Below are 144,179 nucleotides of genomic sequence, written 5' to 3'. Positions count from 1 at the left end.
AGATTTCAGTGTTGCCGTATTTTTCGCCTACTCCGGGATGATTGATTCTAGCACTATAAAGTGTTGAAAATTGAGTATCGCGTTCATGCTGGTGCTAGTGGCGTGATGGATGTTGCACATTTTCATTATCCCTCGTGTAGAGATTCATTCAGATTCATTGTTCATGTAATTTTGTTACGATAAATGCTTCCGAAGGAGCACCCTTCTTTCAGATATTCGAAGATGTGATGGATGTTGCACATTTTCATTATCCCTCGTGTACAGATTCATTCAAACCGAGTCTGCAATTGTTCATGTAATTTTGTTACGATAAATGCTTCCGAAGGAGCACCCTTCTTTCAGATATTCGAAGATGTTTCACACATTTTTGCAAAAGACAAATTTTTGCTGGCAACTGAAAAGTTATTCCATCAGAATCAGCAGAAAGTCGGCTGGAAACAGTTTACTGAACTACTGGCTTCTGTCATAGTTTAGAAATAAATGTATAAGGGTATATTATTCTTATTAAACATGGAGATAAAAAAATAAGAAGAATGTTAATTTTATTTCGCATTATTTTCTTAAAGTAGAGTATATTTGTTTATGTATAATGTCATTTATAACAACAGACTGCACGTCATCATACATAATTTTTATTTTAAATTTTCACTACTGATACATGTATCATAGAATCACAGTTATATAAACATCCAAACGTGAATCGGGGAATTGTTTAATTTATTCTTGTGCTGCTGCATTGAATGGCTTTTGCTGCATGAAATGTTTATTTATAGTTAAACAGCCTAACATTAATCAGGCTGTCCTTAAAAAGAACAATTAATCCATTTTCTATTTGATTGTGAAATATCATGACCTATTGAAAATACAAATCACATAACGATCATTTACTGATACAAAATGAACAGTAACTACTGTATGTGACTGATATGTGATACATTCTTTCCTTCTAGAAATATGTTGATAATATATAGAAATTGTTCCCGACAAACCACCGGCATATAAATAACAAATGGTTCTTAATAGAGTTGTCTTATTTTCAAGTAAAATCTTCACTGGACGTTGTAATATATACAATAATGACTCACAAGAATGGTGTGTGACAAATGTGTGACAAAGCTTAAACACGGTATAAATGATTTACGTGTTATTGTTAATTGAGAAATCATACAAATTAATACTTTAAACGAGCCAATTACCGTCAAATTCCTAAAAGAAATATATACGTGTATAATAATTTTCTAGGTATTAGTTTTGCACAAATCACCATCTATCCCTAACATAACATTAGGCTTTAGTGTTTGGAAACGATATATTAGGCTTTAGTTTCAACTTTTCGGCATTTTCTAGTTGGGTGGTTCCAATATTCCTACTTGAATAAAGTTAAAAATAGATAAATACAGAATCCCTAAAGAAAGCCCAACACGGCAAAATCACCCTTAGGATATGTTGCCTGCTTTTTAAATTTGTCTTTTGACGTCTTATCTGTGATATGCAGGCTTCATAACCTCTGATCCCCTTTCAAAATTCCACTTTAATTAGTTCCGCCCATTGTTTTCTCGTTTAGGGCACACTCTTTTTATTACTTGGGGACCATACGCCGCTTTTCATGGAATGACACGGAAGTGTCACATTGAAAGTTCCATGATAACCGCCGTATGAACACATCTGCAGATGTTTCTAAATTCAAAATTTTACTATTTCATGTTTAAATGTTGAATTCTGTTTAAGCCGGTGCTAGGGGGCATGGACTGTAACTTGCAATTTCCAGTACCGTCCATGAACAGGCTCAATCAAACCGAGCCTGCAACATTTTCGGTTTTGTCGTGTTGGGCTTTCTTTAGGGATTTATCTATTTTAGTGGTTGGAAACGATATATTAGACTTTAGTGTTTGGAAACGATACAAAAGTCTTTACTGTTTGGAAACGATATATTAAGCTTTAGTGTTTGGAAACTCTTGAGCAGGTGACAAAGCTGTAAATGATGTGATGTTACACTTTCTGTTCCCATTAACAAACTTAATATAAACGAGTTGCGATTTTCTCCTATTCCTCATTGTTATCATTGCTCCCGAGGTATCTCCCCGTTGTGAAACATTCTTTAAAGTCATTTGTTTTTGTCGTCTGGCTGGATAAATCAGAAGTTAACCATCTGTTACTTAACTACATCATGTATAGCAAAATCTTCTCCGGACAATTCTCTAGTTATTTTCACCGTTTGAAACTATAGACTAACCTCCGTGAAAAATATATTGGAATTTGTTTTCATACCTACAGTTTTTGCATTTGTTATGCATACTCTTTTAGATTAATTGCTATTAACAAATACATTAATGACACATTTAGATGATTTAGATTTTAATTAGACGAAGGAGCCCCTCAAGTTATCGACACGGAAATATTATGTAATCATACTGTCATATGTATGGTTGACTTATTAAAAGAAACGTAAAACTTCTTGAATCTTTAGATAGTTAAGATTATTTCCTTTTGAAAATTTCTAATTCTTATATATAAAACGAGTCTGCATTTCTCAGATAATTTTGCTGTTTTTAATGCTTCCGAGGGATTACTTTTTTCCAGGAATAGGAAAATATTATAAGCAAAAGAAATATTTGATTGCATGTAAAAATCTGCGGTACCATATAATATTCATGAAATTACGGCAACGTATTTTGTTAGATATTCCGAAGACCAAACGAAAGACTTTTATACTTAAGTGCAGACCCATTTCAATTTTACGTTGTTAAGGAAACTTTGTGCCCTGCCCTGTTTTTATTTGGGGTCCTCCTGCGCTTCTTGCCATTGGTTCTTGTTGCTGGGTCGTGTAGGGGTTGCGTTCATTGAACGCCGCATTTCCTTGTTGATCCTGTTTATCATATTTTGTAGGTTGAACAGCAGAAATGATTGATGCAATCACACAATCAAAATTACTAATTCATACCATTTGATAATACACTCTAAAACAGGCGAGCAGTGCATTTACTAAAGGATTTAAGCATACATTACGGATTGTTTTTTAACAGAACAACTTCAAAGCGATCAAATGTCATTTCATTCTGACGTTCGGGTTAATACGTATAGAACCTATTTTGTGTGCCATAGTTTTGTCAATCATTGTTATACTATCTATACTGTTGATCGATATAAAAAGATGACTGTGCCTGTCATTAAAGTTGTATTTATTTAATTCTCGAAAGGACGTCAAACACGGCAAGCCTGAAAATGGTTTGATTGAGTGTGTTCATGGCCACTAGTAGTAATTGCAAGCTACCTCCATCCCACTCCCAGCCACCTCCATTTAGAAGCGACTTGCTGGGTCGTGTGGGGGTTGCGTTCGTTGTGCACCGCTTTTCCTTCTTGATCTTGTTTATCATATTTTAGGCAGAATTCAACACTTAAACATGAAAATAGTAAAATTATGAATTTAGAAACATCCACAGATGTGGTTGCAATACAGTTTGTTATAATCATAGCCCGTCAAAAAAAATACACTGTTTTCTGTTTAATTCTAAATTTAAAGATTTAATCAATTACTGGCATACTTATTGCATATTGAGTAGACTGTGCACGCCATTTTGTTGTCACTGTAGTTGTGGACTACCACGCATCCATTTATTGACACATCTTAAAATAGTTCAATTATCTGGCATGACAAGTAAATCCATTTACATCTGCATTTTCATTTCTCTTTGATATTGCCTCGTTGCACGATAATTTGATTAATGATGCCAGCATAATCTGCATGCTTGAAAAACATCCGATATTGTTGACGAATTTCTCTCTGATTTTACCATCTAATGAAATGATCAAACGATAACTATGCCGGTATCTGCTTTAAATCAATTTTTCTATGGAATTATCTAGAAATTATGCGGGATATGGCACTATCTACAATTCAGTGAACTCTGTTGAAATATAGTTTTAAAATGTTTGTCATGTATGCCTCTGTTTTATTTGCCCGTGTACCCTATACTGTGTGGTGTCCTGCTGGTTTCCTTGCCAATGCTCCTGTGTTGGGGGATGCGTTCATTGAATGCCACCCTTCCTTGTTGATCCTGTTTTTCATGTTTTAGCTAATTATATATAGAATGGAAATCTTTTTGTAAGTTTATTTGCAGTAATGTAGCCAAGTATGTATAAAATCTGTACTAATTTAGTAAGATAATGTTACAAAACCATGCAGTTGATACTAGTATTTGAAGTCAGCTATCTAGTTTTAATACGAGGGACATACAGAAATGTATTTAAAAAGGGTCAATATTTAATACTATAAAGACTGGATGATTCTGAATTTAAAAAGATTGTACCATTTTCATGTTTAAATGTAGAATTTTGCCTAAGCCGGTGCTCGAGTGTATGGATGGTAACTTGCTTTTTCCAGTATCGTCCACGAACAGGCTCAATCAAACCGAGAATGCAACATTTTCAATTTTATCGTTTCGGGCGTTCTTTAAGGATTCCGTTTTACTCTATTTTATGAAAATAATCTTTGTTGGTTTTGATTGTTTGTTTTTATAAGTTATGTGGCAAATTACTTGTAAAATACATCATATTTACAGATAAATATATATTAATCATCCCACTCATCAGTTCCTTGTCGGTGTAACAAAAAAATGTTGGTTTGTTTCAAATTAAAATGCCACCTCCAAAAATTGCAACATAAAACAAAAAGGTTGAACATTGAAAATATACAATATTAAAAAAAATAAAAATGATTGCTACGATTTTTGAAATAATGTGCTCATTTTTAATTAAAATTTTATAAAAATTAAAAACTTATTTGAATTTATTTTTAAAGATTAAAAGAAATTTCAAAGAATTATTTTTATAAAATGGAAATTTTATTGTACGTTTAAAAAAACGTTTCCCGTTTTATTTATGAAAAATGTTCGCAGTTATATAATATCTTTGTCATGTTATTACCTAACCTTTGAAAACCATAATCGCAATGTCTGTCTGATAATCTCTGATAATGAAATTGAAAGGTTTTTGTTGAAAATATGTTGGAAATTTGGCGTGGGCTAAATTGACATTTAATTGACATTTCATAGTATAAATGTTTATATGCCGCGCTATTTTCTTTTGCAATAATGGTTGAGTTTGAGCACTTTGAATATTATTTTTTATTTCCTGATAAAATATAGCAGTATAATGTTATTAATTAATTTACTGTCATTTGCTATTGACAACTGAACTGCTATTGTACATGGATTAACGTGGGGTTTTCGTATATAAAAAATTTTAAACAGAGAGACAGAACTCATGAGGTATTTCAAAATTATAGCAGCTTATTGGCGTCCGCGCCGAAGCGCGGCGCCCTTATGGAATGAAATCAGATTTTGTGAAAGGGCGACAGCAACTTCTCGAGCCTTTTAGTCGGTCATAATAAAAGCCGATCATTCCGATCGGTATGAGGGTGCTTGATTGAAATGTCGCGATATGTTACAATGAATAGCGAACTGGAGAATTTCGCAATGCAAACATTTTCAAATGAAATAACCTTTTCCGTCAATAAATCGCGCTCTTCGGGGTTTTTTATTTATCATTTTGTAGTACACAGTGGGTTATCATGGTATGTTATTGTTGTACATGTATCCTAGAATGATTGATGACCTAAATATTCCGAAAATCTGTTTATAGATATATCTATTTATCACTCCTATCGGTAATTCCCGGTCTCCCCCGGTCTATTTTGACCGGGATTTACTAGTGACCGGCGAATAGTACCACACGTTTATTGTCCGGTCTCTCCCGGTTTTGGAGTAGATGTTTGATATCGTTACAATTAAAAAAAACAACAACAACAATAGCATGTTTCATTTTATCTTTATGAGATAAAAACAATAAATATGTACAATAATTGAGAAAAAAGTGCATTTTTATGGTATTACATGTAATATGACATTATCAACTTTGAAACATTTTATTTAATTTGTTATCCGTGTTTAGTAAAGATGCCGAGGAATTATGCAAAGTTACAATTTTATGAACTATATAATTGATTGATAATTTAAAAAATGATAAAGAAAAATACAAATGTACATGTACATGGTTTAAGAATAAACAATATTATATATTGAAAGATAAACCATAATTTACTGACTTTTTCCAGTAAGGTTTTGACTTATAATCGTCGGTCAATATGACAATTGAATTCATAAAATTTATTTTACAATTTTAATAAAAAAAAGAGTAGTAAACATAAAAACTCAGTATTAAAATAACACATAAAACACAAAATAAGAAAAGAAAACAATATTCATAAAAAATTTGTATATTTTTTTATTAAAATTAATAGATATTACAATTATTGTATAATAAACTATTATGCTCAACATGATCAACATGGTAATATAACAAGTGTCATATTTTTACTAAGTGTGAACAGATACCTAAAGAGGAGGTCTTCGCTAATAGCGATAACATAATAAGGGACAATTACAAAGGTGTCGTACGTGTTGATCATGCGTTACACCACGGATTTATATTACTTAAATCCGTGGTTATGGATTATAAATGATTGTATACATGTATATCCGTTGCTATTAATAACCACGATCATAAAGAAATAACAAGTAATATTCTAATCTCTAGCATGCCAATCAAAGTTCATAATGAACAATGTCTTTCGTCCGATCATTCATAAGTGATATACATTTCTGGTAGTTTATAAGAATATCTTATCATCATATGTCTACTAGTTCATCTTCACTTGCTGCATTTCTTGCTTGGACGCCCTTTGATGCTTAGCATCAATGCTTTTCTTGTTTTGTTTACTTGAACGGAGCAAGAGCGTTTGACGTCAATAAACAGTTTGCAGAGCAAGAATTTATTAGAAGTCTTTGTAAATGATTATTTAATTTATTAATTTAGTACCTAACAATTCACGTTTGAATTCCAGATACTATATAGCAGTCTATAGAATATTTGGTTGATGACTAATTTTTCAAGTTTAGTAAAAAGCAAGACATTGTACTTGGAATGGTTAAAAATTTCCATAAATGATCAAATGGAATTCTTTGTCCCTGTAGTTATTTGATAATGTACTTGTACACCAAAGTGAGTTAAAATGAGTATCTATGGAGTAAATGGTTAAAAGAAGAAGAAAACAAAGAAACAAACAAACAGTAAAAATGACAGAAGGCCAAAATGCTTCATATTGATAAAATTTCTGTCTATTTAGAGGGGAGTAATGGTACATTTACATTAAAAAATGTGTTTGTTTGGTGATTTTATTTTAAGTTTTTGAAATGTGACACTTTATTTAAGGTACGACTTTACAATAAAGTTAGACGATACAGACACACTGATTTAAGAACAATTTACACCTGTATCTCATTTATATCTATAATAGGCTTAAAGATTAATTAACCTTTTAACAGGTAATTTTGTGTTGATGCAAAATTTTAATAAATGATGCTATCGTCATCTATGGCACAGGAAAATTGTTTCGGGACATAGGTTTTTCGCTGGATCTCAAAAATGCAAAACTGATAGGCCCCCTTTTTAGCTAACATTTATAATTTAGAAAGTATTTGTCCTGAATTTAATTTCTTTATAAACTTTAACATCAAAAGTTCAGTGACAAAAGCTTAGCAACGATTACATATTCTATCATTTCGCAAGTTAATACAGTCAATCAAAATGGAAGTCTCAGCATACGACAGCAGATTGCATAAACATTAAAATATTATGTGCCATTTTTGTACAGTTTAAACTTAGTGCTATTTGCTTACAGTTTTATAGTTTTATTTAAACTATAATCGGGTTACCTAACAATTTCCGGATTTAAACAGCTGCTTTAGACTTCAATTCAAGAACTGATTAAATAACACCAGTTTTATAAGAGTGTTGTAGATGTTTTACCATATTCAGAGTATGGCAGACTATAATACATGTATAAGTAGAACGTGTGTGAACGACGGATTGTAAGGTGTAACAAACCTTTGAAATTGCAGGAAATACGAAATACTTAACAATTAAAAATTATCCTTAAGAAGTCGTAAAATCTTAAGAAGACTCGATATTTAGACAAACGGCATGACATCATCAAATTATTGCGATTAAATGTTTGTTTGAAAATCTTAACTTCTTTTCATCCTTTTAACAGCAAAGCAAAAACGAAACACAATAAAACAAAATCATTTAAACACCTAACAGACCCCTGGCGACAGAGAAAAATAAAACATTCCAGACAAATCAAACATTTAGTTTTTTTAACATTCAACACCCCAAATATGTGTAAAGACGGCACAAAAACTAACTTTGACCTTATGATGTATTAAATAGTTACTGTCTAGCGTGGCATTGACATACCTTATAATCACACTTAAAATCAGAAATATCTTACGGAACGTAACGTGTTATTTTGCGGCACACAAACCAAAGGTAGATTCCTTTCTTTTTCTGCAGTTTAAGATTATCATTGTCAAAAAGCATTGGTGTTGAAGGTACAAAATGAAAGAAAATGTATGTTATTTACTAGTTTTAAGTCTTGATATTATATTTGTGTGCGAATGTTGATTTTCATTTTTTCTCTTTTTTGTTGTTGTTTATTTACGTTTTTTGTTCAGTTTAACGTCACACCAACATAGTAAAAACCTATCAATTTATGGCCTATTGATTAATAAAAAATATATAGCGTTTCCAATTTAAATGTTACAACTTGGCACGTTTTCCATCAAAACAAAATCATATCAACTGAATATGATTTAACGCATTGAAGATCAAAATAGTCAGGAACATTTATTAATCTCTAGTAAGTACAAATTGTAAAATGTGGACAAGATATTAAGTTTCTTTTGAAAAACAGATAAGTTATGGATGGATCAAAGATATTGTGGGGTTTTCTAGGTCATTATAAGATTATGTAGAATACATATCTCTTGTAAATTTGTGAACTGCCAGTAATTATCGTTATGGTCGTGGTCGTTATAATTATATCAAAATCTATATCATAAGAAAATACATATAGTAGTAAAGTCAAAATATCATCATGGTATTGGGAAGTTGGTCGCTAAAAGAAACGTGTTTAGCCCCTTTGTTAAATTTTATCAACAAAGTGCGCATTAAAAACCCAAGTGTTTCTTCAACCTTGCAATGTTTCACAAAAGTACTAAAATAGCTGTTATCTTTAATTTTGAGACAAGTGTCGACGCTCGAGTTTTCAATAAACATTTATACTTGAATTATAACATTATAGAATGCCATGTTCTAATAACAAAACATACTGGGCATTATATTGATACAATGATACAAAAGTACTGCAGCCTTTTGGTAATGTATTGAAATGCAACCATTATATCAAATACACTACATACATGCAAATTGTTATTAAAATCGAATCAATTTTCATACGTACCGGTGCTAACATCCAGTGACTATTCCTATATCATGGCATTAACATACAGAACAGAACAGTACTTTATAATCTCAAATCAATAGACATATGAGATCACGGAGAAAATGAAAACTTGTCACAATGCGTTATTCGTTACAATGATTATCTTAGTAACCATTACTCAAAAAAATATGACAGCTTAAAGTGACATACAGAAACATCTTTAATGTGTCGATCTTATAAATTCAAAATATCCATTGGGAAAGTTCAAACCACACCAAGAGATGATGCTATAATTCACTTTCAATATTTCTTAAGTGATTCTAATGAAGATATATGCGACGTTTTATTATTATGATTTAATCACACTTTACACCCAAATTCTTTTTTAATTAATTTGTCAGTTTTGGTTTTGGAACGTAATATCCTCCGATTGTAACAATAAATAAATTAAATTATAACAAGACTGTAAGGTTATTCTAATTTCTGAAATAATTATAACATCATATTGGAACTGCTGGGAAAACATGAAAAGGAAACTAAGAATTGCTGAGATATTCACTGATATTAATGATACCTGGCATGCCATGATATTAACTTCATGATTACTTTATGAAACACCACTGAAACATTTATGCACAGTCAATGTGCAAACTTTTATAAGCTCACCTGTCACAAAGTGACAGGGTGAGCTTTTGTGATCGCTTTTCGTCCGGCGTCCGTCCGTCCGGCGTCCGTCCGTCGTCCGTCGTCCTTCCGTAAACTTTTGCTTTAAATGACATCTCCTCATAAACCACTGAGCCAATTTCATCCAAACTTCACAGGAATGTTCCTTTGGTGGTGACCTTTAAAAATTGTTCAAAGAACTTAATTCCATGCAGAACTCTGGTTGCCATGGCAACCGAAAGAAAAATCTTTAAATATCTTCTTTTAAACAACCCTAAGAGCTAGAGCTTAGATATTTGGCATGAAACATCTTCTAGTGAGTGTCTACCAAGTTTGTTCAAATAAAAGCCTGGGTCAAAATTGGCCCCGCCCCAGGGGTCATTGATTTTCCCTATATGCATATAGTAAAAACTTAAAAAATCTTCTTTTAAAGAACCCAAAGAGCTAGAGCTAAGATATTTGGCATGAAACATCTTCTAGTGAGTGTCTACCAATTTTGTTCAAATAAAAGCCCTTGGGTCAAAATTGGCCCCGCCCCGGGGGTCATTGATTTTCCCTATATGCATATAGTAAAAAACTTAAAAATCTTCTTTTAAAGAAACCGTAAAAGCTAGAGCTTAGATATTAAGCATGAAACATCTTCTAGTGAATGTCTACCAAGTTTGTTCAAAATAAAAGCCCTGGGGTCAAAAATTGGCCCCGCCCCAGGGGTCATTGATTTTCCCTATATGCATATAGTAAAAACTTAAAAAATCTTCTTTTAAAGAACCCAAAGAGCTAGAGCTAAGATATTAAGCATGAAACATCTTCTAGTGAGTGTCTACCAAGTTTGTTCAAATTAAAGCCCTGTGGTCAAAATTGGCCCCCCCGGGGGGTCATTGATTTTCCTATATGCATATAGTAAAAACTTAAAAATCTTCTTTTAAAGAACCATAAGAGCTAGAGCTTAGATATTTGGCATGAAACATCTTCTAGTGAATGTCTACCAAGTTTGTTCAAATAAAAGCCCTGGGGTCAAATTGACCCCGCCCCAGGGGGTCATAGAATTTCCCTATATGCATATAGTAAAAACTTAAAAAAAATCTTCTTTTAAAGAACCAAAGAGCTAGAGCTAAGATATTTAGCATGAAACATCTTCTAATGAGTGTCTACCAAGTTTGTTCAAATAAAAGCCCTGGGGTCAAAATTGGCCCCGCCCCAGGGGGTCATTGATTTTCCCTATATGCATATAGTAAAAACTTAAAAAATCTTCTTTTAAAGAACTCAAAGAGCTAGAGCTAAGATATTTAGCATGAAACATGTTCTAATGGGTGTCTACCGAGTATGTTCAAATAAAAGCCCTGGGGTCAAAACTGGCCCCGCCGGGGGGGTCATTGATTTTCCTTATATGTGTATAGCAAAAACTTAAAAATCTTCTTTGAAAAAACCCAAATAGCTAGAGTTTAGATATTAAGCATGAAACATCTTTAAGTAAATATCTACAAAGTTTGTTCAAATAAAAGCCCGGGGGTCAAAACTGGCCCTGCCCCAGGGGTGTCATTGTCTTTAACTATATGTGTATAGTAAAAACTTTAAAAATCTTCTTTGAAAAAACCCAATGAGCTAGAACTTAGATGTTTAGCATGAAACATCTTCTACCAAGTCTGTTCAAATAAACAAATAAAAGCCCTTGGGTAAAAATTGGCCCGGGGGTGGGGGGCCTATATACAGGTGAGCGACCTCAGGGCCATCATGGCCCTCTTGTTTATTAAATAATCTAACTTTTAAGTGTAGCACAATTGTAAAAATTGAAGTTAAACTTTAAATAACTCAGTAATCTATGTTTGTTGTACAATTTTATGTCGTTTTTGAAACATAAAAAACATATCTGAGCGATTACTTTAACTGTTACTTCAATAACATTCTGCTAAAATAAATACAATAAAATTTTGACATACTCGTATTGTTAAAATGGTTTGAAATATTAAGCAGTATAATGACATTTTAAGGTCAAGTATTTTACTGTTAGCGATATTTTTCAACTGAGAAGGTGCATAATTTTGACATCAAAAACAAGTTTCATTGGTTAAATATGACAATAAATAGTATTTTATCTTAAATCAAACATACAATTAAAACAAGTGCTTTTATTGCACAATGTAACGGTATGGCAGTGAACGGTGTGTATTCATCTGATTTGATCATTTGATCTTATGTTAACTTTTGTCTCAGTTGTCTGAAAGCATTAAGGGCTGATTGCATAAAGTATTTTTGTTTTGCAGTTTTGCTGTCATAATTTCAACAAAGTTATTCATTGGCTAGATACCTTAACAATCTTTTGCTTCTGTTGCTTATTAAACATTACAGTGAAATTAATTTTTTAGTATTTTGTATTAAGTCATAGTATTATTTGTGTGCATTTTACTACTTTTATGACAAATAATTTCACATCCAACGCCTATTTTGACAGGGGATAAGCATTTTATATTCTCTTTATTCATTTTTTTAAATTTTATATAACTCTTACTCTTTGTTTGCCCTTTGTAAGCAGAAATGTTTAAATATTTGTTTTGAGGCATACTGTGTCTTTAAGGTTTCAGTTAAAGCGGCCCCCAGCTTGCTTTTTATTTAGAAAACCAATTTTGTGTTGTTTCAAAATATTCACACAAAGTAACATTAAATCTCAGAAAGGTGGTATGTAGTTCATGACAATATGCTAATAATTTATATCAATGAGAATATTAATTTAGGAAGACATTCAATTACATGTTCAGTTTTTCATTGGGGGTATTTTAGAGGCCACAAGCTATGTGATATATCAAAATGAAATTATTATATATATTATAATAACTTTTTGAAAGGTTAAAGAACCAAACTAAGGCTCACTGAGATAGATGCCATGTTGCAATAAGAAAATGTTATGCTTATAAATACAGTTATATGTTTTGAATTTGATTGACTTTGTTACAGGCATATTTTTACTTTCATCGATAAAAATAATGTAATTTTTTAAATAAATTAAATTTACTGTAAAGTGTTTAATTTACTTGCTTTCAGATGAAAAACATATATTTCTAAAATATACGCATAACGTCAGAGCAATGAACTTTTGGACTTTTGGTCAAAGACTAATACTAATACTTTTTGACATTTAGTCAAAGACTAATAGACTTATTGCTATAATGCGTGTACTTTCCTTGACCTAACATTTAACAAATATTTTCATATAGACTAGCAATTTTTCTAAGAGTTAAAGTAAACCACCAGGATTATGATATATACATGAAGCTTATAAGAAAAAACATAATGCTATTGACTAAGCCACTCTACAGCAATAGACTTTAATATTTAAAACGTGTCCTCATTGTAATAAAAGTTTGTTTTACAAAGAGTATAACTTTAAGTATTAATACATTTACGGTGCATTAATGATGTAACTTTCACATTTATTTACCAATATTTGATATTTTATTTTAGCACTGATGTTTTACACATCTGCGAATACATCTGTGGATGTTTCTGAATTCAAAATGTAACCATATGTATGTGTGAATAATAAATTATGCTTAAACCGGTGCTAACGCGCGGAAACTTGGACTTTCCAGTACCGTCCATTAACAAGCTCAATCGAACCGAGCCTGCAATATTGTCAATCTTGTCGTTTTGGATTTTCTCAATTTTAGTTAAAATAGCTTGTCTATACAGCAGTTTGGTTTCTAAAATATCATCTTTTTATTTTCGGGTGTTATTTGTTTTATTTAAGTTTCACTTTTGTTTACTGTTTGCTTAGAGACTGAATTTAATAATCTGTTATCATAATTTTATTAGCCCCTTATTACTCTGTATGGTTGTACGGTTATAACATATATATAAATTGAAAAGGTGCTTTGAAATGATGCAAGTATGACATTGAAATGAACAAACTTTATTGCGTTTATACATGGAAACCAATATGTGTCATATGTCTTAATCATCAACGTCACATAGTAACCATTTAAACAGCATTCAATCAAGAAACCACATAAGTGATACAAAAGGACAGATATTAGGGTATTCCGCAAAGAAACGAAACAAACAAAAAGATAATTAATAAATAATTTTGCACCTACATTCTTTACCTTTATTACATTTGAGAACGTGTAATTTGCAAGCTAACAACACACCGTTCAAATGAGCTCATTACATTTCCTATTCACATATAAACTAGATTGTGGCCAAATAATACAAATATATGATGGTTGATTGATTTGTTAACAATTAATCAAGCGAATTTTTCTTAAAACTATTCTTAAACCTTGTGTGTGTAGTTTCATGTTGATAGTGAAACAATAAAAAAGACAATGAGATGAACGATACATGACCTTATATGTACTTTCATTGATAGTTAAGGTTGATTCTTTAGCAGTTTCCTATGTCAGTCATATGCCAGAATTTGTCACGTCTGCGTCAATAAAAACAATTGTGTGAGCCAAATGACATCAGCAACTTCTTTGTCTACACTTTTACACATCGAGTTAACAAACACGTGATATATGGTGCACAGTGCAAAAACACATTATTTGTCCATAGCATTTGAATATACAAATAATTGATATCAACGACAGCTTTTCAAAATCAATAATGTGTCTAAGAACAGAAAATTTAATTTCCCTGTTTAACATCAGGTCATAAACAATACGGATAATAAAGGAAAGTGTGTAACATTTAAGGCATTGCTGTCTGGGTTTGATTGTGTTTGTTCACGTACAAAAACTAGTGTATGCCATATCAAAGTATGGAAAAATGTTTGCAAGATTTTTGGAGTTTGAAAAAAAAATGTTTTTTTACTCAATGTATCAGATGTAGAACACTATTTTCAATCTTAAGAGGACCATTCCTGTCAACGAATTATTGACTTTATATTACTGATAATCAAATTAAAACGAAATAAGCGAGTGAGATATATCTCCCAAGAGGACATTATTTTATATTCTGATTTCACAAGTAATCATATTGTTACATTTTGAATCCATGGGAATATCGATGGTTCCTATAAAATGAACATTAATAGAACATGAAAAAAAATCTAGTTAAACAAATAAAAGGTAAAAACAAAACTGTGTTAAAGTTTGATCTTCAAATTATGTGACATATGGCTATATATGTAAATATGAATGTATATGTTATATAGTAAACAATAAATTAAAAAAATTGGAGGGGAGAACAACACATCAAAACACCAGGTCGGTTTCTATATTCATTAAAACTACCGCTTTCGGGTACTATATAACCTTCATCAGGTTATCAATTTTCACAAATTATAGAGCTAAGGTATGACTATTTGTCAGATGTTACTAAATATAGAAAATGTGTTACTAATTATAGTAACGTTTTGGACATTAGCCAAAATTAATTGGCAGTGTTCCAGAATTGTTGATTATTTCAATTACACTTGTTATTAATGGGATAAACATTATAAATAGAACAAACGTTTATGATCTGTTCATTTTCATTGTTGAATTGTCCCAATTCTTCTTGTAACAGGGTTGTGTTGTTGTCCGTTAGTTTTGAAGGTTCATATATAGGCGATATTGGTTCCAGTATGTTGAAAAGGAGGGTGTTCTGTCGGTGCCCTGGGCTTGTGCAGCCATTTTTTAGTTCTGGTTTGACTCTAAACTACGGAGTTGATGTAGAAACCGACCTGGTGTTTTTATGTGTTGTTCTGCCCTTCCAATCTTTCACTTTAGGTTATATAATTGTTCATTGACGTAAGATCTCATGTGTCCTTTGGAGTTCAAAGTCACGAAGGCAAAGAGTTATTTACAAATTAAATTAACAACAAATGTCATGTGTATCTGCTGTGCGCTTGTGAATTAAACCAAATGTAAAAAGACTTGATTTAAGACATAATGACATTTACATTTAGCTAGCAGTTATCCACTAATTGGGTCTATGGGCCATTAAATGTTCGAAAAGTCATTAACGAGAATAATAGTACACTGACTGGTGTATTAAATCAAACATGATTCAATCTCAGAGGAATTGATTAGCCAGAGTTTGTTTGATAATTTGTCCTTGAATTGTCTCATCAACACATGAAAGATCGTTTCTTCCTCTTTCAAATCAGTTTTTTTTTGTGTTTATCTGAAGTTTTCAACACCCTTGCAATTGCAAAATATTACAATACAAATGATAATAATGTTGTATTTATTTAATGATTCATGTGTCTATTATCATAATATATTTTTTTAAGTGTCTGAATAATTTTAATACGCGTGAATGCGGTATGGAAATAATATAAGCTGATATACAATATTCGATTGCCAAAAACTTCAACAATGTATGTGTTTTTTTTTTAATGTTGCCGAGGTTCATACATATTACTAATACTATTGGAAGTTAAACGTAAACAGATCATGAATCAAGATGTGAACTTACAAATGCTCATCAAAGCTTTTTACTTTTGCTTTCAAACATAAGTTATACACTGTCTTATTACATTTAAGTTATCAATATATATTATATATTTCGATCCAAAACTATAATGAGCCCATCATACAACATTGACATTTAACGCTCAACTGAAGTTGTATTCTATTGTTTATCTTATTACGTTTATTCTTTACATTAAGCAAGTATTTGCCATTTGTTCTCGGCAATATAGTTGTACCATACGAATGTCCCTTTCATTGCAATTCTATCTTAAACAATTAAACCTTCATGTAATATAACTAATGCAAATGTTCATTTATTTTGTCGATTAAACAACCGATGCCTCGTTAATGTTTTCTTCGCACAAATGACCAAAGGAAAATTGTTGTTAGTAGCTACAGAACACTTAACATAGGAATCTGTCGTTGAGAATTGCGGTAATTGACACTACGTTTCCGTGTTTATGATAAGAAAGCACTTATTACGGTACCGGTTCACTGATTGGTGTGGTAATTGAAGTCTGGAAATATCTCAAAGCTTAAAGTCTAGATAATTAAAGCAATGTCTTAATTAGTGAACATGCGTCAAAATATATAGACAAATTTTACAAGTATGTGATTTTCATCCTGAAGTGAATCGGTCCAGAATAGAAAGTCTATAATACCGTGAATAACTGTGTTGATAGTAATTCAGTATTATATGTGACAACAAAGACATTGTCTATGTCATAAAATTAATTTGCAAACCACGAAGTAATTATATATGCATGTTATTGGTAAGTGGGTGATACAAGATCCTGCATAATTTATCTATCTATATATAGCCGATTGAAAATTGTTCTAAAGCAAAACATAATTATTCCTCATATACATTTTCCTTCTTAAAGCACTTAACATTTTTACAAGACATATATATCATAATCATATTTACCTGACACTATATCCTTATTAATGTATCATTGTTTTGAAGTTGATATAAAATTACGGCATATTAGACATACATTATACGTAATTATATATTTTAAGTAGATGCGATGTTTGAGAAGCACTCAAAAGTTAACGTGATAAAGTCATTATATTTTACTTTAGTTCATATGTACACGTTGATATCAACCCTCTTTTTTTCTTTTTTAATCATTACAAGTTTATCTATAATTTCTATAATTAATATGAATTTCAGTCGGACAAATGAATGTGAATAAATGAAAATACCTAACCTTTACAGTCCAAAATATATAAAAAAAAATGTTTTTGTTTACATGGTTTATACAAAAAGATTTCAAATTTTGTATAAATCTACATTTGTTTTCTTTGTTGTCAGAAGGCAATACTGAAAATAAGTATACTTTCTTACTGTGTAAACTTTGTATGATACCTTCTATAAATAAAGATTTTTATTATTAGTATTATAAATATAATATTTACATCTTTCATATAAATGATGCTTTGGTTGTTGGAAAGCAGAGGAAAGAAAAAGAAATATATTGTAAGATCATGTAGGAACTAATTAATAGTGCTAAGATTTCAACTTTAGAGGTGGATTTTTTAGGGATCTAAATATATGCTTTAGCGCTGGATTGAATCTTAGTGATTTTATTCATATAACTATCGGTTCATTTTGCCTATCTTTGATGTTGATAATTGATAACTTATGCTGCAAGAGACATTTCCACACAACTGACAAAATATTAAAACATATATGTGGGATAACATATATGTGAGATATATGTGTATGTTATGGGTTTGTTGTAGACATACATTTTTCTTTCTAAAAATCTTCTATAGCCTCCTCATGTTGTTTAATTTTAAATTAATTTCATTTAATATTCGGAAATCTCGTTTAATTGATATTTAAAAAGCATTAGAGTGCTTCCCGTCTATTTTGTTTCTGATTGTAAATGTCATTCTTATGCGACGTAAACTATGTTTAAACAAATCTAATATTTATATTTCACAGATGAAAATTTAGTTTATGTTAGCACCTATTACAATTTTTATTACACTATCTACATACGGAATATTATGTTGTAATATACATAGCCTCAGAAAGCTGCTACAATATAATTTTCCTTTTATTATATACCTTTTCGTTTTATTCAGAAAAAGAAATGTAGTTGTCTAGAAATAAATTCATGACTGACGGATTAATACTTTATTCTTGCAAAACCGGCCACGCCTCCAATAATTTTGGTTCCCGTTTCCAAATGTAACATTATAGAAAGCTAAGTTCGGAACCAACGTCAAAAATAGTCCGACACTTCCATATATGGTACCGTATTTGTCACTAATATAATACAGAAATTTATATCCGTTGAAGCGTATTCGCGCTTAAAGATTTGCGTGTATTTTAGGGAGAAAATATATAAGGTATATAATAAAACAATATATCCTCAAGTAAACTTTGCGGGTAATTTGATGTTTTTAACCTTTTTTATCATACACAGATTTAATGACATCTTGTCACATCATTGAAGGGATACGCTAAATTTAGTGATATAATTGTGTTTATATGAAACAAGTCATATCTTAGTAAATTCATTTCTGTCATGATTGATAAGAAGCCAGATCTAGGTCAATTGGGTTTATATTAGTACATAATAGGAAAATCACAAAACAGTTAAAACATATACTTTATTGTGTGCATAGTGCATAATCTGTAACAAATAAATTAAAAAAAAGTTGTGTAAATAGAATTGCTGATTACCATATGTTACAATCCAAACATGAAAATATACGGTTTATTAACTATTCCAGATACACAACATCACATTAATACTTAATATTCAATTATGATTCTCTTTTATCGCACAAAGGTTATATAAGCCTTATGATGCTACATCCATGATGACCTCAAATAACATAAACAACGATCAACAATCAAGCCATGATAACGTGTCCGAATCGGAATCGATTTCTGATTCAAATAAATTATCTCTTTCAAAAGATAACACATTCGGACGGAAACAAACAAAGATAAGTTATCGGCAACGTCGTGGCCGCCAATCTTCACGTCATCGTCGAACACAGCGTCTATCGGTCAGTTCATCAAGGTCAAGGTCAACCACTACAAAGGTCACGGATCCAAAATACCCATCCATAGATACATCACAGAAAACTCGCACCAATTCCCAAAATGTTAATGACTCACCACCTGTTGAATCAAGACAACGCAATGTTAAAACCTAGGACACACAGGGGTCAGTGAATTATCGGTGTTTAAAAATTGGTACTCTTAATGTTTGTGGTATAAAGAGTAAAGTAAATTATCCAGAATTTGTTGATCTTGTAAATCAATTTGATATATTCTGCTGTGTTGAGTGTAAAATAGACCAGTATGACGATATATTTATAGATGGTTACCAGTTCTTTAAACAACATAGAAAACAAGCTTTTATACGAAAGTCCGGTGGCCTGTGTATTTTTGTAAAGACCGGTCTACATGATCAAATAGAATTATTGATTCTAGCTCTGATTCTATTATGTGGTTAAAAATTATGAATTGTACACCTGTAAGTCGTTAACATATTATTATTGGTGTCGTGTATATTCCACACAAGAATCTTTAAAATATTGTAATCAAGATGAATTGTTAATTTTTGAATATGAAATTATTGATATGTGTATTGCTAATGAATATGTGCTCATAACCGGTAATGCTAATGCCAACATTGCTGAATTGGAAGATTTCACGGAATCACCTTTTTTTTGATAATGACTTCGTAGGATTTTTTAATCAAACAGATATTTTAAGCCAGTTAGGGTTGAGCATTCTCAGGACATCTAAAGATCATAAGGTCAATAGTATAGGTCGGTCTTTAATTAATATTTGTAAAAATAATAATCTTTTTGCATTAAATGGTCGTTTTAGCCTCGATCAAAACATTGGAAATTTTACATTCAAAAACATGTCGGTAATCAACTATACCATTTCGTCTGCAAATATGCTGAAATATTTAAACGATTTCAAAATTAATGAATTAGATTGCATTTTCTCAGATGGACACTCTTTATTGTCATTAGAAATTAACTTTGTTAAAAGTGATAGCAATGGTGTCAACAGTCCGACTGCAAATAGCAACCCGATTAAATGGCAACCCAGCCGAAAACACGAGTTTATTCAAAAAATTAATTTGAATAAGGTAGCGAGCGTAGAATTCCTATTAAATAATTTTCCTTTAAACTCGGATCCAAATTTATCGCTTAATCAAATTGTAGAGGAAATTACTCACATTTACAACGAATCTGCAAAATCTGTTTTTACAAAGCCTTATTCGCACGTTGAGACAATCAGGAACACACGTAGGTCAAAAATCAAAAATAAATCCTGGTACGGGCCCCACTGCCATAACAAGCGAGCTATATATAACCGCGCACGGAAAAAGTATAACTTGAATAAATCTAATAATAATCGGTGTCTTCTCAATCGTGCAAGTAAAGATTATAAACACACAATGAAATTTTACCTGAATAAATATACGTTTAACAATCAGGCCAAGCTAAGAAAAATGCAAAAATCCGATCCCAAATCATACTGGAAATATTTAAATAGTCTTAAAACAAATAACCAGAGCAAAATGCCATCAATTAATGATTTTTACGAATATTTCAAAAATGTAAATTCGAACAATGAACAGTCAAACCTGTTCGAAACCAATGAGACTGATTTACGTCATAACGACAGCATTTTAAATATCCCTTTTACCGAAAATGAAATTTCTAATTCAATAAAAAAGTGCAAAAATGGAAAAGCAGCTAGTAAGTCGGATAATATCTTTAACGAATATATTAAATCTACAGAGTACATTATGTTGCCAATATTTACGAAACTTTTTAACATTCTTCTTGATACCGGAATTATTCCTAATAGTTGGTCTGAAGGCTATATTATACCAATTTTTAATGGAAAAGGAAATACTGATTTACCGGAAAACTATAGGCCAATTACGATCCTGAGCTGTCTCGGAAAATTATTTACTTCAGTATTAAATGATAGGTTGACTAAATTTGTAGAAACTCATAACATTATTCATGAAAATCAGGCAGGCTTTAGAAAAAATCACTCGACTATGGATCATGTATTTACCTTAAATTTTTTGATAGAACTAATGCGTATGAAACAAGTAAGCTTTTTGTAGCTTTTGTTGATTTTTCCCGAGCTTTTGACAATGTAAATAGAGCCCAACTTTTTCACAAATTGCTCGATAATGGTATTGATGGCAAATTCCTAAGAATTATTCGCAACATGTACAATAACATTAAGTCATGTGTTCAATCAAATGGGGAAGTTTCCTCCATGTTTTCGTGCGACTGTGGCGTGAGACAAGGGGAAAATCTTTCCCCTCTTTTGTTCTCACTTTTTCTTAATGACTTACTCGATTTTCTGGAATCTAAATGTAATGGCGGAATTTCTTTAGAATGCCAAATTGACAATATCGATAGTTTTTTAAGTATATTAGTGTTACTTTTTGCAGATGACACGGTTCTTATTTCAAAAACCCCGCAAGAATTCCAAAAATGTTTAAATGATTTTAACGATTATTGTCAAAGATGGGAATTAAAAATAAATACTAGCAAAACCAAAGTTATTATCTTTGGTTCAAATACACGTGGGGTACGCAATATGTCATTTACGCTTAACGGAAATGCTCTGCAAATAATCGATAGTTATAAATACTTAGGTGTTATGTTTAGTCCTAATGGGAAATTTAAGAAAGCAAGAGATCATTTAATTACACAAGCTAGAAAAGCAATGCACCTTTTGTACAAACGAATAAATAATCTTTGTTTACCTCTTGATTTACAACTCAAACTATTCGATAACACCATTGTTCCAATTTTGTTATTTTCATGCGAAATATGGGGAATAGAAAATACTCAAGACATCGAAAAAGTACATATTGAATTTTTGCGTAAAATAACAAATTGCAGAAAAAGTACTCCTGCGTACATGCTCTATGGCGAATTTGGTAGATATCCGCTTGAAATAGTTATCAAAACACGTATTATTAAATTTTGGAAAAATTTAGTGCAAGTTCATCAATATAAATACTCAAATTTTATCTACAAATTTATGTTAAATAGTGATTATACATTCAAATGGCTTGATTATGTTAAATCTACCCTTGATCTAACCGGTCACAGTGAAATATTCCTAAATCAAAATTCTTCGAACTTATGTAACGTTCATTTGTTAATTAAACAAACACTGATTGATCAATTTATTACCGACTGGTTTAGTAGAATGCAACTATCAAATAAAGGCAAACTCTATAACTTGTTTAAATATCAGTTTGAGCGTGAAGACTATTTGACATCATTGCCAAAACACTTATACTTACCTATTCTCAAGTTTAGGACTGCAAATCATAAATTCCCTGTTGAAACTGGCCGTTGGTCTAATATCCCATATGTTAATAGAAAGTGTCCACTATGCCAAAATGACTTAGGTGATGAATTCCATTTTTTGATGGTTTGTAATTATTTCACCGAAAAAAGAAAGCAGCTTATTCCAAATTATTTTTTCACAGATATCCAAATATCATTAAATACCAAGAACTCCTTAAAAGTAGTAACAGCGATATCCTAAAAAATCTTAGTATATTTATAGCGCACATCATGAACACATTTACACGTTAGTTTTACTTTTTGAAATAGTATTTTACTCCGTCAATGACATTCCATAGTAACACTAATGAATGACGTAAATAAGTTTTACACGCTTTCCACGTGCTCCACTTTATCTCCTATAGAAATTAGACAGTTAAATATCGCTGTCCCCATACTTAAATTTATATTAAGTTTTAAGGTTAAAAAAATGTTTCTTGTTGTATTACATGTACTAATTTTCGCTTGATTATCTATCATACTTGACGTAAAACATGTAATTGTTTTCTATTTGATACCCACGCATGTATTTATTTACTTGATTATTGTAATGTCTGTTGTTACAAATGTAACCTTGACGAAATAAAAGAATGTTGTATTGTATTGTATTGTATTAACATTTCAGCTATGTCTACTTTGAACAGTAAAAATGAAAACAAATAAAATGCCATTTTTTTAACGCACACTGCTCTTTTAAGATATAGTTTGTCAAACGTTATATTAGAAAATATTGATAATTGCTACACAGTCTCTTTGTAAATATAAAATAAATTTGTCTTCACTAAAAGAAGATATGTTATGTTTTAAATTCTACACGCTATGGGTGGTCACAATATGAATATATAGAGTACTTTATTATTTTTTTTTTCAAACTTCTTAAGAAAAGACCAAATTTACTTGACCTGTAATAGAGAACGCAGCTTCCTATACATAGTTTATCCATTCTTTTACTCAAATTAAACATATTCAGTACGAATTCCATAGATTTCAATAAATTTCTGTGATTAAAATATGTTTCTCAATGATGAGCATAGTTCTATCTTAAAATGTTCATAAACCTATTTTGTTATTAACGACTTTACATGGAAAAAACACCATGCAATACATTTCCAAATACAGTTTAAAGTATACATGTATCATGCAGCGACCAAAGTGGAAATATATATTTCGCCGTCATGTAACAGATTATGTATTAGATACAGAAGTTGGATATAAATAATGTGTAGAAAGGAACTAAATTTACACGGTTTGTAAGTGTTCCTTTACACAAATTTATAAATGTTATTTTAAAAAGCAATGATTGTAAGTATTAACAGTTAATTAATGTAAATTTATGACAAATGTTGAAGCAGAAAGGATTGCTTTCATTGCTATGAAAAGACTATACAGCATGTTACAATCTACATTTAAGCAATGTTACCCGGAGTCTACTACCTTAAACTCTTTATGTATTGATTAAAGACTGTAGCAGTGTATTGGCAAACAATATTCATTCAGAATAAAGCACGAACAGCGTCCAAAGCGAGATATTTATATGTCATACAATTAACTTACTGTTTTATGCATCTCCTGTAAGTGACAGGGTTGTTTTGATTACGATGTAGGATTTACGGACATGAATAGCGCTTTGTTTGCAAGTAAGATCTTATACATTCATTTGTAATAGTTTTAAATGGATGTATAGTAGAGGCTGACGATAAACTATTTTATAGAAGTTAGGTTTGAATTTATGTTTAAAATAAAAATATATATTATTAAACACAATAACAGATAAAGGTATTATGGCAAAAGAAAGTATTTTCTCACTAATATTTAGTGTAGTAAGCGTTCGCGTTACGAATCAGATTTGTTTGTAACACAGATAATATATATTATCTTCATGGAAATAATTTATTTGAAATAAAAACTGTACAATAAATCTATCGTAAATGAAAAACAAGTTAACACTCGAAATCAGTGTAATTTTGCTGATCATTCAGGTAAACGCTGAAAAAGTAACACTTTAATCATGCATATGTCTAATTGCATGTTTATTACTAGTAAAAAGTAATGTTCGGTGATATTTTGTAATTAGTAAACACTCTATAGTTTTTAAATTAATTATTTCAGTTTGATTGTGTAGGGAGCTATAAGATTGTAGACAGATTATCTAATCCGTTCCTTGAACCAAGTTAACGGTCCTTTGATTACTTGTCTAGTGCGTTAACCCGACGGCCATGTCGCCATGGACCCATTAAGGCATTAACAATGGATAATTATTCTAACAAACGGTCCGTTTAAACGATTTAAAATACTTTCTGATCCTTGAAAATTATTTTCAAAGAAATAGCGGACATTTTACCCGAAATTTCTTTTATTATTTGATGAAGGTATAAACCAGTAGCATGTGTGCAAAATTTCAGGTAATTCACTAACATCGTTCTTTTATTGTACAAAATAGCCCCAACATATCTCAAAATCAAATCTGGCAAAAATGCAACAAAATTCATATTTTTTAAATTGATAAAATACGTGTTTATATCTTTATACTCTTGTGTTACATGTATCTGTTTCTGTTTAAAATGTTTCTATGAATGAATTTCATGTTTTATAAATTTTAGGCCTTTTGACTTTACCACATCAAGTCATCAACTATTACCTTGTGTTTTCTAACATACAATACATATTGTTTGCTAAGGATTGAATTCAGAAGAGATGACTTTGATAATATTACCTCATATACAAATATATGAATAATGAAAAGGCGGCATTATTTGTGCTAAATACTCATATTGTTGCACAGCCAATGTGTAAACGATATAGGAAACATTATCTCTAAAATATCAACTGAGCTTAAAATGATTTATTTATTTATTTACTTACTTATTTACTTATTTATGTATTAGTTTATTTATTTAATTGAATTTCATCAATTGTTTCCCTTTTTTATTTATTTATTTATTTATTTATTTATTTATTTATTTATTTATTTATTTATTTATTTATTTATTTATTTATTTATTTATTTATTTATTTATTCATTCATTCATTCATTTTTATAAACATTAAATAGAAACATGAAAGGAAACGTTATATATTTCGAATCTAAATAATATTTAAATAAAAGACAATGACAATCCTATATATTGCGGTTTACTAATTTAAATATGAAAATCATGATTTAAATATGTGTTTTCATTAATAAACCAAGAATGAATAAAAACGGTTTACTTAATACTTTGTATGCATACACTTTCCAATCGGAAATATGATTGTTATTAATAATTTTGTTTGTTTTTTCAGATTCTAGGGGAATCATCGTTTGGACCCTTTTGTAGATACATAAATTAAGGTAAGTGTGTTTGTTTGTGTTTTTTTTCAGGCAGCATACAATAAAATAGCATGTACTGCAAACACATATTTAGACTCTGAGACTCTAAAATAAAACATTGTTTAAATTAGACAAGCATGTTTTTTTACCATTGACATTTGAAGAAAAAAAATGCAATGTCATATGACCAAAAAATTAAAACATGCATATATCAAGTTCTCTGTGTATGTTAACAAAATACTTTCAACCAAGTAATAATATGAAAGTAAATAAAATATACATTTATTAAATAACAAAGCATTTGCATTTTACTGATTTATTTTGGATTTAAAGTGGATTGGTATACAATGGGAAAATGTTTTCCATAAGTATTGCAAATACTGTCTACAATAGAAATATATTAATTGGATATTCTAATGAAATATAACTTGAAAATTAAATGCTTATACAGTTTAAAGTGATGAATAAATATATATTGTTTTAGAACATTTTATTATCTGCTATCAAAATTAATGATATGTATGTTCAGATCATGAATCTCACACTTGCCAACGAAATCCGTATAAAATTATTTGAAGTTCGTGGTTGGGTGGTATGTATGACACTAACCACAATCAACATACTTATTTATGGTATTAAATACGTTCCATTATACACCATCTCACTTGTCGATGTTTACATCGAATCTGGTAATATCGACAATTGATAAATAAAAATATTTAATTTTGATACACACAGTGGCATTTCAAAATGTAATATATTTTAAACACTGGAAGAATCATTTGTTTATTTTCCTGGAAAAAAACCCCAGCTTATTTCTAATTAATGTTTTAAATTAAGCCTTTAGGACTTTAAATAAATGAATGTCAAATTCTCGTCTACGTAGTGTAGTAAATATGTCTATTTACCTTGTGACCTTGTGCTTTGTTATTTGGAACCGGCTATTGATGTTGCATTCCTATTTGTGAGAAAGCTATAAAGATTGTTAAAGAACAATACAGCTTTATGACTGGGTTAGGCATAAATGTCATGTTCTCCTTGAACAAGTACAGCTTGAAATTCGTAACAACAATTTCATAGATACGCTTCAAAGAAATAATTGCCGGAAACTCTAAGCAAAAAGAAGAACGACATGAATTTGTTTTGTATACTATTTCGTGACGTGCATATTATTGCTCTTATATGAATGACATGTTGTATTTTTTCTTTATTTCTATCTGATCATATGACAGAGTCTAAGAATTTTTTTATAGGACTTGAGACAAGAATAAGATGGTTTTAACAAATGATAAACACTTAAAAATATCTTTCAAATAAAACGTTTCACTTAATACTAACCTATTCTTTCATGTAAAGTGCAACTGATTGCTTGCCTTTGCTTTTCGGTAACTAAATTGCAACAAGTTATTCATCACCGGACGCTAGTGCAATAATTTATCTGTATTTTCTCTTGCCCTGAAGTATGTATATAGCTTGTTGTGTTTAACGGATAATTGTTAAGATTTATTTCTGACAAGGAAATATTGAGTAGCTGTCAGTATTATATAAAGAATTCTGTGAAGTAGGTTGGCGTAATATTAAGTCGTCAACGCCATTAGCTTTCTGTGATTTTGTGTCCGATTATCGCCAACAAAAGATAGAGCAATGAACGACCGAATGATGTGTATTAGTTATGATTAGTAAAACAGATCCACACTTAAAATGCACATATCAGAGTTAGGAGGTTGCTAGCCATAAAACACTTAAAGATCCTGTAACACAATTTTTTCAGGGATTTATTTCATAAATACGATGCTCAAAATAAGATTTGTCAATATTGTAAGTTCCAATAAGCATTGTTTATAAAGATATAACCCAATTTAACATTTCATGTAAATAAATTGAGGTAATTAGAAATTGATTTTCTACAAATTCTAAGTCAATTTTGTCCAATAAGAAATGAATGCATGTAATTTATTGATTAAACATCTTGTAACACATTTTTTTTCATGGTTTTATTTCATAAATATGATGCTCAAATTAAAAATTGTCAATATTGTAAGTTCCAATAAGCATTATTTATAAAAATATTACCGAATTTAATATTTCATGTAAATAAAGGAAGGTAATTAAAAATTTATTTTCTATAAATTCCAAGTCAAATTTACCAATAAGAAATGAATGCATATAATTTATTGATGAAATATTTGCAGTACACATTTTAGATATTCTTCGATGTTTGAAAATTGTTTTATTTGCATAATAATATACATATATAATTTATTGCAAGTGTGGTATACACACAATATCAATCACAAAACATACAGGATCTTTAAATATAATGTGCACAAATATTTGCAGTACATGTTTTACATATTCTTCGATGTTTGAAAATTGTTTTATTTGCATTATTATCTACACATATATTTTTTGCAAGTGTGGTATACACACCGTAACAATATCATTTACAAAACATACAGCATCTTTAATTTGTAAAATTATGTACATGCTTATAACAGAAAACGATCATTATATTTTTAATTTGAAGGACTAAAAATGAATATATATTGGTGTTTTCATTTCTGTATGGCAATCAGTGTTGTATTGTTATAATATATATGACGTCAGTCTTCCAACAAGTTTTTGACTCATTATGTGACAATATTATGTGGTTATTATATAATAACGTTTTAATTTTGGACGAGAACACAGCTGCTAAGCAAGAGATGCTTTTCTTAAATCACAAACTTTTTCATGTTTCTTTCAATGTTTTCCCTGATGATATACGATCATTCACCATTTTGTCTGACATTATATATGTGAGAAACATTCATTGCAGACGACATTCAATCAAACGGAAAAGGCGCCTGATGATATATTTGTTAAATAGAGAATTGAGAATCTGTCAGAGAGATAACTCTAACAAGAGTAATTAACGATGACAGACAGAGTAATTTCGAGTGCTCTATGGATTTGAAAATGAAAAACAGTTAAATTGGTTTCATATATAAAACAATCGCATGCTGCAAACGCTCGAATTTCATTTGTTAAATTTTACAATGTGTGACATATACGCTTTTAAAGTTTAATAAAAAATGAATCTTTATAAATTGATAAAAAACAACTGTAGAAATAATAAAAATTTAATTGACAACCGCCAGCTGATTGTCAGTTTAAGCAATTTATAGGAAAAAGTTATCTTATGTTCGTCACCTGTTTAATCCGTAAATCCACTTTTTGTCGCTATTTAATGTAAAATATGTTTAAATGAAAATGATTGTTATTGCCGAAATATATATTTAAATTAAAGTGATTTAATGAGTAAAGCTCATTTTTGTAATACTCATTTTTCGGCAAATTGACTATTAATTTCTAAAGATTGCCTGTTATAATGAATAATAATTGACCAACAGTTGAAATTGGAAATGTTCTGGATGAAATATAAATCTGCCCTAAAATTAAAAAAGACTGCCCTACTTTTTTATCAATAAGAGGTTCACACTAACTTCTATAGCTCCACGGTGCGCTACCGCCACAATATATTATTTTCGAATGCTTGTTTGAAAAATCCAAATATCCTTAATTCGGAGTTAGTCTTTTGAATGGAATCTATTTAAGAACATTATATATTGTAAGTGAAGCTATTCATAAAAATGATATGACTACAGACTTTAACGTCTAATGCAAACAAACGTCTAAGAAACACTTGAATTGAATTGACTTCAATTTACTTGCCCCTCACTGCTGCGGGTTCGATTTGCTCATCGAATAAGCTTTCAAGCTTGCTTACGGAACGTCTTCCTCCACCAGTAAAGCTAGCAAGTCGCCATTTGACAGAGAAGCTTATGTTAAGTCCTCCCTTGAAGTTTCTATTGAGATCCCTAAGGTCAAAATAGAAAATAAAATTGTTTCTGGATAGTCTCTTGAGTAAGTAATGAATTAGATGGACCCTTGAAATACGGTCAAGATATTTTTTACTAGAAATTGGTAACTGTTTTTCTGGCAAATTAGGTGGAGACCATATAATGATTTTTTTGTTTCCCTAGAATTCTAGCTATTTTAATTCAATGTATCTAATATGGCTGGTGTATATAGTAATAGCTGTTGTGAGTTTTAATAAAGTTATTTTAAATGAACAAATTAACTAAAAAATGCGTTTTTTGCTTATGATACAAGGGGCTTATTAATAAGAGTTGTGACGACATAATCATTTAAATGTCGATATTGTACAGTTTGACATTTCGAATAAATGCTTTGTATATTGACTATTTAATTATGTACACATAGCCAGACTTATTGACATGCCTGTCACTTTATTGAAGAGATTAGCTAGAGGCAAGGTAATGCCTGTCCAAGATAAGACAATTCCTGAGCAGTTTAATTTTCTATCATGATTGATAAAATGAATACAGACAAGTTGAATCGGTAATATTACCATCAGTAGAAGACTGAAACTGAAGACGATGCAATCACCAATCACCAGACATCTATTTGTTATTGTATTAACTAATTTAATCAATTTTGATTGTTTTAGAATAAATATAACTTGCAATGTACATTGACAAAAAAATAAAATGATTTTCACATGTATAACCGTTAAATGAATAGTTAATTTGAGTTTAACCCATGCAATGTGTACTTGCTTGATTACTTTGTTTACCTATATAAATATTATTGTGACCGGATGTTGACTTATTCTTGTTTAAGTTCTGTCATTCGTCTACCTTATTTGTTAAATTGGTCAAAACGTGGACATGTTAACACCCTCCCTACTGTTTAATATATGTTTGAAGTGATATTAATATAGGTAATTAATCACCACATGGTTCTTCACAACAAATATGACGTTCATATAATTACTTCTGAGTATGGATCTATATCCGTATTTTACACAAGACAAGACAACAACATAATAACAAAATAATTCTAAAATGCCTGAATATAGATTTTCAAATGCCTCCGTGATCGAGTGGTCAAGGTCTCTGACTTTAAATGGCTTTGTCCCTCATTGTTGTGATTCGAATCCCGTCTGTGACTGTTGAATCATTCGTATGAGAAAGCTTTTCAACTCCCTTTTGTAAGATCTTTGGCTCCTTTTGGTGCTCGTTTGTACCTAAATAATTCACGGAATAGCAGTCCGAAGGAATTCCACCGGTATAGCTTGAAATTCGTGATATGACCATGACAGCATCAATGTCACTAAATAATCAAACATAGCATACGATATTAAACACACTTTTGTTTTCTAATTTTAAAAAAGAAAAATGTAAATTAAAGAAATTGCTTTTAGTAGGTAGCCATATCGTTTAGATATACATATCTTTATGTAAAGGACCATCGACCAATTCTTCTACAAAAAAGGACATCAATTCACATATTTTACGAACCCTCCTTCGTAATTGTTAATATATATTATGGTATGTGGTTTATGCTGTTGTTGTTGATGTTTATGATGATGGTGATAATGATGATGATGATGATTGTAGTATAACCACCCGTTGATTGAACACATCTGAGATATTTGTCATTTAGGCACCTAGAGATAATATTTATGTCGGATTATAAGGTAACCAACACGTACCTTCTAGATGGCTTACCAAATGCCTATGATTAATTTGTGCTAGCTAATGGCACTCTTTTACAAATAAATATTAGTATAAAGTAGGCGTAGATATATCTAATATAGTAAATTAATAAGAACTTTAGTGAACTCTGTCAACAAAAGCTATCATTAATGTAAAACATCTTTAACATTAAGGACATACATTCTATATTCAACATGTTCAGTTTATTGAACGACTTTAATATTACCATTGTACATTTAACTACTTATCAAGTTGTGATTACATCCAGGTCCTTAGAAATATCAATTATAATCTTTATCGTACTTCATATAATTACTGATTTATTACTTGGTGAATATATTAAATGGCAGCTGGTTGACTGAAAGGTTGGCTAAAAAAGGTTATTGCTTTTTTCTACTGTTGCTTTTTGTTATGTCAAATTAAATTCAAGTAATTTAGCGCAAATGAAAAAAACTTATTTACGAGATAATTGAATAATATATGATTTTGGTAAGACTTTCATTTTGTAAGAAGGTATCTTCTATCATAATGAGTTATTTTGTAATGTTTATGAATACAAAAACCGCTGTTACAAATCCGTTACAGAGAAAGTATAATGTATGATATTGGGCTAGAACTTACATTTAAGGGATATTCAGGCAAAATAATGAAAAAAAAATTAAAAAGATCTTATGTACTCAAATCACGCTAAAATGCCTTTTCTTGAAGTTTCAGCATGGATTTCTGTTTAAATTTTATATATTTTGGGTTTGAAGCGTAAATATATCTATATATATGTTGAACAAAATTTAGACGCCAATAGAATCACCAAATAGTTTTAAAACAAATCAGGTGACTTGAACAAACCTTTGAAGTTACAATAACAGATACTGTGGATATTGTATGATTGCACCATGCCTAAGTCATTCATTTGACATGTTCTTTAACATTTCCAGAGTTCACTTTGACAACTATTGTGAAATGCTAGCGCTTTAACCTGAGCCACGCGGGTCAAGTTAGGAAACCACCATTTTATTCTTTATATGGAGAAAAGTTTTGTTCCTTTGACTGTCTAATACATTCATATTGAGGGCATTTACAGAATAATGAATGTAAAATTAAAAACTAAGAAATGAAAATTTCGCCTGTGTCTTCCTTTAACATAGAGATATAACATATGTTACAATAGTACGTTTTCTTTTTTGTTATAATTTTTATTGTGATATCTAAGTTGACAACAACATAATGAAATGCTTTACATCATTTATCGTTTAGTTTACCGTAACCATTGATATTATTGAACGAGTAATTTATTTAATTTCTAATGTATCCACATTGTCTCGTCACTACAAAGACGCATACGCAGTATTCCTGGCGAGTTTTCCAATTACTTACTTTACAAGACATGGGCTAAAACTTTTTTTATATCAAAATTTATCAAATGTCATACCTATGTTCCTGAATCTGTTAAGCAATGTGTACGTTTATGTTAAGTAATAGAAATTAACTTTAATATAATATTGAAGTCATAAATAAGCATTCGAGTTGATGATTTTAGTATTTTAAATTAAACATACAATTTCCATTCTATGATTTTTCTCATTCATTTTCAAAATTGGGAAATTTAAAATGTGTAATATAACACACTTTGATTTTTGTTCTTAAGTGTTTTAAATGCAAGGAATAAATAGCTACTATAAAGCTAATGGATACCTACCAGTGGATGGAAATTGCAAATTGTTGATGAATGAAACCTTTTATGTAGAAGATAAAGAAACATAAAAACTCAACGTACTATCTAAATAATTATAACAGTCTTTAATCTCTAGGGTGTCGTTAGTGATTATAAATATTGACCGTGAGTTCATTGCCTCTGTTATAAATAGTCTTCTAACAGTGAGAATTCGCCACCTTTAATATTTTACAAGTACAACTTTCGTTTTAAAATAGTACATCCCTTGAATTATTACCTCTCGCTAATTGGTAATAATTACTTAATTAAAGCATCAGGGTAGTATGTAACTGAGAATATCATAATGTATTTCACAAGTATTTCTTAAACCGCCTTGAAACGTTTCACAAAAATACTAAAATAGCTGTTATCTTGAAATTTGAGATAAGTGTAGACGCTTGAGTTTACAAAATACATTTATACTTGAATTATCACATTATGGAATTCCATTTGCAAATAACAAAACATACTTGGCACTATATTGATACAATGATATAACATTATACTGTGGCCTTTTTTAATTTAATGAAATACAACCATTATATCAAATACATTACATACATGCAAAGTGTTATTAAAATCTCATTAAATTTTATACGGTGCAGACATCCAGTAACTATTCTTATATCATGGCATAAACAAACATTTAACAATGCGTTGTAATGATAATGTCATCGTAACCATGATTCCAAATAAAAAGAAATATGACAGCTCAAAGTGACATGCAGAAACATCTATAAGGTGCCGATCTATATCAAGTGATGAATTTTGCACTATATGTGTTACAATGAATAGAAACCTAATTGGTATTCGGTATAAAATAAAGATATTAAAATTATTTTTTAGTATCACTCCAATCTGTGACTTTTTAATTTTACATTAACTTTATAAATTTACGCATTGGATATGTAATGCCGATAAAATGATGAATGCTGCGTTAACTACGTTTATTGTTATAAAACTATGTTGCTTGTACATGTAAAGAAGGGCTACCGTTATCTTTGCAAGAGCAGTCGCTTTCTAAATTTAAATGATATGGAATTTTGGTGATAAACATAATAAGTTAACCTTGTGTTTAAGATAAAAGCTTAAATAGCTTAGCTGATTCAGAAACTTGTTTAATTGTGTTTCAAAACCCATCAGAGAAAATACAAACCCCACTAAGAGAAAATATTATAACCCACTTTCAATATTTCTAAAGTGACTTTAATGAAGATATACATTATATGACGTTCAATTATGATTGTTTAATCATAATTTACACACACATTCTTTTTGGAATCAATTTGTCAGTTTTTGTTTTTGTATGAATATCCTCCGACGGATTGTAATAAATATTATGAAGACTATTAAGTTAATCTTAATTATTGACTGATAAGAATATTTTGGAGCTGCTGGGAATACATCAGAAGGAAACTCTGTATTGCTGAGATATTCACTGATATTAATGATACCTGAAATGACATAGTTTTAACTTCATGAATAGTTAATGAAACAACACTAAAACATTTATGCACAATGTATACTTATTTTGATGACAGTGTCTGTGGTTATCTCAGATATAACTAGCCAAATTATATTTTCACTGTCGCCAAATAAAACAACGGTTATATATGATATGAGTTTTGTATCCTGCAGAGGATAAACATATTGAATAAAACACAACGACTGGTCTCTTTCGAATAATATCTGACTGATTTTCCCCATGTCCTTATGTTTATTTGCGTCAGGACAAAGACTAACGTATACGTTTTGTATATATCGTGCATATATATTCCATTGGCGGTAAAGAATAAATTACTAATAAACTTAGTCTAGACTTTTACATTTGATCGCTTAATGGCTGCGAAGGAGTTTTTTTTCTTGCCAAACGTAGACCAATTCAAATGTCGTCAATTCCCAAACAAACTACATGCTTCTTTAAATAAATCATTCATTTATTTAAAAATGTAACTTTTATGTGTAGCACAATTGTACAAATTGAAGTTAAACTGTGAATAATTCACCAGTCTATGTTTGTTGTACAATTTTATGTCTTAAATGAAACATAAAAACATATCTGACTGATTATTTACCTGAAGATACATAATATTTTGTTTATATATTACAAGAAATTCCCATCATATTGATGAATTAATTTATTTAAGCAGTATAATGACATTTTATGGTCAAGTATTTTATTGTAGACAATACCTTGTCCTACTTGTTTCAATGAAGTACAAATTAACCTAGAAATACTAATATTGCAGTGTCTACTTGTCGTTCCAACTGAGGAAATGGATAATTATGACAACCAACAAGAATATTGTTTCATTGGTTAAATGACAGTAAATAGTGTTTTACCTTTAATAAAACAATGTGCTCTATTTTTGCTCTATGTAACAAAATACGATGTATAATGCTTTGGCGGTGAACTGTATTTCATCCGGCTATGTTGACCTTATGTTTACTTTTTTATGCCACCGCAGCATCTGCGATGCGGTGGCATATAGTGATTAATCTGTGTGTGCGTGCGTGCGTGCGCGCGCGAGCGCGTGCGTGCGTGTGTGTGTGTGTGTGTGTGTGTGTGTGTGTGTGTGTGTGTGTGTGTGTGTGCGTGTTCTCAGATTTACTTGACATATGTGTGTGCGTGCAAGCGTGTGTGTGTGCGTGCGCCCGCACGCGTGTTTGTGTAATCTAGATTATAGACTGAATTAAAAAGTTCTCTCCTAAAAAATGCAATTTCATCCTCATATGCTTTTATGTACATTATATTAAGACATATTAAGAACGCATGCTTTTTAAGTTTAATTCCTCTATCCTTAACTTGTATGTATGCATTTCCCATTTTAGATTTTTTATACTAACATGTTATTTTAAAATGACATGCGTACACAATACATTTTCGCGGGTAAACAGATGGAGAAACCATACTAGTACCAAGACACGTTGTACAAGTCAAACTTTGGAAAATAAATTTCAAAAGTCAAGACATATATAAAGTTTGTTTGATTTATTGTACGCCGTTTTTAACAAATGTTTTACAAATGTCTATCATATTTCGGCGGTTACTCAACCTCATAAGAGTCTTACCAGGTTTTTGATATCTACTCTCTACAAGAAAATGCCATGGATTTGAAAAAGAATGACAGAGAGAAAAAAATAATAGCTTGAAATGATTTATTTCTTTAATGATATAAAATAATGGCTTTTCCCTTTTTAAACCAAATTCTTAGTTAAGTAAGGTAAAGCTTTAAATTGACAGGCCATTTGCGAGCAGGAATTTAAAACACGGGGTTTTAAAACATAAATTGAGTTTCCAAACACATGTAGGAATATATTAAAAACAGAACATAAACACTCTACATTCACCTATCTTCGTGTACATACAATACTGTGTCCTGTTTTGCTAGGTGTAATATATGCTCTTTAAGCAATATACTGGATTATTGGAATATCTATGATAAGCCCTTACGGGAAATAGGGCATTAGCCGATCAATCAAAACCAACGTTTCGTTTAACAAAGAAGTAATGACTGTGCAAATTACAGATTCAAGAAAGCGGTGTGTTTTTCTGTCAAAAATACAACTTTGTCATAAATACAACTATAAGCATTCTTATTGTAGACATTTAACGCATACAAATATCGAAAGTCTGTCAATTACATTCCCTTATTTACAGCTGTTATACGTGAGAATGCGTCGGCCTCGACAAATAGTAACAGGCAGGTCCATAGTCATGTTTATAATGTTTATATATAATTGATGCGTGATTTAGAATTATCAAAACTGCCTTAAAATTATTCACTTAATTGCAATACTTGTTGCTCTTGATAATTTTATGCTGAAACACAGGGCGGCAAATTTACAGGAATTACCAGTATTTAGCGTGTTATTATAGAATTATGACATTTAAGGGTGATTAGTCATATTTTGTTTTGACGTACTCAGTTGTTAAAGAGAGATTCTATCTGCATAATTTGTTCTATCTGCATAATTCATGCAAAGGAATGTTAAACATGACAAGATTAATTGTAGGTTATTTGACAAAATTTTAAATGAAAATACATAATGTTTGGTCAATTACAGTTTCTTTTTTTAACCCCATGTACGTATTTTCTGAAATGGGTTGTTGACATCTGATATGGAAACTGTACAGCTCAGTTGAAAGGAGTTAAGCTTCTGTATTGAGGTACCAATAAAGTAATTTTAGATCATAAAGTAAGTCATTGTTTCATAATTACTACATGTATAACACACTATAATGCTGGTTCAAGATTAACGTCATATGCGCTTATTCTTTTCTTTTAATTTGACTTATTACTAATTATTTCGGTTCCTTTATGTACCGTAATATAGTACAAAAGAGTAAAAAAGTGCACAATTTCTTTCATGTTAATTTACATGTTTATAAAACTATACAAATAAATACGCACACACAACATGCGTTCGATATAAAACTGCATCAGCCACAGTGTGAGCGATAAACTGTGAGTGATAATGGATTTTATTAAACCCAGTATTGTTTTTGTTTGCTTAAAATAAAGACATTTTAATGAAAATGAAATTTTACAATTTCTTATTGACATTTAAAATACTGTTTTAAAATCATTCGTGAGATGGTGCCTTTTGTGTTTCGTCAATAGTAATAATCAAAAGTACAGTTACTCATTAAAACTTTTTTGATATTCGGTATAACAAAGACATGTCAAACTTTTAGTGCAATATAATACGAAAAGAAAGCAGATGATTCAGGTATCTTTAAAGCTAACACCAGCGTTGATTCGGTTCATCATTTGTGCAGTTACTATGGCTCCTCCGACGTTATACGTGTAACAGATGGCCATATTTACGCGACATAAGTGCATTATATAAGGGCTATACCTCTATTTATTGCCGATTTCTTAATTTCTATTTTGGTAACATTTATATCTTACGTTTGAAATACTATTATATCACTTTTCCTGTTTGAATTTAGGCAATAATATTACTCTGCACATACCTATTCGTATTTATGTGGAACCTTTGCAAACGTAAAACCAACGTAAAATCTCATTCTGTATCATAATTGCTATAAGCAAGTGTTTTCTTAATTGACACGTTTATGATGTCAGTTTATGACGTCAAACTTAAACTAACACACGTGTGAAGGTTTAACGTCATGAACGAGAAGTGCTTTGACTACCATAGCAGTAAGCCGTTTTTTCTTGGATTTTCTTTTTACCGACCTTCTTTTATTACCCCACCTTATTCATTTATGTGCATGTACACTATAAAAATGTGGGTTCCGTTTCATGGAGAGTCATAAATTCTTGTAATCTATGGTAATTATTTATTTGAAATAAAAACTATAAAATAATTATATCGTAAATGAAAATGAAATACAGGCAAAAATACAAAATCAGTCAAATTCTGCTTATCATTTTGGTAAACGCTTAAATACTTTAGTACCTTGAATTTTCAAATGCGTAAATTGCATGTTAATTTGTTAGATATAGTGTTCTGTGCTATTTTGTAATGTAAAATGTAATTACATGTCGCTTATCAATAAATTATTTTAGTTTGGTTGTGTAGGATGCTATAAGATTGTAGACATATTCTGTAATCCGTTCCTTGAACAAAGTTAACGATCCTTAGAGTACCTGTCTGGTGCGCTAACCCAACGGCCATGTCGCCATGGACCCATTAAAGGAATAAACAATGGATATTATGTCAAACTAAAGGTTTTAAGTACTTTTGTGATCCATTTTAAATTTAAATCTGGCAATAATTCAACGAAACTCAAGGAAGAATTAGAAAGGTTTACTTCAGGTTTATTAATACTTTTTGATTAATACACTTGCCTATAAGAAATATGATCGTTACCTTTGTTTTTTTGCAGAATCGTTTGAACCTTTTTTAGATACAGAAATAACGGTTTGTGCTCATTATTCAGGCCGCGTTATACAAAAAACATGTACTGGAAATTAGACAAACGTGCATTTGACCACTGACATTTGAAGAAAAATTCATGCACGGTCAAAAGACTAAGATCACAACTTGCCTAGTGCACGTACACCGTATACTTTCAACCATGTAGTAATATGAAAAGTAAATAAAATATAGATATTAATGCTTATTTAAAATGGATTGCTCTACAATGAGGAAATGTTTCCCATAAGCATTTCAAATACTTCTATGAATAGATATATATTGTTCTAGAACATTTTTATTATCTGCTATTAAAATATGTGTACGCTCGGATCATGTATCTCACACTTGCTTACAAAATCCATATACAATTATTTCAAGTTCGTGGTTTGATGGTATGTCTGAAACTAATTACAAAAAAAACAAACAATTATTTATGGTTTTAAAGACCAACCTTTCATTTTACACCATCGCACTTTATTGTCGTGTTTAAATCTGGTACATTCGACAGGTTATAAATTAATGTATATGTACATTATTAAAATGTAATGTATTTCAAACACTGATATTGCAAATAAGACTTTGGGATTTTAAATAAAAGAATGTCAAATTCTCGTCTACGCAGTAGAGTAAATATGTTTATTTACCTTGTAAAATAAGTTCTTTGCAAAGGTCGCTAACCTTTGTTATCCGGAACCTGCTATTGATGATGCATTCTTATTTCATGTATTTGTGAGAAAGCTGTAAAGTTTATTTAAGGACTATACAGTTTTATAACTGTGCTTGTCATAATTATCCTAAAGACATCTTTTGTTCTCCTTAAACAAGTACAGCTTTTAGGTCGTTACATGAATTTCATGGATACGCTTCTAGAAATAATTGCCAGAAACTCTAAGCAAAAACAAAAATGATATGAATTTGTTTTGCAAACTATTTCGTGACATACTTCTTACTGATCTTATACGAATGTGAGTTGTCATTTTTCTTGTATTTCTATCCCATCATATTTCAGAGTCTAAGAAATGTGTTATAGAACTTGAGGTTTTAACAAATGATAAACATTTTGTTCTGCTTCAATACATTCTTGTGAGTGAATATATCTTTCAAATAAAACGTTTTTTCCCTGAAAAACGGCTTGCTTGTCTTTGTTTAACGGCAAACTAATCTCTAACAAGTTATACATCATCGGACGCTAATACAATAATTCATCTGTATATTCACTTGCCATGACTTATGACTTGTCATTTTAATACCCCCACCTTTTCACCCTTATCCCTTTAATTCCGTTATGAGCCCGTTTTAGTTTTTAGTTGATATTATTTCACATTACATGTCCCACTCCTTTCACCCTTATGTCCGCTCTAGGTTTTTTGAGTGTGTCGGGGGCCGCGTCCTGTGAACGTTGCCTTTGCCTTGTTGATCTTTATTCTTGTTTTTTATGTATATAGCCTGGAGTGTGTAACGGATAATTGTTTAGATTTATCTCTGACAAAGATATATTGAGTATCTGTCAGTATTATATAAAGAATTCTGTCAAGTAGGTTGTTTCTGCTGGAATTCGTAATATTAAGTCAACTGGCTTTCTGTGATTTTGTGTCCGATTATCGGAAACAAGAGTACAGCAATCAGCGACCGAATTATGTATATTAGTTATGGTTAGTTAAACAGACCCACACTTACATTGCACATAGCAGATTTAGGGAAGTCCAAATAGCAAATAGCGGGTCGTACGTGTATGTTTATATAACGCAAATGACGTCACGTCAAAATATATTCACGGCTGTGCAATTCCATTTTTACGGAGTCGCAAAAACGCCACGGGTATGTGATATACTTATTTATAATCTGATTACAATCATTACCTGTCCTGGTTTTTTGATGGAATATAAAATACATCTACATTTTTGTATATATAATTGTTTTCATGCCTGTATGGCATTCGGTGTTTTATTGTCATCATGTATATGACTTTAATGGTCGGTGTCAGTCTCTAATAAGCTTATGACTCATAGTCTGTCATTACAAACGTCACACTATTATGAGGTTTTTATATATACAAAAACCGAATTCTTTTGAACGAGAACACAACTGTTAAGCCACATTTAACGAGGCGCTATTCTATAATCAAAAACTTTTTTTATGTTTCTTTCAATGTTTTCCCTGATAATATTTGATCATTTAACATTTTGACTGACATTATATATGTGAGAAACGTTCATTACAGACGGCATTAAATCAAATGGATTAGGCGCCTGATGATATTATTGTTAAATAGAGTATTGAGTTGAGGATCTGTCAGAGAGATAACTGTAACAAGAGTGATTAACGACGACATGCAGAGTAATGTAGATTGCACCTGAAAATGAAAGATTCAATTTATATTTTTTCTAACATAAAACGAACACTCGAAGATCATTTGTTACATTTTATAATGCGTCAACTATATGATTTACCGTATAAAAGATAAATGTAAACCTTAATGAGTTTCACAAACTAACAACATAGATAAATACAGAATCCCTAAAGAAGCCCAACACGGCAAAATTGAAAATGTTGCAGGCTCGGTTTGATTGAGCCTGTTCATGGACGGTACTGGAAAGTGCAAGTTACCGTCCACGCCCACAAACCGTGGAAGTAGACAACTATAATTCTAACCGTTTATAGGAATACCAAACCTTATTTTCGTCTTCTATTTTACCCGAAAAGGTTTTGTCGCTTTAAAATGTAATATATCATGTAACTAAATTGCCGAACTAGATATTTAAATTGATATTTTTGTGTCTATTGATAAAAATCTTGGAAATGATTTTTTAAGTTCTTGTTCTATATAGTTATGCTATACGCTTAAAACATGCGTTTTTACAATAAACATTGTATTTAAATAGACAAACCTTACGTACTAGAAAATCAAGTAGTAATGCGAATAAATTGTATAACAAAAAAAATCATTTAACAGAACTTTTAAACATAATATTTTGCTTCCACTATTTGTGCCCGGGAATATAATTAAAATCTTTATATAAAAAAATGCACTTTTTCCTAACAAAATAGATTTCTAAAGTTAAGTTACAAAAGGAACATTATACATTTTTACAGAAGCGGTAGAATATTGCAAACTTTATTTATAATAAATGAAATTATTCATAAAATTTCAATGACAAAATACTTAATATCCGATGCAACCAATAGTTTTAAGAAACACTTTGAATAATATCAAATAATTTTGAATGTTTTTTTTTATTCAACGGCGTCAATGGCTAAGTGGTTATGGTCGTTGACTTCAAACCTCTTGCCCCTCATCGCTGTGGGTTCGGATCCATCCGGACAGAGACTTTCGAGTCCTATCAACAGTTTATGCCTTTATTTACGTATAACATTTATTTTGTTATTGAAATGTTTGAAACCCTCATAAATCCCTTTTTGTTTTGAAACATTTGTTATGTCGAAGGCAGTACCATATCAAATATTACTAGATTGGTATGACTAAATTATAAATGTGATTACATTAAAGAAAAAACTAAGCTTATACAAGGGATGATCAATCGTCATCTAAAATCTTAATGTTGTTTTAAAGATCCGGTATGTTGTAATTACGAATGTAACAACACTTAAGGGAAATTTCAAATATGTATATAATTATTCTTCTGAAACAATTTTCAAACATCCAAGCCAAGAATATCTTAAAAATGTACTGAAACTGTACGCATTACAAGTAATCATTAAAATATATGCATTCATTTCTTATTGAAAAAATTGGCTTAGACGTTACCGAAAATGAATTTTTAATCGCATCCCTTTATTTACATTAAATGTAAATTCGGTAATATCTTTACAAATAATGCTCCTTGGAACTTACAATATTGATAAATCTTCATTTGAGCATCATATTTATAATATAAAAACATAAAAATTAGAGTTAGAGCATTGTAAACACAGGTGGTAAAAATGAAGTAAAACATAAGTTGTAATTTTTCATAACATTTAATTGATAAGATAAGCTAACAAAATAGTATAGTGAAAGCCAAGGTCATTTTTAACAAAAGTAGAAACAAAGGTTTTAAGTAGATAACTAGGTTATAAATGAGATATAATAATCAAACTTGGTATATAGTAATCTTGTTTTCGTTGTGGCACAGACAGTATAGTTCATATGGCGATTTTCTACTTTAATGGTGACGGAAGTCCTCTGGTGCCCTTCCATGCATTATTTCAGACATGAGCGGACACCTGAATGGAACCACCACTGCTCTGTATGTTAGCTAAATGGCGTTATGAAAGAATCCAAAGTTTCTTGTGGGATTCAAACCAATAACAGTGATGGACAAATTGCTTGAAATCAACGACCTTAATCAGTAATCAACACCTAGAGCGAGGAACAAACTATTTATTGTAATCAATCTTGGTATGAAACAGTCCTCGCTTGTGGGGTTGCTTTTGAAACTGCAACATTACTCAGAATAGGACAATGGTTTCCGGATAAGGTCTAGGGTTAGGAATGAACACGATGCACTCCTTGGACCACGGTCAAGATTGCCGCTACTATACATGTAATTTGTTAAACCTGGAAAAGGAATGATATATACAATGTAGTATTATTTTAACATGGTATATAGTATGTCGAGGTGAAAACCTCATTATGATAAGTTTTGGGTCCCCTAGGGTCAATGTAAAGCAGGTACAGTTTAAATTTTCGACCAGTTAAATTTCATATAGTTAAGGTGACTTGTGGATGTATTAGTGATAGCTCTTGTGTGATTAAATTAACTTTTTTTAAATTTACAAATGCGAACTTAAAATATGCCCATTGTTTTTGTTATAATGGATTAATTAATAAACAGTTGTGACGACATGTCGATATTGAACAGTTTAACACTTCGAATAAATGTTGTATATAGACTATTTAATAATGTACACATAGCCAGACTTATTGACAGGCCCGTCACATTATTGAAGAGATTAGCTATAGGCAAGGTTATGCCTGTCCAAGATAAGACGTTTCCTGAGCGGTTTAATTTTCTATCATGATTGATAAAATGAATACAGACTAGTTGAATTTGGTAATATAATCACCAGTAGAAGACTGAAACGGAAGACAGTGCAATATCAATCACCTATCATATATTTGTTATTTAATTAACGTAATAAATGACTGGTAAAGGTGATCAGAAAAAAGTTTCATTTGAACAAAATTATGTTTGTTTTAGAATACAGTATAACTTGCAATGTACATTGAAATATACATAGAAGTATTTTTACATGCATAAACGTAAAATAAGTAGTTGCTTTGAGTGTAACCAATGCAATGTATACTCCCTTGATTACTTTGTTTACCTAAATAAATATAATTGTGACCAGGTGTTGACTTATTTTTATTTAAGTACTGTCATGCTTCTACCATATTTATTAAATTGGTCAAGACGTGGACATTTAAACACCCTCCGTTCTATCTATAATGTATGTTTGAAGTGATATTAATATAGGAAATTAAGTACCGTATTGTGGCTCACATAATATGACGTCCAAATAATTACTTCGGAGTATTTATTCATACCAATATTTAACACAACTAGACAAGACAAGATTTTAATAAAACTATTCTAAAATGCCGGATTATAAAATTATTTGGAGCTTCTGTGATTGAGTGGTTAAGGTCTCTGACTTAAAATCACTTTGCCTTTCATTGTTGTGGATTCGAATCTCGTCAGATTTCTATGAAGAAGCTATTCAGCTTGTGAAAGGTACAAGCAGGTACTCGCTCAATTGCCCCTGAATAATGGACGCAATGGCAGCATTGAGGACCACTACAGCGTCAATGAGGCTAAATTGTCCAACAGAGCAAACAAAAGCATATAAATTTTATTTTCAAATTTCAAGAAGTAAAATGTAAATATAAAGCAATGAATCAATTTTAGTATGTAGCCATATTTGATACCGCAAAATATTTCACTTAATATGTCGTTTGTGTAAAGGACATCAACCAATTCTTGTAACAATTTCAAAGAAAACATATAATCCGCGACATATTTTACGAACCTGTCTATTTCTAATACCGGTATATATTATATTATGTGGTTTTTTGTTGTTGTTGTTGTTGTTAAGGTTGCTGCTGCTGTTGTTGTTGTTGATGATGATGATATTGATGGTATAGCCAACATTTGACTAAAATCGGGTATAATTACTATTATGATGAATTTCAGTAATAAACTGAATAAATTATAATTCTATGGCCGAAAGATAGTAGGACGATTAACAAATTACGTTCTTAGATTAATACATGTATGTTCTGTATTGTTGGTCAGTGATAAGTTATAATGAATGAAATGAAATCAATTATCTTACAAATCTGAGATAGTCTTTAATTTAGGCACCTAGAGATATAATCAATATATCTGTCTGATTATAAGGTATCAAAGTTAACACTGACTATCATAATGACTTATTTTGTAATGTTTATGAATACAGAAACCGCTGTTACAAATCTGTTACAGAAAGAAAGTATAATGTATGGTATCAGATAGAACTTATATTAACATAGGGATGTCACATATATTAGACGTACGGTATTTTACGTGTAACAATGTGGTGGGAATCTGTTGTATGTTTAATAGTACGGATTTTTTCTTGTTATAATTTTAATTGTGATATCTAAGTTGACAACAACATAATGAAATGCTTTACATCATTTATCGATTAGTTGACGTTAAACATTGATACTGTTGAACGAGTGATTTATTTAATTTATCATGTATCCACATTGTCTCGCCTCTACAAAGACGCAAACGCAGTAGTCCTGGCGAGTTGTCAATTAACCTTAAAAGACTTGGTCTAAAAAGTTTGTTTTTATATCAAAATCTATCAAATAACATACCTATGTTCCTGCATCTGTTAAGCAATGTGTACGTAGTTTGTAGTTAGATAATGTGTTTCAAAGCATTGCGTCATCATATTCCCCAGTTAAAAATACTGTCCCTTCAAAGTGTTAAGTAATAGGAATTAACTTTAAGATATTATTGAAGTCATAAATAAGCATTTGAGTTGATGATTTTAGTGTTTTAAATTAAACATACAATTTCCGTTATATGATTTTTCTCTTAAATTTAAAATAGTTCATTTCCAACATTGAGAAATTTAAAATGTGTAATATTACACACTTTGATAATGTTCTGCTGATTGTTGTTCTTAAGTGTTTTTAAATGCAAGGAATAAACAGCTACTATAAAGCTAATGGATACCTACCAGTGGATAGAAATTGAAAATTGTTGATGAATAAAACTTTTTATGTAGAAGATAAAAGGGACATGAAGTGCTTAACGTATTATCTAAATAATTATAACAGTCTTAAATCTCTAGGGTGTCTATAGAGTTTCTTTATATTGACGGAAAGTATTTAACCGTGAGTTCATTGCCTCTGTTTCTAAACGTTCTTATGAATAGTCCTTCTAAAAGTGAGAGTGTGCCATCTTTTTTATTTTACAAGTAAAACTTTCGTTTAAAAACAGTAAATCCGTTGAATTAAATCCTGCCGCTAATTGGTAATAATTACTTGATTAAAGCATCTGAGTAATGTAACTGAGAATATCATTATGATACAAATCCCACAGAGCAAGGACAAGCATTAGGATACCCTTCTAACACTTACTGCCAAAACAAACATTGTCATTACAATTTAGCATGTCATTTTGTCATTAATTTAAAACTTTTTTTCTGTTACAACTTCAATATTATAATTAATTTGTAGTCATAACATGCATATTTATGCTTTAATATTGCATTCGAAGACCGAGAATGAACGTGATTTAATATTTACTCTGTTTATAATTCAATGCTTGTAGTATAGTTTTGAATTACATATTTCACAAAACTTTCTTTAGAAAAAGAAACATACTCGTTTGATTTCACGCCAACGACAGGACATCGTGAACTACTCCATTTATTTAAGTAAATGATAGGCATGAATTTTTGTTACATGCTCACATGATATTAAAGGTATTGTCTTGTTTTCCCTGTCATTTTAAGATTATGTAAAATACATATTTCTAGTAAAGTTGAGAACTGCCAGTAATAATCGTTATGGCCATGGTCGTTATACATCAAAATCTAAACCATAAGAGAATACATATAGTGCTATAAGTCAATATATTATCATAGCATAGGGAATTCGGTCTCTAAAAGAAATGTGTTACCCTTTTGTTAAATTTTAAAAACAAAGTGCGCATTAAAAAGCCAAGTGTTTGTTAAACCTTACAATGTTTCATAAAAGTACTAAAATAGCTGTTATCTCTTTCATTTTGAAATAAGTGTCGACGCTCGAGTTTTCAATTAACATTTATACTTGAATTACATTATGGAATGCCATGTTCAAATAACAAAACATACTTGGCACTATATTGATACAATGATATAATATATATATATATATATAATTATACTGCAGCCTTTTTTAATTTAATAAAATACAACCATTATATCAACATGCAAAGTGTTATTAAAATCTAATTAATTTTATACGGTGCAGACATCCAGTAACTTTTCATTTATCATGGCATAAACAAACATTTCACAATGCGTTGTAATGATAATGTTATCGTAACCATGATTCCAAATAAAAATATGACAGCTTAAAGTGACATGCAGAAAAATCTATAAGGTGCCGATCTTATACATTTAAATATCAAGTGATGAATTTTGCAAAATATGTGTTACAATGAATAAAAACGTAATTGCTATTAGGTATTAAATAAAAATATTAAAATATCTTTTAGTATTTTTCTTCAATTGTTTTTGAAAGTATCACTCCAATCTGTGCCTTTTTACTTTAACATTAATTTTATAAATTTACGAATTTGATATGTAATGCCGATAAAATAATTGATGCTGCTTTAACTACGTTTATTTATTTATAAATCTCTGTTGCTTGTACATGTAAAGAAGGGCTACCATAAACTTTGCAAGAACAGTTGCTTTCACAATTGAAATGATATGGAATTTTAGTGATAAAGAAAATTAGTTAACCTAGTGTTTAAGTTAAAAGCTTAAATAGCTTAGCGGATTCAGAAACTGGTTTAATGTTTTTCAAAACCCATCACATAAAGAACAAAACCCAAAAGTGAAAATGTTATAACTCACTTTCAATATTTCTAAAGTGATTTTAATGAAGATATATGACGTTCAATCATTATTATTTAATCATAATTTACGCACAAATTCTTTTTGAATTAATTTGTCCGTTTTTTTTTTTTGGTGTGAATATCCTCCGACGGATAATGTTAAGTTATTCTAAATTATTGACTGATAAAAATATTTTTGAGCTGCTGGGAATACATGAGAAGGAAACTATATATTGCTGAGATATTCACTGATATTAATGATACCTGACATGACATTGTATTAACTTCATGAATAGTTATTGTAACACCACTGAAACATTTATGCACAATCAATTCTTATTTTGATGACAGTGTCTATAGTTTTCTTGAATAAAACTAGCCAAATGATATTTTCACTGTCGCCAAATAAAACAACGGTTATTTATGATATGAGTTTTGTATCCTGCAGAGGATAAACATATTGAATAAAACACAACGACTGGTCTCTTTTGAATAATATCTGACTGATTTTCCCCATATTATAAGTATTTATTTGCGTCAGGACAAAGACTAACGTATTTTTGTATATATCGTGCTAATATATTCTAGTGGCGATAAAGAATAAATTACTGATAAACTTAGTCTAGACTATTACATTTTATTGCTTTAATGGCTGTGAAGAAGTAATTGTATTTTGCAAAAACGTAGACCAATTTAAATGTCGTCAATTCCCAAACAAACTACATGCTTCTTTAAATGAATCTTTTATTTATTTAATAATGTAACTTTTATGTGTAGCACAATTGTAAAAATTGAAGTTAAACTGTAAATAACTCACAAGTCTATGTTTATTGTACGTTTTTATGTCTTAAATGAAACATAAAAACATATCTGACTGATAAGTTTAACAGAAGTTTCATAATATAATCCAAGTATTTTATTGTAGACTATACCTTGTCCAGCTTGTTTCAATGAAGTACAAAGTAACCTGGAAATATTAATGTTGCAGTGCCTACTTGTCGTTCCAACTAAGGAAATGGATAGTTATGACAACCAACAAGAATATAGTTTCATTGGTTAAATGAAAGTTAATAGTGTTTTGCCTTTTATAAAACAATGAAAAACACTAGGTTAAATTGCTCTAGTTTTGCTCTATGTAACATAATACGTTGTATAATGCTGTATTTCATTCGGCTCCGTTGACCTTATGTTTACTTTTTTCGTAGGTGCTTCAAAGTATTATGGACATATTGCAGCATGCCGTTTTGTACTGCAGTTTTGTTAAGGCTTCAGTTTATATTTTATTACACAACTTTAAGTAAGCTGGAGTTATTTGCAAGAAAGGTTTTATTAGCTCTTTGGAGTTGAAATAATATACAATATCTAATTCCAGTGATAAACAAAGTATTTTAAGATTACACTGTCAATCTGTAAGACTACTTTGCTGCGTCAAACAATGACTCTTTTACAATTCTTTTATAAAAGTATTAATCATTATGATAATTATATTGTGAATAACTACATTTGATGCATAATTGTATCGCTCAGATCAAAGAAAATGAAACTTCTTTTCATGAGAATTATTGATATTTGTAACATTTTTGTGTGTATTTTCTGCTAATATGGAAATAAACACAAATAAATTCTTGAAAGGTACTGGATTTAAATACCTGAAGTTGTGTTAAACTTTGTTAAGAAAATAGGACTTCTGCATGTTTATTGTAAAAATTGTTTAACAATATAAGTTTAACAATATATTAAAAATCTTTTTTTTTATTATTAATGCTCTTGTTTTCATAGTTAGGCGGAAAATATAGACTGGCATTTCTAATATTTCAAATACTCCTTTCACTTGGAAATGTCCGGTATGGAATAATGAAAATGACATATTTCTTTCTGAAACTTGTCATATACATTTATTATTGGTAGCATTTTTTAGCAAAATGAACATTGTGGCTTAGGTAAATGAAAATATGGATGTCTTCAGTAAAAGTTTGACCAGCTGATACAATTATTTATGTCACCTTTTGAAACAACAAAATAATATTTAATCACAGAAAGGTGGTAATTCGTTCCATGTTTACCTAAATATGTTTATATTTATATCAACGGGGATATTAATTCGGGGAAAAATTGTATTAGAGGTTCAATTTTCATTTTGAATACTTAAGGGACCACAAGCTATGTGATAAATCAAAATTAAATTATCATAACTATACAGCTTTTTGAAAGATTAAAAAAAAAATCAGAACTCAATAAAATCTCAAATTTACTTAGATGTCATGTCATGAAGCAATACACGAAAAGGCTATGCTTATAAATACAATAATAGCTATCGAAATTGATTTTATTGATTTTGTATATTATTCTTATTGATTTTTTTGCAGATGTTTCTGAATTCAAAATGTAACCATTCTTATGTGTGACTGTTTGAATTCTGCTTGAGTCGGTGCTAGCGTGCGGTAACTTGATTGCACCTTCCAGTACCGTCCATGAACAGGCTTATTCAAACCGAGCTTGCAAAATTGTCAATTGTGGTTTTGGACATTCTTAAGGAATGTTCTCTATTTAATATGATGCAATTATGACATAGACCTGAACGTATTTTATTGAGTATATACCTGACATTCAATATACAAATAAACCCAACCAAACAAGTGATACCAAAGAACGGGTATTAGGGTATTCCTCAAAAAATCAAAACAACAACAACAGCAACAGAAAAGTATAAAAAATAATCATCTTTTTCATCAAGTCATTTCTCACTCACATTCTTTACTTCCATTGAATGTTTGTACATGTAATATGTAAGTTTAAAGAGCGATTAAACAAAATCATTCTTAGATATCAAATTATTTGAAATTACATTTACTACTATGTATATATACGTAGGATTTGTGTCACATTTTAATGCAAATATATGAGGTTGATTAATGTGTTCGCAATAAATGAAGCGGATTATTCTTTATACTATATTAGTTTTAAAACCTGATGTGTTTAGTTATCATGTTGATCATGAAAAAAACACAATTTGATGAATAATACATGATCTTGAGCGTACATTTAGTAAAAGTAAAGTTTCTTCAGCAGTTTCATATGTCAGTCATATGCCAACATGTGTTGTGTCTTCGTCAATGTAAAGATTTTCTTTGAGCCAAATGACATCAGCAAGTTATTACTTCTTTCGCGTGTAATCGAGTTAACAAACATGTGATATATGACGAATCATATATAGTATTTGTCGTTAGCATTTTAATATACAATATTTAATGATTTGCAATATCAACGACAAATTTTGGAAATCAATAGTATGTCTAAAAATAGATAATTTGATTTCCTTGTCTTTAAGCTGAATCGTCGGGTCCTTAAAAGGTATTAAAGGTGTTTGTTCACGTACAAAATGTTATGTTAGCAATATCAAAGAAAGGAAAATATTTTGCAAGATTTTTTGAGTTAGAAAACAAAAATAATTATGCAAAGATATGTCTTGGAAGTAAATATATCTTCTCATTCAAATGGTAATGAGCATTATATTATATGAAGTTGTGAAGTTATAATTTGAGGATTTTATCATTATTCTTTTTCAAAATGACAACGGACTTGTCAAACATAAGTTAATTTCGTGACTGCCTGTACAATTTCTAGGTACTGTAATTGGTTTCATTTGTCAATGCCCTCAAAATACATACACATATTGGTATTAAATGTAGCAATAAGATGCTAAATACTAAAAGTATCAAATGTATTGTGTGATTTTTACTTGAATTAATTGCCTAATATTCGTTATTTACTGTTCAATAGACACGCTTTTCAGCAAGCAATATCATTAGTTCTAATGTTTTGGTCTAAACAAGAACTTCAAGTTATCTTCGGTTGATATTTATAGAGTTTTAAGAGTCCGGGAATTCAAAATTAACGAAGCAAAATGTTTTAGAAAGTGTAACGCAAAACAATTGTGTAATTTGTATTTACTTTTACACTAGGAAAATCTATATAAGCATGTCTAAAAGAATATACAGCATGACGTCAATATAAAAGAATGTGATTTGCCACTGTTAAATAAGCGTCTCGCTTTCTTACATAATTCATGGAGAGACACTTGAGGTCTACCTCCATAAATAAGGCTATTACCGCTACTGTGTTAGTGCAACATAATACACAACAAAACAAGCTGTCTTGAAAAGAGTCTGTCCCTGACCTTGCTTACTCGGCTTCCTGCAAATAAGCTTGATATCTACTGGTAAAGCGTTTGTATGAATACAATGAACATTTAGGGCGTTTTGTATCCTAGTCATTCATGTGTACATACAACATTTTAATTAAACGAGAGATAAACAATAATAAATTATTTGTTTCTTTATTCAATTTAAATGGATATATATTCGTATATAATCATATAAATAATTAACTTTACCATTTTTCATTGTATCAGATGTGGAACACTTAAGAGTACAATTCCTGTGAAAGAATTATTGCCTTTATATTACTGTTTATTAAATTAAATTGAAATTAGAAAGTGAGATATATCTCTCAAGAGGAACTAATAGTGTATTCTGATTACACAAATAATCTTACATTTGAATCCGTGGGAATATCGATGGTCATCTATAATTTGTACATTTATAGAACAAGAAAAAAATATATTGTTAACAAAAAAAAGGTAAAAAAAAATTTAATAGTATCGTCAAATTATGTGACATATGGCCATAAATGTAAATATAAAATTTATATGTTATATAATTGTAAATTATGACGTAAGTTCTCTTGTGTGTTGTGGAGTTCGAAGTCACGAAGACAAAGAATACCTTACAAAATTAATAACGAATGTTGTAATGTTTTTACAATGTGTGTCTGCTGTGCGCTTTTAAATTAAAACAAATGTAAGAGTAACTTGATTTAAAAATGTTTGCATTTACATTTAGCTAGCATTTCTTCACTAATTAGGTTTATGGGCCATTAACTGTTCGAAAAGCCATTAACGGGAATAATGGTACACTGAGTGGTGTAATATCTCAGACATGATTCAATCTCAGAGGAATTGATTAGCCAGAGTTTGCTTCATAATTTGTCCTTGAATTGTCTCATTAACACATGAAAGGTGGTTTTTCCCTCTTTAAAAGTTGTGTGTGTGTGCTTCTTGTATGCCTTGCTTCGTCGGGCTTTGTAGGTGATTTTCTTGTTGCTTTGTCTTCCTTTAGGACATTGAGTACTTTTATTATGGTCATTGCGTTTACATTTATATGTTTCTACATTATCATTTAGGTGTTTTTCTTATTTAACCCATTGTAACCATAACACCTGTTAGAATTTCACTTGTCGAAGGGGGGGGGGGGTGGGGATTCAATTTATTTACACTGTCTTGATAATAGGAACATGGTGGGGCTAAGGGTGAGGTTTGGTGCACAATTAACCGGTTTAAACTCCCCAGCAGTACTTGTGCTGCTGACCGTTCCAAGGTGGCGCCCCTCTGTGTTCCTCAGATGTATGTTTATGTTGTTTTGGTGACACTTTTGCTTGTGTCTCTTGCTGTTTTCATGTCTACGGTAAGTATCTTCCCTTAGCTTTATTTCTTTAATTTACATTCCCCTTACCCGGGTCTCCTGTCCCCTTCCCCTGTGCCCTTTAACTTTGTGGGCCTATTGTTCATTCATGTATTTGTTTTCTTTGAATTCCTTTTCATTTACAATTTATGTTCTATTATTCAATCATTTATTTGTTTGCTTTAAATTCCTTATCAGTTACAAATTAGTTATCATTTTAGTGATAAGCCTGTCCGTGCTCTGCCTTGTGCCCTGTCTTGTTTTTGTTTTGGGTCCGTCTGGGCTCCTTTCCACTGGTTCTTGTTGCTAGGTCGTGTGAGGGTTGCGTTTATTGAACGCCGCCTTTCCTTGTTGATCTTGTTTATCATATTTCTCTGTTGTTTTCGACACCAAGTCTTAACATACCATTTAGTTCCAAAATATTACAATATATATCATTAAAATGTTATTTGAGAATTCATGTGCTAATTGTCATAATATTTATGTTTTTATGTGCATAATTTCAATACCCTTGAAAGGGGTATGGAAAAAGTATAAGCTGATATCTTTTATACAATATTCGATTGTCCAAAACGGGAACAATTTTTCTTTGATTTTGCCGACGTTCATACATATTACTTATTCTATTGAGAGTTATACGTGAACAATCACGAATCAAGATGTAAAGTTACAGATTCCCAATAGAAAGAAGTAATCAAAGCTGTTTTACTTTTGCTTTCAAACATAAGTTATACACTGTCTAATTATATCCAATCTAATAATTAGATAACGTATGGGATGGATGTACACATTGAAGTTATCAATAAATCATATATACTTCGATCTATATCTAATATGAGCACATCATATAACATTGACACTCAGTGCCCAAATGAATGTTTTTTTCCTTATTACATTAATTCGCTACATCAAGCAAATATTTGTCATTTGTTCTCGGCAATATAGGTATACCATACGAATGCCACTTTTATTGCAGTTGCATCTTAAACAATTAAACCTTCATGTAATATAACTAATTATGGCAATTGTTCACTGTACAACCGGTACCCCATTAATGTTTTGTTCACACATATGACCCCTCAAAATGAATCTCGTTGTTAGTAACTAAAGAACAATTAACAAAGGAATTCGCCGTAGAATAATGCAGTGTAATTGACACTAAGTTTCCGTTTCCATGATTAGAAAGCACTTATTAGGGCAACGGTACACTGATTGGTGTGATAATTGAAGTCTGGTAATATATCCAAGCATAAAGTCTAGATGATTAAAGCAATGTCTTGATTAGTGGACATGCGTTAAAATATATAGACAGATCGTATGTAGTTTTCATCCTAAAGTGAATCGGTCCATAATGGAAGGTCTATAATACCACGAAATATTGTGTTTGATTAGAGTATTTAAGCTTACCTGACGCTATATCAAGACATTGTCTATATCATAAGAATGTCGAAATAATGTGTACAAATATCTGCTGATTCGGGTATTTTAAGCATATTTGAGCATTTAATTGTATTAAATGTGAGTGTGTTTAAGGAAATTAGATCCATAGGTGAGTATATATGCTAACCTGACGCTATTTCCTTATTAATGTATAATAGTGTTGAAGTTGATTTAAAATTACAGCATAATAGACACACATTATACGTAATCATATATTTTAAGTGTATGTGATGTTTGTAACCACTGTAAGTTATGGGTATGTTGTAGACATATATTTTTCTTTCTAAAATTCTCCAAAAGCCTCGTCATATATCATTAACGGGTTTTATCCACAAGTACACATACATTAAAATTTAAAATACAATACATGTATATATTTTAGGTATTTTAACGTCTTCAAAAATTTCATCATATTCTCTAAAGAGAGGAATATTTTATTTACACTAATGATTTCCCTTTCACATGCATTTCGGGCATTTAGATCACCAGCTATAAGTAGGTCAACTGAATAATTAAAGTAAACATTTAATATATTTTCAATTAAATATATTCCTTTATTATGCTCATTATTATACACCGCTGATCCGTCCGGCGGAATATATAAGGTTAAAAAAGAATATCTTTGGAAGTTTGAAAACGATTACCACTTATCTTAAAAACAACACTATGATTAAAATTTTCTTCTATTCTGTGTAACAAACAACCTTGAACTTTTGTTTAATGAAAACTATCACTCCACCCATGTTTCTACCATTGCTAGAGGATTTTCTGGCAAAACAATCATATGTTACATACAATGGAGATAAATCTGGAATATGCAACGTATCACATAGCTAAGTTTCTAAAAGTGTTATAATGTCAAATTTTGATTAACATTTAATAACATCTTTACGTTTGATAATGTTAATATTTGAAATATAACTATGAAGTTCTAAGCGATGAGTATATATATATATATATATATATATATATATTGTTCTTATCTGCTATTAAAATATATGTACGTTCGGATCATGTATCTCACACTTGCCAACAAAATCCATATAAAAAAAAGTTCGTTGTTTGATGGTTTATCTGAAACTAACTACACAAACATAATTATTTATGGTATTAAAGACCAACCATCGCACTTTAATGTCGTGTTTAAATTCGGTATAATCGAAACAAATATATATGTTCATTATTAAAAATGTAATATATTTCAAACACATATGCTTTAAATAAGACTTTAGGACAGTATTTAATTTTTTTTGCTATGTTTTTACATATTTCGGCTCAAGATTTTAAATTTAAATTTTAAATTTATATTTTTACAATTTTAGTAATGTGTTTTAAATCCTAGCTGTAAACAGGAGTATCATTAACTCAAGATTTGACTGTGATATACATTTTTATGATTTATTAGAATTTTTAAACATGATTATATTTAGGTCTGCCTCTCTATGTCATGCCGCCAATACAAAGGACCACAATGGAAATAAGAGCTTTTTTGCCCTTTTTTGTGTTATCCTTGGTTTTGGTGAGCATGTCATAGTTTTCTAGTATGTGATATAGTATTTAATAATGCTCATTATTTTATCCTATGTTATATTGTCAACTATGTATATGCTTCCTTTGCCGAAATAAATCTATCTATCTAGGACCTTAAATAAACAAATGTCAAATTCTCGTCTACGCAGCATAGTAAATATGTTTATTAACCTTGTAAAATAAGATCTTGACCAAGGTCGCTAATCTTTGTTATCCGGAACCTGCTATTGATGTTGAATTATAATTTGTGAGAAAGCTGTAAAGTTTATATAAGGACTATACAGTTTTAACAGCCTGTAGGTCGTTACATGAATGTTATCGATACGCTTCTAGAAATAATTGCCAGAAACTCTAAGCAAAAATAAAAACAATATGAATTTGTTTTGTAAACTATTTCGTAACGTGCGGCTTATTGATCTAATATGAATGACAGGTTGTCATTTTTCTTGTATTTCTATCTGATAATATGTCAGAGTCTAAGAAATTTGTTAGAGCATATGAGACAAAAATAAGACAGTTTAAATAAATGATCAACACTTTGTCCTGCTTCAATACATTCTTGTGAGTGAACACATCTTCCAAATAAAACGTTTTTCTCTGAATGCTCTATTCTTTCACGTTAAGTACAACTGATTGAATTGCTTGTCTTTGCGTTACGGCAAAATAAACTCCAAGAAAGTATACATTTTCGAACCCTAGTACAATAATTTCTTAATACAGTATATTCTCTTAGCCTTGTGTATTTAACGGGTAATTGTTTAGATTTATTTCTGACAAAGATATATTGAGTAGCTGTCAGTATTATATAAAGAACTCTGTCAAGTAGGTTGTTTTTGCAGGAAGTCGTAATATAAAGTCAACGCATTAGCTTTCTGTGATATTGTGTCCGATTATCGGAAACAAGAGTTCATCAATGAACGACCGACTTATGTGTATTAGTTATGGTTAGTTAAGCAGAGCCACACTTGAATTGAACATAGCAGATTTAGGGAAGCTGCTTCTTATAGAAAACTTAAATTAAATATAGAGGATAGTGAATGATTGTAAGTTCAATACTGAAGTTATTGAAAGAGTAGAATAAAATTATATACCCTCTGGCGAGCATAATATTATTTTATTTAACGAGTTCAATAAATTCAGTAGTGAACTTACACGAATTTTATATTCTATTTATCACATACTACAAATATAGACAGTTTGAAGTCAAACAGAACCATTTTTCATCGACGCGCCTATAGAGTAACGCTAAAATTTTGCGCGTCGTAACGCTATGTTTATATAATGCAAATGACGTCACGCCAAAATATATGCACGCCGTGCAATTACATTTTAAGGGAGTTACATAAACGGCATTTGATAAACTTATTAATATGCTGATAACAGAAAACAATCATTATCTGTCCTGTTTTACTTGATGGATTATGAAATGAATATAATTATACTATTGTTTTCATGTCTGTATGGCATTCGGTGTTTTATTGTCATCATGTATATGACTTTAATGGTCGTTGTCAGTATTTTAACTAGCTTATGACTCATATTCTGTCATTACAAATGTGACAATATTATGAGGTTATTATGTATACAAATACTGAATTCTTTTGGACGATAACACAATTGTTAAAATATGATAAACAAGATCAACAAGGAAAGGCGGCGTTCAATAAACGCAACCCCTACAGTGAACGAGGCGCAATTTTATACGAGCGTAATAAAAAACGTGTTTATGTTTTTTTAAAATGTTTTACCTGATAATATACAATCATTTAACATTTTAGTTAACTTTATAGATGTGAGAAACGTTCATTGCAGACGACATTCAATCAAACAGATTTGGCGCCTGATATTATTGTTAAATAGAGTATTGAGAATCTGTCAGAGAGATAACTCTAACAAGAGTGATTAACGACGACATGCAGAGTAATTTCGATTGCACCTGAAAACAAAGTTTAAATTTATATTTTTCTTAATTAAAACGATCACATGTTTCAAACGCTCAAAGGTCATTTGTTACATTCTATTATGCGTGAAATGTATTATTTTAACGTTTAATAAAAGATAATTGTGAACCTTAATTATTTTCACAAACTAACAAACCGTGGAAGTCGACAGGAATACTTTACCTTTTCGTCTTTATATTTTCACCAATTGCCTACGATAAATTTGTGCTAGATTATGTCACTCACTTACAAATAAATATTATTATAAAGTAGGCGTAGATATTACTTATATCGTAAATAACAACTTAATGAATTGTGTCAACAAAAGCTTTCTTTAACTTTAAGGACTCAACATGTTCAGTTAATTGATATTCTTAATGAACGACTATAATATTTTCACTGTACATTTAACTATTTATCAAGTTGTGAATACATCGAGGTCCTTAGAAATATCAATTATAATCTTTATCGCACTTCATATAATTTTCGCACGATTAAACAGTTATTTATTACTTGTTGGGTTTATCTTATGACAGCTGGTTGACAGCAATATTGGCTAAAAAGGTTATTCCTCTTTTCTACTGTTGCTTTTATGTTATGTCGAATTAAATTCAAGTAATTGAGCGCAAATGAAATAACTATTTTACGAGATAATTGAATAATGTATGATTTTGGTAAGGAATATGATTTTCCATTTTGTGAGAAGGTATTTACTATCATAATGACTTATTTGTAATGGTTATGAATAACGAAACTGCTGTTACAAATCCGTTACAGAAAGAAAGAATAATATATGGTATCAGGGTAGAACTTATATTAACATAGAGATATCACATATGCTTCAAAAGTACGGTTTTCTTTTTTGTTATAATTTTTATTGTGATATCTCAGTTGACAACAACATAATGAAATGCTTTACATCATTTATCGTTTAGTTGACGTTAATCATTGGTACTGTTGAACGAGTAATTTATTTAATTTCTAATGTATCCACATTGTGTCGTCACTACAAAGACGCATACGCAGAATTCCTGGCGAATTTTCCAATTATTAACTTTACAAGACTTGGTCTAAAATTTTGTTTTTATATTAAAATCTATCAAATGCCATACCTTCCTGCATCTGTTAAGCAATGTGTACGTAGTTTGTAGTTAGATAATGTGTTTCAAAGCATTGCATCATCATATTCTTCTGTTAAGAATACTGTCCCTTCCGAATGTTAAGAAATAGGATTTAACTTTAAGATAATATTGAAGTCATAAATAAGCATTCTAGTTGATGGTTTTAGTATTTTACATTAAACATACAATTTCCATTATATGATTTTTCTCTTAACATTATAATAAATAAATTAATTTTCAACATTGGGAAATTTAAAATGTGTAATATTACACATTGATATGGTTCTTCTTAAGTGTTTTAAATGCAAGGAATAAACAGGTACTATAAAGCTAATGGATACCATTCAGTGGATGGAAATTGAAAATTGTTGATGAATGAAACCTTTTATGTAGAAGATAAAAGAGACATAAAATACTTAACGTATTATCTAAATAATTATAACAGTCTTAAATCTCTAGGCTGTCTATAGTGTTTATTAATATTGACGGAAAGTATTTAACCGTGAGTTCATTGCCTCTGTTTCTATACGTTCTTATAAATAGTCCTTCTAAAAGTGAGAGTTTGCTATCTTTAATATTTTACAAGTAAACTTTCGTTTAAGAAAAGTAAATCCGTTGAATTAAATCCTGCCGCTAATTGGTAAAAATTACTTGATTAAAGCATCTGGGTAATGTAACTGAGAATATAATTATGATACAAATCCCACAAGACAGAGCAGAGACAAGCAATAGGATACCCTTTTACGACTTACTGACAAAACAAATTGTCATAACATTTTAGCATGTCAATTTGTCATTATTTTAAACATTTTTTCTTCTACAATATTATAATTCATTTGTTGTAATAACATGCACATTTATGCTTTATTATTGATTGAACGTGATTTAATATTTACTCTGTTTATAATGCAATACTTGTAGTTTGTTGTATATTTACGAATTATATATTTCACAAAACTCTCTTTAGAAAAAAAGAAACATACTCGTTTGATTTGACGCCAACGACAGGACATCGTGAAATACTGCATTTATTTAAGTAAATGATTGGCAAGATTTTTTGTTAGATGCTCACATGATATTAAACGTATTGAGGTGTTTTCCCTGTCATTTTATACATATCTCTAGTAAAAATGAGAACTGCAGTAATAATCGTTATGGCCATGGTCTTTATACATCAAAATCTAAACCATAAGAAAATACATATAGTGCTATAGGTCAATATATTATCACAGCATAGGGAATTTGATCTCTAAAAGAAATGTGTACCCTTTTGTTAAATTTTACAAACAAAGTGCGCATTAAAGACCCAAGTATTTCGTAAACCATATTGAAATGTTTCACAAAAGTTAGCTGTTAACTCTTTAATTTTCAGATTAATGTAGACGCTCGAGTTTTCAATAAACATTGATACTTGAATTACATTATGGAATTACATGTGCAAATAACAAAACATACTTGACTATATACTTAGCACTATATTGATACAATGATATAAAATTATACTGTAGCCTTTTTTAATTTAATGACATACAGCCATTATATCAACATGCAAAGTGTAATTAAAATCTAATTAATTTTATACGGTGCAGACATCCAGTAACTATTCTTCTATTATGGCATAAACAAACATTTCACAATGCGTTGTAGTGATTATGTTTTCGTTACCATGATTCAAAATTAATAAAATATATATATGACAGCTTAAAGTGACATGCAGAAAAATCTATAAGGTGCCGATCTTATACATTTAAATATCAAGCGATGAATTTTGCAATATATGTGTTACAATGATTAAAAACTTAATTGGTATTCGGTATAAAATAAAGATATTAAAATTATCTTTTAGTATTTTTCTTCAATTGTTTTTGAAAGTATCACTCCAATCTGTGCCTTTTTACTTTTACATTAATCATTTGATATGTAATGCCGATAAAATGATGAATGCTGCTTTAAACTACGTTTATTTTTACAAAACTCTGTTGCTTGTAAGGGCTACCGTAATCGTTGCAAGATTAGTTGCTTTCATAATCTAAATTATATGGAATTTTAGTGATAAAGATAATAAGTTAACCTAGTGTTTAAGTTAAAAGCTTAAATAGCATAGCGGATTCAGAAACTGGTTTAATTGTGTTTCAAAACCCATCAGAGAAAGTACAAACCCCACTAAGAGAAAATGTTATAACTCACTTTTAATATTTCTAAAGTGATTTGAATGAAGATCTATATGACGTTCAATCATTATTCTTCAATCATAATTGACACACAATTCTTTTTAAATTAATTTGTCATTTTTGTTTTGGTGTGAATATCCTCCGACGGATTGTAATAAATATTAAGAAGACTGTTAAGTTAGTCATAATTATTGACTGATAAGAATATTTTGGAGCTGCTGGGAAAACATGAGGAGGAAACTATATATTGCTGAGATATTCACTGATAATAATGATACCTGACATGACATAGTACTAACTTCATAAATAGTTTATGAAACACCACTGAAACATTTATGGACAATCAATTCTTATTTTGATAACAGTGTATGTGGTTTTCTTGAATAAAACTAGCCAAATGATATTTTTACTGTCGCCAAATAAAACAACGGTTATTTATGATATGAGTTTCGTATCCTGTAGAGGATAAACATATTGGATAAAACACAACAACTGGTATCTTTTTATGTGAATAATGTCTGACTGATTTCCCCATGTCACAAGTATTTTTTACGTCAGGACAAAGACTAACGTATACGTTTTGTATATATCGTGCTAATATATTCCAGTGACGGTAAAGAATAAATTACTGATAAACTTAGTCTAGACCATTACATTTTATTGCTTTAATGGCCGTGAAGGAGTAACTGTTTCTTGCAAAACGTAGACCAATTCAAATGTCGTCAATTCCCAAACAAACTACATGCTTCTTCAAATGAATCTTTTATTTATTTAATAATGTAACTGTTATGTGTAGCACAATTGTACAAATTGAAGTTAAACAGTAAATAACTCACAAGTCTATGTTTGTTGTACAATTTTATGTCTTAAATGAAACATAAAAACATATCTGACTGATAAGTTTAACTGAAGTTACATTTTGTTTATATATTACAAGAAATTCCCAACATATTAATTGATTTGATATAAGCAGTAAAATGACATTTTCTGGTCAAGTATTTTATTGTAGACTATACCTTGTCCAACTTGTTTCAATGAAGGTCAAAGTAACCTAGAAATACTAATGTTGCAGTGTCTACTTGTTGTTCCAACTAAGAAAATGGATAATATAGTTTCATTGGTTTAATGACAGTTAATAGTGTTTTGCCTTTAATAAAACAATAAAAAAATGCTCTAGTTTTGCTCCATATAACTCAATATAATGCTTTGTCGGTGAACTTTATTTCATTCGGCTACTTTGACCTTATGTTTACTTTTTTCTTAGTTGCATGACGTAAATATAAAAGAATGTGATTTTCCGCTGTAAAATAAGCGTTTCGCTTTCTTACATAATGCATGGAGGGCCTCCACATGTAAAGCTGGAAAGTCGCCCTATTACCGCAACTATGTTAGTGCAACGAAATACACAACATAACAATATGTATTGAAAAGCGTTTGTCCCTGAGCTTGCTGACTCGGCTTCCTGCAATAACCTTTATATCTACTGGTAAAGCTTTTGTATACAATAAATTATAATGGCTTATTTGTATCGTAGTTCTTCATGTGTACAATACAAAATTTTAATTAAACGAGAGATAAATATTAATAATTGTGTGTTGCTATATTCAATTTAAATGGATATACGTATACAATCATATTAATTATTAACTTTACCATTTTACATTGTATCAGATGTAGATGTTGTACAATTCCTGTGACATTATTGGCTTTATATTATTTTTTATCGAATTAAATCGAAATAAGCAAGTGAGATATATCTCTCAAAAGGAACTAATTGTGTATTTTGATTCCACAAATACTCACAATTTTACATTTTGTATTCTGATTCCACAAATAATCTTACATTTTAAATCCGTGGGAATATTGATGGTCACCTATAATTTGTACATTTATAGAACAAGAAAATTTTTTATATAGTTAAACAAACAAAACGTAAAAACAACTGTGTTTAAAAGTATCTTCAAATTATGTGACATATGGCCATAAATGTGAATATAAATGTATATGTTATATAAATGTATTTTATGACATTGTTTCTCATATGTGTTGTGAAGTTCAAAGTCACGAAGACAAAGAATTCATTACAAAATTAACAACGAATTGTGTCATGTTTTTACAATGTGTGTCTGCCGTGCGCTTGTAAATTAAACCAAATGTAAAAATAACTTGATTTAAGATATTTTGGCATTTACATTTAGCTAGCATTTCTTCACTAATTAGGTTTATGGGGCCATTAAATGTTCGAAAAGGCATTAACGAGAATAATAGTACACTGACTGGTGTATTAACTCAGACATGATTAAATCTCAGAGGAATTGATTAGCTAGAGTTTGTTTGATAATTTGTCCTTGAATTGTCTCATCAACACATGAAAAATGGTTTCTCCTCTTTTTAAGTTTTTTTTGTGTGTGTTCTCTGTAGTTTTCAACACCAAGTCTTAACACACCATTTAGTTCCAAAGTATTACAATACATATCATTATAATGTTGTATTTATTTGAGAATGTATGTGCTAATTGTCATAATATTGTTATATATCATATATCAAGTCGTCCACTCATATGAAACTGAAGTGTTTGAACAATTGTCACCGTTAAATAATCAAATATGAATAAGATTGTACTACAAAATCAAAAATAACTCTTTAACAATTCTGTCCTACCCAAACTATTGACTCGCGTAAACTAATGACAATAATTACGTTGGCAGCAATATCTGAATCCAGCTAGAAGTAAAAGCTGGTTTAACTCATTCAAGTAATACCGTCGAAGACGTTATACGTTATTTATAACCTCTTAACAACAGTTTCTCACACATAATTGGAATTCCTTGACGAAACATGTTTTGTTTACTTTTATGAAGAATTTTCCAGCGGAAATGAGTTCCGTTCAAAAACCAAACGATGAATTATAAACGGAAAGTTTTTAACTACAGAAAGGTACCAATAAACATCATTTATCTACTGTATTGATAACAATGTCTCTTATATTTTTTATTGTGAAACTATTGTTAACACTAAACAACGGATTACAGCGGAGCTATTTTATTTAAGCGGCGAACACAGACAGTGAGTTATTTGGAGGCTGAATACTTGTGATTGGCTAGCGGAATCCGCTATACGTTTTCATTGGTTGACGCCTTATTCAAATGTTTTGGAATGGTACTTTTTACCCGCTGTTATCAAGGCACCAAAGTATATAAATACAGGCGCGAACATTCAATGTCAGCTTCATAACCGCTGAGCCAAATAGGAAAAAGTCATCAAAGCTTATTTTACTTTTGCTTTCAAACATAAGTTATACACTGTCTTATTATATCCAATCTAATAATTAGATAAGGTATGGGATGGATGTACACATTGAAGTTATCAATATACAATGTACTTCGATCCATGTCTATTATGAGCACATAATATTTCAGTGACACTCAACGCCCAATTGAAGGTGCATTCGATTGTTATTTCTTATTATATTAATTCGCTACATTAAGCAAACATTTGCCATTTGTTCTCGGCAATATAGTCATACCATACGAATCCCAATTTTATTGCAATTGCATCTTAAAACAATTAAACATTCATGTATAACTAATAATGGCAATTAACGGTGCCTCGTTAATGTTTTGTTCACACATTTGACCCCTCAAAAATGAATCTGGTTGTTAGTAACTAAAGAGCAATTACAAAGGAATTCGCCGTAGGATTTTGCGGTGTAATTGACATTACGTTTCCGTTTTCATGAATAGAATGCACTTATTAGGGCACAGGTTCACTGATTGGTGTGACAGTTGAAGTCTTGTTATATCCCCAAGCTTAAAGTCTAGATGCTTAAAGCCATGTCTTGATTACTGGACATGCGTCAAAGTATATAGACAAATCCTATTTGGTTTTCATCTTTAAGTGAATTGGTTTCTAATGGAAGGTCTATAATACCACGAAAAACTGTGTTGATAGTATAAGTATTCGGTGATATATGTGACAACAAAGAAAACACACCACAAAGTAATTATATATGCATGTTGTTGGTAAGTGTGAGAAACATGATCCTGTATGATTTATCTATATAGAAAAATTAAAGATTTAAAATTGTTCTAAAGCAAAACATAATTATTCATCTCATACATTTTCATTCTTAATGCATTTAAAACCCTATCAACATTTTTACAAGACATATATATCATAAGAATGTCGAAATAATTTATACAAATATCAGCTGATTCGAATATTTATAGCATCTTTGAGAAATTAATGGTACTGAATGTGAGCATAAAAATATCAAATGTGTTTAAGGAAATCAGGTACATAGGGGAAACTTTTTAGATAAAAGTATCTATGCTAACCTGACACTATATCCTTATTTATGTATCATTGTTTTGAGGTTGATATAAAATTACGGCATATTTGACATACATTATACATAATTATATATTTTAAGTGTATGCAATGTTTGAGGAGCACTCTAGAGTTAACGTAATAAAGCCACTATATTGTAGTTTAGTTTATTTCAATATATTATAAATAACTTTAATATGTATAAACATCTAAGGTATAAAAAGTCGACAATTTTTGCATTGGTTGTTGAAAAAACAAAGGAAAGAACAAGAAATATAATGTTAGATTATGTCGGAAGTAATAAATAGTGCTATGATTTCAACTTCAGAGGTGGATTTTTGAGGGATCGAAATATATATCTTATGCGCTGGATTGAAGTTTAATGATTTTATTCATATAACTATCGGTTCATTTTGCCTATTGTTGATGTTGATAGTTGATAATTTATACATTAAGAGATCTTTCCGCATTATTAAAAAAATATTAAAGCATAAATGTAACCAGTGTATGTAATGGGATATATTTTTTTCTTTCTAAATTTCTTCTATAGCCTCGTCATATATCACTGACGGTTTAAATCCACAAGGGCAAATGCATTCAATTTTTAAGTACAGTACATGTATCATGCATCGTCCAAAGCGGAAATTTATTTCGTCGTCACGTAACACATAATACATACAGAAATTAGATATAAATAATGCATAAAAAGGAACTAAATAAACCAATTTTTAAACTTGTATATAAGTGCTTATTTAAACAAATTTACAAATTTATTTTGAACGCAATAAATGATAATATTCATAACTTTAATAATGTAAAGTTATGACGAATGCTGAAGTAGACACGATTCAATTTATTGCACGAAAGACTATACAGCATTTTACAATCTACATATAAGCAATGTTATCCGAAGTCAATTACCCTTAACCTTTGTGTATTGATCAAAGACTGTAGCAGTGTATTGGCAAACATCATTCATTCAGAATAAAGCACGAGCAGCGTCCAAAGATAAATATTTATATGTCTTAGAATTAAGTTACTTTTTCATTGCATTTCCTGTAAGTGACAGAATTGTTTTGATTACGCTGTAGGATTTACGGACATGTAAAGCGCTTTGTGTGCAAGTACGATTAACTAAAATGTTGCTTAATATATACATTGTTATAGTTTTTAATGCAACTATAGAAAATGCTTACGATAGAAGTTAGGTTTTCAATATATGTTTTAAATAAATATATATCTTATTAAATACAATAACAGTTAAAGGTATTATGGCAAAATTTTGTCGCTCAAATTTAGTATTATGAATCAGATTCGTGATTCGTTAAGTCGTAATACAAATATTATAATTATATTATCTATGGTAATAATTTATATGAAATTCATTTAAGGATTAATGACCATGTTTCAAAAGAGATGACTTTGATCATATTATCTCATTTTACAAAAAGATGCATAATCAAAAGCGCTACATCCTCATATTGTTACACAGCCAAGCTGTTATAGAATTAGGAAACATTATCTCTAAAAAGGTTTATTTCAGGTTTACTTTATACTTTTTGAATGCATACATTTGTCCATCGGCAATATTACAGTAATTTATGTTTGTTTTGCAGATTCAATGGGAATCGTTAGGAACCTCTTTTAAATATTGAAATTACGGTAAGTGTTCTGTTTTTTTTTTCAGATCGCATGCAATACAAATGGCATATACTGCAATCACGTACTTACACTCTAAAACAAATTACTGCAAAATTAGACAAGCATGCATTTGACCACTGAAGAAAAATTCATGCAAGGTCAAAAGACTAAAATCACAACTTGCCTAGTGCACGTACACAAGATACTTTCAACCATGTTATAATATGAAAATTAAATAAATCATTACTTTTCACAAATCATTTGCATTTTACTGCTCATTTAAACTGGTTTAGGCTAAAATGATAAGTACGCAAAGCAATAGAAATATATCAATTGGATATTTTAATGAAATATAACTTGATAAAATACGTATAAGGTTCTTAGCGGTGAATGGATATATATATTGTTCTAGAACCTTTTCATTATCTGCTATTCAATATATGTACGTTCGGATCATGTATCACAACAGAATCCATATAAAATTATTTTAAGTTCGTGCTTTGTTGGTTTGTCTGAAACTGACTACAAAAACATAATTATTTATGGTATCAAAGACCAACCTTTCATTTTACACCATCGCACTTTAATGTCGTGTTTAAATCCGGTATAATCGACAGTTTATAAACATAATTAAAATGTAATATATTTCAAACACTGATGCTTCAAAAAAGACTTTAGGAATGTCAAATTCTCGTCTACGTAGTAGAGTAAATATGTTTATTTACATTGTAAAATAAGTTCTTTGCAAAGGTCGCTAACCTTTGTTATCCGGAACCTATTGATGTCGCATGCTAATTTGTGAGAAAAGTTTATATAAGGGCTATACAGTTTTATGACTGTGCTGGACATAAATGTCCTGAAGAAATCTTTTGTTCTTCTTTAACAAGTACAGCTTGAAGGCCGTTACATGAAATTTTTGGATACGCTTCTAGAAATAATTGCAAGAAACTCAAAGCAAAAATAAAAACGATATGACTTTGTTTTGTTAACTTTTTCGTACCGTGCTACTTATTGATCTAATATGAATGACAGGTTGTCATTGTTCTTGTATTTCTATCTGATAATATGTCAGAGTCTAAGAAATTTGTTAGAACATATAAGACGAAAATAAGATAGTTTAAACAAATGATCAACAGTTCGTCCTGCTTCAATACATTCTTGTGAGTGAGCACATCTTTCAAATAAAACGTTTTTCCCTGAAAACTCTATTCTTTCATGTTAAGTACAACTGACTGAATTACTTGTCTTTGTGTTACGGCAAAATAAACTCCAAGAAAGTATACATCATCGGACCCTAGTACAATAATTTCTTAATACAGTATATTCTCTTACCGTGACTTATGTATATAGCCTGGTGTATTTAACGGGTATTTGTTTAGATTTATTTCTGACAAAGATATATTGAGTAGCTGTCAGTATTATATAAAGAACTCTGTCAAGTAGGTTGTTTTTGCTGGAAGTCGTAATATAAAGTCAACGCATTAGCTTTCTGTGATATTGTGTCCGATTATCGGAAACAAGAGTACAGCAATGAACGACCGACTTATGTGTATAAGTTATGGTTAGTTAAACAGAGCCATACTTGAATTGCACATAGCAGGTTTAGGGAAGCTGCTTCTCATAGTAAACTTAAATTAAATATAGGGGATATTGAATGAGTGTAAGTTCAATACTGAATTTATTGAACGAGTAGAATAAAATTATATACGCGACCCTCTGGCGAGCATAATATTATTTTATTTAACGAGTTCAATAAATTCAGTAGTGCTCTTACACGAATTAAACATTGTATCAAATGGACATTCCTTACGTACTAGACAACTAAGCAGTAATGCAAATTAACTGTATCACAAGTAAAATACATAACATCTAAATATAACATTTTACTTCCACCATTTATGCCCGGCAATATATTTGTTTCCTTATATTATAATTGCACATTTTTATTGATTTCTTAAGTTAGTTAAGTTACAAAAAAAAATATTATAAAACTTTAAAGAAGTGGCAGAATATTGCAAACTTTATATAAATGAAATGTTTCATAAAAATCAAAATGACGAAAGACATAAATATCTCATGCAAACAATAGTCTTAAGAAACATTTTAAATAACATTGAATAAACGTCTATTCAACGGCCAAGTGGTAATGGTCGTTGATTTCAGAGCCTTTGCCCCTCATCGCTTTGGGTTCGAATCCCGGCAGAGACGTTTGATTCCTTCATATAAGGATTCCGAAGCTATCCAGCTAGCTTACGGAACGTTGGTGAACGGAATGACACCTGAGGTCTTCCCCCACCAGTAAAGCTGGAAAATACCAAATACTTCTGAACAACAGTTCATTGACCCCATTCTATACGTATGGTGTTCTCTTTTATAAGTGAAAATTTTGAAACCATCATAAATCCCTTTTTATTTTTAAACATATCAAATGTCATCACCTTTACTTTGTCGAAGGCAATATCTTATCAAATTTGACTTACGTGGTATGACTAAATTAAAAATGTGATTGTTTTTTGAAAATACTAAGCTCATACGATATCACCCGCAACATAAAATCTTAATGTTGCTTTAACACAGGTGGTAAAAATGAAGTAAACAATAAATTGTAATTAATAACATTTAATTAATAAGATAAGCTAAAACATATTTTAGTGTCGAAAACAAAAATTGAGAAAATGGTTTTCAATGAGATAACTAGAGTTATGGATACTATAAGAAATAGAAAGAGCATCGAAACACGAGGCTATCTGATTTGTACGAGGGGGCTTAGCCTCCGAGTATAAATCAGATTGCCGAGTGTTTTGATGTGACATTATCATTTATATTTCGAAATTGAACAGTTTGACATTTCGAATAAATGTTTTGTATATAGACTATTTAATTAATGTACACATAGCCAGACTTATTGACAGGCCCGTCACTTTATTGAAGAGATTAGCTAGAGGCAAGGTAATGCCTGTCCAAGATAAGACGTTTCCTGAGCGGTTTAATGTTCTATCATGATTGATAAAATGAAAACAGACTAGTTGAATCGGTAATATTATCACCAGTGGAAGACTGAAACGGAAGACGGTGCAATATCAATCACCTGACATCTAATTGTTCTTTTATTAACGTAATTTTATGACTGGCAAGACTGAAGTATTTCATTTAAACAATTACTATTGTTTTAGAATATAGTATAACTTGCAATGTGCATTGAAATAAAAATAGAAGTATTGTTACATGTACAAACGTAAAATTAGTTTATCCCATGCAATTTATACTCGCTTGATTACCTTGATTACCTATATAAATATAATTGTGACCGGGTGTTGACTTATTCTTGTCTAAGTCCTACCATGATTCTACGTTATTCATTAAATTGGTCAAGACGTGGGCATGTAAAGCCCCTCCCTGCTATCTAATATATGTTTGAAGTGATATTGATATAGGAAATTAATCACGGCATGGTGGCTCACACAAATAATATGACGTCCATATAATTACTTCTGAGTACATGGAGTATTGACCTATACTGGCATTTCACACAAGACAATATTTGATTTTAACAAAAGTTATTCTAGACTGCCTGAATATAAAATTCCATATGGCGTCTCTGTTATCGAGTGGTTAACGTGTTCGAAACGCTTCGACTTTAATCTGCTTGCCTCTCATGTTTGTGGATTCGATTCCCATCAGAGACTTTTAGTTAATTCGTATAAGGAAGCTATTCAACTAGCTTATGTAAGGTCTTTGGTTCCGTTCAGTTACTAGTTTGTACCTAAATGATTCACGGAATAGCAGCAGTCCTGAGGACTTCCACTGGTGTAGCTTGAGAGTCGTCATAGAAACATTACAGCGTCAATGCGACTAAATAATGTACTAAAAAAACATCACTATAATTATGAATTGAGATGAATGATGAATTATATTACTAATCTGAGATAGTTTTTATTAAGGCATCTAGAGATAATCAATATTTCTCTTAAATTGTAAAAATCAAAGACGGAACTTCTAGATGGGTTACCAAATACCCAGGATAAATTTGTGCTAGCTAATGTCACTCACTTACAAATAAATATTGGTACAAAGTAAGTGTAGATATGTCTTATACAGAAAATTAATATGAACTTAAATTAAGTGAATTGTGTCAATAAAAGCTATCATTAATAAAAAGTCTTTAACATTACGGACTTACATTCTATATTCAACACGTTCAGTTTATAGATATTCTTAATGAACGACTTTAATATTAACATTGTACATCTAACTACTTATCAAGTTGTGAATACATCGAGGACCTTAGAAATATCAATTGTCATCTTTATCGTATTTTGTATAAGTTTAGAACATTATAACAGTCTTTTTATTACTTGCTGGAGATATTTGATGACAGCTGGTTGGCTTAAAGGTTGACTAAAAAAAAAGGTTATTGCTTTTGCTACTGACGCTTTTATGTTATGTCAAATTAGATAAGTTATATTTGATAAAGTAATAAAGCGCAAATGAAATAACTAATTTTGGAGATAATTAAAAAAGATATGATTTTAGTAAAGAATAAGATATTTATTTATTTGAGAAGGTATCTACTATAATAATGACTTATTTTGTAATTTCTATGACTACAGAAACCACTGTTACAAATCTGTTACAGAAAGAAAGTATAATGTATGGTATCATGCTAGAACTTATATTTACATAGAGATGTCACATATATTAGAACGATATTATACGTGTTACAATGTTTATTGGGAATCGTTATGTTATCAACTCTATAATGGAATGCTTTACATTATTTATTGTTTATTAAATGTTAATCATTGATACTGCTGAAAAACACATTTATTTAAGTTCTTATGTATGTGCATTGCATCGCCTCTAAAATTACACATACGCAGTTGTCCTAGTGACTAGTTATTAACTTTACACAACTGGGTCTAAATTTATCCTGATGAAAGAACGAAGCGATTCCTTTACATCAAAATTTATATTAAAACATATCTATGTTCCTGCATCTATAAAACAATTTGAACGTGTTCTGCATTAAGCGAATGTCCTTTAAAGCATTGCGTCATCATATTCCCCAGTAAAAAAAACACTATTCCTTCCTAATGTTACGTAATAGGAAAATAATTAAGATAATATTAAATGGACAGAAATAGAATCCCTAAAGAAAGTCTAAAACTACAAAATTACAAATGTTGGTTTGATTGAGATTGTTCATTGACAGTACTGGAAAGGGCAACCACCTTCTGTTCAAACCCTAGCCCGCCTTAAGCAGTATTCAACATTTAATAATTATTCGAATTGATAATTTTAGTACTTAAAATTAAACACACTATTTCCAAAATAAGATTTTGTTATGCACCTTATTTGGTTTGAGGAACATAACAAATAAACAAACAAACAGAAATGTTAAAGAGGTATTTTTAACACATTTAACAAAACCTCCTAAAATCAAAATAATTCATTTTTAACATTTCTAAATTTAAAATTAAGAAATAATATATCCCAAACTGTGATTTCATTGCTCAATAACATCACTGTTTGGAGTTCGGATGCGTAGCCCGAGTGATATAATAATACGCATCCGAACGACAAACAGTGATGTTATCAACCAATAAAATCACCGATTTGGATATATTATTTCGATTCTAACACGACATCAACAAATAAATGCTGCCGTACATTATAATTAGCTAAATTGCGCCTGATTTGTTTCCGTACTTTTTGTCAGCGCGTCACATTTTTAGTGGTTACGTCACGTGTATAATGATTACGTAACATGTCTAAATATAGAACGTCAAACAGTGATTTTATAGCATAATAACACACACTTTCGGTTCCTCTATGTTCAATAGGGAAAAATGCGGGTCGTGTTAGAATGTGTAATATTACACACTTTGATAAGTTGTTTTGATTTTGTTCTTAAGCGTTTGTTAAATGAAAGAAATAAACAGCTTAAATCTATAAAGCTGACGGATACCTGTCAGTGGATGGAAATTGCAAATTGTTGACGAATGAAACTTTTAATGTAAAAGATAAAAGAGGCATGAAATACTTGACGTTTTATCTAAATAATGATAACAGTCTTGAATCTCCAGGGTGTCTATGGTGTTTATTAATGTTGACGGAAAGTCTTTAACCGTGAGTTCATTGCATCGCTTCTGTTTCTATCCGTTCTTGTAAAACGTCCTTCAAAAAATGAGAACTTATCATCGTTAATATTTTACAAATAAAACTGTCATTTTATAAATTAAAAGTAAATCCGTGACAGGACATCGTTGCTGCTACTTTGATCAACATGGTGAAACGTGCAATCAACTAGGTTATTTGTTTACACTTGAACTAATAAATTTATTTAAGTAAATGACTGGCGTGATTTTTCTATAATTTCTTTTTATAAAATATATGGTGATTCGCTTGTCAAATACATTTTAAATTTTAAGTGGCTTTTGGAAAAAATAAAAAAGGAATCCCCATGAATGAAATTGGAGACGTGTACCGTAATTGAACAATTTGTCATCTTAGATTTTGCGTTTATGTTTGCTGGTTTTGTTTCTTTATTACAAAGAATCTAATGAGATTCAAGACGGATTGCGTACAATCGTATTGTTTTGTCATTCTGAAAGTTTGCAGTTGGCAGCTCATTTATTTATACTGCTTTATTGCAACTATATTAGAATTGTTCTAAAGCAAATTTATAGTACAGGGAAAGAAAAAATCAAACAAATGTTACACAAATAGTTAGAACAGAAACCAATAAAATGTAAAATTAAGTGCTATTATCAACAGCAAATTCTAGGTATTTAGGAATTTTTGGAATAATGTTTTGTACCAAGAGTTATTCCAATTTGACATGATTTCTCATTGACAGACTTTCAAATACTAGTTTAGTATACAATTTTCATATACGTAATATTCATGTTTTTATGGCCTACAGGGAATCATTCTTTTTCCAGAGTTATGAAACACATTTAGTTACCGGTCTATTGAACATTACAATTCAATGATAAACGTACCCTAAAATATATTTGTTCATGTTAATTGTCATTCTATATTCAATTCTTTATAGTCGTCGGCGGCTTTAAAGTTTTCCTTTCTGTATCACGAATGTTAAATAGAGTAAGATCAGTACATCTTCTTATTATTATCTTTGTCAAGTGATTAAGCATACAAATGCTCGTAAAATTAAGTTCCGTGATGGTTAATTTTAATCCTTATACATCTTTTTATAAGGGTTACCGATATCAAATATGTTGCGTTGTATTTATATTTTCAATTCTTGACCATTCACTGTCATTTTTATCTCGTTTTTTGTGGATAAAGACTTTTTAATTACGTTCACAGGACTCGGGTAATTGACAGGCTTGTCAGTATATTGAAGGGATTAGCAAGTGGCTAGTTGATGTTTGTTGTTGACTTTTCACCGTGGTTTTATAATGTACATAGACGGGCCTAATCAAATAGGAGTTCAAGAATTAAAAACTATTGTGCGTCCCGAAAATTTGTTATTTTTGTAAATCGTCATTACTTACAGACACAAATGATTGAGAGTCCAAAGGGAACGATGGCACAATTGCTTAACAAAATGTTGTTACACAAATATACCACCGACCACTATAGAAGTTTATTAAATTGTTTTTAAAGCCTTATGCATGTCATATTTAATTGTCACGCTTAATTCCTGCCTATAACACTCGCAAGAGGGGTTGGCAATATTCAGAGATAGATAAATATATATTATAACAAAAATGGAAAAGAATGTTAACGTGGCAGGATAATGACGTGTTTGTTGTGTTTGAGTCATGCCCCTTCATGTGTTTGACAAATGAAATAAGAACGTTGATTTGTCATTTTCTGTTAGCTGTGTGTGAAATGCTATAAGACTTGTTCATCAAAGAGCAGAATAATTACTTTTATAATTTACACATAACTTAAACGACAGTTTTTATGTTAAGTTACAGTGGCTTTAACAAAATGCTGTAATGTGTTATAAGATCATATTTTAATGCATAAACGGACATTATGTATGCAAAGGGTAAACAACCAGTTATGTATAATATGACAACAATCAATAATGTTTGGCATACTTCTTAACGGACATAATGCCCAACTCTCATAACATAATTTATATTCATAGCAATATCTATAATGGACGTTTGACCAAGTCAATCAGTGGTTTAAATTAACAACAAAGAGACAGTCAGTATAATCGTATTACCCTGGGAAGAGCATGACATATCTTTCTTAATTTAAGGCTTATATTTGCAATATCTATCAGATTACCAGTAATTCTTTAATAAGCAATGCTTTTGGTAAATGCCATCACTTTTCTAATATATGTAAAAGTGTTTTACAATTACACATTGTATTATGTAGATAAGATATGTTTCCATGTATTGATAATTTCCAGATCAGTGGGTTAACATGGGCCCACCTCGTGACTGAAACAATGAACAAAGTTATTTACAATTAAAAAAAAAATATGAAAGTAAAGTTTAATTCACAATTATCCGCGACTCAAATTTAACAAAGGTCTTAAAGTTTAACTCAAATTCGAAATTCAATCGTCCAAATTTAACAAATGTCCATTGTGCACAGCAGAATATCACAATATGTCAAAAACACATAGAATTACAGAATCGAATCCAAACTAATATATTCCATGGTAGCAGTACAATAGCACACAATCAGGTTATCAACATCACACAATAACATAAATTAGCACACATCTCGAAGTACAAACATTCATCATATATATAGTTACTATCATTGAACAATCTAGAATAGTTATCTACTTAGAGAAAGAATATTCCAGAATGAACATGAAAAGAACTTTCTTGAAAAAAGATGAATGAACATGAAATATTATATAAACATCAAATAAACAGAATTGATAAAAAATGATAGTGGCATAACCACGACATCCAGGTAATCAGTTATGCGCTCTGCCTACTGAGCTATTCAGGAAATAGTTACTAAACATATTTAAAATAAAACCTATATACAAAATAGTACAGACTTTATATTTTAACAACATAACTTGGTAGTTTATACATATTTATTTTCCGAATATATACATTTACATCAGACATTTTTATATTAGAACGGAAGACTAAGTCTTAATAAATTCTTCTCCTTTATTAGCGTATTTCTATGTGTCGAGTTCCGTACTATATCAAAATGTATGACAAATCAACATAACACGTTGAAACGGGAGAGAAAAATTGTATTCTGATATTGTCCACAAACGCAATAAAAGTCATTTTATACTTTTCTAGATTTTTAATGTAACAACGAGACGGCCTGTAAATCATCGATTTAAAGCCTGCAGACATTAACTCACATAAAAATTGTCGTCTTGTCTTTTTGCTAGGATATTACAGTGGTTTAAATACCAACCTTCCTCCAGACAACAAAGCTATCTCAATGATAAGTTGTGGCTTAATGCATAACGAAATTAGTCCATAAATATAGCATTATCAGTAAATGGAATAGTGTTTCCAGAAACTTGTAAAAGTGGGTTTTGAAGTTTTTAAGAAAGTGACATTTCTTTGCTATGTATTGACTTTAATAATGGTTGTTGAACAATTATTGATAATGCCAAATGTTTCAGATAAAATTAAAAACTACCTAGGTAAACTGGAATTAACGAAGGATATTTATAGAAATTATTTGGAGTCGCGTAGGTAGCTGAATATCTCTGCGAAGCTGTTTATCAAATCAATTTAATTTAATTAATTTTACCCATGCACTTCCTATGTATATCTAAAAGACCATCATTAAATAAAATAAGAAATATATGATTTAAATAATGATAAACACTTAGGTGATTGTATCTAATTTGTTTGTATAAATTGATTTAAGGAAAAGCCTTTGTTTAAACACGTTTAAATAAGTACGAATAAGTTTTCACATGTATTGCATTTTGTTTGAATACTTTAATATAACGTCATACATGAAAGTGGCATAATTGCTCATTTCCAGTATTTCATGAACTCGTGCATCATATATTTGTCATATTTGAGATTGACAATTTACTTAAAATAGATCATGAGAAAAGAGTGAAATGTTTTATAACAAATTTCCGTTGTAAGCTCTGTCTCGTGTGTGGTATTTAAGTTTGACAGGTAAATTGTTTACGTAAATTATTGGCTTTTCATTTCTCTGTCAATTGTTTAAAGAATTATTTTCTCCCAATAAAACATAATAAACAAAACATTAAATGTCACAAATATTTCTTTTGTTAAATATTGATTTTATTTTGAAAAGAATTTCAACATTAATAAACACAAAATCCAAATCAACTCCGTGTTACCTTTGTAATAACGTTTAATATTACATTCACGGATGTACAACAATTTGTTGAAATGCTATTCTGGTATATAACAATTCTGTTGCGATCTCAAGTACACAGTGTCATTTTTACATTTTAATTTGTTCTTTTCATTTTCTCTTATTTTCCTTGAAGTAATCAAAATGTAACTGATGAATTTGAAGACGTTTTCCTGTAATAACATTACAGTAAAATTTAATCACAGTTTTTATATTGTCTGAAATTTGTTTCCAGTATGGGTTTTGTTATAACACGAGATTTAATGAGCTTCAAGATTGAGTAAACCGTTCTTGTCATGTCGTAAATTTATTGCAGATGACAGTTACATTACTTAAGATTTTTATTTTTTTTATTGTCATGTTTTTTTCTTCTGTGTGACAATTTCAGGGACCACTTATAGAGCACTACATTGATTGCAATGTGAAAGTAATTTTGTAAAATAAAATGTGTTTCAATTACGCAAAATTTTTACTGACTTATCTGTTGTGAAAAAAGTTAATAATCACATCTATTTTGTTCATAAAGGGTTTTAATGGGTTTTTTTGAATAATTAGTACCTTTTATTTGATATTTTCAAAAATACGTTGGCGACATAAACCTATGATTTTACTATTAAATCCTATACTAAAAAAGTCATTAAAGATTATATCTTACAGTAAACACATTTAAATTTGTCCTGGAAGTTAAACATAGAATTATCCATTGGTCGTGTTTTCATTTATAAATGATAGTGTAATTTTCTGTGTTAGGTATTCATATGATGAGCAGCAGTTCACAAATACTTGTTAAGCTCATAAAGATAACAATTTATGTTGTTATTGAAAGAACAAAATAAACTTTTATCTATTGTCCAACAATATTGACCTGGCACTTCATTAATTTTCGGAAAGGTCATATGAATAAACATTGACCATTACCTATCCAATATATCGATATATTTGCTAACTTCTTTCGTCATTGTGGTGTGGTGTATTGGTATAGGTGTCGGACTACCGATCTGAAGGTCTCTGGTTCGATACCTAACCAACACCACGTTATGATGTTTTTTTTAATTTAATCGCAAGAATTAATTTGAAATCGTTTTACTACACCTGGATTTAGAATACCTTTTAAGTGGTGTCTTTATGTTAAATTATGTCTTTGTCTATTATTTCATTACAATGTCTTTCAACGCTTCTTTTTGTGACATTATGCAATCGTATATGCTTAAGCGCATACACGATATAAAGGCAGTTATTTTAAATCATACATAGGTAGTACACACAATAAAAAGGTTTTAAATAGTTTAAAGAGAATGGCAATTTCAAAAATAAAATAAAAAAAATCGCTGAAATAGGATTCGAACCTACCAGTCTACGTTTACATTCTTTAAGTGAAAACTCTTTACCAACTGCGCTAAGAGGGATTTTTAATTTACACCATTTTAACAATTATACATGATATTTACATTCATATTGATTTACAAGTAGATCGTAACGTTTACGGAATATACCGACTACAGGGTCAAATGCAAGAGTGCCAGGTCAATGTTGTTGGACAATACTAGGGAGACTATAAATAAACTATGAAAAAATACATTAGTGAGTGTAATTTTATCATTTGTACTTCAAAGTCAACGAACCAACGTATCATAACTGAACGCATTTTACTTTGTGTATGATCATTTTGACAAATAAGAAAAGCGAATCCACGTGACATATTTTATTGACTGTACAACTTATTTTCTTTTGTATAAAAGTCAGTCTAATAATGTACATAAAGCCATACGTTTTAACAGGCCAGCCACTATTTTGAAGAAATTAGCTTGTGGCGCTGTAATGTCTGTACAAGTCATTCCTCAGCGAGTTTCTTCTATAATATTTGATGGAATTGATATAGCTAGATTTGGCAATTGTTTATTTTATAGAGACAAAACATGTATCAAGTAGTTGTTCTGTTATCTAAAATGTGTAATTATTTAAGTAAGAATCGTTTGACCGGATGATGACCTTTTACAGTTTCGGTCTGTTCTCACACATGCTTAATTAAACTTACAAGTACGTACGCAAATACACATTATCGACCCTGCTTCCGCTGTTTACAAAAGTCGCAAATAAGCTATTTCCTGCTTGTAGCAACAAAATGTATTACAATTTTTAAACAAGAAAAGCATTGATGCAAAGCATCAAAGGGCGTCCAAGCAAGAAATACAGCAAGTGAAGATGAACTAGTAGACATATGATGACAAGATATTCTTTTAAACTACCAGAAATGTAGATCACTTCTGAATGAGCGGACGAAAGACATTGTTCATTATGAACTTTGATTGGCATGCTAGAGATTAGAATATTACTTGTTATTACTTTATGATCGTGGTTATTAATAGCAACGGATATACATGTATACAATCATTTATAATCCATATGTGTAACGCATGATCAACACGTACCACACCTTTGTACAGTAATTGTCCCTTATTATGTTATCGCTATTAGCGAAGACCCCCTCTTAAGGTATCTGTTCACACTTAGTAAAAATATGACACTGGTTATATCACCATGTTGATCATGTTGAGCATAATTGTTTATTATACAATAATTGTAATATCTATTAATTTTAATAAAAAAACCCAAATTTTATGAATATTGTTTTCTTTTCTATGTTTTATGTGCTATTTTAATACTGAGTTTTTACTACTCTTTTTTTTATTAAAGTTGTAAAATAAATTTTAAGAATTCAATTGACATATTGACCGACGATTATAAGTCAACACTTAACAAGAAAAAGTCAGTAAATTATGGTTTATCTTTCAATATATAATATTGTTTATTCTTAAACCATTTACATGTACATTTGTATTTTCTTTATCATTTTTTAAATTATCAATCAATTGAATAATTCATAAAATCTTATTTGTAACTTTGAATGATTCCTTTACTAAACACGGATAACAAATTAAATAAAATGGTTCAAAGTTGATAATGTCATATTAATACCATAAAAATGTACCTTTTTCTCAATTATTGTACATATTTATTGTTAGATAAAATGAAACATGCTATTGTTGTTGTTTTTTTAATTGTAACGATATCAAACATCTACTCCAAAACCGGGAGAGACCGGACAATAAAGTGTGGTACTGTTCGCCGGTCACTAGTAAATCCCGGTCAAAATAGACCGGGAGAGACCGGAAATTACCGATAGGAAAGATAAATAGATATATCTATAAATAGATTTTCGGAATATTTAGGTCATTAACTGACATGTACAACAATAACATACCATGATAACCCACTGTGTACTACAAAGTAATAAATAAAAAAAACCCGAAGAGCGCGATTTATTGACGGAAAAGGTTATTTCATTTGAAAATGTTTGCATTACGAAATTCTCCAGTTCGCAATTCATTGTAACATATCGCGACATTTCATCTTAATTAATAATCAAGCACCCTCATACCGATCGGAAGAATCGGCCTTTATTATGACCGACTAAAAGGCTCGAGAAATTGCTGTCGCCCTTTCACAAAATCTGATTTGATTCCATAAGGGCGCCGCGCTTCGGCGCGGACGTCAACAAAAATATAACGTTACACGAAAATAAGGGATAAAAATTTATTCAATAGTTATATATTTTTTGTTTGTATCTATTTATAATCTATTTATAATCGAATGTGTGTTTGCATTTTTTCAAAAGAAATGCAGAACTAAAATAACAATTATAATTTCATGCAAGAAGAAAAATGTTGTTCAGCAAGACATTGTTCACCAATGAAACTGATACTTTCATAAAATTTATCATATTTATAAGGAGAAGGGGTATACTAATGTTTGATCAGAACAAAACAGGTCTTTAAAAATTCAAATACCTTCCTTATAATTTAAAAATATAGGCGTGTCACAACGGATGAGGTCAGTCTTATATTTGTAATTTGATGCATCTAATTGTATGTGATCAACAAGTACAAACATTATCATCTTTAACGCTTGTCAATATATTACTTCTCTTCAAGAGGAAAAGGTTGATGTGTACAGTTTGTTGGCCTAACAATAAGCTTTTAATTAACCCTTTTCTCTCCGTAATTACTTTCGTAAGCCCGGTATATTACATGAACATGACGTACACAGCAGTATTATGCCATATTTGAAGAAACATAGCCGAAGTTTGTATATAAAAATGCCATCTGTCAATTAAAATACAATGCAATATACAGAAATTTTGAACTGCATACGCGTATGGCAAATGAAAGAAAAAAGGATTTCATCAAAGATTATTTAACTTTATTGTAATTTTGAAATACGTATATAGCAAACTACAAATGTTTTAGCTACTGTCCTTAACTGAGGTTAAGTAATTGGATTTCAATTTTTATTATGCAGCTATTAATATTAAGTGTAAATATACCAACGTCGAGCGTTTGTTTCTAAACGTTGTTTCAATATGGAAACATTTTTTATATAAGATATTAGTTCCATTAGACACTAACGCATACGCAGTTAGTCCTGGTAACTAGTTATTAACTTTACACGACTGGGTCTAAATGTATACTGACGAAAGAACAAAGCGATTGTTTTATATTAAAATCTATAAAATACATATATGTTTTCCTGCATCTGTTAAATAACTTGTACGTGTTTTGTATTTAGATAATGTCTTTTTAAAACCCTTGCTTCATCATATTCTTTATTAACAACTGTCTCTTCCGAATGTTACGTAATAGAAAATAACTTTAAGATGATATTTAACTCATAAATATTTTTTTCGAACTAGTGTTTTAAGTACTCAACATATAACATACAGTTTACAATGTATGTATTTGCTATGTACGAGTAAGTTATTAGGTTTGTTGAATCACCCCTAGGATATGTTGCCTGCTTTTAAAATTTGTCTTTTGACGTATCATCTGTGATATGCAGGCTATTGCCTCTGTCTCTATCTGTTATTATAAAGAGATCTTGTAAAGATGAGAACTTAATGATTTCACAGGTTAATCTTTCATATCGAACCAGTAAATCCGTTGAATTAATACATGCCGCCAATTGAAATAAATTACTTCATTAAAGCATCTGAGTAATGTAACTGAGAATATCATTATGATACAAATCCCAAAAGACAGATCAAGGACAAGCAAGGGAAGCCTTCTGAGACCTAATGGCTATAAAATATTGTCATGACTCTTAAGTATGTCATTTTGTAATGAACTTAAAACATGCTTTTATTAGAACTACAATATAACGAGTCATTTGTAGTGATAATACGCACTTTTATGCTTTATTATTAAATTCGAAGACCGGGTATGAACGCGATTTTATATTATCTGATATAATTAAATTAAGGTGCAAATTAAGGTATATGTAATGTCCTTTAAGCATTGTGTCATCATATTCCACAGTAAAAAATACTATTCCTTCCGAATGTTACGTAAAAGGAAAAACATTTAAGATAATATTAAATGGAGAGAAATAGAATCTCTAAGAAAGTCCAAAAACTGCAAAATTAAAAATGTTGCAGGCTCGGTTTGATTGAGCTTGTTCATTGACAGTACTGGACACGGCAACTATCTGTCCACACCCCTATCCCGCCTTAAGCAGTATTCAAAATTTAATAATTATCCGAATTGATAATTTTAGTACTTAAGATTAAACATACAATTTCCTAAAAAAGATTTTGTTTTGAACCTTATTTGGTTTGAGGAGCAGAACAAATAAACAAACAAACAGAAACGTTTAAGAAGTATCTTTTAACACATTTAACAAAACCTTTTAAAATTAAAATAATTCATTTTTAACATTTCTAAATTTAAAATGTGTAATATTACACACTTTGATAAGTTGTTTTGCTTTTGTTCTTAAGCGTTTGTTAAATGAAAGAAATAAACAGCTTAAATCTATAAAGCTGACGGATACCTGTCAGTGGATGGAAATTGCAAATTGTTGATGAATGAAACTGTTAATGTAAAAGATAAAAGAGACATGAAATACTTGACGTATTATTTAAATAATGATAACAGTCTTAAATCTTCACATGGTGTCTATGGTGTTTATTAATGTTGACGGAGAGTCTTTAACCGTGAGTTCATTGCATTGCCTCCGTTTCTATCCGTTTTTGTAAATAGTCCTTTAAAATGAGAATTTGTCATCTTTAGTATTCTACAAGTAAAACTTTGGTTTTAAAAAAGTAAATCCGTTGAATTAATACCTCTCACAAATTGGTATAAATTGCTGTATTATAGCATCTGGGTAGTATGTAACTGAGATTATCATTATTATACAAATCCCACAAGACAGAGCAATGACAAGCAACAGGATATCCTTCTGAGACTTAATTGCAATAAAATATTGTCAACTATGTCATTTTTTCATAAATTTAAAACTTGTTTCTATTAGAACTACAATATTATGATTCATCTGTAGTCATACCATGCACATTAATGCTTTATTATTAAATTCGAAGACCGGGAATGTACGTGATTTTATTTTATCTGTTTATATTTCAATACTTGTAGTTTGCTGTATATTTATGAATTATTTATTTCACAGAACTCTTTAGAGAACGAAACATACTCGTTTTATTTGACGACAATGACAGGGTATCGTTGCTGATACTTTTTTCAGCATAGTGAAACGTGCACTCAACTAGATTATATGTTTAAACGTGAACTGATACATATATTAATAAGTAAATAACTGGCGTGTTGTGCTCACATGATAAGAAAATATACTTAAAAAGATTAAAGTCAACTTATTGTTTATAAGACTGTTTTTGTTTTTATAAAGTATATGGTGATTCGCCTGTCAAATACATTTTCAATTTGAAGTGGACTTTGAAAAAAAAAGGAATTCCCATGAATGAAATTTGAGACATGTACCGTAATTGAACTTCTACAATTTGTCATCTTAGATTTTGCGTTTATGTTTGCTTGTTTTGTTTCCTTATTACAAAGAATCTAATGAGATTCAAGACGGATTGCGTACAATCGTATTGTTTTGTCATTCTGAAAAGTTTGCAGTTGACAGCTCATTTCTCTATGCTGCTTTATTGCAACTTTATTAGAATTGTTCTAAAGCAAATTTATACTACAGAGAAAGAAGAATCAAACAAATATGTTACACAAATAGTTAAAGCAGAAATTAATTAAATGTAAAATTAAGTGCTATTACCAACAACATTTAGGAATTTTCGGAATATTGTTTTGTACCAAGAAATATTCCATTTCGACATGCTCTCTCACTGGCAGACTTTCAAATATAGTATAGAATTCTCATAAACGTAAAATTCATGTTTTAATTGCTTACAGGGAATCATGCCTTTTACAGGGTTATGAAACACATTTAGTTGCCGGTTTATTGAACATTACAAATTAAACTGACCCTTAAATATGTTTGTTCATGTTAATAGTCATTCTATATTCAATTCTTTATAGTCGTCGACAAATTAAAAATTTTACTTTCTGCATCACGAATGTTACATAGAATCGTGACATTTTGTGTGACGGCTCCATCTTCTTATTATTAAGAATACTTTGTCTAGTCATTAAGCATACAAATGCTCGTAAAATTAATTTCCGTGATGGTTAATTTTAATCCTTCTACATCTTTTTATAAGGGTTAACGATATCAAATGTGTTGCGTTGTATTTATATGTTCCATCCTTTACCATTCACTTTCATTTTTATTTCGTTTTTTTTTGTGGATAAAGACTCGTTTATTTCGTTCAACAGGCTCGGGTAATTGACAGACTTGTCACTTTATTGAAAGGATTAGCAAGTGGCTTGTTAATGTTTGTCCAAGATAAAACTTTTCACCATGGTTTTATAATGTACAGAGACGGGTCTAATCAAATAAGAGAACAAGAATTAGAAACTTTTGTGCGTCCCGAATTTTTTATTTGTTTGCTAATGACACAAATGACCGAGAGTACAATTGGAACTGTGACTCAGTTGCTATCATTTATTAAACACAAATATACCACCGAAAGTTATAGAAGTTATACAAATTGTTTAAAGCCTTATGCATGTCATATTTAATTGTCACACTTAATTCCTGTCTATAACACTCGCGACAGGGGTTGGCAGTATTAAGATTTAGATAGATAGATAAATATATATTATAGCAAAAATGGAAAAATGTTAACGTGACATGATAATGACATGCTTAATGTGTTTGAGTCATGCCCCTTAATGTGTTTGACAAATGAGATCAGAACGTTGGTTAGCTGTATGTGAAGTGTTATAAGCGTCGTCAATCAAACAACGATTACATATATAATGTACACATAAATTAAACGCATAATAATATGTCTACAATATTAAATAGTGAAATTAGATTTCTTAATGTTAGATTACAGTGGCTTTAACAAAATGTTTTAAGGTATTTTTAGATGTTTTAATGCATAAACGGTCATTATGTATGCTAAGGGTTAACAACCAGTTCTGATAATATGACAGGAATCAGTTATGTTTTGCATACTTCTAAAATTAAACAGGCTTTACAAACGCACATAATGCCACAACTCTTATAACATAATGTTTATGCACAGCAATATCTATATAGGACGTTTGACCAGGTCAACCAGTATTATCGTATTACCCTGGAAAGAGCATGACATATCTTTCCTAATTTAAGACTTATATCTGCAAAATCAAACAGCCTACCAGTAATCCTTTAATTAGCAATTCTTTTTGTAAATGCCATCTCTTTCTTAATATGTGTTTAAGTGTTTCACAGTTACACTTTTTATTATGGAGATAAGATATTATTCTATGAAGTGATAATTTCTTCAAGTTAGCATATAGATCATTGGGCTAACATGGATCAACCTCGTGACTGAAAAAGTGCACAGAGGAGAACCATCTCCACAGTATACTTTATATTTTAACATAAAAGTTAGTTTAAACATTTATTTCCCGAATTTATATATTTGCATATATACAATGAACAATACAAATCAAACTTTTTTATATTCACAAAAAGGATAAGCGCGGAATACTTAGTCTTATAAATTTCTTCTCCTTTATAATGATTATGTGTCGAGTTTTGTACAATACTTAAAGGTATGGGAATCAACATAACACGTTTACACGTTTACCTCGTGAACACCAAAAGTTCACATTTCACTCGTGGCTGCGCCACTCGTGAAATATACCTTTTGGTGCTCACTCGGTGAAATATATTCCGATCTTACACTGAACTTAACAAATATCCTCTATATATTTAAGAGACCATAATTGATTAACAAAAGGAATATATGATTTAAATAAAGATAAACACTTAGGTGATTGTATTTAATTTGTTTATATAAATTAATTTAAGGAAAAGCCTTTGTTTAAAGATGTGATGTTTAAACAGAACAGAACAGAATAGACATTTTATTAGACTTATACATAAGTATATTATCTTAATACATAAACATCAATGTTAAACATGTCACATATCTAGAACATATTACAAAATTTTAATCAAATGCACTTTAACATATATTTACATATACTACATGCATGTATAACATAGACAGTAAGGTAATAAGTATACTACAGCGCACCAGGTCATATTATTTATAAATGAATTTCGAATAACAAATGCCTCTTTCATATATTTGCACAAATTAAAAATATCGTTTTTATTTGAAGAAGTAAGCAAATCATGAAATTTAAAAACAGATGGATTGACAAAATAAAAACGTTTGATATAGTTCTTTCTTATTTGGGAATAGCAATTACATATACAAATAAAGTGGAATTCATCTTCAATATCTCTTGTGTTACAACATAAGCAATATCTTTCGTTTCTTGGTAAATTATTACGAGTATACCTCCCTGTTTGTATTCTCAAGGGATGCAAAGAAATTCTAAGTTTAACCAAATAAGTGCGTAATTTCTTTGGTAATAAATCTAAGTATATTTCATATTCAAGTGTAGTTTGTGTTAATATTTCCATACCATTCTTGCTTAAAAGTATCATTCAATCTACATTTAAATTCACAAATAGATGCGTTAATATTTACAGAACTAGGGTTCTCAAATACATTTTAAAAACAGATCTAATAATTATGTTATCATTCGAGCTAATTTTAAAAAAAGTATTTAGTATCCTAACATAGCGGTTTATATACAACGGATATCTTCCCAACTCTCCATATACAGCTGCATTACTAGAATTTAACCTAACGTTTAATATTCGTTTACAAAACTTCAAATGGATTCGTTCTAATTCTTTAGACTTTGTAAAACCCCATATTTCAGAAGCGTAACCTTAAATTGAACCAACAAAAGCATCAAACAATTGGCAATAAAGTTTTGGTTTTAAGTCATATATTTTACATTTATATAATAAAGTATTCATAGCTTTAAGTCCTTTACCAGCCAAATGTTTTTGGTTCAGTGTGAAACTCCCCGTATAATTTATAACGGCACCTAAATAATTAAAATTGTCTACTTCCTCGATATTATGGCTATCATAGGTCCACGACTCATTTTGGCGCAAACCGCCCCTTTTTCGAAAAACCATAATTTTTGTTTTGGACGTATTAACTTTCAAACCCCAAGCTTTACAATATAAAATAAATTATTTAAATGTGTTTGAATTTCTTCTAGAGATTTACCTAAAATAGCCATATCATCTGCAAACAAAAATAATATAAGTACAATATCTTCTGTACACAACCCACATTCAATATCATTTTGTAAATATAGCTCTAAATCTTCTACAAACAAAGAAAATAGTATCGGGGACATTACCTCCCCTTGACTAAGCCCACAGCATAATGAAAGTAATCCGAATATAATGTACATGACTTAACACATGATTTGACATTTTCATACATATCTCTAACAACTCTAATTATTTTTCCTCTAACACCTGATTTACAATTTTAACCACAACGCATTTCTATAAATACTATCAAAACACTTCATCAAATCTTCAAAAATAACATATAAATCTTTTATTTTCATTAATATATTTTTGAACAATAGACAAAAGAATATAAATGGCATCAACTGCTGTACATGATCTATTGAGGCCCTAACCTTTGCGGAATCCGAACTGTGCATCCGAAATGCCGCTATTACTGTTACAAAATGATTCAATGCGTTTATTTATAACTGTGATAAACAATTTTGAAAAACAACTAACAAGCGTTACTCCTCTATAGTTATTAACATCATTTTTCGGACCCATTTTATGTAGTGGAATTATAATACCCTGAGTACATTTCTAAGGAAAAAATCCTGAATGCAAAATACTATTTACCATATCATATAAATGACTAGATAATATATCACTACATTCAATAAAGTACGTTTAAGGTATTTGATTGCATTTAGTATTTCATCAACAGTTATAGGGCAGTCTAATTCCGGAAATGCAAAGTTTTCTTCAGTGAAATCATAACTAGAACAAAATTGTTCTGCTTCGCTATTATTGCAATCAAAAGTATTATTACTAATTCTCTCGAAAAACATTTTAAAATCATCTGTAGAAATACCATTATGTTTGATTTTATTATTATTTTAAAAATATTTCAAAAAAAAACGAGGCATTTTACTCTTCATGCTTTTAATTTCAATCATTTTCTTACGGAACGCACAACCTTTTTTCTTTTTTTATTATTTTTTATATAATAATTTAGACGCACTCTCATTATCAAACCAGTCGGCATTTTTAAACAATTATCTACAACAAAAGCTGATTTACGAGAAAATAACGGGTCCGCTACACTGCGTATAGTATTAGTAAAATTATCTACATGTACCAAATTATTCACTGACGATCTATTGTCCTAGGATGATAGTTTGGACTTAACGGTGCATGGGAAAGTCCACAAACGGGGTTATCTGGATTATTATCCGATATTGTAAAAGTAAACACTTACATTTACTATAAAGCATTATTCTTACAGTATTGTTGGTGTATTACCGTTATGGCTCTGCCGGTTGATCGAAGTTATCGTAACTTTTAGTATTTTGTACTCATAGGTTCGAACCCCACGTAGTGCCATGTCATAACCACAATTTTTCTTCCTGCTCTGTTTTTTTATCATTATTATTTATTTTTTTTTTCGTTTTCCTTTTTGTTTAATCTTATAATATATATTTTATAGTATATATTCATTTTTTTATTTATATTTTCTTTTCGTATATTTTGATCGCAGTGTGAAAAAATATTCGATCTCATATTCATGCATGTATTTGAAAAGAAATACAAAAACCGGTCAAACTTGTTTTCTGAACAATTGACTGTTCTGAGGTAAAAAAAATGTGTCTTACTGATAGTCGAACTTCTGCCTGTACGGGTAAAACACATTCCTGACACGGTTGCTCTACCTACTGCGCTAACAAGACATATGGTAACAGGCAGTTTTATTTTCATCTTTATAGGTTGTGGGATTGATCTGCCTTACCTATTTTTCGCATTGTTATTGGTCTTTGTTTTGTAAACAAAGGCTCAAGTTATCATCCTCGGACAGTACTTGTACAATCAATGTTATGTATTATACTGTTGAAAACAGGTAAATTGGCAATAATACCCGAACGAAATTGATCACGAAGCGTATTGTCCCACTTATATTTAACCTCCGTATATTTCTCGTGCATTGATGACAAGTTATCACAACATAGTGAAAATTTTAACGGAGCATGGTCACTCCACTTATCACATACAGTAAAATTTGTGATCGATGAAAAATATCGGTCACTAGTTAAAACGTAATCAATAACGGAACACCCGTTATGAGAATAAAATGTATGTTTACAGCTATCACCTATTCTACCATTAATAATACGTAGACCAGTAGATTTACATAAATCAAGCAATTTTATACCATAACTATTATGTACATGATCTATTGAGGCCCTAACAGAAGCTTGATCAGGACAATAATCTGAATCATCATACAAAGTATTAATATTACCGTGTACAATGAAATCACATTTACTTCCAACCCTGCTATTTAGGTCTCCTGAAATATAAACTTTCCCTAGCAAAGAAAAGTATGATATATCATTTTCAAGTATTTCAAAAAGATAAATATTTAGAGTATTATAAACAGGCGAATCCAAGCCCCATAAATATGATGCACATAGAAATTTATCTTGGTCAATATTAAAAAAGACATGATCCAATTTTAACCATATTATAGTGTCATGGTGATTTCTAACAATTTGAATACCGTTTTCTAATTTTTTTTTGATATAAATAATTATTCCGCCGCTGGACCGACGTGCATTTCTATGTTGAAATTTTCTGTAAAAATTATAAGAATTATAGCCAGTAAGAGTAATATTGCTAGATGCTTTTGTCCAAGTTTCATACAAAAAACAAATATCATAAGTGCTTAAGATATATACAAAATCAACATCACTTTTTTTTACAATCAGTAAGGCCATGAACATTCCACGACAGGATAGAAACCTCACCGCCTTCGTGCCCCTATTCGCGCACCTGTTCGCCGTTGATGTAGAAGGTGTCGTAAGCTTGCCCTCTTACCTTGTCGCCTCGCCTGTTTCATCTTCGGGACAAGTTTACGCCTTTTTTAAATAACATCCTGTGGGAATTGTTCACAGACACGAAATAATGTTCCTTCGAGCTCTTTCCATCGTTTACGTACCATTTCCCTGTCCTTAAAACAGTTACGAATAATTTTTAACACGTTTAGCATTTTGTTTGAATACTTTAATATAACGTATGACATGAAAGTGAAATAATTGCTCATTTCCAGTATTTCATTGAACTCATGTATTTGACATATTTCAGATTGCCAATTTACTTAAAATAGATCGTGTGAAAAAAAGTGAAATGTTTTGGCAAATTTCGTTTGTTCGCTGTATTTCGTGTGTGGTATTTAAGTTTGACAAGTAAATTGTTTACGTAAATTGTTGGCTTTTTCATTTCTCTGTCAATTGCTTAAAATTACTGTTTTCATCCGATAAAACATAATAAATAAAACATTTTATGACACAAATACTTCTATTTGTAAATATTGATAATAATTTTAACCTCAATAATCCCAAAATCCAATTGACTCCGTGATTCCTTGAACTAACGTTTAATATTACTTTCACGGATGTACAACAACTTATTGAAATGCTATTCTGGTATATAACAATTCTGTTGCGATCTCAAGTACACAGTGTCATTTTTACATTTTGATTTGTTCTTTTCATTTTCTCTTATTATTTCTGGAAGTAATCAAAATGTAACTGATGAATTGAAGTCGTTTTCCTGTAATTACATTCCAGCAAAATTTAATCACAGTTTTTATATTGTCTGAAATTTGTTTCCAGTAAGGATATTGTTATAACACGAGATTTAATGAGCTTTAAGATTGAGTAAACCGTTCTTGTCATGTCGTAACATTATTGCAGATGACAGTTACATTACTTTAGATTGTTTTTTTCTTTTATATTTTCATGTTTTTTGTGTGTGACGATTTAAGAGACCACTAATAGAGCACTACATTGATTGCAATTTGAAAGTAATTTTGCAAAACAAAATGTGTTTCAATTACGCAAACATTTTTTTACTGACTAATCTTTTGTAACAAATTAATCCATTTTTTTAATAAAGGGTTTTTGGTGTTCTATTTTGAATAATTAGTACCTTTTATTTGATATTTTCAAAAATACGTTGGCGTCATAAACCTATGATTTTACTATTGCTTACTAATAAAAAAGCAGTCATTAAAGATTATATCTTACAGCAAACGCATTTAAATGTTTCCTGGAAGTTAAAAATAGAATTATCGATTGGTCGTGTTTTCATTTATAAATGATAGTTTAATTTTCTGTATAATCATGTATTCATATGATGAGCGGTGGTTCAAAAATACTTGTAAATCACACAAAGAAAACAATTTATGTTGTTATTGAATAACCAAAAATTGTTTAATCTACTACGCAGACTAAAAATAAAGTACGTATTGAAAAATACATCAATGTAATTTTGTCATTTGTACTTCGAAGTCAACGAACAGGATTACACGTGTATCACAACTGAACGCATTTTACGTTGTATATGATCATATTTGACGAATAACACCTCTTTGGAAAAAAAACGAACCTTTACGAAGAACATACAAGAGAAAAGCTTATCCACGTACCAAGCATATTTTATTGACTGTGCAACTGTTTTTCTTTTGTATAAAAGTCAATCTAATAATGTACATAAAACCAGACGTATTAACAGGCCAGTCACTATCTTGAAGAGATTAGCTAGCGGCGATGTAATGTCTGTACAAGTCATTTCCTCAGCGATGTTTTTTATAATGTTTGATGGAATGGGTATAGCTAGATTTGACAATTGTTTTTTGAGAGAGAAAAAACATGTATTAAGTACTTGTTCTTGTAGTTATTTTAGTAAGAATCGTTTAACCGGATGATGACCTTTTACAGTTTCGGTCTGTTCTCACACACGCTTAATTAAACTTACCAGTACGTACGCAAATAAACAGTATCGACTCTGCTTCAGCCGTTTACAAATGTGGCAAATAAGCCATCTTGTAGCAACAAACATAATTATAATTGTTAAACAAAAATATAACATTACGCGAAAAAGGCGTAAACAAGTTATTCAATAGTTATCTATTTTAGTTTTTATCTATGAACCGAGTGTGTTTACAATTTATACAAAAGTGATGCGAACTTAAATAACAATTAGAACTTCATAAAAGAAGAAAAATGTTGTTCAGGAAGACATTGTTCACCAATAAAACTGAAAATATTTAATTGCCATATGATTTTATCGTATTTATAAGGAGAAGTGATATATTAACCTTTGATCAGAAAAAAACAGGTCATATAAAATCCAAATACCTTTCTTATCAATTTAAAATAAAGCTTGCAATAACGGAAAGGTCAGTCTTATATTTGTAATTGAATGCATCTAATTGTATGTAACAACAAGTACACAAATTATCATCTTTAAAGCTTGTTTATATATTACTTCTCTTCAAGAGGAAAACGGTTGACGTGTACAGTTTGTTGGCCTAACAATAAGCTTTTAATTAACCCTTTTCTCTCCGTAATTACTTTCATAAGCCCGGTACATGAACATGACGTACATAGCAGTATTATGCCATATTTGAAGAAACATATCCGAAGTTTGTATACAAAAATGCCCTCTGTCAATTAAAATACAATGCAAAATACAGAAATTTCGAACTGCATACGCGTATGGCAAATGAAAGAAAAAAGGATTTTATTAAAGATTATTTAACTTTATTGTAATTTTGAAAAACGTATATAGCAAACTACAAATGTTTTAGCTACTGTCCTTAACTGAGGTTAAGTAATTGGATTTCAATTTTGATTATGCAGCTATTAATATTTGGTGTAAATATACCAACGTGGAGCGTTTGTTTCTAAACGTTGTTTCAATATGCAAACATTTTTTATATAAGATTTTAGTATTATCAGATTCCAATTTACAATTACGCATATGCAATTATTCCTGGTAACTATTTAATAAGTCAACACGACTGGGTCTAAATGTATACATACGAAAAAACAAAGCGATTGTGTTGTATTAAAATCTATAAAAACAATATATCGTATGATCCTGCATTTGTTTCATAACTTGTACGTGTTTTGTATTTAGATAATGTCTTTTTAAAACCCTTGCTTCATCATATTCTCCAGTATAAATACTGTCTCTTCCGAATGTTACGTAATAGGAAATAACTTTTAAGATAATACTGAACTCATAAACACTTTTTAGAATTGATGTTTTAAGTACTCAAAATTAAACATACAATTTCCAATGTATGACTTTGCTATGTACCTTATTAGGTTTGTTATTAGGAACAAAAACATTACAGAAATATATTTTAACACATTCAATGAAACCTTTTAAAATTAAGAAAAAGTTCAACATTGGTAGATTTAAGAGGTGCAATTTTACACATTTTGATAAGGTTCTGATTGATTTTGTTCATAAATGTTTATTAAATGAAAGAAATAAATAAACAGCTTCAATCTATAAAGCTGGCGGGTACCTGCAAGTGGATGGAAATTGCAAATTGTTTATGAATGAAACCTTTTATGTGAAAGATTAAAGAGACATGATACATGTATACTTAACGTATTATCTAAATAATGATAATATTCTTAAATATCCGTAGTGTCTAAAGTGTTAATTAATATTGACGGGATGTCTTTAACCGTGAGGTTATTGCCTCTGTCTCTATCCGTTATTATAAAGAGTCCTTTTAAAGATGAGAACTTGTCATCTTTTAATTTACGATTTTACAGGTTAAACTTTCATATCGAACCAGTAAATCCGTTGAATTACTACATGCCGCCAATTGAAATAAATTACTTCTTTAAAGCATCTGCACGGTGATAGGGCGATTACCACAACTTTTCCGCGCAACGTCAAAATACCATCCTTCTGACCGAGACACCGTATATTTCTGGACAAAATATTAATGGCGGGATAAACAAATTCTAGGTTATAGCTTACAAAATATCTTACTGCTGGACATTGCAAGATTATTCCAATTGTTTAAGTATTCCATCGAATTTTTGAGACAATTTATCGTTAATCTAGCACAATACAATTCATAAAAAAACACATACTTCGAAGAAATAGTGTTTACAAAAGATCGTGTATACCTCAACATGACTCGTACCTGTCACAAAAACGTGTGTTATAACGACGATGTCTTTGTTCTATGACCTAACGAGCTCGTATATTTATTATGGTTAACCCTAAGTTCAAGTTCCATACAAAATTGTGTGTTTCTATCGTAAATTTCAGGGAATATATGTTGAAAAAAGGCCTACTGACCCTAATATTGGAGCACCGTACAACACTGAATTCAAACACCACATTCTTTTTCCGTTAGACCGATAAATACTGGCCCCCGTCTTCTTTTGAATTATGCAATCTTCATACAAATATGTTTCATTTGATGAATGATTGTTTACTTGCTGTTACGTTATGTTGCTGTTATCATACGTTATGTTATGGAAAGAAGGTCTGATCTGTGTTAATACTACCAGTTATAGATAAGTGCAATGGTATCTATATATAGATAAGGATGTCTTTTCCTTTTCGATCTTATTCAAACTGATAAACCCCACATGGAAAGATTGAAGTTCTTGGCAGACTATACCATCTAACAACATCGAGAAAAAAAAGGAATGAAATATTTTTAATAGGAATTTCTTATTGCATACTAATTTGATAAAGTTGCAAAAGTCATAACATAAATTTTCATGGTGTAGTTTTTGCAGGAACCCGGGCAATATTTCCATAATCTCTTCAGTCATGGTCTCCAATGTGCTTTTATTAAACAATCTTTTGCGAAAGTTTGACTTCATATTCTTTTTCTAATGTGGTGCGTTAAGCATATCGTCCTGAAATACAGGGAGGCGCTGATCCATTGGCGTACTGCTGATATCAGAAGACTTAGTTGGGCGCTCTCCAGTTGCTGCAGTATCTTCTGGAAGTATTTGCAGCTTTGCAAATTTCGCACGTTGCTTTGGCTTGTTCAGACATAGGTTTGAACGTCTTCTTTTTCTGAAAGCAAACATTAATATCAAAATAAACGGTGCTAAAAAAACAGAAAAATGCGGTGATTTTAGGAGGAAGAATGCGGTGCCCTAATCTTATGATTGACAAAGTTGTGCGGTGCCTTAAAATACACACGTGGAAACATAAAAATCGTACCAAATATACAAAAAACGGGTTATTTATGTATTGTAACTTGTTCATACGACAACAATGTACATATTTATATTGTATTTTGGCCAGTTATATGAACTGAACGGACTAGAAATACGTTATATTTCGTAATCAAAGCAAGATTTTTTTCAGTATGCCCTAAATGTTTTCACTATCCTGACTTAATTAATGAAGCATTTTGCATGTATTTTGCATGGAGTAAGGATAAATAAGTTTCAAATTAAATGGCACATTCGATGAAAAAGAAAAAATGATGATTTTACCTTGTTTTGAGCAAATTATCTGCTGTTTTCGTCTCGGTTACAGACTTGCTGTCCATTTTGTACCACAGAAATATACGGTGTCTCGGACAGAAGTAAGATATTTTGACGTTGCGCGGAAAAGTTGTGGCAATCGCCCTATCACCGTGATCTGGGTAATGTAACCTGAGAATATCATTATGATACAAATTTCACAAGACAGATCAAGGACAAGCAAGGATAGCCTTCTGAGACTTAATGGCAATAAAATATTTTCATGACACTTTAGTATGTAATTTTGCCATAAATTTAAAACATGTTGCTATTTGAACTAAACGATTACGAGTCATTTGTAGTGATAGTATGCACTTTTATGCTTTATTATTCAATTTGAAGACCGGGAATGAACGTTATTTGATATTATCTGTTTATATTGCAATGCTTGTAGTATGATGTATATTTATGAATTGTTCATTTCACAGAACTCTTTAGAGAACGAAACATTATCGTTTGATTCGATGAAAATGACAGGACATCGTTGCTTATACTTCTTCAGCATAGTGAAACGTGCAATCAACTAGGTTGTTTGAACGTAAACTAAAACATTAGTTTAAGTAAATAACTGGCGTGATTGTTCTTTTCTTACATGCTCACATGATAAGAAAATATAGTTGAAAAGCATAAAAGTCAACTTAGTTTTATAAGACTGATTTCTTTCTATAAAATATTTGGTGATCCACTTGTCAAATACATTTTAAATTTTACGTGGCTTTTGGAAAAAAGGAATTCCCATGAATGAAATTTGAGACCTGTACCGTAATTGAACTTCTACAATTTGTCATCTTAGAATCTAAATGAGATGCAAGACGGATTGCGTACAATCGTATTGTTTTGTCATTTTGAAAAGTTTGCAGTTGGCAGATCATTTATACTGCTTTATTGCAACTATATTAGAATTTTTGTAAAGCAAATTTATAGTACTGAGAAAGAAGAAAATCAAACAATTATGTTTCACTAATAGTTAGAGCAAACACTAATTGAATGTAAAATTGAGTGCTATTACCAACAACAAATTCAAGACATTTTAGGAATTGTTTGAATATTGTTTTGTACCAAGAGATATTTCATTTTGACATGATCTTTCATTGACAGACACATTCAAAAATAGTTTACAATTTTCATATACGTAATATTCTTTTGTTATTGCTTACAGGGAATCATCCCTTTTCCAGAGTAATAAAACACATTCCATAGCAGTACAACTGAGAGATTAACTTACCCTCAAATATACTTGTTCATGTTAACAGTCATTTTATATTCATTTCTTTAAAGTCGTCTTTCCTATCTGTATCACGAATGTTAAAAGAATCGTGACATCTTTTTTGTGTTTAACGCTACATCTTATTATGTTTGTCAAGTAATTAAGCATACAAATTAAGTTCCGTGATGTTTAATCATCTGTTTATATAAGGGATAACAATATCAAATATGTTACATTGTATTTATATGTTCCATCCTTTACTATTCATTTTCATTTTTATCTCGTTCTTTTATGTGTATTTGACAGGCTTGACACTTTATTGAAGGGATTAGCAAGTGGCTAGCTAATGTTTGTCCAAGATAAGACTTTTTCACAATGGTTTTTTAATGTACATTGACGGGTCCAATCAAATAAGAGAATAAGAGTTAGAAACTTTTGTGCATCCTGAAATTTTTATTTGCTTGTTATTCGTCATTACCTACAGATACAAATGACCGACAGTCCTGTTGGAACTTAACAAATGCTGTTATGATTAACACAAATATGCCACCGATAGTTATAGAAGTTAATTAAGTTGTTTAAATCCTTATGAATGTCATATTTAATTGTCACATTTAATTCATGCCTATAACACTCGCGAGAGGGGTTGGCAGTATTCAGAGTTAGATAGATAAATATATATTATAACAAAAATGGTAAAAAATGTTAACGTCACAGGATAATGAGATGCTTTATGTGTTTGTGTCATGCCTATTCATGTGTTTGACAAATGAAATCAGAACGTTGGTTAGCTGTGTGTGAAATGTAATAAGCCTCGTTAATTAAACAGCAATAAAATTACTTATGTAAAGTACACATAAATTAAACGCATAATTATTTGTCTTAATAGTGAAATCAGAGTTCTAAATGTTAAATAACAGTGGCTTTAACAAAATGTTGTAAGGTATTATAAGATGATATTTTAATGCATAAACGGACATTATGTATGCAAAGGGTAAACAACCAGTTATGTATAATATGACAACAATCAATTATGTTTGACATACTTCTTAAATTAAACATACTTTACAAACGCACATAATGCCATAACTCCTATGACATAATTTTTATGCATAGCAATTTCTATATAGGACGTTTGACCAGGTCAACCAGGATTATCGTATTACCCTGGAAAGACCATGACATATATTTCCTAATTAAGAACTTACATTTTCAAAATCCAACAGCCTACCAGTAATCCTTTAATTAGCAATACTTTTTGTAAATGTCATCTCTTGCCTAATATGTGTTTACGTGTTTCACAGTTACACTTTTCATCATGTAGATAAGATATTATTATTCTATGAATTGATAATTTTCTCAAGTTTGCATATAGATCATTGGGCTAACATGGGTCAACCTCGTGACTAAAACAGTGCACAGAGAAGAACCACCTCCGCATTATTAACAATATTAAACGTTTGTTTAAACATATTTATTTCCCGAATATATATATTTGCATATATACAATGTACAATACAAACTTTTTTATATTCACAAAAAGGATAAGCGCGGAATATTAAGTCTTATAAATTTCTTTTCCTTTATAAAGATTTTCTATAATGTGTCGAATTTTGTATAAAATACTAAAAGGTATGGCAAATCAACATAACACGTTTACACGGGACAGAAAAATTGTAATTTAATGTTGTCCACATACGCAATAAAAGACATTTTATTGCTTATCTCGATTTTTAATGTAACAACGAGACGGCGTGTAAATCATCGACTTAAGGACTGCAGACATTACCTTACATGACAACTGTCGTCTTGTCTTTTTGTTAGGATATTGCAGTAGTGTATAAACCCAACCTTCCGCCAGACAACAAAATTACCTCAGTGATAAGTTGTGGCTTAATGCATAACAAAATTAGTCAATAAATATAGCATTATTAGTAAAGTGAATAGTGTTTCCAAAAACTTGTAAAAGTGGATTGTGATGCTGTAAGAAAGTGACATTTTGCTATAATTTGATTTTAATAATAGTTGTTGAACAATTATTGATAATGCGAAATGTTTAAGATAAAATATAAAAACTACCTAAGATATAACACATCCAGCCCAACTCTCAATAAACAGAAATTATCGAAGGATATTTGTAGAAATTGTTTTGAGTCGCGTAGGTTGCTCGGTATCTCTGCGAACATGTTTATAAAATTAATTTAATTTAATCAATTTTACCTGTGCACTTCCCATTTATATTTAAGAGACCATAATTGAATAAAAAAGGAATATATGATTTAAATAATGATAAACACTAAGGTGATTGTATGTCATTTGTTTATATAAATTAATTTAAGGGAAAGCCTTTGTTTAAAGATGTTTAAACAGTTACGAATATTTTTAACATGTTTTGCATTTTGTTTGAATACTTTAATATAAAGTGACAAAATTGCTCATTTCCAGTATTTCATGAACTCATGCATCAATGTATTTGACATATTTCAGATTGCCAATTTACTTAAAATAGATCATGTGAAAAAAGTGAAATGTTTTGGCAAATTTTCTTTGTTCGCTCTATTTCGTGTAGGGTATTTAAGTTTGACAGGTAAATTGTTTACGTAAATTGTTGGTTTTTCATTTCTCTGTCAATTGCTTAAAATGATTGTTTTCATCCGATAAAACATAACAAATAATATATTTTATGACACAAATACTTCTATTGGTAAATATTGATAATAATTTTAACCCTAATAAACACAAAATCCAAATCGACTTCGTGTTTCCTTGAAATAACGTTTGATATTACATTCACGGATGTACAACAACTTATTGAATTGCTATTCTGGTATATAACAATTATGTTGCTACCTCAAGTACACAGTGTCATTTTTACATTTTAATTTGTTCTTTTCATTTTCATTTTCTCTTATTTTTTCTGGAAGTAATCAAAATGTAACTGATGAATTGAAGTCGTTTTCCTGTAATTAGATTCCAGCAAAATTTAATCACAGTTTTTATATTGTCTGAAATTTGTTTCTAGTATGGGTTTGTTATAACACGAGATTTAATGAGCTTTAATATTGAGTAAACCGTTCTTGTCATGTCGTAAATTTATTGCAGATGACAGTTACATTACTTCAGATTGTTTTTTACATTTATATTTTCATGTTGTTTTTTTGTGCGTGACGATTTTAGTGCCTCTTATAGAGCACTACATTGATTGCAATTTGAAAGTAATTTTGTTAAACAAAATGTGTTTCAAGTACGCAATAAGTTTACCGACTAATCTTTTGTAAAAAAAATAATCTTTTTTTTTTTTTCGTAAAGGGTTTTTGATGTTTTATTTTGAATAATTAGTACCATTTATTTGATATTTTTGGCGACATAAAGCTATGATTTTACTATTGCTTCCTTTAATATAACAGTCATTAAAGATTATATCTTATAACAAAGTTAACGCATTTAAATGTTGTCTGGAAGTTAAACATAAAATTATCGATTGGGCGTGTTTTCATTTATAAATGACAGTTAGATTTTCTGTATTAGGTATTCATATGATGAGCGGCGCTTCACAAGTACTTGTAAAGCTCATAAAGATAACAATTTACATGTATCTTGTTATTTAAAGAACAAAAAAATGTTTAATCTACTAGGCAGACTAAAAATAAACTACGTATTGAAAAATACATCAGTGTTATTTTGTCATTTGTCCTTCAAATACAACGAACAGGGTTACACGTGTATCACAACTGAACGCATTTTACGTTGAATATGATCATATTTCGCGAATAACACTGCTTTGCAAAAGAACGAACCTTTACGAAGGACATACAAGAGAAAGGCTTATCCACGTACCAAGCATAATTAACTGACTGTGCAGCTGATTTTCTTTTGTATAAAAGGCAATCTAATAATGTACATAAAGCCAGACGTATTAACAGGCCAGTCACTATTTTGAAGAGATTAGCTAGCGGCGATGTAATGTCTTTACAAGTCATTTCCTCGGCAATTCTTTCTTTAAAGTTTGATAGAATGGATATAGGCAGATTTGACAATTGTTACTTGAGAGAGAACAAAACATGTATCACGTAGTTGTTCTGTTATCTAAAATGTGTGATTATTTAAGTAAGAATTGTTTGAACGATGATGACCTATTCAAGTTTCGGTCTGTTCTCACACATGCTTAATGAAACTTAACAATACGTACGCAAATACACAGTATCGACCCTGCTTCAGCCGATTACAAATGTTGCAAAAACTTAATTATATATGTTAACAAAAATATAACATTACGCGAAAAAAAGGCGGAAACAAGTTATTCAAAAGTTTTCTATATTTGTTTTTATCTATAATGGAATGAAGCGAGTGTGTTTGCAATTCATTCAAAAGTGTTCCGTACTAAAATAACAATTATAAATTCATACAAGAATAAAATATGTTCAGCAAGACGTTGTCAACCATCAGCACTGATACTGTCATACAATTTTGTAGGCTGTGTAAAGAAAATTGGTATACTACTCTCTGATCAGATCAAAAAATGTCATTAAAGTTCAAAGACCTCCCTTATAAATTAAAATATAGGCGTGCCTCAACGGATGACGTCAGTCTTATATTTGTAATTTAATACCTATTATTGTATGTGATCAACAAGTACAAAAGTTATCATCTCTAAAGCTTGTTTATAACTTTACTCATCTTTAGTTTTTTCATGCAGTTTGCTAGCCTAGCCTATCAAAAAGCCTTAAATTAACATTTTCTCTTCGTAATTACTTTCATTAGCCCGGTATATTACACGTAAATGACGTACGCAGCAGTATTATGCCACATTTTAAGAGGTCCAGCGTAAGTTTGGATGTACAAATACCCTCTGTCATTTAAAATACAATTCAATGTACAAAAATTTCTGCATACGTGTATGTCAAAGGAACAAAAGTTATTCATAAAAGGTTATTGAATGTATTTGTTATTTTATAATATGTTTAAAGCGAACTAAACATGTATTGTCGTAAATTTAGGACTTCAAATTAATTCATTTTCATTTACATCAATAACTTAATATTGTTGTTCTTTTCTTCTTTTTCTCTTAAGGACTATAACAATATATTAAACTCATCCATGACAAACAGTTATTCTTTCGATGACAGAAGATAAAAAATGATCATTTGTTTTAGAAATATAATTTTTTTTAAAAAAACCCTTTAAAAAAAAGACATCTTTCTTTTTCCTTAACAACCAACTCAAAGTATGATTAATCCCCCTGACATTGTATTGGGAAGATATTCATTCCCAAAAAACGCGCGATCGTTTCCAACCCCGGACAGATTTAATTCTTGAAAAAAAACTTTTAAGTTCATTGCCTTTCTTTTTAGTGACAAGCCGGGATTGAAAAGCTATAGGATTTTACGGGCATCATAGCATATGTTTTAAATAATTTTATCGTTTTATTTATTCATGTTAAATAGAAAAACCAAAATATCTATAATATTTATGCATTGTCCGTTATCTATCTTTATCATAAAATAATTTTTTAAAAGATGGGAAATTGATAAAGAAAAGCTTAAGAATATTTTAGTATTTTTGGTTCAACACTTTGTAAATTTTCCATATAGAGAAAACAAAATGGAAAAAGATTTTCTTTCTTTCTCTTTGAAAAAATAATTGCAACATAACGTTTATTGTGATGGAATGGGGTGTTACAACTGTTCACGTTTGTCGAATTATAAAGTAACTCGTTTTACATATAGTGTGAAAAGTATATGTTTCGTGTTATATAAAATGTTAGAAAAATATGCATGCTACCTAAAGGGTGGCACAATGTTTTAAATAACATATTCAAAAGGAAGACATTTATTTGGCAATGGCAATGTTATTGTCATTATTTGAAAAGGAAAACATAATGTACACAATTCCTGTATTTTAGATCATTATTACTTCAGATATATTCAAATATTCAAACGCGCTTAGGCCTGACTGCCGTATGGTCATTGTCATCAAGATCAACATCTCTGAATTATTTAATTATGTTTGTGAACATTTTTGTCACCTACGTAAGTTTGGCGCGGGATATGTTTTAAGAATTAAACAAGCTCTTAGTGTTACGAAAACGTCTACAAATGAGAATTTGAAGATGTAATTCACATACAATTTTTTAGTAATAAAGTAACATTAAAAGTTGGTCATGTAGATATATGTATATTGTCACGAACAAGTGTGTTATTAATGGAATGTTACGTGTTACAACAATCCTGTCTGTAAATGTTGTAAATCACTGAGTGAAACCTTTGGACGTTAATGAACAAAGTCATCGACATACCGTCTCAGAAAAAGGCAATTATGCAGATATTCAATCTCATTCCAGACATCTAAACATATCTGACCATTCTGGAAATAATATCTTAACAATCAATTTATATATGAATAATTGTTTAAATTATTGTAAATGTAAGGAAATATGTGTAACAGCGGAATTTGAAATAAAGAAGAATCTTATTTCAAATATTTTACTAAAACTTAAGATCGCACTATTTTGATAAATGCGACCCTGACCGTGGAGACAAATAACACATGTTTTTCTTGTATATTTTGTAAAAGACAGTAAAAAGTTCTAGATTATTAAATAAACACTAATTATGTCAACAGAACATAATTATACTAATTATGTTAACATAATTTTATTTCACGGTACATTTATAATTTCGTTCCATTTGGTTCTCATTCAAAAAACGTCAGTGATGTCAAATTAGATATAAAATATGTGAAAGATAACGCTCTACACTAATAATTAAGTGGTAGAATATTGTAAATATTTCATATATATCATTTTTTTAAAAGTCATCGATGTAACCAAGATCGAACCACGCTCTTTTGCAGTCTATATATATTGCCACAATTAATTAAAAATCACATATCCTCAACTAACTCATGTTTATAAATCATTTGTCCTCCCGTTTAAGTCTTAATAATTACCAGTACGGATGGATTTAACAAACCCGAGAATTTCCAGTTAGATATACATATTATTTTATTTCATCCTTTTGTCTTTCTTGGCGGCTTCATTTACTAGAGTTTAAAATGAAATGTGCAATAAAGTATAAAATAAAATTGTAAAATACACAATCAAACTAAAATAAATTATGTATAAACCAAAATGAAATTGAATAAAACACGGTGTTCTTTCATGCTTTTTTCCAATTCAAAGTTAGAAAATATATTTCTGAACGATAATTAGACAATGGCAACGCACGTTAACGTTTAATTATGTGCGTGTAGAGTTACCAATGTGATGTCTTCCTGAATCGCATGTGTCGTATTGTTATTATATTAGTCATAATGTACTATATTGTATATTGAATGTTCGAATATCCGATGGTTATTAGATGTTGAAACAAAATTTACTGAAAGATAAACTATGCTCATATTTGAGTAAAATAATTTTATCCCAAACATTTCTTGAAAACTATGAGATTCTTACTTAATATTTCTATTTCGAATAACATAATGTGCAAAGTATATTTGGGAAGATGCATTTCCTATTACACTCAGGTAATGTTGGCCCTTTCTTAAAAAACTGCCAGTTTATTTTTATGACAACATATTTTCATACTGTTACCTCCTATAGCACGTAGAGTTTAAAACATAACATATCTGCATTGTGTGAAGTCGGAACTTGTTCATTTTATATTTACAAAGATACAGTGTAATAGTTTTCAATACCGTCAAATACCAAATTTGAGCATAATATATCTTAAACAAAAAAAAAATTAATTTCCTATAGTTTGATTAATTGCATTTTATAAATCATTACTTGTGAAGTGTAAATTTTTAACCAACACAAAGAAAATCATCGGACATTCATACATTTATTTGACATAATCGTTAATTACGATCATAGACTAGTTCTTGAATCTATATTGGTTGATGGTCAGGATATTTATTCTGGTACACTAACATAAGAAATGGCAGACTCGTTTAATTAAGAAATGTTGATATGATCAATAGTTATTGTCAGTTTATTTGATTACCAGCTCGAGTTATCTCGTAAGCTTATCAACTGTCTATGTTATCATGAAACATGTTCACATTTAATGAAAGGATTCATGCGTTATATTTGCACCTAAAATGAAATAATAATCCATTTATGATTAAAGTTTTGCAAAATGTAATAATGTTTTATTTGCAATAAAGTTATTTGTATTTGTTCTATTGTATTGTTTAATTAACCAGTTTCTTTTGCGTTATTTACAAGTGTTTGGACTTTCTTGTTTTAATTAATGATGGGAAATGTTATAAGGCAAACAAGTTGTTTACATTCAATCAGAGATGTTATATTTCCGATCCTTAAAGATCGTTCAGCACGACAATATTGATGTGCTTGTGGTATTTTAGTTCTTTCTATTTGGCTATTTTCTTGTTGGGTGGTTCCAGTATTCCTCACTTGAATACTGTTGAATCACCCTTAGGATATGTGGCCTGCTTTTTAAATTTGTCTTTTGACGTCTCATCTGTGATATGCAGGCCTCATAACCTCTGATCCCCTTTCAAAATTCCATTTTATTTAGTTCCGCCCATTGTTTAGGGCACACGTATTTTGTTTTTACTTGGGGACCATATGCCGCTTTTCATGGTATATGTTTACGTGTTTCATTGAAGGTTCCATGATAACCGCCATATGAACACATCTGCGGATGTTTCAAAATTCTAAATTGTACCAGTTCATGTTAAATGTTGAATTCTGCTTAAGCCGGTGCTAGAAGGCGTGGACGGTAGTTTGCACTCGACAGTGCCGTCCATGAACAGGCTCAATCAAACCGAGCCTGCAACATTTTCAATTTTGCCGTGTTGGGCTTTCTTTAGGGATTCTTATTAACTCTATTTTAGTATATAATTAAGTTGTACTAAAACTGATTTAACTTTGCTCTATTTATTTTCAAATTAGTGACGGACAAATCTATTCAGTTACATGTCGATACCTTTTTTAATGTTTCGACATAGTGTGTAAGCTTTTTTAGTATTTATAAAAATGTTTTGTTATTGTCACTATTGTTTCTTTTTTGTTTATGGCAGATAAAAAACGGTTTAAAACTGTTGTGCCTACATGCTACCTATGGCATTCTGTAAGTGTTTGCTATCGACTGTAAAAATATATACAATAATTCAAGAACATAACTATAGCATTTACTCCATATATCCAAATATATTATGTTTGTGCCAGTCAGCTTACTAAATGTATGTTTAATATTTAACATGTTGTTTAGGAAATTCTTAACATGCAGCAGAATATGTCGTCAGATTTATATCTTTCATGCTTAAGTCGTACATCAAAATATGAAAAACCGAGTAAAAGTATATCCTTGAATAGATTTAAACATTATTTATTTCATTATACGTACACAAAGTAAATATATATGTAATTAAATACAGATTTGTGCGAGAAATTCTCTCCCGGTAAATGATCAGCTAACATTTGTTATAACATTCAAACCAAAACACAATATTTAATGAATATGATTCATTTGATATTAATGTTTTTCATGGTCAGAAAATAATCAAATAATATGGAAAAAACAAAACAAGCAAAAACAACAGAATCCCTAGAACGCCCAAAACCATAATTGATCCTGTTCATGGTCGGAACTAAAAAGTGCAATATACTGTCCGCGTCCCCTAGACTGCACTCGAAATCATCGAAACCGAGACATCAAGATATTATTGATTATTATGGCTTGTTGGCATTTTTTCACACTCATTCGTTTTTTATACAACACAGAAATATAACATTACAACTTCCATATTAAATAGTTTTTTATCGAAGAAAAATAATTAGTTTTCTCTCAAAAATAATGTAAATAATACCTTAATTGACAATACTTATCCATAAGTTATATTTATTAAGATTGCGTCATCTAAGTTGTTATAAAAGTCATATAGATTTGAATTTAAATGTTTTGTAGAGATAAATCATCATTTATAAAATCAGTCAGTTATTTATTTTCAGATTTATTATAAGAATACCAGTGTATCATTGTTGTTATACCAGTGCTCGAAGTCTACCTAACTGAACATTTTCTTATATTCTGAGATATTTATTATAAATCTTGTGACAAACCTAGGCTGTTATTTTCGGGATATGATGAACTTTATTGTACTGTCTCGACCAATTTGTGAGATCAATCCTTCATGATGAATATTTTATGTACTTATGACGGCAGATTGTTTCTTTTCATCGGGAACAAATCTGATTGATTAGGTTTAGTTTTATGACAAAATTGACTAAAGAAAGTCATATACCATCATGTTTTTGTAAGATAATATTTACGTAATATTTAAGATTAATGGGTTTATTCCGTTGAATAGAATAAGTTTAAGCGTTTTGATTTGCAACAAATACATATTGATAACAAGTGTTCATTTATTCTTTGAATCTTTCAAAAAGTATTGTCAATAGGTATCATTTAATACTTACACTTAGTATTGCGTCAGACAACGGTATCTAGTGTGTGTGTGCGCGCGCGTGTGTGTATGTGTGTGTAATTGTGTCATATGAAGTTTTAAGTGTGAAATGTATTTAAAGAATGGGATCTTGAAATCGTGTTGACAATTTGTGTTTCGTTTCATTAGTGTGTTTGATAAATTTAGCTTGTAACGACCTTCTGCGATACATACCTGCGCACTCAGCGCAACGCAACGTTCCTCTGTTGTTAAACATCTTATATGCTCTAAGTCCATTATTAAGCACACGTTTGACATTTCAAAAGAATAACGTGATTAGGCTTACCTTGAAATGCAGTGAATGAATGAAATATGGAATAATATTTGTACATTAATTTATTATCAAAAGCCAGCTTATCTTTAAACTAGATACACAATCCTTAGCAGAACTCCAAATATTATGCAATCGAAATAAAACCTTGCTGGATATAATGGTTATATAAAAACTACATATGACGTAAATGTAATACAATATTGATTCTTCCAATGGTTTTCTGTCAAAATCAAACTGCGTAAATACGTATTATTAATACATAAATAAGTGTAGAAAACAGTGATATCACTTGATACGTAAATCAACATAAAGCCTCAGATATGAATAAATCTTTCTTTCTGTAGATTAAAAAAAAATGTTTGTAGTGTTGAACTTCTTTAAACATATTCGTATTTTTAAAATCTTGTCTTTTGTGCAGACATTAAGTAAAACATATAATTAAAATGAATTAAAAAAAACTTATTAAAATAAAACCAGAATTCCACCGTTATGAGTAATAAATGAACATAAATTGTGATAAAAGTTTATAATATCAGGGCAGTGGTACAAAATGTATACAGAAAGAAAGCAAACATGTTACGATTCAATAAGAATATCGATCATTTAATACATTTCGGTGCTATTTTAATATTGTTAGCATTATAAGTTACAGTCTTTAACAATGTGATGTTTTAGCGCCTAAACTCTATATTATCATTTACACATCTTTAACTGACTAATAATCCGTCACTTTGAGTGACCACTTGAATACATTTTATGAAGCGATTCATGGCAAATATCATAATCTTTATTCACAATGCATATATAGTGTTTAAAATCACTAAGTGTATATGTATCAATTTAATCCATATATATCTATCTTTAATTGGAATATTCATCGTTAAATAGACTGAGTGTCTTTGTTCACCAAAAACAAACGGAAGTAAGTGGGTATATGTTCCTATTGCAAAGCTGGAGAGTAAAATAACTAACTGTTTAAGATAATAATATACTATACACATATTAATGTCAAATGTTATCACTTTTTTATAATTTCTGTTACAGGACAAGCTCAACCCATACAATACTTTTACATCAGTCCGTAAGTACTCTTATGTTGATACACTACCAATGCAATTCTGTCATATAACATGTCGTCTATAATTGTAGGGAGGTACATCTATTGACTTCTTCACAAGTGTTTGGCAAATATAATTTCCAATCAGATTAATTACGTCGATACTTGACCTGTTTTACCAAAGGCTTGCTTTTCCACGAAAGACGATGTGTAAATGGCAATATGACAGTTATTCAATAAAATATTTATTATGATTTAATGTTATTTCCTTATACATTGTAATGTGTCGCGTACTTTGTAAACATTTCATATTTCTTAATGAATGTACATGTCATGTTAATATACTTTATAAGGAATACTTAAATGTATTATAACAAAAGATATTGGCAAAAGGTAAAATGTCTTTTGAATTTAGTATAATAATATATAACCGTTATTACATGTTTTAGAAAACAATGACAAAATATTGATTTAAATACTTCTCAACAATTCATGTTGGAATGTTATGATATATAAAGGTTACCATTTCAAGTGACATTTAAACATTTACCTGTTGTTTTATGTACAAAATGTTTGTTTTCCTCATTTGTATCATAGTTTGTTTTCCTCATTTGTATCATAATCGGAATATTAAGATAACCATTTAGCTTAGTATTTAACTACATTGAATTAATTAGCAGATGCTTAGCATGCATGTAGTGGAAAAAATGAAATATATCGTTTCCCCTTTTGTATTGTTTAAATGCAATTTGCTATAGATAAATTTCTTGGTATTTCTCGCAGTTGATAATTAAAACAAATGAAATGTATATAAAAAAGAAACTATACTAAAGATATGAATTTCATAATGAACATTTCTGATTCAAACAAATAGCATTAATCTAAACATATTTTGTTTGTATTTTCAGGAAAAAATGACCCATAAATATCTCATCCCGAATGAATCAAATATGACGACTATTCCATCTTACCCAGACGGTTTGCATTACAGTGACTCGTTTACTTATGATTATTACGGTAACTTTACCGGTATTGGGACCCCAAACTTTAACGCGGATGAAATATTAAAAGTGCTTAAGAGTCAGAGACATAATAAATTTGATAGAGCCACTGAAGCTATAATCATAACGGTGTTTTCAATAATGATAATATTTGGTGCATTAGGGAATGGATTGGTGTGCTTTGTCGTATTTCGAAATTCTCATATGCGTACACCGCGAAATATCTTCATCATAAATCTTGCAATTTCAGACCTTATTCTTTGTTTGTTCACGCAACCGCTCAACTTGTATCGATTGATAAGCACACAATGGCATTTAGGTTCGTTCATGTGTAAACTTTCAGCAATGTTACAGGGAACAAACGTATTTGTTTCGACGATAAGTATTACCGCTATTGCTCTAGACCGCTTCCAGGTTATTGTTTATCCTACAAAAGACAGTATGAAAAAGCTTGGAGGAGCGGCCGCGCTGATAACAATATGGGTGATTTCACTTCTAATGCCGAGTCCATTGATAATATTTACAGTATATAACCAGGAACAACCAGTACCTGGTATTGACTATTATCATTGTTACTGTTCGGAAGATTTGACATTACGAGCTGAAAAAGGAGCGTATTCAGTGGCATCTATGGTTGTTCAATACATTTTACCTGTTATAACTGTAATTATTGCCCATGCAAGAATATGTAACAAATTGAAATATCGCATGGTCAACAGACGCCCGCAACGAAGTTCTGGAGACGTTAATAGCCCACCACCTGCAAATGTAAATAGGAACAGACGAGGTGAAGGTCGGTCCGCACGAAAGCGAAAGACTAATATCCTGTTGGCGATGATAGCAGTTGTGTTCGTGTTTAGCTGGTTACCATTAAATATCAGCAACATCCTTGTTGAATTCCAGTTCAAAATCTTTTTTACAAACAAATCAATTGACATTAATCTTTTGTATATCGTTTGTCATACGCTTGTATTGAGCTCAGCATGCAGTAACCCAGTTCTTTATGGATGGTTAAATGACAATTTTAGAAAAGAGTTTGTGAAAGTACTTCGTTGCTCCTGCTGTAGTATGGAAAAACCACGATGGTTCTTTCTTCGCAGAGCAAGAGAGAGAGGTCTTCCAGTAATAACATTTTCGCCAGAAGAAAATGGTGGAAATGCTAATGGTTTTCAAAGGGCAGCAAATAGGCGTCCTACAAATACATCACACATGTTTATGACAACTGAGATTGATCAGACATGTCCACAATCAGCGGTGTCGCTGTAAAATATACTTTGAGTTTGAAATGTATTTGATTGTTTGGATTATTTCGAAAGTGCAAAGACATGTATGTGTACATACTATACTTTACTTTAACTTATGTCTCAATTAATATGTTTACACAGTTATAAATAAATTCAACTCTTAACGTTTAAAGATTTAAAGATATTTTTGACGGCCAGTTGATAGTTTATACTTTTGTTCAATAAATAGTTGAACTTTGAAACCAAATTGTAAATATATTCTTTTCTCTAAGATATAGTTTTGATTATGAAATTCATCAAACAACAGTTTAATTTTTACATGCTGTTTTCATATAAAACATATTGCCTTGTCGCTGTAAATACATTTTGGCTAAATACCTGTAATTCTTGAAATAAATGTAATTATTTTGAAAAAAATTGAAGCTACGTGTTTTTGTAAATTGTTTTTCAAAACATTGTTTTTTATTTTGTTGTATAGGTATAACAAATTGTGGTTTATGGTATTTATGTCAACTGTGTACGTACAGTTTGTAATTTTGTTTACAATTCCTTATAAGAGTGAATCAAATGTACCTTTCTTTCAATATTTTTAAGATAACGTTATATAACACACTGTTTTTAGAATCCTTTCCTTCAGATATAGAAGTTGTTAGTTTTGCGTATGATAAACAGTTTTTAAAAAATTACATGTAGTTTAATACTTATAAAATAGACTGTGATTTTTATACGAATTCTATGTCTTTTTCGTTACGTATTATGATAGGAAGTAATTTAACAGCAAATATAAAGGCGTTTTGTGTGCCTTTTTTCGGATATTTGCGTATGAATATTTTAGTATCTTTTTGGACAAAGAGAATATTGTTACAACAATATCGGAATGATTGTGTTCGCCCTGGAGTACATATGATACTGGTAATTTGTTTTTAAAATTGATCAGGTAGGGGAAAATACATAAATTAAAAGCATAACTGACAATAGTGTTGAGTAATAAATATAGGTTTTCACAGCTGAAAATTTAATTGTTGCGTACTGCCGTATGCTAATATCAACAAAGTTTTACATTTAAGTACATTCGCTTTTTAAATTTGTCATCATTTTGTAATACAGTACAAGTATCAACTATGGGTTAGTATTGTATATTGAAATAAACATTTAATCAATCAGTTTATTTATTATCGTCAGGTATTACTGCGAACCAAATATAATTTCAGTTAATTTAGTATATTTTATTAATATATCAGAAAAGAAACCATAATCACTGCGGTATACTGTACCCCGGATATTGCTCGATATTATGAGGACTTTCATCCCATTTCGCGACTTTGAACGGGGAACAAAGGTAAGTTTAGTGACGATATTTAGTCATTTTGAATTGGTTTGATATAAATTTTATAGAAAAACAAATAGTTCAATAATTTCTCTAGCTACTGAAAACCCATAAATGTTGAGAAAAAGCTTTGAAATGTAATTAGGAAGTAAAATTCGTCTTTGCACTCGGATAAATGAGCTCGGATCAGTCAAATTTGATGTTTTTGTGCATTCACTTCCTTGAAAAAAACTTGAATCGAGTGAAATGTGATAACGATGATAATGTTTATGTTATAAATGTTCAATCAACAACAGAATCTCAGATGACACCTCATTTTGAGAATCAATGCACATGTCAGTGTACCGAGTATTGCGTTGGAGTTGCTCTCCGGTGTAACGAGTATTGCTTTTTATTGTATCGAGTATTGGTTACTAATATCGAGTAAATGCGAGTAGTAAACACAGAGTATTTTCTACATTCAATCTTAACTATTTCTTATTGTGTATACTAATTGACACTGTATGTACAGAATATGGAGAGTTTGGAGGTACTTTACTGGAAACATCTGCGAATAATCCATAGGTAGTGCGATTTTCATTCCTGCTCATGAAAAAACTCAGTCAACGAAGTCAGCAAATTTCTGTGTTTAAAGAGTTCTCGTTGCTATCGAAGGATCAACCTTTTCAGAATTTGTTAATAATTTTTGAATATCTTACTATAAATAGTAAGAAAATTTCATGGAAAGTACATTAATGCTGGCTCAAGATTGTCAATATAAGACGGTATTGAGCAAGTGTGCCAATACCTGATATCAACCCACTTCCTACTATGCCAAACATCCATTTAAAGGTAGCTTTCGGTCATTTTGCACCTGCATTCTAGCAACGGCAGACCGTCTGCTCTTGAAATTTGATACGTCATTAGCAATGAGTTCTGACTGCCGAACGGGTACATCTAAAAAAACAACGAATTATGAATTCTGATAAGATTTTGATAAAGGGCAGCAAATGCAATAAAAAGGTTATGTTCCTTAAGACGAGACGGCATACTTGCACGGCATTAGCCCTCGGGCCAAAATTTTACTAAGTGTGTCGCAATGTTTCTTAATGCACGTTTGCCCTGAAGAAACCTATAATAAATGTCATCTCAATGTTATCTTCTTTGTAGAGATGGGTCTCACAGTTTCTTGAGACAAGTATTTAAAGATTTTAATTGTCAATTTTTATGGTTCTACCCTGCTCCCAACCCTGCTCCCCATTAACAAGCATAAACTTTATTTCAATTATAGTGTGATTTTCAACCAAATGCGAAATTAATTATCTATATTTGTCCGTAGAAAAAGAACAGTAATAACACTGAAAATGAATTGTTGAACCTGAAATATTTGGATAAATATCATAAACAGTACATTATCAGAAAATTAAATGGCATCGATAAACAGACATGAAAATTAGACAAAAATATCGATTACCATTCTAATTTGCTCTTTTTGTTTTGCAACACACTGTACACTAAAGTTGGGCTATTTTGCAATACTCTGTACACTTAAAATCAATACTCGGTACACTTTCTTGTATCTTTTTTGGCCTTAATCTCACACTTTTTGCCTACAATATGACAAACAAGATCAACAAGGAAAGGCGGCGTTCAATGAACGCAGCCCCCACCCGACCCAGTAACAAGAACCAGTGACAAGGAGCCCAGGAAGACCCCAAACAAAAACAGGACAGGGCACAAGACAGATCACGGACATTTTAATCACTAAAATGAAAATAATTTGTAACTAATAAGGAATTCAAAGAAAACAAATAAATGATTGAGCAAAAGGAAATAATTTGTAACTGATAAGGAATACAAAGAAAACAAATAAATGATTGAATATTAGGCCAATAATTTGGATCAAGAATACTTGCTTGATTCAGTTTTTTTTACCTCGGTAATATATTTTATAACGATTCTACAGTATCGCAGTCAGTATTTTCTAGTGAGCAGCCGATCGTTTAGGGTAGTTTAATCAATTTTACAAGTATCTGTAATACTTCGATGTCTTTTGAGCTTCAAAAATACAGCTAGATATATAAAACCATTTGAGGTAAATATTATAGCCACTAGTTTGGAAAATATCGTCGCTTATATCCGGGGAACAGTATACCGCAGTGATAATGGTTGCCTACCATTGCACAAATAAAACGTTTAACGTTCGGTTTGATCCTTCTTGAATGGCATAGTCATGCGCATGTTGTGATAAATTTTATCCAGTGAATTCACACAACTTTTTGACTCGGTTCAATCCAAAAACATCGATTGATTACCTAGAGGAAATAAACTTTCGTTCTTATATTCTAATAACTAATTTTATAAGCTTTACATAATTCACTTTTATTGTATTTAGCTGGATATAAATAGTAATGTGCCAATGTTAAACCCATACAAGGAAACGATTGAGCATATACATGAACAACCATGATTTCTGCGAGCTATCTTTTGTGCCAGCTAGCAACGGTTTATGTAGAGTTTAACATTGAATTTAAAAAAAAAAGAAGATTATTGCTCTTTAATTTCGAAGAAGTCCCAAACGGCATTGATTATGGAACCGTTAATATGATTCTAATGTTTTTCCATGAATCCACGAGTAATATAAATAACAAAATATATGCAGAATTAAATGACAATGGAATAATTATATTGAAAACTTTTTAAGCAGGCAGGATACTTTCACATTTATTACAGTTAAGTTGAGAAGAATAACCTTGAAAAGCAAAAAATGTGAAATAGACATCAAAAATGACCTCCTGTACAATCCTCAATGATCAAAAAACATAATTTTATCATAATAATTATGACATTTGACAGATTAAGCAGCCGTTCAGGCCAAAACGTGCAATGGGTTTATTAGATAATGTTAATATTATGCTCTGTCGTGATGAATTATGTTTTTACTCAGGATTATTGCTTTGGTAATAAACTTATATTTAATAAGTAAAACAATGAGAACAAAGATCATTAATGCAAAGGCAACGTTCACAGGACGCAGCCCCCGACGCAAGCCAGTCACAACAGGGGGTCACCAAGAAGGCACCGAACCAAAACCGGCAGAGGAACAAGTTTACCTTTAATACAACTCTCGCCTTAACGTTATTGATCTATACTTATTGTTTATAAAAGTATTAAATCGAATGGAACAATAGTCTCATGATTTTTTTCTTCCTAAGAAACGGCAAACATGACTTTTACAACTTTTAAATATAGATTTAAGAATGTAGTATGCTTATCACTTGAATACGTTAGCGCTTAATGTTAAATAATGTGTCACGAAAGTAGCAAAATGTCAAAAAATAGTATTATGACTTCAATAAAAACACTAAATTAATGAAGCTGCACTACATGCCAAAATACAAAAGAAGCAAAGACTGGTAGTTAAATATTTTGTATTTTGAAACTTAATAATGACGTCAAAAATAAAAGGTGCTGAGAAGTAAAATTTTATCTTTCTGAAGCCAAACGAGAAATGGAAACACACAATTAAATGTCATGTTTTATATAAGCTAATTAGATACCTGATTGGTAAACAAGGGTCGGTGGTACAATTCCCGGGCGAGGCAATTTTCTCCGTGGCAATGGATCTCGAGCATCAATTCTGATGGTATTTGCCTCACCCCTCTGATTTTAAAAGTCATGTGGGATTAGTAGTTGATTATTGCGAAGAAAATACTAGTCAATTAGCCAGGTAAGTCGGCTAAGTTGATGGTAAATATGATTGTATTCAAATCGCGGAAACCCAGAAAAAAAATAACAAAAAAACTTTTATCACACATCCGTGCCGCTTTTACGACTCCGTAAATGGCACGACGTGGCGTCATTTGCGTTATATAATTATAGCGTTAAGACGCGTTGCACTGTAGGCGCGTTAATGACAAATGGTTCTTTTTCACTTCAAACGGTCTTTATTGTTGGTATGTGATAAATAGTGGATATTGAATGAGTGTAGTTCATTACTGAATTAATTTAGCTTGTTGAATAAAACAATATTATGCTCGCCAGAGTCTCGCATAATATAATTATATTCAGCTCGTTCAATAAATTCAGTTATGAACTTACACTCATTCAATATCCTCTATTTGTTAATTTTCAAGATAAATTAACTCATTTTAGGTATTTCCGTTACAAACGTGAGTCCCGTATTGGTATTATAGTTGCAATATACCCATCCAAGGCTGAATAGTAAGTGAACAGGTTAAAATACAAAAAAGTGTACATTTGACACCATTCCTTTCCATATTATTATGAATATTAAACGAAGTTAATCACTTGGAAAGAAGGACAATTGTTGTAAATATTTACTAGTATATACATCTAATGTTTAATTTATTAAAAAGACACGGGTAGTCGTTTTCTTTTTTAGGCAAATTTATATTTTATCTTAACCATCATCCGGTATAAGCTATTGGTTTGTCAACATTATTGCAGACAATCTTTTAGAATATAAAATTAATTTAGTTTATACTCAATGTTTATGGGTGTCATTTTATGACCACCGACTTAAAACTGCATGCCTGCAGATGAGCCAAAATAGTTCAAGAAAATCAAGCTTGCGAGAAGTGTCCTAAGGTTTTATATTAAGAAAAGTAAATAGATATAAGAAATGATTTAAATGTTATGTACGATTACTTACTCATTTTGCAGTCTCACGCACCATATGTCTTGTGCATGACTAACGCAATAAGGGTTGTTTTAAGGGTTTTTCTTTACGGTGATTTATCTGTTTTGTGGGATTTGTGACTCATTTTGCAGTATTAACCACCATATGTCTACTGCGTGACTAACGTATTTAGGACTAATTTTTTTTACATATTTTGACCTCTTTTGTGATTTATCAGTAATTTATGCGATTATTGACTGATTTTGTTGTATCAATCACCATGTGTCTACTGCGTGACTAACGCTATATAGGTCATTTTTTGCATATTTTGACATCTTTTGGGTGATTAACTTGAATTTTAAGTACCGTTTGCAATATGTAAAAAAATCACTTTACAATATTTCACTATAAAATATTCTATTCAAATTTTAATTGAAAATAAACAAATCTGGAGGCATGCCGCTTTAATGTCATGTGAATAATGTCTGCGATGATCTAACTGCTAGATGAATATCAAACAATTTTGAATTACAATATGGTAAAATGATAAGGCCACAAGCCAACATATCCATTTTTCGGTAAATCAATTTTGAAAGCAGTTCGGTAGCTAGAAAATATCCAAATTTAGATTATCATTATAGTAGATTCATTAAGTTCTCGCCATTTTGAATACTTCCGTAATTTTGTCTTGGCAATGTTTTAGTTATTTGTCAGGATAAATTGTCAAACGCTGAATTTCAAGCAGACATAATTGTCAAGAGAAATACGGCTGTCAGCATTCATAGCCTCGACGGAAATGTATCATGGTGTCTGTACTCCATAGAAACTGTTTTTCCTGCATTATTTTTTGGACATATTCAGTTTGCATTTTAAAGGTAAAACGTAATGTTATTGTCATGATTTTAATTATGAATAATAAAATATTGCTTAGCATCAATTACATTGGACAACAAAAGGCGTGAATCATCTAATTGCAATACCTGGATAGTGTTAATACGAGATATGATAGAAATATTAACAAATAATAATGAATAAATAAAAAGAACTCTATAAAACGATTTTGAATAGAACAAAATAATTTCCTCTAATTCAATAATTTAACAAGAGCACAGCTAAGGAAAAGATGTACACCCAATGAAAGAATCAGCGGATTCAAAAATATTTTTAAATACGGAAAGAGACCAATTCACAAATCGTCCAAAACTGTTTATCTTAATTATCCATATAATACGAAATTTTACCGAGGATGGGAGCATTTTTGGCACTAGGCTAACCTCTGAGTTCCACAAAAATATCAAAGTTTTCTTTCTTTAACATAAGTCTACATAAGGTACCTCAGAGTCATTGTAAATATCACTTTGTAGAAGACTGCTGATTGATGTTTCGAGCATGCCCAATATAAGAGCCTGTGACATCTATAGTTTAGGAGTAAATATATTTAAAATATGCTTATCATATTTATGACTATCATTAAGTGACCCAGGGGGAAGGGGGAAAACTTGTAACCCCCAATGTTAGTATTTATGCAAATATTGTAAATGTTACCAAACAATGTTACATGCAAAACATCTACGTTCTAGATAATGCTGGTTCACACAAAATATTTGAAGTTTTTTTTATGCCTATGTAAGTTCTAACACAACGCGATACCCCAGGACGCGCCGGTTTTGATGTCAGGATAAACTGTCTGCCATATCTGTTTATTTAAGTAAATTCTTCTGCCAAATAGTTTTAGTTTTCTTCAAATGGTGCAAAAGATACAGCTATAAAGCGGACACACATAACAAGCGTGATATTTGTCCGAGGGAGGTTAAACCTGCGCTCTGCACAACCTAATAATATGGCAAATAGTTTGAATTTTTCTCTCCATCAGTTTAAAATGCGGACAGGAAATAACTTTACATATATTCCATCAGATTTAAACGCAGTTTACAATAATGACTGTATTTCTCTTCATCTGACATGAAATGGTGGTGTTATGAAAGGACACACATATCGTGCGATATCGAGTAAAAACAAACCTGTACGTGATTTAATTACGATTGATTGTAACGTTACAGAACAAGTCGAGCAATCAGTTCATTACGTAACACCGCCATAAATCATTATCCCTGTAACAATACAAACCTTACACAACTATTCATGTGACTTAACTTGAATTAAGTTATTAAACCATGTAGTTTAATTTTATTTTCTCCATACTGTTCTCAATACTGGTTCAAATATAAAGGTTAATTACATTTTGCGATTAAACCGCACTGGAGATTATGATATTTGAGTATTACCAAAATTAAAGACGTAGAAAGAAACACACATTCAAAAGTTTGCCAGAAAATAGGCTTATATTTCTAACCGTATTTTTAGCTCACCTGACCACGAAGTGGTCAAGGTGAGGTATAGTGATGGGGCTATGTCCGGCGTCCGTCGTCGTGCGTCGTCAACAATTGGGTTGTTAACAGTCTAGCAGTCACAGTTTTGATTGGATCATCATCAAACTTTGTCAGAATGTTTGTCTCAATAAAATACAGATCGAGTTCGAAGATGGGTTATCTCGGGTCAAAAACTAGGTCACAGGAGCTAAAAATAGAAAAAGCTAGTTAACACTGTAGAGGCTGCAGTTTTCATCCAAATATTCTGGAAAATTGTCAGGAAGGTTGTTTTAATGATATCTAGGTCAAGTTTGAAGATGGGTCATCTCCGGTCAAAAACTAGGTCACAGGAGCTAAAAATAGAAAAAAGCTTGTTAACACTCTAACAATTGGGTTGTTAACAGTCTAGCAGTCACAGTTTTGATTGGATCATCATCAAACTTTGTAAGAATGTTTGTCTCAATGAAATACAGATCAAGTTCGAAGATGGGTTATCTCGGGTCAAAAACTAAAGAGCTAAAAATAGAAAAAGCTTGTTAACACTCTAGAGGCTACAGTTTTCATCCAAATATTCTGGAAATTTGTCAGGAAGGTTGTTTTAATGATATCTAGGTCAAGTTCGAAGATGGGTCATCTCCGGTCAAAAACTAGGTCACAGGAGCTAAAAATAGAAAAAGCTTGTAAACACTCTAGTGGCTGCAGTTTTCATCCAAATATTCTGGAAATTTGTCAGGAAGGTTGTTTTGATGATATCTAGGTCAAGTTCGAAGATGGGTCATCTCCGATCAAAAACTAGGTCACAGGAGCTAAAAATAGAAAAAGATTGTTAACACTCTAGTGGCTGCAGTTTTCATCCAAATATTCTGGAAATTTGTCAGGAAAGTTGTTTTGATGATTTCTAGGTCAAGTTTGAAGATGGATCATCTCCGGTCAAAAACTATGTCACAGGAGCTAAAAATAGAAAAAGCTTGTTAACACTCTAGTGGCTGCAGTATTGATTCAATATTCTGGAAATTTGTCAGGAAGGTTGTTTTGATGATTTCTGGGTCAAGTTCGAAGATGGGTTATGTCTGGTCAAAAACCAGGTCACAGGAGCTAAAAATAGAAAAAGCTTGTTAACACTCTAATGGTTCCAGTTTTCATCCAAACATTCTGGAAATTTGTCAAGAAGGTTTTTTTTGATGATTTCTAGGTCAAGTTCGAAGATGGGTCATCTCAGGTCAAAATCTAGGTCACAGGAGCTAAAAATAGAAAAAGCTTGTAAACACTCTAGTGGCTGCAGTATTGATTCAATATTCTGGAAATTTAACAGGAAGGTTGTTTTGATGATTTCTGGGTCAAGTTCGAAGATGGGTCATCTCAGGTCAAAAACTAGGTCACAGGAGCTAAAAATAGAAAAAAACTTGTTTACACTCTAGTGGCTGCAGTTTTGATTCAAATATTCTGGAAATTTGTCAGGAAGGTTGTTTTGATGATTTCTGGGTCAAGTGTTAAGATTGGTCATGTCCGGTCAAAAACTAGGTCACAGGAGCTAAAAATAGAAAAATCTTTTTAACACTCTAGTGGCTGCAGTTCTGATCCAAATTTCCTGGAAATTGGCCAGGAAGGTTGTTTCTATGATTTCTAGGTCAAGTTTGAATATGGGTCGTGTCCGGTCAAAAAATTAAGTCACATTGCACAAATATGGAAAAATCTTCATTACACACTAGAGGTCACATGTTTGACTCAGTTGTCATCAAACTTGGCCATGATGCTTGTTTAAGACATTGCTTGGATGCGGTTGTGTCGGGTGAGCAATCCAGGGCCATCATGGTCCTCTTGTTTTAAATTATCTATTATATACATTCTTGTGCAACTTTAGCCATATCTCAGCAAGAATGCTTCTTTGCTGTCGAAAATGACTGTTGCGTCACACAACTCAATTAGTAACAAAACATATATCTGTTGATATAAGTCTCGATTTTCACTGCATCGGACATAATGTGTAAGACTGGGTTCTTTAATTAGTTATATCCTAAAATAGATAAATACAGAATCCCTAAAGAAAGCCCAACACGGCAAAATTGAAAATGTTGCAGGCTCGGTTTGATTGAGCCTGTTCATGGACGGTACTGGAGAGGGCAAGTTACCGTCCACGCCCCCTAGCACCGGCTTAAGCAGAATTCAACATTTAAACATGAAATAGTAAAATTTTGAATTTAGAAACATCCGCAGATGTGTTCATACGGCGGTTATCATGGAACCTTCAATGTGACACTTCCGTGCCATTCCATGAAAAGCGGCGTATGGTCCCCAAGTAATAAAAACCTAAAACAAAATGTATACTTGGTTAATGTTAGTTATGTAGTTTTAAGGGAACAAATCAAAAGCAGCGAAGTGAAATATTGTAATTCCATGCTAAATTCTAATTGGTACCACCAATTAATTTAAAGCAAAATTTGTTGTATGTACAAAAGTAATTAAGGCCGTTACTGCGCAGCTTAAATTATTTCTTATTATCTTTCTAGTTGCAAAATAAATTAAGCAGACAGTTTTGATATATCGATTTTAGGGTGAAGAAGCTTTATTTTCCCCTTGCTGAATAAGTTGTAAAATATATATCTTGTAAAATACATCATTTCAATTGGTAGATTTAACTCCCCTTATTCTACTGGTTTATTCCAGATCTATACGATGACAATGATGCATTTGACTTTGTTAAACATTAGCAGTATCGGGATTTTTTCACAGAAGAAAGCACAAAGCCATGTCTAAACTCGTCCGTTTAATATAATACTGAATACAATGATTGATGACTCTTGTCACACGGGAATATTTAATAGTGTATATGAAACACAGCAACATGTCTCTCTCGAAAGCTTTTAGATATTAACCTCAGGCATGCCTTACAAATCTTTCTCACAGCTAACATGCCAAGACTTAAAAGACAGTGGCATATAGCATCTAATTCATCATCTCTACAGAATACATATACAGATTTTCATAGAATACATTACAAGCAGGAGATGGTAATTTAAAACTTTCTGAATGTTTAACATAATGTTAAAATCAGTGGTAAATTAGACGAAGACCGGGAAGACAGCAGCTCAATGTTTGATGATGAAAGTGATAAGTAACCATTTACAAAATCCTTACAAAAACTATCAAGGAACCACTGAAATACAACATTCGAAGTAATATTGCATGAACAAAGACTCATCCTACTTTTGACCGTGCCCAAGATTGACTTTAATGTTGTAAAAAAACCTTCAATTTTTAAAGGCACCTAGTTTTGTCAATTGATTCATGTTAAAGGGTACTCCACTGAGGCTTTGTCGAATATCACAAAAATGTAAATTTTCACGATGATAACGTTTTGTTACCTGCGTGTTAGGTACATTTAAACAGAATCAGTGATCTTCTACGGCTTGGCAATTCGTTTTAAATATGTTCTCCAATTCTGTCAACGCAATTTTTGCAAATCTTTGCATAACGGTCACATGATGAGGCTCGGAATGACTAAAAAGCGGAACGGATTTTTTTTGGCGTATCGGCAGCAACGGAGTGCGATAGTGGAATATACCATCATTGCATAAATCTTAGAGCGAATTAGGAGTTTGTTTGTTAATACTCTTGCTAGGCACATATTTCCGTGTGAGAAAATCATTCAAAAGCAATTACATTACATTAAAAAGCATATTTTTATCTCCGTTTCGCCGATGAATTTGGCTAGACTTGGAAATTGACGTACACAAACTTTTTAAATATGTAAGTATCAAATTGAGTGTTATCGTGTAAGTTATAAGTAATATGCATAAACTTTATCATGGTTTAAATATCAAGATGTCTAGGCTTAACATATTTTTGTTGTCAAGACATTGCGATGGGTCCTTTTTCAAAGGTGGCTTAAATTTAGTACTATGTCTTAGTTTATCTGACACACGTTCAGAAAAAAACCTTGTACCTTTGATACAACGGACATCAAAAATCACACACACACACACACATGCGCGCGCGCGCGCGCACGCACGCATACACACAAAATGATATTCACTTGGATCAAAGCGCTGAAATCACTGGGTGTGACGGGCTAAACGTAGGCCTCATTCGGGCATTTAATTTATTAGCAATTAATGTTAATGTGTGTTTAGTTCATATCTGCAGTAATATAATCTAGATTACACAACAAAGTTTCGATGTCCTTCGCTAGATAAATCTGAAATTTTATTATTATTATTTTATACACATACTCGCATATATATCCGCATTGAATGTTTGTTGATGATTTAAAGGGATACTCAGGCAAAATAATGACAAAAATATTAAAATGATCTTATGTATTCAAATCACACTAAAATTACTTTTTTCTAAAGTCCCAACATAAATTTCGGTATAAATTATATATATTTTTTGTTTGAAGTGTAAATATATCTATATATGTTAAACGAAATTTAGACGCCAACAGAGTCACCGAAAAGTTTTAAAACAAGTCATGTGACTTGAACAAACCCTGGAAAATACAATAACAGATATTGTGGATATTGTATGATTGAAACAAGTCTAAGTCATACATTTGACATGCTCTTTAACGTTTCCAGAGTTCACTGTTGCAACTAATGTGAAATCTTAGTGCTCTAACCTGACCCACGCGGGTCAAGTTAGGAAAACACCATTTTATTCTTTATATTTAGAAAAGTTTTGTTCCTTTGACTGTCTAGTGTACAAATTTTGAGGACATTTACAGAATAATGAATGAAACATTCAAAACTAAGAAATGAAAATTTTGCCTGTGTCTCCCTTTAAAATTAATCATCTATAAAATATAAAACACTAAGCCGATTACCACGTTTTTGACCTAAACATTTAAAATTAAATGCCATTATTACCTGTTTCGCGCAATAAGCACATGGTATACATTTCCAAGAAGGTCGTAAATGAGTAACAATCTAGCTCTAATATTATTATTTTTTATTGATTGTTCAAATTCTACGAAATATGACACGATCTAGCCGGTATATTGTTCTATTTCTGTATTATTTAATCCCTCCTTACAAGTGATAGGTCAAAAGATCTGTTCTTAAATGTTATCGATAGATCGTAACTTCCTGGTGGGAAATAGAATGAAATATAATAAACAAGATCAACAAGGAAAGGCGGCGTTCAATGAACGCAACCCCCACCCGACCCAGCAACAAGAGACAGTGGCAAGGAGCCCAGGAGTACCCCAAACAAAAACAGGCCAGGGCAAAAGGCACTATAATGAGACGATGTGCAGAGCACCAAAATTGGGTTGCTACCCCAAAGGTCAAGGTCACACATAAAGGTCAAACGTTAAAAAGTCTTCATTACATAATAAAAAGTCTACATTTCGTGTCTGCTCCATAACTTTTAAACCGCTAAAAAGCTTTTGAAATAACTTGGCACAAGTAATCACTATAATGAGACGATGTGCAGAGCACAAAAATGGGTTGCTACCCCTAAGGTAAAGGTCACACGTAAAGGTCAAACTTTAAGAAGTCTTCATTTTATTATAAAAAGTCTACATTTTGTGTCCGCTCTATAACTTTTTAACCGCTTAATTATTTTAAAATAACTTGGCACAAGTGATCACCATAATGAGACAACGTACAGAGCGCAACGATTGGGTTGATTCCAAAAGGTCAAAGTCACACTTTAAGGTCAAATGTTAAAAAGTCCGCTTCATAACTTTTTAACCACTGAAATTTTAAAACAAAATTGTGTGTTTGTTTGTTTGTTTGGATTTTTACGGCACGTCAACACATAACTGGCCATATCGTGCCGAATGCTATAATAGGCTTAAAATGTTAAGTAAAACTTTCCAGTTCAATAAAAATGAGCCAATTAGATCCTAGAATACAATAGAGAAAAACAGAATCCCTAAAGAAACACAAGTTTATCTCTGATGTTTTTGATGGAATCACGGTGCATTTCCATATCGGTACCCTCTTTGCGAAATCTGCTCAAATTTGCACATGCACATGCCATTCTCTGCTAAAAACAAACCAGCGATGGATAACAATCCAGTAAAATTTCATTGTAATAAGGAAAGGAGGTATGACACGTAGAAAACATGTATACCACGGAACACTAGAATGTTTTATTTATGTGCTGATTTGTCATGTGCACGTTTTTCATGTACTACATCTTCACAAAAAGCTACAACAAATCGACATGTTTTGCCTCGCCCATCACCTCGACATATACTTAAACAAGAGGGCCATGATGGCCCTGAGGTCACTCACCTGTATATAGGCCCCCCACCCCCGGGCCAATTTTTACCCAAGGGCTTTTATTTGTTTATTTGAACAGACTTGGTAGACACCCATAAGAAGATGTTTCATGCTAAACATCTAAGTTCTAGCTCATTGGTTTTTTTAAAAGAAGATTTTTAAAGTTTTAACTATACACATTTAGTTAAAAACAATGACACCCCTGGAGCAGGGCCAAGTTTTGACCCCCGGCGTTTATTTTAACAAACTTTGTAGATATTTACTTAAAGATGTTCATGCTTAATATCTAAACTCTAGCTATTTGGGTTTTTCCAAAGAAGATTTTTAACTTTTTGCTATACACATATAAGGAAAAAATCAATGACCCCCCCCCCCCCCACGGCGGGGCAGTTTTGACCCCAGGGCTTTTATTTGAACATACTTGGTAGACACCCATTAGAACATGTTTCATGCTAAATATCTTAGCTCTAGCTCTTTGGGTTCTTTAAAAGAAGATTTTTTAAGTTTTTACTATATGCATATAGGGAAAATCAATGACCCCCATGGGCGGGGCCAATTTTAACCCCAGGGCTTTTATTTGAACAAACTTGGTAGACACTAACTAGAAGATGTTTCATGCCAAATATCCAAGCTCTAGCTCTTACGGTTTCTTTAAAAGAAATTTTCTTAATTTTTACTATATGCATAAAGGGAAATCAATGACCCCCAGGGGCGGGGCCAATTTTGACCCCAGGGCTTTTATTTGAACAAACTTGGTAGACACTCACTAGAAGATGTTTCATGCCCAATATCTTAGCTCTAGCTCTTTGGTTCTTTAAAAGAAGATTTTTTAAAAAGTTTTTACTATATGCATATAGGGAAAATCAATGCCCCCCTGGGGCGGGCCAATTTTGACCCCAGGGCTTTTATTTGAACAAACTTGGTAGACACTCACTAGAAGATGTTTCATGCCAAATATCTTAGCTCTAGCTCTTATGGTTTTTTTTAAAGAAGATATTTAAAGTTTTTTCTTTTGGTTGCCATTGCAACCAGCAGTTCTGCATGCGAATTAAATTCTTTTTGCAACAAGTTTTTAAAGGTGACCACCAAAAGATACATTCGCTGTGAAGTTTGTAATGAAATTGGCTTCAGTGGTTCTTGTGAGGAGATGTCATTGTAAATAGCAAAAATTTACGCGGACGGACGGACGCCGGACGAAAGCGATCACAATAGTCTGCAGCCTGTCATTTGTGACAGGGTGAGCTAAAAATTGGACTTGTTAAGCGTCCATGTTTACTTCGAGCACTTAGATACTTACTAGGAAACTCAATTATGATTACCTTAATAGAATAGAGAGGAAAAGAAATAAGCGTATATTATAGTAAGCTTGCTTAAGCGGATTTCATTTTCATCAACACAAAATCAGTTGCCGTCAGTTTACTTTCAATAACTTTTTAAATAGGAGTGCAATTTTAATGAAATGTGTGTCGGTCCTATCTTCACATCTTCAAAAGAAAATATGCAATTGTTTTCGAAGAGTTATGAAAAAAATATTAAATACACTCACTCTGACGAGTGTTTACACTAATTAATCCGCCATTATTCCGTATCGCATGATTTCACTGCGCTTAAAGAAGTATCGCACCGCTATTGTTCGACCACCTGATTCCTATTGAAGGTTTGAAAAAGCACAATAAAATATTAATCTTTAAATAATCAGAAACCTTTTATAGCAAAACACTTACATGTTATTAGGCAGAATAAAACTTCAAAAACTATTGTTTACACCATGAACAATCTGCCATTTTGTCAAGACAGCAAACACGGTGACAAATGATATCTTAATACAATACTACTTGGTTCAGGAAGTTATCGACATTACTGGCCGACCGCTTAATTTGCTTTATGGACACCAATTATTAATGGAACGAAGAACGATCGAAAATATAACATCGGCCGGAGTCTCTAAAATTCCTAGGAGGTTCTCCATTTATCTAAGAGAAATAATTAGAGTATTTGGAAAAATTTTTATCTATTAATTTCGCTGAGCGTAAGGTGTGTGAGACTTGATATGCACAACTCACATTATCATGGAGTGAAAGACGGAATTTATATGGAAATATTACTCCAGAAGTGCCTGTCAATACTCATCTCATATTTTTCCAATAATTCGGAATACACGCTGGACATCTAGAGCGCGACTATATTTATACGCGTCTCTCGAATAATATGGTGTAACTCTTTGACACAAAACTTGTTTTACAGAATCTAGATCTAAAAAGAGGTTTATTGCACCAAAACGTTGCTCTAGCTGAGCCCTTATTTGCACGAAAGAAATGGGTCAAAGGAAATCCGATCTCCTAAGACGCTTCTACCGGTGTCCATACAATGTATCTTACCTAAGAAAATATTTGTCGACGTATCAGGATTTACTCAAGTGCACCATCCAATAAGTCAATCTAAAATATGTGTATTTCTTAACCTTGAATTTGTACAAAAGTGTTGGATGCTGTTACTAATATTTGAAATAGGCGCATAATATTCAATGTAGACCTGATTGCAAGATAAATTGAAATTAAGAATCTACGTGATTGATAAATAGCTCCGAAATTGGTTTCATTGATATCCATCAATTCCAATTTGTTGCATCTCATATATTTAGATATACATAAATACAGGTGTTTGGCTTAAGGAAATCAGTGCGCTCGGGTTCGTGTTCATGGTTTAAATTTTCGGGCCGAAATTAAAATCAGCACTATGTCGCCTATACGATAGATATAAGAAAATAATCCAATCCGTCTGGAATTAATACTGTGAGAAAAACGTGACCGAAGAGCTGTGAAATCAAGGGAGTTTACGTTTGTTTAGATGTGACCTAACTGGTGTGCCAACGAAGTAATCGCACTCTCTGCGATTTTATTTCGCCTAGTATTTGCTTCAGAAAAGTGGATATTCAAATATACCTAGAAAAATACTTTCATGTTGCATGGAGAGATTATGTCTAATTGAATATTGGGTAGCGTGATAAAATTAATCTTCAGTTGATTATCTCCCTTTGAATTGATGGGGAATAAATAATGAGAAAATCATACCTCAGGATCACCCTCTCCACTTAAGTATAAGACAACCTGCCCAGCGATAGCCCTTCGAGATGGCTGCTATTAACAAAGGTTCTCGGGGGGTGGGGTCAAATGTGGTTTATTCTGAGGACGTGTATCAAAAAACTCGCACTTAAGTGAATATTAAGTGTATATGATATAAATGAAATATTACGAGACTTAAAATTATGGGTTACCTAAGCTTATAAATATTATGTTCAATAGTGCTTCTTATTTATACAATGCATAATATTAAGAATTTTACTCCTTAATTTCGGTAATTTATTGAACAAATTGAACTGAGACTGTTACGACAATTACAAATTTTTTTATTTACCTCCTTTAATACATAAGTGGTCTAAGCGGGGTGAGACTCAATATATGTATACGACATTCAAACAGCTGTTTCAATGGTAACTTATGAGATACCACAGTTTTAAACATACGTTAATTCGAGCAGCATATGTAGGAAATGATATATAAGATGCATTAAAGAGTTGTGTCTTAAAGCGATTTTCGAAACTTTGTCGTGGCAATGATTTCTGTTACATAACTCAACTTGTCCTTTAAAGTGAATTGCAAATAGTCGTTCATTTTCCTATGTCATCTAAAAAGACTCTTACAACATATCATGACAATCTATGGAAGAGAAGATCAAGTTGAGCATAATTCGTGGAGAGAGGTGAGGTTCAAGCTCTGAGATTATCAATATTGCTCTCAAAATATACGCTCTGAATCGAAATTGTTTTCTTTTCTGTATCAATGATCTATTCATTAGTAGATATATACATACTTCCATTACTGTAATTCTATTTATCACAATTAATAATATCCATTGTGGGAACTATCACAAAACATTGTCAATATTGTTGAGCAATGCACTAAAATTTATTCAAATTCTCTATATGTTTCATGGATAATCTTCTTTGGTTTGTCGACCAATTAATGAGGCAACTGGCCAGTAACAAAAACATTAATTATACGTAAAAGAAACATGAAGACTATATATATAAGATATGAGGACAAGCATTAATGCAAGGTCAGTCTGTTTTCAAATAGCATAATCCGATAACAGAGAGTCCCGGACACAGTGCTCAAGCTCCAGATATCACAAAATCAAAAAAATATTCTGGCTCTATACAAAAACAAATCGTCATATGCTGTAGGAAGATTACTTTGAAACGATTTTTTGTATCAACAAATGATACAAGAGATAAGACCTCTACTGCGGAATCATAACGCAGAGGCGCTGTTCAAAAACAACCTTCTAATCAGATAAAATCTAGGGCGAATCCTTGGCTCTCGAGGGCAGATATTTGTGAGATTTAATGTGAGTAAATTAGGATATTTCTCAGGGTCACAATATAAAGCAAATTTGCATTATATGGGCATAAAATTTTGGGAAATTATATAAACTAAACAAGGACCATAAAGACACATGAAATGTGAGAGACTGATACCTTTTTTGCTATATAAGAGCACACAACAACCTACAAAGAGATATAATAAGCGTCTACTTAATTTAGTAAGGCAAAGTGAGTCTTACGCCAGTGTGAGCTCACTGCAAGTACAAACTGCCATTCCTCTCAATCAGGAGAATTGAGTCGATAGTCATACAATCATAGATCAAATTTGTTCATTTTTTAATGGCTGAACATAAGTAACAAGCACCAATGAGAGCAGTCAAAAATCTAATTTGCCCCTACTGTCTATGGAAGTAATACTCCATGATGTGGGAGGATTTAGAAAGTGAATTCTTCCACCAGAGGACATTTTTTCAATTCCACACAATTACGATGCTTTTGACTGAATAGAAGCTAATGAAATGTTTAGTACAAAGTTAGGAAGTACAATAAGGCTATAGCAACTTAGTACAAGAATCACTCGGACACAAATGGGAGAGCACCTATAATGCAATCAGGCGACAAATTAGCACAGTCAAACAAGGCATTCGCACGAACAGCACTGCTTATCAAATGTTCTATGATTAGTCTACTAGATCAATAATATGCAAATTACTGTGAATGTACATATATAACTGAACATTAAGCTGTGTTATAATGTAGTCGAACTCGCCAAATTCCTGTTGCACGTGTTGAGGTGTAAATCTTTATAGAGCGTGATTCTTTTCCTAACACTGATTCAATAGAGACTGACAAGAACAATAAAGTATAATACGAATGAATTGCAAAATAAAAAAAACAATTCTCCCCATGAGTGTTATCGACGAAGGAATAAATAAGATAAAGGAAGCATAGGAGCAAAGAAAAAAGTTTTGCAATACTCTTCAGTTAAACACATGCTAGTCTACGTAATATGACTAATGTTTGTTTTCGAAAATATATGGCAGTAGTTTAACATAAACAAAGTGGAAATAAGGTTTAATTAAATCAACACAAACCCAAAATAAAAAAAAGACACAAAATTGTGTTCATTTTGGGGGGGGCCGCGGGTAGCATTATTTGGGACAACTATTTATACATGGTGAGATGAAGATTGTGTCAATCATGAGAACAGTACTAGCTTTTCATATTTATGCACTCTTCAATTAATTTTACAAAATATGATAGTGATACCATAAAAAGAATGGACCACTTTCTAAGAAATCCTATCTTAAAAAAATGGAAACAAAACCATCACAAATCAAGACTAGTCATGGATGTGGACATATATTAACACAGTGTCACACACTTAAGATACCAGATATAAGTGGACACTCTAAGAGTTATATTTTACAGTTTTAGCACGATAGTGGTATGTGGTTTGAGTATAAGAAAGTTAATGATACAACATGCAATTTCGGTCAACCCACTGCTTTGATGTATGAAAAATCTACGGCACCATGCTCGAGAGCGATAGCACAATAGTTATACTTTTAGTATATAAGAAATTTCGATAATACCATTTCAGAGTGTCACCGAATTTATGAAAAGATAACAATATAAAAGCCATACTCATTCTTTTGACATTAAAAAAAAAAAAAACATGGAAATTCGAGATACTGAATCTTGTATCATGTTATCGTTTACATTGACAACCGAGCAGGCGTTACTCTAATGGGTTATGTTACATCTAAGTTTATAGATCCATAATATAATACAAAAATAGTAAATTACAGAAGAAAAATAAGGCAGAAGCTCTTAGAATCCTTTGAGATTTGTACTCACAATTTGGTCTAGGTACCACGTTGGGTTATGGACCGAGAGAGCCCGTAATCATACAAGTAAAGTGTACGGATTTTTTCACAATGTGGCTCAGAGGAACGTGGCTGGATCACTGTCTGAAACGATTAGTAATTATTACTGAATGACTTAAATAATGCTATCTTCATGTAATGGAGTGGTAGTCGAAAAATCACCGAGTTTTTGGATTTTGATATATTAATGATAGCTCTTCTATTTTGTTGAATGAACAGTTAGAAATTTCACGATACTCAACTTTCCAATTTTACAAGCACGCAACAAGTTATAAATCAAACTTTCAATTATCATAATTGAGTTTTACCTTTGTTTGTTAAGTAGGGTGTGGATACGCTATCATTTGATTGAACGGTGTTAAGGACCCGCTCCTTTAATAATACAAAGTGCTACCCGTTTATACCGATTGTGCTGATATATACACTATGACATTGTTCATACTTTTGTCGGATCCTTTTAGTGATTCTGAATGAAGCAGGGAACAATTAGTCAGGTGGTGTCTTGTGGTATTTTAGTTTCACTTCGCGCAATTTTTCTAGTGTGGGCTGATTCCAGATTATTTCGCTACATGAAAAAAAGAATGTTGAAGTGGAGGCGTTCAGGATATGATACTGGCGCTGACTTGTTTAAATCTGCTTTTGTGTACGTCTTATCTGATGATTAGCAACGCATATCATACATCTCTTATCCCCCTTCAAATCATTTTAATTTTAGTTCCGCCCTTGTTTCTCGTTTAGGGCCAAGCTTTATTACTTGGGACCATACGCCGCTTTCATGAAATGGTCAGTAACTGTATCCGACATTGAAGGTATCCATGATATACCGCCGTATGTACATCTGCGTGATGTTTCCTAAATCAAAATTAATTACTATTATCACGTTAAACTGTTTGAATTTTTTCTGTTAAGCCGGTGCTAGGGTGGCTGGACGGGGGTAACTGAGCAACTTTCACAGTTATCCGTCATGAACCAGGTCTCAATATCGACCGAGCCTGCAACATCTCTCAATTTCACTCCCTAAAAGAAAGAGCCCAACACGGCAAAAATTGAGAAATGTTGCAGGCCTCGGATTGTGCATTGAGCCTGTTCAATGAGTACTAGAAAGTGCAAGTTACCGTCACGCCCCTAAGCAACCGGCTTAGCAGATATCAACATTATAAAATGAAACTGGTAAAATAAAAATTTCGTTGCAATTCCAACCAAGTAAGTTGCAGAGAAGTAAGGGCGGAAATGTTTTACTCTATATGCTAAGAGTACGACTAACTTATCCAGGGCCAATAACTCTGAGTTAAGAGGGTCTGACCGGAAAAGCTCGACGATATGCGCATTTCCCTCTTGATATTGAGTTCCCCATAAAGTTTCGTTGAATTCCAGACCATTAGTTGCAGAGAATACTCCGGAAACGATTTTTACACCACCATATGCATATTACATAAACTAATGGAAGGGCCATAACTCACGAGTTACAGTTTCTGATCCGGAACAAGCCCACGATATCGCAATCTCCTCTTGATATTGATGATTTTCCCGATAAAGTCATTCGTTGATATGGCAGCCAGTAGTTGCAGAGAAGATAGTGCGGAAACTGATTTTTAACTCTAGGATGCAATAGCTACTATAACTAATCAATTGGTCCATAAAACTCTGATTTCAAAGAGGTCTGACCCGAACAAGCCGACAATATCCGCATTTCCTCTTGATATTGATGATTCCCATAAAGTTTCGTTGAATTCCAGCCAGTAGTTGCAGAGAACTACTCGGAACGATTTTTACCCCATATATGCATATTGCATAACTATGAAGGGCCATAACTCTGAGTTTTAAAGTGTCTGACCGGAACAAGCCGACGATATGCGCATCTCCTCTTGATATTGATGATTCCCATAAAGTTTCGTTGAATTCCAGCCAGTAGTTGCAGAGAACTACTCCGGAAACGAAATTCGGACGGACGGATGGACGGACGGACAACGCCAAAACTATATCCCCCTCCCAATTCCATCGGCGGGGGATAACAAAAAAAAAATTTAAAGGGAAGGAATGATGGCACAACTGAGCAAGCCTTTCCTTTAAAAAGGAAACTTTATTTGTTGTGTTGGACGAAGTTTGTAGAGCGCTCTCTTTTCTTTTAGACAACATTTATGTCAGGTTTGGTAATACCCTATTTAAACAGATCATAGGAATTCCTATGGGTACTAATTGTGCACCCCTGGTCGCCGATTTGTTTTTGTACTGCTATGAAAGAGACTTTATGTTGAGTCTCTCTGAAGATAAACAACAAGATGTTATAGTCGCATTTAATAATACTTCCAGATACCTTGATGATGTTTTTAATTTAGATAATCCTTATTTTGATCAAATGGTGTCTGACATTTATCCGCATGAACTACAACTTAATAAAACGAACTCTTGAAATTTTAGTACATCATTTTTGGATCTTCACATTATTGTCAACAACAATTCTATTCACACAAAAATCTATGATAAAAGAGATGACTTCGACTTTTGTATAGTTAATTATCCACATTTAGAGATGCAATATCTTACGGGGTTTATGTTTCTCAGTTAATTAGATTCGCTAGAGCTTGTAGCAACGTAAAGGATTTCAACGAGCGGAATATTTTTATTACCAGCAAGCTTCTAAAACAGGGCTACCGCTATCATAAATTACGGAAATATTTTACTAAATTTTACAATCGTAACTTTGATTTAATTTCTAAATTCAATAGTGATTTAAAAACTCTTCTGCGACAAGGGATTAGCCAGCTTGGTTTTTATGGCGATGTAATTTACAATAGAATAGATAAATACAGAATCCCTAAAGAAACCCAAAATATGATAAACAAGATCAACAAGGAAAGGCGGCGTTCAATGAACGCAACCCCCACATGACCCAGCAACAAGAACCAATGGCAAGGAGCCCAGGGGGACCCCAAACAAAAACAGGACAGGGCAAAGACAGAGCATGGACAGGTTAATCATTAAATGATAATTAATTTGTAACTGATTAGGAATTCAAAGAAAATAAAAATAGGCCCACAAAGGGGAAGGGGACAGGAGACCGGGGGGGAGGGGGTGGGGAGTAATCAAAGAAATAAAAACTAGAGGCAATGGGGAAGATACTTACCGTAGACGAGAAAACAATAAGGGACAAGCAAAAGTGTCGCCAAAACAGTACGAAACAACATAAGACATACATATGAGGAACACAGTGGGGCGCCGCCTTGGAACGGTCAGCAGCATAATAATGACTGCTGGGGAGTTTAAACCGGTTAATGGTGCACCAAACCTCGCTCTTAGCCCCACCATGTTCCTATAAACGAGACAGTGTAAATAAAATGAATCCCCGCCAAGTGAAACACGACAAAATTGAAAATATTGCAGGCTCGGTTTGATTGAGCCTGTTCATGGACGGTACTGGAAAGTGCAAGTTACCTTTCTTTAGATTTGGGGTCATGGTAATTTTTCTGCTGTTTTTACTAAAATCATTAAACGTTTTATTAAAAGAGGTTATGACCCTACTATTTTAAGACATACTGCATGTTTAGTGTTCAACCCTTTTACAGTTGGACACTACGCTTTCCTCTTTTGATTACATCTGACGGACCAAGTGGGAGACTCTATGATGGATAGTTCGTAAAGCCCTTTGGGACTGAATTGTCTTAATAGGGATCCTTGCCATTGGTTCTTGTTGCTGGGTCATATGGGGGTTGCGTTCATTGAACGCCGCCTTTCCTTGTTGATCTTGTTTATCATATTGTAATGTCTTCTGCCTTGCTTCGTCGGGCCCTTGTAGGTGATTTTCTTGTTGCTCTGTCTTCCTTTAGGACATTGAGTACTTTTGTTATGGTCATTGGGTTTACTTTTATATGTTTCTACATGATCATTTTAGTGTTTTACTTATTTAACCTTTTGTAACCATGACAACTGTTAGAATTTCACTTGGCGGGGATTCATTTTATTTACACTGTCTCTCGGCTGTGTTCCTCAGTTGTATGTCTATGTTGTTTCATACTGTTTTTGTGACACTTGCTTGTGTCCCTTGTTGTTTTCTCGTCTACGGTAAGTATCTTCCCCATTGCCTCTAGTTTTTATTTCTTTGATTAACCCCCCTTCCCCTTTGTGGGCCTATTATTCTTTTCTTTGAATTCCTAATCAGTTACAAATTATATATCATTTAATGATTAACCTGTCCGTGCTCTGACTTTGCCCTGTCCTGTTTTTGTTTTGGGTCCGCCTGGGCTCCTTGCCACTGGTTTTGTTGCTGGGTCATATGGGGGTTGCGTTCATTGATTTTGTTTGTTTGTTTGGATTTTTACGGCACGTCAACACATAACTGGCCATATCGTGCCGAATACTATAATAGGCTTAAAATGTTATGTAAAACTTTATAAATGACAATAGAAATGAACCAATTAGATCCTAGAATACAAGTTTATCTCTTTCAAATAATCAATTATGTTTTTTGATGGAATTGTATTAAAAAGTTCTTTGAGTGAATTTACAGAATAAAATCTATTACGGGCCTGTGAAAAATCATGACATTCAAGAAGAAAATGCTTGACAGTAAAATTTTCATTACAACCTACACAGAAAGGGGCATTGTCATTTGTAAGGAGATAAGAATGGGTAATTTTAGTGTGTCCAATTCGACATCGAAGAAGAACTGTTTGATCACGGCGGTTTGACAGAGATAGAGATGGTGACACATCAAGAGATGGGTTTATATCGTGAAGTTTATTAAAAATGGCATCTCCCAATTTGCTTTCCATTCAGATGATACGAGTTTATTTATAGCCGCTCTAAAATCACAAGCAGGTAACAATAAGTCAATTTTTTGAAAATTTAATGATTGTTTAGCTAAAGCATCTACTTTTTCATCTCCTCGTATTCCTACATGACTTGGAATCCAATATAATTTAACATATTTTGTTTTTAGTATATCATGAAATCGTTAAAGAAGTTTCTTTACCATGATATTGTCAGATTTTTTTTATTTTTAATGGATATTAAAACAGAAAGCGAGTCAGAAAATATCACAAATTTATCGTGGGTATGCTGTGCTATGTATGACAAAAAATAGATAAATACAGAATCCCTTATGAAAGCCCAACACGGCAAAATTGAAAATGTTGCAGGCTCGGTTTGATTGAGCCTGTTCATGGACGGTACTGGAAAGTGCAAACTACCGTCCACGCCCCTAGCACCGGCTTAAGCAGAATTCAACATTTAAACGTGAAATAGTAAAATTTTGAATTTAGAAACATCCGCAGATGTGTCCATACGGCGGTTATCATGGAACCTTCAATGTGACACTTCCGTGCCATTCCATGAAAAGCGGCGTATGGTCCCCAAGTAATAAAAAGCGTGTGCCCTAAACGAGAAAACAATGGACGGAACTAAATAAAATGGAATTTTGAAAGGAGATCAGAGGTTATGAAGCCTGCGTATCACAGATAAGACGTCAAAAGACAATTTTAAAAAGCAGGCAACATATCCTAAGGGTGATTCAACATTATTCAAGTAGGAATATTGGAACCACCCAACTAGAAAATGCCGAAAAGTTGAAACTAAAAATACCACTAGCACAACAATAATGTCGTGCTGAACGATCTTCAAGGATCGAAAATATAACATCATTGATTAAATGTACGGGGAGACTTTTTACAGCCGCCACACGGCACAAATAACACGGATGTGATCATAAAATAGACAATGCTAAATCGATAGCTTTTGCTTCAGCAGTAAAAATTGATGCATTATCTGGTAACCTCATACTAGATGTAAAATTATTTTCAAACACAGCCTTTCCTTGTTGATCTTGTATATCATATTTTTGTCCCCCGCCTTTTCGAAGAAAAAAAGGGGGATATAGTAATAGGCTCCGTCCGTCTGTCTGTCCGTCACACTTTCGTGTCCGGTCCATAACTTTGTCATTTATTGAAGGAATCTGAAAAAACTTGGCACAAATGTTTGTTATAATAAGACGATGTGTCATGTGCAAAAACCAGACCCCTATCTCCAAGGTCAAGGTCACACTTGCTCATTCAAGGTCAACATTGTCTATTTGATGGTATATGTCGTGTCCGGTCCATAACTTTCTTATCTTTGAAGGGATTTTGTAAATACTTGCCACAATTGTTCACAATAATGAGACGATGTGTCATGCGCAACAACTGGTCACCTACCTCCAAGGTCAAGGTCACATTTGGAGGTCAAAGATTAACATAGTCTATTACAGGGTATATTTTGTGTCCGGTCCATAACTTTTTCATTTATCAAAGGAATCTGAAATAACTTGGCACGAATGTTTGTTATAATTAGTCGATGTGTCATGCCCAACAACCAGACCTTTACCTCCAAGGTCAAGGTCGCACTTGCGCATTCAAGGTCAACATTGTCTATTTGATGGTATACGTTGTGTCCGGTCCATAACTTTCTTATCCTTTAAGGGATTTTGTAAATACTTGCCACAATTGTTCACTATAATGAGACGATGTGTCATGTGCAACAACCGGTCACCTACCTCCAAGGTGATGGTCACACTTGGAGGTCAAAGATTAACATAGTCTACCTCCAAGGTCAAGGTCACACTTAGAGGTCAAAGGTTAACAGAGTCTGTTATATGGTTTATTTTGTGTCCCGTCTTATAACTTCTTCATAGATCAAGGGATTTTGAAAATACTTGGCACAAATAGTCACAATGATAAGATGATATGTCATGCATAACACATGTGTCCCTACCTCCAAGGTCAAGGTCACACATAGAGGTCAAACATTTACATACTCTGTAATAGGGTATATTTTGTGTCCAGTCCATAACCTGGAATTTTGAAAATACTTTGCACAAATAATCACAATAATAAGATGTTATGTCAGGTGCAAAACATGGGTCCCTACCTCCAAGGTCACACTTAGAGGTCAAAGATTGACATAGTCTGTTATAGGGTATATTTTGTGTCCGATCTATAACATCTACATAGTTCAAGGGATTTTGAAAATACTTGACACAAATAGTAATATTAATTAGATGATATGTCATGCACAACACCTGCACCCCTATCTCCAAGGTCAAGGTCACCATTAGAGGTCAAAGGTTAACATGATAGAATTTTACATTCCGTGTTTCATTTTACTAGTATTTCTTTAATAAATTCATTGTTGCATTTGCAGATCTAGCATTGATCATAATTTTGGAATGAAAGTCCTGACATCCATACCTCAATCTTTTGAAATAGCACAATTTCATGCTTCATATAAAACTTCCCCGAGGCGGGGGACGTTGGTAACTCTGTTACAAATTCTTGTCTTTAGGGATTCTGTTTTTCTCTATTCTTTTATATTGGGGTTACTTTTGTCGGCAGTGCCGTTGTCTGCGTCTCCTTAGGCTTTTCGGGAGCATAACTCAGTCACTTTTAGACAGACTGACTCCAAACTATTTTTGTCTGGGCCATTTCTCCTATATAAACTATAAAAGCTAATGACTTGAAACTTTATAGGATGATATATCTCATTAAGGATAAGTGCAGTGCACAATAACCGGTACTCTTCCCTCCTTATTTTTTTGAGTTATTGTCCTTTGTGTTAATTCTCATACTTTATTTTTGTCTTTGGGTCATTTCCCCTTTGCCACGAAACTTGATTGAATGATAGATCTAATAGAAGTGCAGGCACAAAACAGGTACTCTATGCTTTTTTAGCTATTTCCCTTTTTTAATTTTGATACTTTATTTTCATCTCGGCCATTTCACCTTAACTATAAAAGGTAGACTTGAGGATTATAGATTGTATTAAGAAAAAGTGCAGTGCAAAAACACCGGTTCTCTGCACTTCTTTTTTATGAGTTATTGCCCTTTAGCGGTTTTATAAATAACCTGTATTTATTTTAAGAAAATGCCTAAGTGACAGCTATACTGTTCACAAGGCGACACATCTAGTTTATTGCGAAGTTCTAGTTTATGGTTTATATTTATTTCAACTTATCATTATAATTTTCATCCCGAGTATTTTTTCTTAGGTAGTGGTTTGCCTGACCGTACTCTCTACCTTGTGCCCTTTCCTGTTTCTGTTTGGGGTCTTTCTGGGCTCCTTGCCACGGTTTAATGAACGCCGCCACGCCGCCTTTCCTTGATGATCTTGTTTATCATATTTTGTAATTTACATGTACTGGAGTTTGAGATTACTTACTCTTTCTCTCTCTCTCTCTCTTTCTCTCTCTGTCTCTCTCTCTTAATTATATTTTTTAATGAAATTTTTATTACGATAACTTCTGAGATAGTAATGAATGTATTCTTTATTTTCAATGCTCAAGTGTAAATTTGACCTGAAACCTACCTCTCGTCAAGTAGCCTCTATTGATCCCCAACTCCCCTTTTTTCCGCGCTGGAAGGGTACGGATCCCTGTAGTCTTCTCTGTTTAAACCCTCTTGTGGAATAGTTCAGTCTAACTTGCATATCTTCGCCGCTGCCGTGCTGGCATTTCTTGACTCAATCCGCGAGAAGGAATGAACATCCCTAAAGTGCCTCAGAATGTCAGTCAAAATCTTTTGGCACTCCATTATAGGTTACAGTTTGTAGTATCGCCCGTTTGGGGCCACGAACTTAGTGCCAATCAAAGAGAAATTGCCCCAGAGCAGACATTTTTCCTCGCTGCCTAGCTGGTGCATGTGCTGGCTTCTTATGTGTTGTGTAACCTTTATAACCACTGCTTTGCATATTGCGCACCTCTCTCTCTGTCTCTTTTAATAATTTTTTTAATGAAATTTTTATTACGATAACTTCTGAGATAGTAATGAATGTATTCTTTATTTTCAATGCTCAAGAGTAAATTTGAACCGAAACCTAGCTCTCGTCAAGTAGCCTCTGTTGATCCGAAACTCTTCCTTTTTTTCAGCGCTAGAAGGGTACGGATCCCTGTAGTCTTCTCTGTCTAAACCCTCTTGTGGAATAGTCCAATCTAACTTGCATATCTTCGTCGCTGCCGTGCTGGCATTTCTTGACTCCATCCGCGAGAAGGAATGAACATCCCTTAAGTGCCTCGGAATGTCAGTCAAAATCTTTTGGCACTCCATTATAGGACACAGTTTGTAGTATCGCCCGTTTAGGGCCACGAACTTAGTGCCAATCAAAGAGAAATTGCCCCAGAGCTGACATTTTTCCTCGCTGCCTAGCTGGTGCATGTGCTGGCTTCTTATGTGTTGTGTAACCTTTACAACCGCTGCCTTGCATATTGCGCACCTCTCTCTCTCTCTCTTTCTCTCTCTCAGACCTCGGAAGCTGCGCCTCGGTCCATACACCTTCCTCAGTCTGACCAACTAATCCGTGAACTTGCATATTGCCCTCAAGGCAATGTTTTATTTGTTTAGTAAACAGCAAATATGGAACATTTAGGAGTACCGTTAAAACAAATATCTAAATGTGTACTTAACGGAATTTATCCTATCGATGGGTCTCTTATTTGCTGTTAATGAACAGTTATTCTATTTCTGAGTTTATCGCAAGTGTTCCAATATAAAATCCATTGCACCTATTGCATATTAAAACATACAGTACATTTTTTTACTGTACAATCCATTCTTCTTAAATATGCAATGTGATAAAAAGTGCCGGAATAATTATTATAGTTATACTGACATTGACTGATTTTTCTACAATCATCAGGGAAAATAAACAAATTTAAATAACATATATTAGTTGAGTAATAATAAATAAAGTTCATATATTAAAAATATCCCTATTGATTTGAAAGCAATCATTTCTTTCCGATCATCCTAATTCCTTGTGTCACGTTATATGCACGGATGGACTTATTATATAACTTTAAATAACATATATTAGTTGAGTAATAATAAATAAAGTTCATATATTAAAAATATCCCTATTGATTTGAAACTTTAAATAACATATATTAGTTGAGTAATAATAAATAAAGTTCATATATTAAAAATATCCCTATTGATTTGAAAGCAATCATTTCTTTCCGATCATCCTAATTCCTTGTGTCACGTTATATGCACGGATATTGATTACTCCCACCCCCTCCCCCCGGTCTCCTGTCCCCATCCCCTTTGTGGGCCTATTTTTATTTTCTTTGAATTCCTAATCAGTTACTAATTAATTATCATTTAATGATTAACCTGTCCGTGCTCTGTCTTTGCCCTGTCCTGTTTTTGTTTGGGGTCCCCCTGGGCTCCTTGCCATTGGTTTTTGTTGCTGGGTCATGTGGGGGTTGCGTTCATTGAACGCCGCCTTTCCTTGTTGATCTTGTTTATCATATTCTTCCCCTGTGCTCTTTGACTTTGTGGGCTTATTATTCAATCCTTTATTTGTTTTCGTTGTATTCCTTATCAGTTACAAATTATTTTCTAATTTTCAATCATTTATTTGTTTACTTTGAATTCCTTAACAGTTACAAATTATTTATCATTTTAGTGATTAACCTGTCCATGCCTATTTTATCATATTCTATATTTGACCCTTGGTAAAAAATAGAGACATAGAAACACTAAAGAAAGTCAGAATGAAAGAAACAAAAGAACAAAAAACGACAACAATTAAAGCATGTTGCAGGTTCGGTTTGATAGAGTAATTTTATGGACGCTACTGGAAAGTACAAGGTACCGTCCACGCCCTATAGCACTGACTTAAGCAGAATTTAACATTTTACCACAGCATTTACACATGCAAAGGCCGTGCCTCCATCTTCGCAGTTGCCTACCCTACCCAGTAAAATTCGTTTGCATGTTTCGGCCAGGATTTTAGACGGTCTATGAGTCAAAAGAC

At 31.3% G+C, this 144,179-nt stretch overlaps 1 protein-coding gene across 1 annotated transcript; it reads left to right on the top strand.

Moving 5' to 3' along the window:
* Window positions 1-26,058: 26,058 nt before the first annotated feature.
* On the top strand, window positions 26,059-113,731 carry LOC132737679 (neuropeptide F receptor-like). The gene is made up of 4 exons (XM_060725013.1): window positions 26,059-26,110; window positions 68,027-68,072; window positions 110,323-110,359; window positions 111,244-113,731. The coding sequence occupies exon 4, from the start codon at window positions 111,250-111,252 to the stop codon at window positions 112,600-112,602; it is 1,353 nt and encodes a 450-aa protein (XP_060580996.1). The 5' UTR covers window positions 26,059-26,110; window positions 68,027-68,072; window positions 110,323-110,359; window positions 111,244-111,249; the 3' UTR covers window positions 112,603-113,731.
* The last annotated feature ends 30,448 nt before the right edge of the window (window positions 113,732-144,179 follow it).

This window comes from Ruditapes philippinarum, unplaced genomic scaffold (genome assembly GCF_026571515.1).
Source record: "Ruditapes philippinarum isolate M1 unplaced genomic scaffold, ASM2657151v2 ctg131_1_1_1_1, whole genome shotgun sequence".
Classification (NCBI taxonomy): domain Eukaryota; kingdom Metazoa; phylum Mollusca; class Bivalvia; order Venerida; family Veneridae; genus Ruditapes; species Ruditapes philippinarum.
This window is presented reverse-complemented; position numbering and strand designations above follow the sequence as displayed.

Excerpts from the sequence above, each read along its gene's own strand:
- LOC132737679 (XM_060725013.1), top strand. The coding sequence starts at position 111,250 with ATGACCCATAAATATCTCATCCCGAATGAATCAAATATGACGACTATT.